Consider the following 140,252-nt stretch of genomic DNA (forward strand, 5'->3'; position numbering starts at 1 on the left):
CTTCATTATTTTTTTAAGGTTGTCATAACAAATAAGCACACACTGGGGATCCTAGTGGTTGTTTTGTTGTTGGTTGTTTGTCAACTGGAAACAAGCAAGAGTAATCTGAGAAGAGAGATCTCTTTGACCAAAGCAAACTTAGAGAAGAGAGAGTTTATTGACATTTCTAGAGGGCTGATGGGCCATTATGGCAGAGTGAGGACCTGACAACAAGGAGAAGACATAGAGGCCAGAGGAGAAAGCTGAGTGTTCACATCCCTAACAGTAAGTGCAAGTCAGAAGGTGAGCGGGAAGTGGGGTAAAGCTTTAACCCCAAGCCTGTCTCCAAGCCTGTCAGAGGAACACACTTCCTCCAGGAAGGCTGTACCTCTCCATAACCTCTGAAATCATTGTCACTGCCTGAGGATCAAATGTTCAAATGCCTGACATTAAAAGAGACATTTCACATTTTAGTGAATGACTAAGCCTGCATAGTCATTCCAGGCTTCCATTATCAACTAGGGAGCAGTAGTTTTTCAGGAACTTTGCAGGTTTGGGGCACAGATGTGACTGTTAAGATTCCCAGCTTTGTGGATTGAACAGTTACTCAGCTATCAGTCTTTCAGCCTAAGTCAACCACTGTGCAGCTACCCCTGCTGCTAAGACAAGCAGCCTCAGAGACTGAGCTACTCCTGGGTTCTCAATCTTCGGTGTGGATGACGGTTGCTGGCACTTTAACACGCATTTCATTCCATCGGCTTTGTTCTTCTAGAGAACCCTGACTGACTAACAGTCACCAAGTGCTTAAACCACAGGGTAACTGGACTACGTAGAGGTGGTAGTGGAGGGGGACGGGGTCAGACTTAATGGTTGCCAAGGAAAATTCAGACATGATTCAGAGGAGAAAAATACTCAAAAACAGTAATGCAAGATTTAGTTAGGCACTGCTTGCTTTCTTTGTTAGCATTGCAAATGAGTTATAAAAATAAAACTGTGCCAGGGGTGAACCGAGGCCAACCCAAACTTCCACTATTCATCTCCAAAGTGAAAAGATAGAGCTGCTGCAGTGGACTGAACTGCAGCCTGCCCCAGAGGCAACAACAATGGTTAATTCTGATGGGAGTCACAAGAGCCCTTCTGTCAAAAGTAAAGTTGGTTCTCAGAGGCACAGGGTTGGACAAAACCTGAACTTTCTACATCAAAATGTTCTGCCATTTAGGATTATGAAAAATAATAAAACCAGGAGAGAACAGGAATTGATTCCTATAATTGTGGAGGTTAAAAATATCTACAGCCTCTAGCCTGCAATGTGTAGGTCCACAGAAACCCAGACACCAGTGGTGTAAGTTCCAGTCCAAATGGAGGACAGATAAAACCTTAGCTCAAGCAGTCAGAGAAGGGTAGGGAGGTAGATAGAAATAGAGAGGGAAGGGGAGAAGAAAGAACAGGATGATGTAGGGAAAGTAGAACAGGATGATGGAGGAAGAGAAAGGGCAAAAGAGATGGAGAGAAAGTAAACTTATGCCCATCTATCTTTTTGTTCTACTTGATCTTTCAGGAGGTTGTGCGGTGGTTTCCACCTACATTGGAGAGGGCAATTTGTTTTACTCTGTTCACAACATGATGATATTAGACTCGATATTGTGACATGTCACAAATACAATGATATTTAGACTCGATATTTGGTTTTGAGCATTTTCTCCTTCCAGATCTTATGTGTTGGAAACAAGGCTTCAATGCTGAAGTATTGAGAGATGGGACCTATTCAGTATTGTTGGTCTTGGGAATCTCTCTTCATAAATGGAGAAGTGTTTCAATTAAAAAGACATTTGGGAATAGGTTGCCACTTCTTTCTTAGTTGTATAAGAAACAGCATTCCTTCTAGTACACTAGGCAATGTCATAGAGGTAGAGACCAAACCCTCATAAACACACAAAACTGCCAGCCATTGACTGTGGACTTTCTTGTTTCAAAATTGTGAAGTTTCTGTTCTTTATAAAATTTCTTCTGTATGTCACTCTTTTGAGCAAGATAAAGCAGACTCAGAAACCTAGGTATCTCATGATCAAAATAAGTTGACATGTAAGATTAAATATCATATTCTATACATCAAACACAGTTACATATGAAAGAAGGATGAAATAAAATCTTAGAGCGGTGGTTAGAAACAGAACGGTCCAAAGACAGACTGCCTGAATATCATAATTACTTGATACCTTAATTGTTATTACCTCTTCTAGGCCTCAGGGAAAAGATAATTTTTAAAGTCCTGTCTGAAACAGTTGTGAAGATTAAAGGAGATAAAAGGAAACAATGATTTCATACCATACCTGATGCAAAAAAATATCTGCAGTGTCACTCAAAGCTTTGGTCTGAGTAGGAAATGTCTCAATAGGCTGTAGTTAGTGATAACTTAGTCTCCAGTTAGTGATGCTGTTTCAGAAGGCCTTTGGAACTTTAAAAGAAGGAGTCTTGCTAAATAAAGTATGTCACAGATGGAGCATTTTGATGTTTTATACTCTGACCCCCATTTTCAGTTCACTCCTTCATTTCCTGTCTTTGGACACAATATGACCTGCCAGCCTACTTCTCCTGCTGAAGTGCATTCTCTATAGTTTCAAGAGAATGATCTATGCTAGCCCAAAGTTCAGTTTTGGATCAGTTGAGTTAATTTGGTATAAAAAGTAAGACAAAATAAAATAGAATAGCAACCAATACACAGAAACTCAGAAAAAATGAGGAAATGAATATAGAACACTATTATTCATATGTATTTCCTACCAATCACTAGACAATGTCCAAAGTGCTACAATAGTGTGGCAAGACTCTACAAGAGCCAGAAAACAAAATACTAAAGAGCTGATCCCAGACTTCAGCACCATGAGAGACAGGAGCCAGGTGTACTTTGAGACTCTAGTAAAGTGAAGATATACCAGGAGACATCACAAAAATTTAAAATAAGTTGCAGGGGTGGGGCAAGAGTTAAAGGATTTTTATGTTTGCTTATTGCCTTTCCTGAAATACTTAAAAGAATGACTTAAAATTCCTGGTAATTACACGTTCTTCCTTGGCTGAATGTACATTTCTACACTCCCAGAAACATTTTCAGGACACTGCACACCTTTCAGTTTGGTATTTATCCATAAAAGTTTGACTGAGAATAACTTTTACTCTTCTCTCTTTGTGTGTACTCCTCTTTGCTGCCACCGACACTTCCTGTCCTATCCAGGCATTCATCCAGATTTGTGCAAACAAGATTTTTCACAAGTGAACTCTTCCAATTAGCTCTTTAGCCAAAATACTTCAGCAATAATTTTTAAATCAAATTAGTGTCTCAAAGCTAAACATTCTACAGGCCATAGGACTAACCTGAAAACTGACCAATACCTTTAATGTTTTGTCCAGATCTGAAACTCAAGTTTGAGTAAAATAAAATCATTAGTTGGTATGCTCTATATATTAGAACTGTTTTTTATTCTGACTTAACTTCATAGCCTTTTCTGGGATATAATGATATCATTCGTGCTTTATTGCTATTAATACAAAAACTGGATCAAAAGTATCCATATACAACTCCTTGGCTTTATATTAGGCCTAAATGCAGAACTGGCAGCACATAGCAGAACAATTACCAACAGAAAAGTCCCCTTTTGCAAAGTTCATTTTGTGTTTCCCTTTCATTACACAGAAGATTAGATAACAAAGAATTTTCTTGGCTACAAAAAATTATCTATCTTCAGCATTATAACTGATGGAGAAAATTATTTTGTTGAAAATGAAAATAGAAAGCATAAGTGTTAATAGATGAATTCACATCTAATTATCTACTTCTCACTTGCAAAAAAGAAATAGTGGGATACTTAAGTTAAAATGTTCTGCCCAGAAATCAATGGCATAGAAAGATAATTTTCTATAAACAATATTTCTTATTGTTTTTGGACCATATTCCAATTTCCAAATGTAGATCTATTGAACAAACTTTCACATCAATTCAAATGTAGTATTGAAATGTATTTTCAGTGGGGAAAAGTGAGATATCATCTTACAATGAACATAATGTTCATTCCTAGAAATATCTCAGTGCTGCAGATATTGAATTCATACTTCTCATATTCAAAATTATATACCTTTTATAAAAATAAGAGCTAACTATTCAAACACTATTCCATCTGAGGTCACATCTTGGACTTGGGTCCCAGAAGCATCTATTCTGGAATCTGGCTGATTCTATTATTTGTTAATAGGGAGACTAAAATAGCAAAAATAAACCATAGAAAAAGAAAATAAAGGAAATACGATGTCAGCCCATCCAAATGTATTTTCTATATCATTCCTTGTTTCCCAAAGCCAAGGCATACCGACTCAGGACCCAATAATCAACATGAATTGCCTTTATTAGAAATTCCACATTAGGCAGAAGTTTGCACTGCATACACACTGAGACCACTTTTCCTGATGAAAGTTGTTTACATGGAGCTATATTGTTCCCACAGGGTAAAGTGATAGGGGTGGTGTCTACTTTGTTTTAAATGACTAAAGTCACAATCGAGCAAATATAACCCAGTAGTTTTCAGACACTGAACAAGAGAGAGCAGTCATTAGTGGTCCAAAGAGAAAAGATGCTGTTTGTATATGCTCAGCCCAGGGAGTGGCACTATTAGGAGGAGTGGCCTTGTTGGAGTAGGTGTGTCACTGTGGGTATGGGCTTAAAGACCCTTATCCTAGCAACCTGGAAGTCAATCTTCTACTAGCAGCCTTCAGATGAAGATGTAGAAATCTCAGCTCTGCCTACCTAGATGCTACGAAGCTCCCATGTGGATGATAATTGACTGAACCTCTGAACCTGTAAGCCACCCCCAGTTAAATGCTGTCCTTCATAAGACTTGACTTGCTCTTATGGTGTCTGTTCACAGGAGTAAAACCCAAACTAAGACAGAAGTTGGTGCCAGAGACTTGGGTATTGTTGTGATAGGCCTGACCGTGCTCTTGTTTGGAAGAATGTGGATTTGGAGACTTTGGATTTGGAAAGCAGTGGAATATGGAAGACTTTGTTGCTGCAAGTGATTTGAACACTGCAGATCTGGTCCAAGAGGTTTCAGTGGCACAAGATTTCAGTCTATGGCATAGAAACTGTTTTTGCAGTATTTTGGTGAACAATATGGCTGCTTTTTGCCATGAACTGAAGAGTCTACCTGAGGTGAAGGTGAAGAGATTTAGATTAATTGCTTTGAAAAGGGGAAGTCTCAAAAAAGCCTAGCAGAGACTTTGTTGTCTAGTTAAGTCTCATGAAGAGTGTTTTGAACAAGGGTAGCAAGCTTAGAAATGAAAAATATAAAATATATGGCTAGAGTATTAAAGGAGCACTAGAAACTGGAGCTGAACCCTGGGTTCAAGTGCTGGCTTTGTGCAGGCAGGTCCAGGCTGAGAGGAGAGAACCAGATCCAGCCAAGTCTCTCCAGGGATGAAAGGGGATGGTGAGGATGGTGAGTGTTCAGGCTCAGATCTCCTGCCATCCCCATCTGGAGAATAACCACCCTTAGCAGGGAGTCTCTCAAAGCAGGAACTGGTTTAATTGTATCAATCTTTTTGTTTATGAAGGGCTGAGAGAGGAGGTGGGGGTTTTTGCTGAGGTGAGATGACATAGGGGGAGAGGAAAGGTGAGGCAGCTTATCTGGTGACTGACAGAGCCAACAAAGTTACTCTATATCAGCAGTAGCTAGGCAGAGACAGGTTTAAGCAGGTCGTGCTGAGTCATTCCAGTACAGAAGTGACTGAGACAGTTTACAAAACTCAAGCCAGGCTTGGGTTTATCCTCAAGGCCCAAACCAGCAAGCAGCAGAACTTGGCAGCTTTAGCCACATGGTTCTGGCTTTAGAATCCAGAATAGAAGGGACTATAGGGATTATTGATGCTGGTTAGATAAAGCTAAGAAATTAGTGGTGATTAAGAAGAGAACAGCATCGCTGAGGTAAAATCTTCTGGGAAATATTTTCTGAGAGCACAAAGAAGCCACATTCCAGAGATAGCCAAGGTTGTTCTTCATGCTGCTGTACTTGGTAATGTAAGAGTCACCTAGGTGATACTGGTTTTGAAGGCATGAAGGGATTATGATAAGCCACTAAAACGTGGCACTGTGAGAGGCCGTGGAAGGCCATTGGTGAAGGTGAAGCCTCAGTTGCAGTTGATGACCCAGGACTGAAGGGGTCATGCAAAGGAGTTGAGGCTTGGCATCATGAAGAGAACCTGTTAGAGGCTGTTGGTATAGCCTAGTTGCAGCTGAAGATCCCAGGGTATTGTAGACTTCAGTACCATGGGATGATCACCAAGAAGCGCAGGAGCAGTGGAGTGGATCAACATGAGCTTAGAGTGCTACAGAGGGCAGAGCTGGAGAAGTGACACCAACCCTTTGGAGGAGCCCAGAAGATCATATATGGATCCCAGACACTGAAACAAGAAGCTGTGACATTGAAGCTGCCTTGAAGACCTAAAGATGGTTGAGATTCCAGAGTCCTGGGTTATCTGCTGAGGAAAGCTGCTAACAGGGAGTGGAACCAGCCCAGGAGAAAGCAGTTTGTGCAGGAGCTGTGCAGCAAGCCGGCCAATCTGGGCCTCCTTCAACCTGCGGGAGAAATGGGGTCCTAGTCAGGTCGACAAGGCATAGGTGAAGAAATGATGGCAGAGATGACACATGGAAGTGCTGGATCTGAATGTATTTCTTAAAAATGGCATCGGACTTTTACAGTCATTACAAAAGAGAAATGAAAAATCTGGCAGCTCAGCAGTTGAGACACATCTGAGGCCACCTGAAACACACTGGGTCTAAAGCAGCCATCTCCTCTGGACTACTGTAGCACCCCTGGGCTCCAAGCATGTTCGGGCCCATGCGGCCAGGCTGAAGTCCAGGAGTTGGGGGGGGGGGGCTGTGGGTGCGCCAGCAAGGAGGGTAGAGGCTCGAATCTCGAATCTAGAATGCTGAATGCTGCACACTGTCTCTCTCACACATACTTGGCTCAAGGTCCCGCCCATCCTTAGTAAAATGTTCACTATGCTAATCTTCTGGGCTAGTAGAGACAAGTCTCTTTCTTGCTAATTCCTAGGAGTGGTTCAGCTGCAATACAAGACTGAGAATAAGGATTCTACTTGACCTTGCCCTGGGATAAGTCTCCCATTCTGTAAGCTTCAGTGCCCTACCCACAATGCTGAAGGCAATTAGTCTGAATGGGTAACATTCTTTATGAAATTCCAAGCCAGGGTTTGGCTAAGATGTTAGAACATTGGTAAAGGTCAGAGAGCAATGTCCAATTTTGTCTAGCTATTAATAAATTATATATTGGTGGGCACCTAGTACGCAAGTTCACAAGGACATATCTGGACTACCTCTGAGTTAGGGGATGCCACGAATGACTGAATACCCAGGAAGCACAAACTCCCTTTGAAGTCATAACACCTCTTGTCCCTGATCAGACTTTGAACTCTCATACTGCAGACTTTACTGGAGTAGACAAGTGGGCATAGCCGAGCTGGAGATCTGAAGATTGCTTTGACATTAGACATGGAGATGCAGAGTTTGGAGTTTCCCTAGCTGGTTTCCTGTCTTGCTTTGGGGATTACAGTTAAGTAATTAAATAAATCTCAGAATAGACTTTGAACTTTGAACTTTTAATATTGTTGACACTGCTATAGACTATGGAGACTTTGGAAGTTGGACTAGATCTATTTTTTTATTATAGTATGGGTAGTTATGATCCCCATAGACTCATGTGTTTGAACAAGCCTTTAGGGGCCAAGGAATGGAATGTGATGGTTTGCCTATGCTTGGCCCAGGGAATGGCACTACTAGGAGGTGTGGCCTTGTTGGAGTAAGTGTGTTACTGTGGATGTGGGCTTACAGGAGGGATAAGCCACAGCAAGACCAGCTAACACTACAAATAACCAGATGTCTCGAGGCAAGTGCATGAACATAATCAACAGAAACCAAGGCTACTTGGAATCATCAGAACCCAGTTCTCTTGGATACCCCAACACACCAGAAAATCAAGGCCCTGATTTAAAATCAAATCTCATGAGGATGATAGAGGACTTTAAGAAGGACATAAATAACTCCCCTAAAGAAATACAGGAGAACATAGGTAAACAGGTAGAAGCCCTTAAAGAGAAAACACAAAAATTCCTTAAAGAATTACAGGAAAACACAAAGAAACAGGTGAAGGAATTGAACAAAACCATCAAGGATCTAAAAATGGAAATAGAAAGAATAAAAAAAAAATCACAAAGGGGGACAACCCTGAAGATAGAAACCTAGGAAAGAGATGAGTCATAGATGCAAGCATTACCAACAGAATACAAAGGATAGAAGAAAGAATCTCAGGAGCACAATATAACATAGAAAATATTGACACACAGTCAAAGAAAATGCAAAAAGCTCCTAAGCCAAAACATTCAGGAAATTCAGGACACAATAAGAAGACACAACCTAAGGATAATAGGTATAGAAGAAAGTGAAGATTCCTAACTTAAAGGGCCAGTAAATATCTTCAACAAAATTATAGAAGAAAACTTCCCTAACCTAAAGAAAAAGATGCCCATGAACATACAAGAAGCTTACAGAATTACAAATAGATTGGACCAGACAAGAAAGCACTCCTATCACATAATAGTCAAAACAACAAATGCAAAAAACAAAGAAAGAATATTAAAAACAGTAAGGGGAAAAGGTCAAGTAACATATAAAGGCAGAGCTATCAGAATTACACCAGACTTCTCACCAGAGACTATGAAAGCTAGAAGATCCTGGGAAGATGTCATACAGACTCTAAGAAAACACAAATGCCAGAACAAGCTAGTATATCCAGCAAAACTCTCTATTATCATAGATGGAGAAACCAAGATATCCCATGACAAAACCAAATTTACACAATACCTTTCCAGAAATCCAGCCCTACAAAGGATAATAGATGGCAAACTTCAACACAAGGAGTGAAACTACACTCTAGAGAAAGCAAGAAAGTAATCTTTCAACAAATCCAAAAGAAGATAGCCAAACAAACATAATTCTACCTTTAACAGCAAAATATAATAGGAAGAAACAATCACTATTCCTTAATATTTCTTAACACGAATGGACTCAATCCCCAATAAAAAGACAAAAACAGACTAATAAACTAGATAATAAACTAGACCCAATATTTTGCTACATACAGGAAACACATCTCAGTGACAAAGACAGACACTACCTCACAGTAAAAGGCTGGAAAAAATTTTCCAAGCAAATGGTCCCAAGAAAGAAGCTGGAGTAGCCATTCTAATACCAAAAAAATCTATTTTTAACCAAAAGTTATCAGAAAAAAATAAAGAAGGATACTTCACACTCATCAAAGGAAAAAAATCTACCAAGATGAACTGTCAATTCTGAACAATGCAATTGTTCCAAATGTAAGGGCATCCACATTCATAAGAGAAAATTTACTAAAGCTCCAAGCACACATTGCCCCTCAAACAATACTAGTGGGAGATTTCAACCCTCCACTCTCTTCAATGTACAGTTCATGGAAATAGAAACTAAACTGAGACACAGTGAAAGTAACAGAAGTTATGGACCAAATGGATTTAACAAATATCTATAAGACATTTCATCCTAAAACAAAAGAATATACCTTCTTCTCAGCACCTCATGGCACCTTCTCCAAAACTGACCATATAATTGGTCACAATAAAGGCCTCAACAGATACAAGATTGAAACAATCCCATACATCCTATCAGATCACCACAGACTAAGGCTGGTCTTCAATAACAACAACAACAACAACAACAACAACAACAGAAAGCCCACATACACATGGAAACTTAACAATGTCCAACTCAATAATAACTTGGTCAAGGAAAAAAGAAAGAAATTAAAGACTTTTTAGAATTTAATGAAAATGAAGGCACAACATACTTAAACCTATAGGACACAATGCAATGAAAGCAGTGCTAAGAAGAAAACTCACAGTTCTATGTGCCTCCAAAAAGAAACTGGAGAGAGCATCCACTACTAGCTTAGCAGCATACCTGAAAGCTCTAGAACAAAAGAAGCAAATATACCAGAGAGGAATAGATGGCAGGAAATAATCAAACTCAGGGCTGCAACCCACTAAGTAGAAACAAAAAGAACTATACAAAGAATCAATAAAACCTGGAGCTGATTCTTTGAGAAAATCAACAAGATAGATAAAATCTTTGCCCAACTAGCCATAGGCACAGATACAGGGTCTAAATTAACAAAATAAGAAATGAAACGGGAGATATATCAACAGAAACTGAGGATAGTCAAAAAGTCATCAGATCCTACTACAAAAGCCTGCTCAAGAAAACTGGAAAATCTGAACGAAATGGACAATTTTCTTGACAGATACCAGGTACTAAAGTTATATCAGGATCAGATAAACCATCTAAACAGTTCCATAATACCTAAAGAAATAGAAGCAGTCATTAAAAGTCTCCTAGCCCCCCAAAAAAGTCCAACACCAGATGAATTTAGTGGAGAATTCTATCAGACTTTCAAATAATGCCTAATACGAATACTCTTCAAACTATTCCACAAAATAGAAATAGAAGGAACACTACCCAATCCATTCTATGATGCCAAAGTTACACTGATATCAAAACCACACAAAGACCTAACAAAGAAAGAATTTCAGACCAATTTCCCTTATGAGCATAGATACAAAAATACTCAATACTCACAAACTGAATCAAATGATATCAAAAAGATCACTCACCATGATCAGGGATGCAGGGATGGTTCAATATATGGAAATCTATCAACATAATCCACTACATAAACAAACTCAAAGTAAGAAAGCACGTGATCATTTCATTAGATGCTGAAAAAGCATTTGACAAAATTCAACATCTTTTCACGTTAAAAGTCTTGGAAAGATCAGGAATTCAAGGCTCATACTTAAAGTTAGTAAAAGCAATATACAGCAAACCAGTAGCCAACATCAAACTAAATGGAGAGAAACTTGAAGCAATCTCACTAAAATTGGGGACTAGACAAGGCTGCCCACCCTCTCTTTATCTATTCAATATAGTATTGAAGTACTAGCTAAAGCAATTAGACAACAAAAGAAGGTCAAAGGGATAGAAATTGGAAAAGAAGTCAAAATATCACTATTTGCAGACGATATGATAGAATACTCAAGTGACCCCAAAAATTCCACCAGCAAACTCCTAAACCTGATAAACAACTTTAGCAAAGTGACTGCATATAAAATTAACTGAAACAAATCAGTAGCCTTCCTTTAGTCAAAGGGTAAGCAGCCCAGAAAGAAATTAGGGAAATGACCCCCTTATACTAGTCACAAGCAATATAAAATATGTTGGTGTGACTCTAACCAAACAAGTGAAAGATCTATACACAAAGAAATTCAAGTCTCTGAAGAAAGAAATCGAAGAAGACCTCAGAAAATGGGAAGATCTCCCATTCTCATGGATTCTCATTCATTAATAAAACTTAAAAATTAGGTCCCTCAGACTACTGACCAAATTGGATTAATTTTTAAATAACACAAAGCTGGTGCCTTATAAATAACAGAAATTTATTTCTATATTGTATGATGTTTCCTTTCCCAGAGAACATTTTAAAAATATGTCTACTTTTTACAGTAAAGAGTGAGATCTACTTCTGGCTGAAGACATGTCATCTTAAGAAGTAATGCAATTTGTCATTTTGTCAGCAGGCTGAGGGACCAACCCTAATGAAAGTGGGTTCACCTTTGGGGCATACTAAAGAAGCAGGAGGAACTATCATCCCTTTAGTAAGATAATGTCCTTCTTCTGCTCAGGACTCCCTCTCGCTAGTGCAGTTGCATAATGTGTCAACTATGCAGCTTCATAAAGCAGCCTACTTTCCAGAGAAATTCACAGAAGCATAACTTTTCTCCTCCCCTTAAAATTCCTCTTCTACGCATGCTTACCCAACACCCTGGATTTCATTGCATCTCATCGCTTTCTATAACTGCAGTCCCAGGGAATATGATAACTTCCTTCTGTCCTCCTTGGTCACCAGAGACATATGGTGGGCAGACACAAACACATGCATAATATTCATACACATTAAATAAATAAATGAATCTTTAAAAATACCTTTAAAATCAGTTTTACACCTATAGGAACTTTATTTTTATTCCAAGAAAAATTGATCAGAAAGATGTTTGCTCTTGTAAAAAAACTAAGCACTGGAGGTTATGATCAATCAGGATTCTAGTAAGTTAGAACATAGTTTTACTTTCCAACTTGCAGGTAAAGTTCACTGATAAAGCAGTTTTTTGCATAGTAGTAAGTCATATTGGAATTGAGAAGAGTACAATGCAGTATTCAGTGACCACTGCTACAAATCACAGAGAATGTTTTACACCTGTTACCTAAAGCACACCACTGGAAAGCTGCACCTTTTGGTTTTAGTTTTACTCATTATAACTGATATGACTACATGGTTGAAAGTTTCAGATGAACAAGTTAAAAATCAAAGTCGAGTGGAAAAGTTTTAAAATCAAAATCTGGGAAACAAATCTTATGTATTTAAATATTTATATGCATGTATATGAAAATTTATATTTATATTTTATACCATAGTATGTAATGTGGACAAGTTATAGTGTAATATGCTATTAAGTATAGTATGTTATGTATGTATGAACTAGCGGTGACATGTATCCATTCTTCGAATGAGACTTTTTCACTTTTAGAAATGTAATCAAATCTTATAAAATAATAATGCCCTACCTGACTCTACAGTCCAATTTTATATCCTTAATTGCTATTTCCACTGAGGACTGTGCTGGCAACCTCACAGTATTAATTCAGTGAAGAAGGTTAAATATTAATACAAGTGTAGGACAAATGATTCTCTTTCTTCTTTGGATTCAGAACTTCCATTCAGATTTTCATCATGAGTACATGAGGCTAATGTACATAAATCCAATGAAATTATGGGTATTAGCATGCCATAATTAATACCAAATGGCAAAAAAATCATTTTTACAGCTAGACTGAAATGGTCTTTTTTTGTACTCCGGTTAATTATCAAGTTTCAAGTTTAATATGAACCACTAACTCCTGGAACTGACTTTAATCAGCTTCATTTGTGTTTTAAATAATTACTGTTTAATACTGTATTATGCATTACACAGAATTTCACAGAGGAGCCAATTACCTGTCATTTCAAATTACAGGCTCCCAGTGACTAGCTCCTGCCTTACAACCCACAATGGAACAGATTCAAGTTAATAAACACTTAGATAAAAACTCTACAGTCAGTTTAGCATGGGAAGTTTTCAAAATTGCCTAATTATATTTCTTTGAGTATATTTCTCTACAAGTAAAGAAATGCTAGTTCAACCTCTCTGAGGCTCCCTCATGTGTAATGCAGAAAGAACAGAGGTTGTCTGTCCAGATAGAAGGTGCAAAGCTCAGGTAAAAAGATTCTATCAATAACCTGCTCTAAAACATCTTTGATCCAGACAGAAATCACGTTCAAAGGCAGGGAGCAGTGTAATATTTAGAAGAGAATCTGAAGTTTTCTGTGGCCTCTCAGACTTTATGGAAATTGTTCTCATGTGTTAGGATCACTTGTAAGACTATAATTTTGACTCTGGAAGGCAATGATGGGGTTGGGAGCAATGGCAGTACCTAGCATGAGCATATGTTATAGCTTTGCCAAGTGGTACCATGTTTTAGATCACTGCCTTAGAGGATCACTTCCAGTTGACTTGCCCATGAGTTTATCAGAACTACATATGACCAGACTTCACAAATTAAGAAACTATGTGAACAGTACCAGGAAAGTATGTAAAGATCGGCCCTCTTAAGATATTTAAAGTGTGTTTTGCCTACCAGTAGCATCAGCACACCTGGGAGCTTGTTAAATCTGAGGAATCTAAGACCATCTGGAACCTCCTGCATCTGAATCTGCCTTTTAGCAAGATCCCAGAAGATTGGCTGGCTCAGCTGGGAAGCACTACTCCCCACCAAACTTGTGAGTGAACTGGAAGCACTTAGATGAAGTATATTCAAAACTACACACTTGCTGAGCTGACCAGGCGGTTCTCACTTCTCATTTAAACATAGGAGTGCTATTTAGAATAGATTTTACAGGGTTTTTAAGAGACCTTAAGGAAAGAGGGTTGTATTGATAGTAGACAAAAGTGTTTGAAACATCTTTGGCCTCATCTTCTGCCCTCTGCTCTGGCAGTCTCATTGGTATACGAGTAACAAGTCTAATTATTGCTTCCAGCCTTACAGAGGATGTCACAGCATCCCCCAAATCTACAGAGACCCCTGATTCTTCCTGGGTCTGCTCAGTTCTGATCAGCCACCAAAGAGCCAGAGACTGCCTATTTTCTTTGACCCTTTCTGTTTAACTCTGGATCGTGTTTTGCCCTGTTTGCCTTAAAGTACAGCACTGTATGAGCCTTGGTTCTACTCCAATGGTCCCTTCTACAGCTCCCTGACCTGATAGATGCACATGAGCTGCATCTCTGCCTCCACACAAGCATCACATAAAGAAAAAGGATAAACTTTCCCTTAGTTTCAACTTCTGGTGAAATTAATTCACAGAAAATGATTCTGAAAAATCACCACTCTTTCCAGTCCATTAGACAATTCCAAACCCTAACTGACTTATGTGGGGGGAAGCCTCTTCCAGGTTGTGTCTCAGGAAGTTCCTTAGCTTTAGATGGAGTTATGGATGACTGGTCCTGTTTTTTTTCTGGTCTCAGTCATGTCTTCTGCTGTCAACCATACCTCTGGGACCTCTTTCCCTGGGGGCTGACAAAGGTGCCTTTTCCTGACATTTGCTGCTCATAATATGCAAGGGAGATTTCCTGTGTGATTAGACAGTGAGCACACCTTCAGTCCCCAAGCAAGAAGCTGTCCACAGAAAGTGTTGTTTGTCACCAGGTCTGTACATTGTAAATCTTTGTAGAAGATGACAGATGACATTACTTTCAAGACTATGTATGGAAATCCTTATTTACACACATTGCTTGAAGGCAGATCTTCTTTTCTGTCCATCTATTTCTAACTTGAACTCACAATCAATTACTAGTTTCAAAGAAACCTTGCTTGCCTCCAAATGTCTTGACTCCTGAGACAAATAACACGCATATACAGCATGTCAATAGATGATGCATCTGGTCATGGTATCGCTGAGTGGCTGAAAACATGCACATTTCAGGAGCGTTACTAAAACCTGTGCTGCCTGTCGTCATAATAATGCAACAAAATGTGAAATTAACCTAAGAAACAAGACAAAGCAATTCCTAAATTATGGTCCTCGCTCAAAAGATTGCTATAGAGTGGATAAAAATCTTAGTGAACAAAACACTGCATTTGCATTATTATTTTATAAGCCTGAATGCAAATAACTGTCTCAGCATTATAAAAGTTTAACATAGTCCGTACACCTTTACTGGATTTTCTCTGAAAGTAAATATTGGGTTGTTTTATGCAATTTCTATTTATTTCAAAACTTCATATATCCATTTAGTGCTAAAACACACAAGATAGACAGGCCAGCTTTACTACGTATACTATAATGTGGAGTATATTTTAAAATTCCATATATTTATTTCCCCAACTCCGGGTCATCTTTTAATGAATGTATGGAAATTTGACCATATCTTGCTGGCAAACAACCTCTAGCTCTATTCAGATAGAGTTGCCCCAGTATTTTCTTTGCTAAGCTGGGCAAGTGTGAAAGGTATAATGTTCTGACATCCAGTATGAAGTTAATGACATTTTCTACAACTTAGACAGATATTGATTTACCTGTATTTTTGTAAACATTTTTTTCCAAAAGATATTTCAGGGACGTCAATAGTCTAAGTCTATTTTTTTCAAATGATCCAGCTTCTTTAGGTGACCAGCAAACATGATGGCATATTCCAAGGCAAGAAAGACATGAGACAAGTAAGAATGTCCTTCATTTCTGATGCTGACAGTAGACAGAACTATTCAGAAAATAATCCATAATATTTTCTACTTTCTGTCACAAAGAGGCAAACAAGTACCTTTTTTCACTTTCAGTATTATATTTAATATCATCCCATGTCTGCAAGTTCTCTCATTACTGAAGCAGTTATAACTGAATATGTTCATGAGCAGCATGACTGTTCTCCAGTTGTGCAGCCTAGCTCTGCTTCTTAGGAGCAGAGCTTTGGAGAGTTAGAAAAATCTCCTTTAGCCTGTTTCCTTGCAGGTAGGGAGGAGTGGCCATCCCACTGGTGTTAGCACTAAGAAAATTGATTTAGCAATTTATTGAAGCAGTATTTCTTAAGTGTCTGTTGTATGCCATGCACCACTGCAGATGTTAGGAACCTGGTGATGTACAAAACAGAAAAAGCCCTGTGATCCCTGACGTCATGTCCTTGTGGCAAGAAGCAGACTGCAGCATACTCAGGAGCAGCATTGGCATGCAGTAAATAGTCTCTTCTACAGGTAGTCATTCTGTACAGGCCAGAGCTACATGGGTTAAAAATAGCTGTGGAAGGCAAAACTTCTCTTGAGGGTTTGCTTTCCAATTTGCACTTTGTTGTGGTTTTTCTATAAGTTTACAACAAGCAGATATTGTGTGGGTAATAGATTCAAAACAGCAACAAAGGAGCAATGGCATAATTCAATGCACATCTAAAGCTATTTCTTGGTATCAAACAGAAAGAATCATGAGGTTGGTAACCATTCCATAAACATTAATTGCCCACAGTGTTTTCAGAGGAGATGCAGTCTTTGTAGTGCTCACACACTGGGTTATTCATCTCCACTATTCGTCTTGTGCATTGGTCAGGTCTCTGTTTGAATCTCCTCCCTTATAGATGAGCAGGTCTGTTTCTGTTTCCAACCCTCATTTAATTAAATACAATCCTAAATGTATTTATCCTTCCTATACCCAGATGCTCCTAAGCCCCTATGACATTTGCTCTGTTAGTGGCAAGTTTCAAATGTTCCCTGGTTACTTATCTGAATTTATGGTTTTTCAGGTACTGAGCACACACTGTACTTCTGAAACCCTCCCACATTTCTTGTCTCATGTTTATTAAATAACCTGTCTTCTTCTGTATATGCTCTATGATATTTCTATTTTCTCAACCCTTGTATGATAAACACCCCACTTAACGATCTTCTTCTCTTTTCGCAGAGTATTGCTAAATTCCTTTGCCTCCCATCTTAAGAAATTATTTTTGCTTTATTTTACTAAGAATTCGACACATGTTTATAATGGGTTTTGATCAAATCCAGCCCCAACTTCCTACCCTCCAGTCCCTCCCTTCTCTCCATTTCTATCACCTCCCTCCTATCTCCCTGTGCTCCTTTGATTTTAAAACACAGAGTCCACAGGATGCCATCTGTATGTGCATGACTGTAGGATCATCTGCTGGGACATGGGTAGCCTTGTAGAAGCCATGTCCCTGAAGAGAATGTACTTCCCCTCTCAGAGCAGCCATTGCTTGCCATGTCTGCTTTTTAAAGGTGTATTTCAGCTCAGCCAAAGATACCAGCCAGCCTCCAGCATCCCAGCAACTATTCCTTTTGTGAAACCATGAAGTTATTCTGTTAGTCTCATTTCATTTCTGTAATTATTTTATTGATTTCCTCTGTTTGTTCTGCTGTATTTTGTTTGGTTGTGATGGTTTTATATATTTTTCTTAAAATGTATAATTTCCACGTTTTGAATTACATATAATATCTTGCCAGTTCCTATGATACCTCAAGAAGACACTAGAATGAAAAGTCCAAATGGAGGTATTACTTGTTATAAAGTCTTCATAATACAAATTTTCTCATATTAGGGAGGGTTTGTACTTAATATTTTCTTAAATTTTTAGGTAGCATACAAAATCCCAGCACTTAGGGGCTAAGCTAGGAGGTCTGAGTTTGGCACCAACCTGTGTAACAGAGACTTTCCTCACAAACAAGAGAGTCCTTTATATGCCTCCACATTTATGTACATATACCATACAGCACACAGACCACACACACACACTCACACACACACACACACACACACACACACATACACACGGGGGATGGGTTTTCAATATAAAAAGAATGCAGCAGAAACTGTTTAGTGATTGACTGCATATAGATGTTAAGTTAGATGGAGAATAACTCAGTCTGCAAATGCATAGGAAGTGCCATGCTTTAAATGTTTGCCTCCTCTGAAGCTCTGACTGAGATACAATTGTTGATGTGCCAATGTGAAAAGGCACAGCTATTGAGTATCACAGAATTAATGAGGCTACAAGGCTGGCCACCCCACCCCCCATTTTGATAGGTGGCTTTACACAGAAATGAAGACTTAAGCTAGCAAGTTTGCTCTCTCTCATCATGAGATTGAACTCTCTACCAGAGTAGAATACCCCAGGTCCTAGATCATGAATTTCCCCATCCTAAGAGCCATGAGCTATCAAACCTTTATTAGACCTTCAGTCCATAACGTTCAGTTGTACAACAAGGATATGACAAGAGAGTTGGCTAAGGACAGGACTAGATGATAATTTATTCTGAAGCTTTGTATAGGAGTTTTTAAGATGTGGTTATGGACAATAACAAGAAAGGATGAAGACCAAACAAAGGAATGGCTAAGAATGAATGCTTTCACATTTTAGAAGTCTTTCTTTCCCCAGTGTGACTCCTTAGTCATATCCAGAAGCCTGTATGTAGCTCCATCTCTAAGGACAGAAACACAAAAGGTCCCATTTGTAACAGGATCCTGTTTTCCTATACTTCAGGGACCATGGGAAGTTCCTACTATTATTGACTAAATGCGAGGTCACTCTGGCTAAGGAACATGAGAGAAGATATCTGGAGAAATCTTGAGATTAATTCATACCAAAATAATCTCTTACCTAGATGCCTTATCTACCCCTCACTTGGAGGTGTGAATGTCCTTCTCCTAGATAGTCTTTTTTGCTTCTTTTTCAGTTTTTAAATTCATCCGACATTTGCATTCACAAGTTTATCCCAGATCTCAGAACTAATCACTTTTATCACTCTTTATTTTATTCAATTTTCTGTGGACTGAAAGTCTTTTTTGTTTTTCTTGGGAAGCCACAGACTCATTCCAAGCCTGGAAAGTATAATCACTTTGTGGTAAATAAACATATACCACAAATGTAGTCCACAGAAAACCTGAAAGTCCTAAAAACCACTGTATAGCTCAGTGGTCTCCCAAGCAGGCCTGTCTACCCTAGAAGTACCCCCACTGTGCTGCAAAGGCATACAGAGTCAAGCTTCCCCCAGACTTCAGATTCACAAATAATCCCAGGGCCATGTGCATGTTAGGCTCTTTATCACTGAACTATATTCTGTTTCTAAAATGAGTGATTTCAAGGACAGTGTGACAAATCTTTTTCATATCAGATGCTCATGACACAAAAGAGCAGAACAACCTTATTGCACCATCAGAAGAGAGGCAATCAGAAGTAGATGATGAGTGTTAACTACAGCAAATGGAGCATCACAAACTGGGTAGCCCTGCCTCATAGGACACGGGCCCCAAGTGTTTAATTATCTTCACACGTTTCCCAAGTATTTAAGCCTATTAAACAGAGCAGGAGGACAATGTCCTAAGCATTCTATGCTCTAGTTTTAAAGATTACTTGCTTATAGAAAATGGATTCTGTAAAAGCAACACAAGTCGTCTCATACAGTTTTTTCCTATCAGAATTTTATAACTAACATAACTAACTTTTAAATTTTATAATGGCTTTACATTGTTCTGATCAAATACAGATCAGTAAATTACAATGATGACTCACTTGGGTAAAATGTAAACTTTTACAATGTCCTCATCATAAAAAAATAATCTTCAGAAGTCAAGGACATGTTTTAATGTATATATGGTTCATAGCTTAATAGAAAAGTATAATATATGCATCTGTTTATTATTAGATAAAATGCATGGTGGAGTGAAAATGAAGAATAAATCTACAGTTAGGGAAAGAAACATAAAATATTTGACTTCTAAAAACAAAATTTTTCTTCACATTTTAAAAATGTTGAGAGTGCAGTTAGAGAAATGTCTCAGCAGTTAAGATAACTTGCTGTTCTTACTGAGGACCTGGGTGTGGTTCCTATCACCCACATGGTGGATCACAACTATTTGGAACTCAGTTGCAGAAGTTCTTATCCCTTCTTCTAACCTCCACAAACCCCAGACACACACACACACACACACACACACACACACACACACACACACAGAGAGAGAGAGAGAGAGAGAGAGAGAGAGAGAGAGAGAGAGAAGCACACTCATATACATTAAGTGAACAAACATATAAATGAAAAATGTTAAAGGGTGGTCGTACATATATATTACATTGCTATGACTTTGGATTCTACTAAATAGATTTTTTTGTGGTGGTTTATATAGGCTTGGCCCAGGAAGTGGCACTATTAGGAAGTGTGACCTCATTGGAGCAGGTGTGGCCTTACTGGAGGAAGTGTGTCACTGTGGGGGTGGGCTTTGAAATGCTCCTCCTAGCCACATGGCAGCCAGTCTGCTCCTGGCTGCCTTCTGATTAAGATGTAGGACTCTTAGCTTCTTCTCCAGCAACTTGTCTTCCTGGGCACTGCCATGCTTTCCACCTTGATGATAATGGACTAACCTCTAAACCTGTAAGCCAACCACAATTAAATGTTGTACTTTATAAGAGTTACCTAGGTAAGACAAGTATTTTAAGAGTTGTGCTGGGACTTGGAGAGGCTGTATATACAAAGGGCCTGCTGGGCAAACATGACAACTGACATTCAGCAACTAGCACCCACATAAAAGCCAGACATGGTGTCACACACCTTTACCACATTGTTTGGCATGGTGGAGTAAGCAAAGACTCATGGATCCCTGGAGCTCTTTGGCTAGAAAATCGACCAAACTGATAAGCTCTATGTTCAGTGAAAGACCCTGGCTCAAATATGGTGGAGAGCAATTGAAAAAGACACTTCATGTTAACCTCTGGCCTTCACAACCACATGTGCACATGAATACACACACACACACACACACACACACACATACACACAGACCTTATATGTGGAATGATGTAAAATGGTCATTTCAGAATTGTAATGCTTAAAATATGACAAGACAGCATCACTTTAGATTTTTTATTGTGATAAAACATTTGAGACTTGAGATCTGTGAGTGCCTAGCTTGTAAACTTTATTTTAGAATGTGCACTATCAAAATCATTTAATGGTTACTTCCCACAGCAGTGTACTTTTGATCTTCACCAAAGATCATTTGATGGACTCACACACGCTCTGAATTAAATTCCAATTAAAATGCAGACTTCACTTGCTCCGTAAACACTAAACAGACCCTTTCCTGTTCTATTCTGGCATTTGGTCTTCTTGTTGGTCTGGCATGCAAACACCCTAGAAGGAGCACTAATGGGAAAAGGTTACACAATCTTCAATGGTCCTTTGTAAACTTTCCATTTAAGCTTGTTTTAGAAAAGAATAACTGGTTTGTTTAGCAAATATGACTTACAGCAGAGCGGTAAGAGTGGTCCCTAAATTTCATTGATAACACCACACCATGAGGCCATTGCTTCATAAACAATTTCTCTACCCTTCTAATGTTAGAATTAAAAAGAAACACACTAAAAATGGACATTACCATGTCTCCTACTATTTGATAACACTATTTTCCTTTCTCTGGAACATTTCTCTTTCATAGACTTTTCTCCCGGGAAATGCTTCTGCACAAACAAGCACTAAGTCAATTTTTGAATCTTTTGCAATTCATTTTCTTTTGATGTGTTCATTTCAAAACAACTGAGCAAGTGAGATGGCTTAGAAGGTAAGCATGCCTGCCACCAAGCTTGGTAACCAAAGTTTTATCTCCAGGTCCCACATGCTAGGAGAGAACCAACTTCCACAAGTCATCTTGTGACTTCCATGACACACACATGCCCCACAAAAACACAAATGAAATAAACTAAAATTTAAGTGAAAACTGAGTTCCTAAATTTATTCTACACATTTTATAATTTCCTGGCAGATGCTGGTCCATCTCTTACTTTTTGTGTTCAATGTAAATTTACATTACAAGGATACAGCCTTCCTTTGACAGCTTTTGACATTCTTTTCCATTTCTGCTAGCCTAGAATTGCACCTCTCTGTGGAATTCTGTAATCCTATGGTCAGGGTGACACTCAGCCTTCAAAACTGTGGAGAACCACATAATGTTGACTTAGAGTAGTACAAATCTCACACTTGCACAGCATCACCAATTCAGAGATTAGTGCCTAGTTCAACAAATAAATAAGCTGTTGTAAATACACAAAAGAACAATTTCCACTTAAAATTGTGTGAAAGAAATGGCAGACCTTATAGTAAAGCATCAAACTCAGAAAGAAAAATAGTCTTGTTTCTCCTCCTTTTGTTTGCTTTATTTATATTATTTTCAGACAGGGTCTCAATATGCAACAAAAGCTGGCATCCAACTCCTAGCAACGCTCCTGTCTAGGATTGCTGAGCCCTGGGATTGCCATTATGCCTGCTTTGAGAATCTCTTCTGTACTATGCAAGTCCAATTTTACGTTAGTTTTTATATTTCAGGAGAGAGAGAGAAAGAGAGAGAGAGAGAGAGAGAGAGAGAGAGTAAAATAATTTGCTCTATCATGTTTGCTCTATGATATTTTCTAGAAGCCCATATTATCATTATCCATATTATCAAAAACATACTTTTAGTAAACTAGGCCCACGGGCTCCATCCAGTATTAAAAATTTTATTTGGGCACATATGTGAAACATATTTTCTACTGAATCTTCAGAAACTATGACCATATCTGGAATACAGTAAGTGCTTAGCAAAGACTGGATGAACAGGAACTGTAGGAATCATTACAGATAGTTGAATGCATGATAACTTACTGGTCTCCCATCATCTGATAGATATTATCATTTAGCCCATAAATTAAGCTTCTACATATATAGCAACCAAGAACATGACATTTTAAGTTTCTTCTGACTATATCACACAGCTTCTGTAGATTATCTGTTTTCTCTAAACACCGTGTAATTGTAGACAAAGAATTTCTTCTCTCAATGGCCAGCTCTCCTTCCAAATGTAATAGTGGTCATCATAGACTTCTTGTGAGATGACCCTTTGTGAACACTTGGCTGGTCCACAGGAAAGCATTCTTCTATGTAGACTCTCACTAGCTTATCACAGCTCTTCCATATGGGAGATTCATGTACACTGGGGAACTAACCACACCTCTAGACCGACTAGCTTGGTTGCTGTAGCTGAGTGGGGTCATCATTGCTTTACTAACCATAAGATTAATTCATCCACACAAGGAGCTTGTTCTCTGTGGTGATGAAACCAGCACATAAAATATTTGGTGTGTATTAGGGCTTAAAGGTGGAAATAAACAGACAAGTCACAATGTAGTAAAAGAAGAATTTTTAGGTTTCTTTGGTGAAACAAAAGCAGATATAAAAAGTTACAAAGATTTTAGATTTTCATTCACAAAAAAAAAGTCATTCACATTTTACACTATACATGTTATAATATAAATACAGGGAAGTATTATGTGCATTGTAATGAAAAAGAAAAAAAGCCCTATTAGGTCAACACAGTGATTTTCTGTGCTCTAGAAAACATTAGGATGGACTACATTTACTGCCAGGACCTTGTCTAAGACACTATGTATGCTTATGAACACCGTCATCCCCTCTGAGCCAAAGGAGGTTTCACGAGAAACAATCAATGGAGGACCAACCCCAGTCTGCTCTTCCTCTGCGCTTTGTTGAATATTTACGTGATCTGGTGTATAAAACACAAAGTCTGCCCATACATATACATATGTGGGACACAGCACGATGCTTCAATGCTTGCTTTCATCATGTCCTTCAAAAGCTGTTTTCTGTTCACATTTTACTTGTAATTTATTTCTGTAAGTTGTTATTAATGAAGGGAATAGATGAGCCTTAAATGCCTTCTTTCTGTGAGCAGTTTTGACTTTGAGACTTAAGATATCTAGATAATGATTCAAATATCATTTTCAGCAATCACTATTCAAATGCAAGGGGTGAATGGGTGAACTGAAAACTTTAACACATACACTCCATCTAATGGTAAGCAATGGTCTCACTATTCTACACTTACACGCTTGCTTGGAATGGGTGAATACCACTTATAGATAGCTAAATACATTTCTATTCTCCATAATAAACACTTGGAAGGGAGTACCTATATTATAAGGTTTCAAACTGTGAAGAAAATATAAAAGCTAACACTTAAAAATTACTAGCATACTACATTGATTTCAGGTCTTGGGGAAAATGACATCCAATAAATTAAATCCGTATGGCTTACTTCATTTATTTACGTGTGCTTCGCAGCTGCAGCATTCATACATGAACATTCAAAATTTTTATAAAGGATTAAAATGGTTATATGTACAAAATGGGTTTTGTTTTGCACGAGTGTTGTTGTTTTAAGAAACCCCCCTCCCCCACCCTCCACAGCCCTTGGTCTATATCCATTCCAAATACCTTGATCTGTTTGTTACCTTACCAGCGTTAGTGTTAAGAAAGCCATTGTAAAGGAAACATGGTTGAGTTAATAATTAGCAATTTGACCCTTAAAAAATTGTTCCAGGTCATAGAAAAGTCCTCCATTTAGGCGCTTTGTGTAAGTGAAGAAAAAAAGGAACATAGCAAAGTGGAGTTACACCCTGGAGCTCCGAGAGTTTCATCAGCCGGGAATCAACCAGACATCAGTGTGGCTCCTGTGGCTGACATGCGTGCAGAGACCTGCAAGACGCTGTTTGCTGGTTGTCCAGAAAAGCCGTCCTCAAACTTGCTGACAGTCAAAGGGTAGACAAAACCATTTCCAGCCTGAGCAAACTATAGTAAAGCAGCCAAACCAATGATTAAAGACCTTGAAAGCTCCATAATCATCCTTAAATATGCCTGAACTGAGTGTGATGTTTTATTTTATATACAGGATTAAAATCAACATTAAATCATCTTATTTACATGGCCATCGGTGTTGAAATTGCGTTTTTTTTTAAATAGTACAGTAGGCTGGTATACAGGAACCAGTCTGCACTGGAGGCAGAGAGAGAACTAAAGAAATTAGATAGGCTGAAAATGGTTATCTTCTTCGCTCATTTTCTTTCATTTTATTCGCTTTTTCAAAATTCCATGTTTCATTGAAAATATTTTAAGAGTACAGCCACCCCAAATGACCAGACGGCAGTCCCAAAATCCAAACCAACGGCTAATTCTTCTTGAGGTGATAGGAAAGGCACGGAAAGGCAGGGCTTTGGCTGAAACGATGAATGAAGCACATGTTCGCCATTTTAAGGATCAGCGCCTCGTTTCCTGCCATCTCCGGCTCCAGCGATGCTCATGTTTTGATGTATTTATAGAATTGTCCTTTGCTGATGAGGAATTTTTTAAGTATTTCTTAGAATAAGTCCTTTGGTATGCAGATGCTACATGGAAGAAAATAAAGAAAGAAAGAAAACACAACAGTATTACTTGCTCCATACCCTAAACTACTGATACCACAGCCGTAAAATGTAGTTGTCTAGTATCTGTTAAAGCACGGTTGTCCATTCTTTCTAAAGGACCACTTACGGTTCATGCAGGTTATTTTAGGCATTGCCCATCTCCCATTTCCTAGGCACCGGATAGTTGGAAGGTGACGCTGAATGAAACCATCTTTGCAGTGATATCTAATCAAGGAGTTGATTTCATAACGTGGTTTCATCTTTCCAAAGGTCTTGGCATTTTCTACAACAGGGGGTTGGCCGCAAGCAACTAAGAAAAAGCAAATTGTGTTATTTCCAAGAAATCTAACCATTTCAATTAGTGTAAGCATCAGAATTAATCTCACTCTATTTCTTTACTGAAACACTTCAAAGTCTCAATCATATACCTTTGTAAAAGTCATTTATATAGAATTTGAAAATGGAAATAATTTTAAATATTTAGTTGGAGGCTCTGGGTGTACATTTTTATCTCAGGTCATATCATTTTGAGTTGTATTTTTATTAAAATGAAATATCATTAAATGGCCATACACTTACCTATCCACTTACAAAGTCACTTTTTAAAATAATCTCCAGAATAAAAGGCACCTAACATCAGTAAGTAGCCTATTAATATTCTTTTCCTTATTATCTCTGATCTTTTATTAACCATCTTGTGTTGGAACAATGATGTATTTCCAATAGTGAACTATCACTATCACTTTCCATAAAAAAAAACAACCCACAAGAAAATAAAACAAAAACAGTGTAATCTTTAAAACCATTGATTTGAAATATAGACATACACTTTGAGGTACAAATAAAATATTACCTGGTCCTACATATTCTATACTAAAACAGGGAAGAGTGGACAATGTTCCTGACTCAGATCTGTCTATTTGTTGTTTGAGACAGAGTGTCATATAGCCCAGGCTGGTTTTGAATTCATTATGTAGTAAAGGATGACAAGGAATCCCCCATCATTCTTTCTCTACTTCCCACATTTCAATTTCACAACCACATGCTACTCTGCCTGGTCTATGTAGTTATGGGGACTGTCCGACCTAGGCTTCCTGCACACCAGAAACTGGGGGTAACTATGGAGTTTATACTTAATATATTAATATATCTTAATATATTAAAATTTTTAATGATTACCTTTGTTTAATCTATATTAGATTAGTCTAATATTAGAATGTGATTTATAAATACATTGTTCTTTAGTGACAAATTCAGGCTTAATTTTAATTTACTTCTGCTTTATCCAACCTGAACCTACACAGTGGATCTATCATAATATTAAAAGTCATAATAAGATCCTGATACTGTAAGCATCAGGTAAAAAGAGGTGATGGTGATAGAGAAGATTAAAATAATAATAATAAATAATTGACTGTATGTGATTCTATATTGTACTGATAAATCAGAAGCTGAATTTATTTTTATCATTTTTAAGAAATAATTGTATGATTTCCTCAAAACTATTTACTTGTAAAGTTTATTTTTAAAAAGCTAAAATAATTCAGTTGAATATGGAGTGGCAAGTCTAAGAAGCTTGACTAGAATTAGTCCAAACACAGAAGCTTGCTGTTTGAGAACATGGCAGAGCAGCAGAGGAGCAGCCTTAAAACATGAACAATTGCATATTCATATGACAAAATAGATTTGCTTCCCTACCTCACAGAACACATGGAAAGCCAGTTCTATATAGCTTAAACACACAAACACAAATGGCAAGGTTATAAGACACGCAGCAAACAGTATCATATATCTTTATGATGTAGGGCTCATAAAGACTTTTTTCAAAGCACAGAAAAAGCTGAAATAACAAAGTAATGTTAAAAAATATGAATTATCTTCCCCAAAAAACATAATATGAGAGTAAAGAAAAACTACAAACTAGGAGAATATATTTACTGTCAAGAGATTAGAAATGAGGATGTAATAAGAACCCTCCAAATCACAAGAGGAGAAAGGAATCAATTACTAAAATTAAAAAAAGTCATGAATAAAAATGTAAGAAATCTAAAGAAGACCTATAAAAAAACTATTCAATACATGAAAATAAAGTCAACAGATACCCAAGAAAATGAAAATTAAATTAAGAAGGATAATATTTCATACCCACCAGACTGGCCCAAAATGTCTCAAGTCCAATAATATCAAATGTTGGAGAAGTGAAGTGTCAGGGTCTCTTACTCCTGGCTGGTGGGAGTGGGAGTTGCTACAAGTTTGGGGTGTAATTTGGCATTTGCTATTAAATATGATGATATATAGCTCTTATTATTCAGCTTCTTCACTCCTGGAAGTATGTCCTACAGAAACTCATGAAAGTCTACCAAGAGCAAGTTTAGGAATATTCATAGAAACATTACTTATAACAGTAAAAACACTGACTGAAATCTACATATTCACTGGTAAGGGAACTAATCAATAAAATGTAGTTGCAGCTAATGAACCACTTACACAGCAGCAAAAGCATAGAATGCGACATACATTCATATTGATAAATCTCAACAACTAGGCAGAATAGCAAAAAAAGAGCAAGGTATAGATTACATATATAATATGACTCTTCTTATGTAAGCTTCAAAAACATTGGAAACAAATACTCTATTGTTCTGGGATAATGTTACAGGGAAAAGCAAAAAAAAAAAAAGTCTTTATCTCAGGTAGGAAATTCGACTTGGAAACATCAAAAGGGTATATGGACAGCAGGAAGAAAGGTGCTCTTTTCAAAATGCTGCTTTTCAGTATATTAAGCATCTTACCTGTAAATAATTAGAAGAACTACTTCAGCATGTAGGCTTATAGGTGTATGAAGTATCTAAGAGACCATTTAAAAACCTGTCAACACTGACATTATAAAACTCCTTTAGAGCCATGAGAGAAGAATCCATTCCTTAATGAAGTACTGTTAGCATTTTTTCAAAACTCATTCCACAATGGGAAATTTAATACATGTTACTTGACATTTTGTTGGCTCTAAAACTGAAGTTCTCAACCATTTTTCCTTCTCTCTAAACTGTACCTTTCCCCCAGAGATTATGGCTATGAGTAGAGTCTTCTGGTTGGCACAGCGAGGAGGGAATATGGAGGCACTGGTATTCATCATACAGAGGGCCTGGAGGATGGTAAGTATTGTTGACGAATTAGACTGTCTATCACAGTAAAGATAAATGCCCTGCTTAAAGTGTCAACGTTGTTGCTATGGTGAAACTGTGCTATAGGACAAACAAGCTTAGAAAACAGAACAATGAAAAGCATGAGGCTGGGACCATTCAGAGGTCACAGAAGGCAAACACAGCATTTGGCTAAAGACAAACAGTTTATTAAAGACTTGTTATCTGGGAAAAGGAAAACAGCAAATACTCAGTTTGCTATTTTTACCAGTTTCCTGCAGAAGTGCTGGGGAAATGCACAGGCAGAAAGCTCTTATGGAGATAAGGCATTGAGGATAAATGCTACCCTGGATGAGAGATCAGCAGAGTAATCTTAGACAGTAGCAGAGTTTCATCTAGACTAGGGTTGTGTCCATCTTAATCTTCTGTCTCCCAACACAGTTTGTTGTAGGTGTTAAGTCTTGCCTAGTGTTATTGTCATACACACACACACACACACACACTGTACATTTTCTATTATGTTTTAATTCAAAGACAATTCAAATGTATTTTGCAATTTGCATTGGTAGTTTGTATTCCTTCTTGAGGTGGGTCTTGGTTGCCCTAGGAATCAGATCTCTAGGCTTTAAAATCATTATCACAATTAGTATTCTCTTATGTAATATCCATTGCTTTAAAAAATGATTATACAGCTATACTCCATGCTACAGTAATTAAAACATATTATTCATTGACAAACACTACATAAACTTCAAACTCAACTTTCTTGGTATTTGTCTTTTTGTTTTTGTTTTTGTTCTTCCTACTGAACATTATCTAAAAAATTCTCATCCTGAAACTTCCTTTACAAATGTCTTTGTTTATCAAATGTTGAAGACACTCAATTACAGGCATAGGGATAACAGTTTTGTTCCATGGATTACAAGTAGAAAATAAACCTCTTAGGGAATGCTTAAAAATGTTCAAATGTAGGCAAAGATCAAGCTATTAGTAAAAACAGTATGTACTTGGGATGAAGACTGTACTGAACAGGAGACTGTAGGCCCCTCTAGAGTAGCTTCTCAGCTCTGCAGTCTCAGCCCACTGAAGCACTTGAACAAGAGCCAAGGGCTCTGGATCTTCCTACAAATACAAAACTGCCTACTAGGTGATACTTGCAACAGTTTTGCTGACAGTGTCTTTAAGTATCCACTTCACCGGGATTAAAAAAATATATATCTACAGGCCAGCAATTTCCTAAAGTTATTATGGACAGTTTACCTGTATAAATGGCACCTTCTTATCTTAAAAAAAAAAAGTGGAATCTAAAGTGAGGACAGTATTGAAAACAAACCTTTTCATTCTACTGGGACAGCAAAGCAGCCTTGGGCAACAAGGAAGGACAGAGCTGGTCTCATTGGTACCTCCAAGGGTGAAACCTTGGCTTCCTGACTCTGCTGCCAATTGCTAGGCAGATTTTGTGCCCTAGCAGCAGCTCCTTACCTGTTCCCTTCTTGCAGGTGTAGGTGAGGTGGTAATTGCAGGGGACATCATTCCACTGACCATTCTCATGCCAAATGATCACAACACAGTCTTCTCCCGCAGAAAAGAAGCTGTCTGGCTGGTTGGGTCTCCAGTTCTCATATTGCTGTACAAATGTAGACAGAAGATAAATAAATACTCAACAGTCAGAGCCCCAGTGGCTATCTGATTGGAATGGACTCAACAATTTCTATTCAACCACAGAACTGAACTTATTTTCATGGTAAATACCTTCAAACTCTTTGTGGGAAATATATGCATTTCAAAGGTTTGTTTAACAAATAGCTTTACTTTGTCAGTGAAATATCCTTGAGAAATGTCAGTGTGGTTAACTTAGATTTCTAAATATGCTATTTGTGCTCAATTTGAGAAAGCATATCATTATCTTACTGTTAATGAAAAGCAAAAATGAAACAGACAAAAATTTCACAGTGTCTTTCTAATCAATTATGATTTTTTTTTCTAGACTTAGCCCTGAACTTTACCTAGTGGAGTGTCTCACCATGTGTCCCACTAATTCACGTGTAGCAATAATAAGAACAATGCTCAGAAGCCTCCTGAACATGGTAGGAAATGCAAGCTCAGATGTACAGGATAACTAAGTGACAGTCACTGGTGATCCATAAGACTGTTAGTCTTTCTTGAAATTCAGTTTTAAATGCATCTTTGGTTTGAAATTGAGTAAAGAAACTGTTACAGAAATGTACTGAGCCCTTGCAGTACATTGAGATCCATAGAGACAGCACCAAGATAAGAGAGGCAGCCAGGCACTGGACAACCATGTGCCTTGTGGAGGAATATCAATTAAACACAGGCAAAGGAGATCCAAAGAAGCTGAAAGGCAAAATGTACTCAGCACTCTGCACAAACCTGACAGGAGGAGCACAAGAAGAAGCAGGAAGTACTCAGAGAGGTAGAAGACCAAGTCTGCTAAAGAGGAAATTAAAAGACATGGCAAAGGCTGGCAAGGCTCATTATGAAGAAGAAATGAAAACCTTTATCTGCCCCTGCCACCAAAGGAGAACCAAAAAGAAGTTCAAGGACCCCAATGTACCTAAGAGGCCTCCCTCTTCCTTCTTCTTGTTCTGTTCTGAGTACCGCCCAAAAATCAATGGCGAGCATCATGGCTTATCCATTGGTGATGTTGCAAAGAAACTAGGAGAGATGCACTCCATTGGATGACAAGCAGCCCTATGAGAAAACCATCAAGCTGAAGGAGAAATATGAAAAGGATATATTGCTGCCTACAGAACTAAAGGAAAACCCAATACAGCTAAGAAGCCTCCTGAACATGGTAGGAAATGCAAGCTCAGATGTACAGGATAACTAAGTGACAGTCACTGGTGATCCATAAGACTGTTAGTCTTTCTTGAAATTCAGTTTTCAAAAGGGAGGGGTCAAGGCTGAAAGGAGCTAGAAAAAGAAACAAAGAGGAAGACAAGGAGGTGGATGAAATGGATGAGGAAGAGGAGGAAAAAGGAAGATGAAGAAGATGATGGATAAGTTGGTTCTAGCACAATTTTTTTCTTGTCTATAAAGCATTTAACCTGTACACAACTCACTCCTTTTAAAGAAAAAATTAAAATGTAAGGCTGTATAAGATCTGTTTTTAAGCTGTACGGTGTCTTTTTTGTACAGTTAACACACTACTGAATATGTCTTTAGATATCCCTGTCCTGGTGATATTTTGTAGGGAGATTTCAACCATAATTCAGCCAGTAGCATTAAACTTTCTGAAAATGTTTGACAAAGCCTATCAAGAAACTCAAAAGTGTGGATCTATAATTCTGTTCCTAATAATGTATCCTCAAAAAACTTACCAATGATAGCAACAACATTTATGGTAAATACGCTTTATAGGAAAGTTTAATGGAAAACATTATATATGAAGACCATATTTTGAATAAGTTTTGGTGTGGCCAGGAAAGGAATATTATATAAACATAAAATATTTTATCCTTGAAGACTATTCAAAGAAATAAAAATATAAACTAAGATATAGGATAATACTAAACTCACACATCATTTCAGATGCCATTTGATGTGTGTATAAGACCAAATCAAAGTCCAGTAAAACCTTATTAAGTTTCTATAAGTTTTCCAACACTGAGATTGTAAGAATTGAGCAAATAGGGACACCTTATAAAAATACCAAGGAGCAAGAAATGTCCATTAAGCCTAAAGACGGAGTTTCAGAAGGGTTTACCGAGCAAACATCAGTCCCCAGGAGATGCCCTTAATTGTGGGGAGTAATGCCCATTCCAGGAAACGTCTCTTGGAGGGTGGATCCCCCTACCCCTCCTACATGCAATCGGTATCTCCTCCTCACCTGGGGCACAGAGGTCACTGGAAACAAAAGACAATGGATTCCACCAATGAGAGAGAACCAACTCATGCTGTAAACCTATGTACTGGGAAGGTATAAAAAGTGTGTGTGCTTTTGTTCCTGGTCGTTGCCTTTGATCTGAATGCAGGACGACCCCAGTATACCGGCAATAAAATCCTCATGCAATTTGCAGCAATCTCCCTCCTGATTCTTTGCGAGTGGGGCATCCACGCCGAATACAACAAGATTTCCATTTTTTTTTTATTATTTTCTAAATTCTACAGAGTATGAACAGCTATGTTTCTAATCAGTGAAAGGAAATATTATGAAATTACCTCTACATTTATCAAAATTATTCACAGATTCTAGCCAAGCTGGTGGAAATGAACCTTGGCAGATGCCACTTCACAGTCCCAAAGTCCCTCAACAGCTTTGTGCTTTTAGCTGACATTTCCTACTGTACTGAATAGCACTGGTGCCATTCTCACACTGAAATTCATTAGACTTCTATGCCAGGGAACTGCTTTTTGAGGCTTAAACTGAAAAACAGATGTAATTGTCTTTGCTGAGAATTGCGCCTGGAACCTAGCAATGTTTCAAACTGTGTGTTTTTGTTGTCTGGCAGCTCTGGCTTAATTGTGCAGGACCAGGCTTTTGTTGTGTTGTTTCCACAAGAATGTCTAATGCCTCCAGGGGTGTTTCACTATCACTTGCTCATCACTCAGTATTGTCTTTCACCTTGGTTAAGGGTCATTTGAATTTGTTCATGTTGTTGCCAAATTGGCTCAGGTTTGCTGTTTCAGCCTTAATGTTTTTTTTTTTTTTTTTTTTTTTTTTGGCTTATTTCACTTTTATGACAAATGATTAAAAATAAATAACTAAATAAAAACTTGACTGTAGATTCAATGTTATTTTTCACTGACATTGAATATTAGGAGATATCCCTCCTGATGAAATAGATTCAGTTATAAAAATGTAAGCTCTCACCTTCCCTATCTCTAGTAACAAAATAAGGATTATTTAAATGAAGGAAAACACATCATCTCCCATGTGAAATCTGTTTTCCACTTGGAGTTATGAACAAGCATCTTGACTGCCAGTGTTTCCCTGTTTTGCTTTGTTTTGTTCTGGTTTTATGTGTGTGTTTGTGTTTGGTTTTTGCTTTTAATGTAAGTTCTTACCACATAGTTCATGCAAGCTTCGAACTTGCTTTGTAATCTTGGGTGATCTACTCTGAACTAACCCGACTCAACCCACCCCTAGGGTTGGATTGGCAAATCAGGATTTATTCGGAGAAGCCAGCATGGGTTAAGAAAAGTGTCTTCAAAACCTTTACCCAGAATAGGCGCTGGCCACGCGTCTACAAAATTATGCCTTCAGACTCTGCTTTCTCACTGCCCTGAACTCCTGCTGCCTTCAGAGAAAAGGTTCAAATTATTTTGTTCTTTCATTCTCATCTGATGGCAAAAGAAAACCATGACATAAAACTCAAAGGGGGTGATGTAAAGGAACGTCAACTCAGATGTAAATGTTCTTCTGTTTTATTAGAAGATAATTTGACCCAGTATGAAATTGCTTAATGCTTTATATCGTATGGCAAAATTACTCTGGAAGTTTCAGTTAAATAACTAGCTAGCTCTCTGTACCTGCAAGACAAGTTCTCAAATGGGAAACATTTCAATTCAATTAAATGCAGTTACTTTTCAGTTACTACCCCCCAACTGAATTCAAATATATCACCTGCCAAAATAATAAAATGGTTGAAAAACCCCTGGCTGAACTCCAACAGCTAATAAGTATGGCTCTGTTACACAAAACTTGTCTCCACATACTGGAAAACTGTTTCAAACCCACCTAAATGTTTCTTGGAAAAAATTCAGAGCAGACTAAAGGTATTCATCTAAGTATATACCACATTATATATGCTTACATTTCTTGTCAAAATTGTCCTGCTGGTTCTCTGCAAGCCTACATGACTTCCCAGGCTGGCATCATCCTAACCCCTCAGGGAAGGACCTCCTGTTTCAAAGCAACTGAATGGATTTCTCTCTGAATGGGCGCAGAATTAGTTTTCTTCCCCATGTCTGGAGTTCCCCCACCTGTCTAAGTCAGCTTGGCAGTTGAGGAGGTTGGATGGGAGGCAGAGTCAGCTTTGGGAGATTTTCAATAATGGATTATAAGGAGAATCTTGTAGTACATACCATATCTGAAGTCTAGAGAGTCAAATACCCATTCATACATAGTAGGTGATAGTTTATGTTTTAAAATATGTAACACACTATCATGGTCAATGATACCAAAATCTCAGGAATTAATCAGCATCCCAGGCGTGAACAATCCAACAAAATCAATGGGATTTACCTAATTCACCTTCCCATATACAGAAATAAATAACTACCTCTCTACAAAGGGCTATGTAATACTAGATCTATGTAAAACTTAGAAATAAAGAAGATGTTCTCTCTATTCCTTAAAAAGTGGAGGGGGCCTCGGTTTGGGTTCTGTTTTAAGTACTGCTTTCATTAGAAGAAAGAAGACAAAGTCATCAGGCATTAGCTGCTGCTGCAGCCCATTGGCATGAATAAAGACAAATTAAATTTTGTAGAAGTGTATGAACATCTGGAGAGCAAGGAGAACTACAGACAGGTGAAAGAGAGGCTCTTAAGCATAAACTGGTTCACTTTCACCCAATGCACCACTCCAAAATAGTATTTGGGTTTTTGGTTTTGTTTTGTCTTGTTGTTGTTTGGTTTTGGATTTTCAGTGTTTTGCTTGCTTGTAGGTTTTTTATCTTTGTTTTTGTTTTGGGGTTTGGTTTTGTGAGCTGTGTGTGTGGGGGTGTATATACACTAGGATTTCTGAAAGAAGTCTAAAGAAGCAGAAGGTAGAGCACCCGGGGGGAGTTCGGAAGCATAGATATGATCTACAAATACTATCTCCGTACTTAACCAAGTACTTGGTAAATGCTTACCAAGAAATATATAATAATATTTCAATTGAACTGAGGAAAGGAGTGGGCATGAATATGTTCAAAACACACTGTATAAAATTCTCAAAGCATTAATGAAATATTTATTTTTAAAGTGGCAGTAAGTAGTCTAATATTTTATCTTTAAAAAAGGTGACGTTCAATTGGAAAATCAAAACTCTTAGGACACAAGGTGAAGGAATTCATAGAATATTTTAAATGCCCAGTATGAGGCTGGAGAGATGGGTCTATGTTTAAGAGTACCTGTTGCTTTTACAGATGACCCGGGTTTGGTTCCCAGCACCCACATGGTAAACTAGGAGATCAGACACCATCTTCTGTTATCCTATTCTCAACTCTGCAGGGACTAGGTATGCATGTGATGCACATCCATACATGAAAACAAACACTAATACACATACAGAGTATGTGTGACACTAACACACAGAGTGTGTGTAAACCTAAAGGAACAATTTTTAAAATTCCGTTTAAATCTTGTATTGTCATAGTAACCTGGGACCTTTTAAATTAGAATTTTAGCAGTGACTAGCCCTCCTTCACTAATTTTTTCACTTTATTTAACTTGGTAAAATAACCATAGTAAAAATCACCAAGCACTGATTTTCCTAATGAATCACTCTTAAGACACAGTGGGTGCTTTTTATTTTACTAGCTCCCAGTTAATAGAATGAAAACAAATTAAACAGAATTGTCATAGATATTAAATAATATTAAGATTCATCTGCATGTGAGCTTTAAAATGTACCATCCTTTCATATATACACACATATATTCATGCCCACATGCATGCACACGGGTCTACTCAAACAGTCCTAGCAATTATTGGCACCTAGATGATATATGGAAGAAACTGAGGATGTCTTTATTCATACAGACTTGTGTAGCACATTAATTCTGCTTAAATCTATTAGAGATGAAAAACAATGGCCAGAAGAGCAGACAGACATATTTTCAGTGAGATAGCACATCTGAGATGTCTATTATGCAGACATCCATGAAAGCCAACTGAACACTGTAAATGTTGGCCTCCCTTCCTGGACAGTTCATGATTGTGTTTCTGGCTAGCTCATATATCACTGGCATTGTAAATTTTGAATCTGTGACTGTCAGGACCCTTTTATACCTGTCTCTGTATTTAACCAGATATTTAGCTATAATTCTTCAGCTTATATCCCACCGTGTTTTATATGTTAAAATTCACTATACTTTGGACTTCCTGAAGTAGCTAATTAAATACTATGTTTTGTCACTATTTTGATGGTGCTAAAAACATTTAAATATCATACATGCCCTATTGGTAAAAGTAACTTGACACCTTTCCAGAGATAATTTGGCGGGAAACTGATTAAATTTTCAACTATAATTTGGATTTATATTCCATGAAAAATTCAATCACAGCTCTTCATCTTCCTTTTTTCTCCAAATACAGATAACTTAATTTACAGAAGAAAAAAAGTTTTTATACTAAATCACAGAAGTCTTGTCAGTTCACCTGCCAAGAAGTCAAGGAACTGACCTGCTGACTTCTATTACCAAGTGTAGAGTGAAGGGTCAATAAAGAACCTTCTAAGGCTAATTTTAACCTTATTTGCCAGGATTTTATCAAGCTTAAGTTACTTGTTAGTTTCCTACTATGCTTTCAAATTATCTCATTTTGTATTTAACTGTCGGGTTTACAATACATTTCAGAGCTATAGGAACCTAAACAACATCCCAGCATACTCTAGTGATGTTCATGTTAAAATACAAAGCATGCTGTGACCACCAGGTGGTGACATAGACCGCTCAGTATAGTAGTGCTTTGAGTGCCAGCATGCGATTTAGAATCACAATTATTTTTTTATTTTAAATTATTATGATATTTATTTTTTCTTGTTGTTTGAAAAATGCATGGCAGAAACATCAAAAACTATTTTGTAGTTCTTTGCTCCATTTTCCCAGGTAACTTACTCTTTAAAATAGTTGGTATATGCCTATATACTTATATAACACATATGTAGAATCACAATTATTAATTCGAACTGGAAAATAAAAAATTAAAGTATCATCTATGGCATATCCTCTTCTGTGGCATACCCTCCTAGTTTTGTAATTTTTTTCCTAAATAGATAGACTGTATTTTCTAATTCCATCCTATTCTGTTATTGACTATTACAGTTCTCAACTGACTTTTCTACCTAAGACAAGCACACACACAAAAAAAAAACCTTATTTTTCCATGTTCCTATTAATAGCATCTAATGATTTACATCAACTGTGAAATTTCATCAGACATGGTAAAATCGTGTCTAGTATATCCACTCAACATCTTTAGACCAGGACTGGTAAATAATTATGCCCCAGTGCACAAAAATAAAGTCCATACTGTGTTACTGCAAAGTTACATTCTGAAAAGATCACACCTATACTACAAACTGACTTGTGCAAACTCAAACTCTTTTTTTTTTCATGTGGGACCCATTGAATCACTACTGGAGCCTCAAAGAAAGTCCTAATATAGCCTATGTCACCAAGGCCAAGAAGAATATCTCCAAAGAATACAAGCAAGGTCCATAGACAAAACACTTTATGAAGAGCCTGTATACCCACCTACAACATACACACACACGCACACACACACACACACACACACATGCACACACATGCACACACACACACACAGGAGCATACATACACACACATGCACACACACACAAGCATACATTCATGCACATGCATACACACACTGATAAGGAGTTAGCTTTTCACTAGGTAATCACTAGCATCAACTCCATCTTCCAGAACACAGAGAAAATTGTTATCTGAGAAAAAAGGACCATGGGAGCTTCTTATTACAAAAACAAAAACAAAAAAAAAAACAAAAACAAAAACAAAACATCTTTCCTTCCTGTATAGCTCTAGCACACAATAGTCATTTGTTCGTACCCTGCAGGGGTCACGTTTAACTGTTCTCCTTGAAGGAGGCAAATGCCTTCCCTGCAAGGTAGATCTCAGGCTCTCCTAATCCATGCACTCTGGTCTGGGTCCTGATTTATTTACATTTTACAGAAGGTTATGGTTTTTCTGTTATCATTAGTTGAACCCACAACTGAAGAAGAAAAGAGCAGCTTTGTTCCAGAGGAGAAAGAGACGTTTGTTTCGGCATCACTACCCACTGGAAGTCTGCAGTTGGATTGTACCAAACTGAGTATACTGAAGGGAAGGAAAATTAACGTGGGGTCTCCGGATAGCTGTTAAAGCAGCAACATGCCCGTTATTTTCCTAGCTGGCAGAGTTCTGTAAAGGGGAGACGATCTGGCCACTCTGGAGCGCAGCACTAATCTTGTGAAATGCTGTGAGCTCACTGACTGACAAAAGCAGTAATTATCAACAGCCTTTCCAGAGAGATGTAAGTTGCTCCCACTGTGAGACAGGCGCCCCAAGCAGAGCCTCTAGGAGCAACATGCACTTAATCCACGAAAAGCACTGTGCCAGCGGGCTCCTCCACTCAAGCTTGTTTGCACAAGTCAGTCATGAAATGCTAAGGAGCCGAATTGCCAGAGAAAGTGCCAAAAACCATTCAACTTCTTTTTCTTTGCTTTTTCCATGGTTGTGCATTGCCTTAAACTAATTAGCAGCTAAATTTAAACATGTGCACATGATTCTAAAGTTTCATGAAGCAGCACTAAAGGGCCTCCTGCATTCATTAAGTTTTCTTCACTTACAGGGTAAACTTGTCAATTACAAGATGATTTTCCAGTGGTGCCAAACACTGTACTTCAACGATTTAAACCTATCATTAGACATCTGAGCAACAAGAGCAAAAGGTATAGTCAAGAGTTTTATGTTCTAGAACTACAGGGTGACTCATAACATCCTAAATGTAAATTCAGAAGAAACAGCTGTTGATTTCAATCAAATTAAACCACAACAGAAGTAAAATTTTTCATTAACAACTTAGTGGTCTTTAGTAGAAAGAAATCTATAGTCTTCTATTCATGAGTAATAGGTTAAAGGCTGAGGATAGAGCATATGTTTTTCTTGGCTTTGGGGCTAATATAATGAAGCCTGAAAAGTTTAACATAATTAAATTAATATTGACACGCAGTGTGACTTGTTAACAAAGTGAACAAAAAATGTGGCGCTTGGCTTGGAGCTAAAACCACATCACAGATGAAGCATGTACAAGTATCTCAAAGAAAGCCTTCTAAGGCTTCCCAGCTCTTAAGGACTTCAAGGTTCTGTTGTGGGAAAAGAGAATTTTAAAAATATTGTTAAATCTAATTGACATACAAAAATACATGTATGATATAGTATGATATTTCAACACCTACATATTAAAATGATACCATTAGAGTAACTGATCACCTTAAACATTTATCATCTTTTGGTGTGAAAACGTTTAACATTCTCTCTACTTGCTATTTTGAAAAACTTAAATTAGGAAAAAATATGTACGTGAGGATTTTATTTTGGGTCATTTCTTGCCAAATCACACACACCCCTCTGTTGAGGTTAGAAAAATACAAACAAGCACAGCCCATATCTCTGAATTTGTTAGCACTTCCATGGATCTTTTATTGCCCAAGAAATGTTATTTGTCTCCAGAAAGGATGGTAATGGTAACTCATTGCAAAAAAAAAAGAGGAATGATTTATCAGTTTCAATTTATTACTAATATTGTCTGTCCCTTTAAAATGTCTCTCTAGGTTATGAGCTATTGTATTATTTTTCTTCTTTTCAAAGCTATCTCTCACAATGAATTGCTTGATAGACTGATGTATTTATTTATTTTATGAAAAAAAGGACAAATTATCTCTGGATTTGAAGGTAAATCCAGCCTGGCAGTGGTGATGCACACCTTTAATCCCACCACTCAGGAGGCAAAGGTAAGCAGATCTCTGAGTTTGAGGTCATCCTGATCTACAAAGTGAGTTCCAGGACAGCCAGGGATTCATAGCAAAACCCAGTCTAAAAAAGAAGACAATATCTTAAAGGCAAACCCACATCAATGTGGCTGTTTCTGTGTCACAACTCTAATAATAGGTTGGTAGGAAAGGGAAAAGGGTTGGGAATTTGTAGCTGCATTAGCTTGACAATACTGTGTCACACTTACTAAAATGGGGAAGAGGATTCAGTAATCTCCTAGAAATATGTAAAATGGATTTTTCATAGAGTTAATTAAAAATAATATTAATTAACCTATTTTAATCTATAGCACACCTATCAAGTGCAAGCTGAGAAGATTAAAATTTAGAATGTGACATGATATCCTGATGATTGAGGAAATTTATTCTAGAATTGAATAAACAGACTGAGAAGCATACCAATTTGAGGAAGACTCTCTATCTTCCCTACAGTTGACTGGAGAGGAAAAGAGAAATCTATGATGATTTCTCATGATTTATCTTTGAGTTCCTAAACTCAAAGATACCAATGGAGGACTCCCCAGATACCACTGCCAAAGCAGGAATCCCTGGAGTAAAATCATGAAAGACTCGTACAAAATGCCCCCCAAAAAAGACTTTGGACTTTTTTTTTCTTTTAAGCTAGACCTTCTAAAACTTTCTAGCATTTTGTAAGAAAGTGAATTCTCCTTACTTAATTTCTAGACAACAACATTCCAAAGTGACATTTCCTTTGGAGTAGTTTCATCCAAGCCTCTGATGGATAGTCACTACTAGGTGTATGGTGGGGGGAAGGGGGTTGATGGGGACAATGGGCGATGGAGGAGGGAGGAGGGGGAGGTAGGAGTGACTAATCACTGTGAAATTAATGCATATCCTGGAAAGTCCTATTCTCTTATAAGAATATTATTCCTGGGATGTCAAAGAAAAATAAATACAAATAAATATGGGAGTAGTCTTAAATCTAAAGCCCACAGCTTGATTTTCAAACCCTTTTTGGAGAAGCAGAAAATGTATCTTGGAAGATATTCAAGTGTCTTGAAAAATTAAAGCAAGAGTTTAGACCGTGCTTATCCAAGACATGAGATGGGCTTTGGATACTATTGTATTCAGAAGTATACTTTGTCTAAGTCACTGGGCAAACACCCCAAATAAATAATGAAAATATTTTTCAACTATAACATGAACAAGAGTTTGGCCTTTTATCAATATTAGCAACATCTTATTACAGAGGCCAATAAAATGTAAGGATTAATCAAAATCTGAGGAATACTGGCAATTCTGATGACTTAGCCAGACAGCATTAGTAATTTAGCACAAACACATGAATTGAATTAGTTTAGCTATGAAGTAAGATCAGGTTGAATATTATATGATTATACTTTGAGCTTATTGGAAACAAAGTTTAATTATTTCAATAAATGAAATCACTGACACAGATCTAATTAAACTTTATTTCCTGAATTATGCTAATTATTCTTGGATACTGAATAGCAAAAGATAGTATCAGATAAATAGCAAAATGCTGTTTTTCTTTTGATACCACTCTACATCCCAAGATGTATCACTCTAATCACTGTCAAACAAGTGTGAGAGGATGGAAGAGGAGAGAAATCACCATAATAAAGAAACAAAGTCCTTGAAATTACACATGGCCATTCACTTTCCCCAAGTGTAAGCAAATACTGTTTTCCCAGAAGAAGACGACCATTATATGGGACATGATCAAAAGCAGAAAACCTTGGAATAAACAGTGAAACAAAGGAGAGCTATTTTAGCCAACAGCCTGCACGCATATGGAACCTGTTAGGGAGAGCTAGGAGCATAGGGGACACCTAGGCTGTCTCAGAAAGAAAGAGGACAGAGGAAAGGGTGGATCCAAGGGGAGAAAAGTGGGCCAGAGATCAGTCAAAGTAGGCAGACTGGTGAGCAGCTGCGCTCTTCTGTTCCCAAATGTTCAAAGTTAGGGGACACTCTTTAGCATGTTTTTATTTACTTGACACAAAGACTGGATGGATTAAGAGGAAACCAAGGGTGTATCAGTTTGTTCTGGATCTACTTTTATCATTTCTTTGACAAACCTTGCTTGCTTACATGCTTCATTTGCTACCTTCTTCAAACAGATCTTAAACAAGACTTAGCTCTAAGACTTTAATGATATATGTGAACTGTTAAGACACAGGCTTCAGTTGATGTTCTGTGACTATTGTGCTACATTACTCTGTCTTCCCTTCAAAATATCCTAATCAGATATTTCTCTTTTGTAAAAGTGCAATGCTTACCAATTTACTGAATTTTGTGACAATATTGAATGTAGAAATGATAATTAGATTAATTTAACAAGATCTTTATGCCTACATGAAAAACTTATGGGCACAGACCAGGCAGAAAGATCATTAAAGGAAGAAGAGAGGAAGGCAGTTGCAAAATCTTATCTTCTGGGCATGACACAGCCATTGTAAATACAGTATCACAGTAGCTATGGTTGCCTAAATTGGGCCTTCTCATGTCTGGGCCTGTTGACACTCATATGTGCATCCAGGAGGTCCTCTAGAGTCCTAGCTCTCTCTGCTAAAAGTTGATAAGTTCGGGGAAGGCACAGTCATTGTCTCCAGTTGTGCACCCTATGGGGAACACACTAGACTTCAATGCATAATTTTAAACTCAAGGTCACACAAGCCACTCTCGTTAAACTAAATGGGTCACAAAAGAAGATAAAAAGACATGAATGTGGGAAAGGAGTCTGTAGAGAAAAGGAAAGATGACAGAGGGAGAAAAGAATGGGTATTAGAACAAGTAATAAAAATGCACAATAGCTCCATAGCCCCCAGAGGAAGCTCCACTCCCAGACACTCTAGCATGCCCAGGATCTTAGGATCAGGGGTGAGGAGGACACAACAGTTGTTCCAATACCACTTGGAGTAATGGGGACCAGCAGGAACTCCCCCCCCCCCAAGGACAGTGGCTCCAGTTTCTTCCAGTCTTCTCTGGTTTACCTTGGATATGAACACATATCCCACAACCCTGCCCCCAGAGGGGCCTCCACTCCCAGGCTTTCTAGCATACCCAGAATCACAGGATCACAAGATCCCAGGATCCCAGGAGCTTGGTCACACCAGGATCTCAGTGTCTCAGAGGCAGCTTGACTCCCGGGAACTCTGACACACCCAGAATCTCAGGATGACAGGATCACAGTGACAGCTGGACTCTAAGGAGTTCTGACTCAACCAGGATTACAGGAAGGGCAGGATCTAGTCAGATACAGTGAGGGCAGAGAGCACTAGAGATAATCAAATGGTGGGAGACAAGCTTAAGAACATAAGCAACAGAAATCAAGGTTACTTGGCATCATCAGAACCCAAATTTCCCACCATAGCAAGTCCTGGACATACCATCACACCAGAAAAGCAAGACAAGGATCTAAAGTCACTTCTCATGACTATAATAGAGGACTTTAAGAAGGACATGAATAACTCCCTTAAAGAAATACAGGAGAACACAGGTAAAGAGGTAGAAGTCCTTAAAGAGGAAACACAAAAATCCCTTAAAGAATTACAGGAAAACACAATCAAATAGGCAAAGGAAATGAACTAAACCATCCAAGATCTAAAAACAGAAATAGAAACAGTAAAGAAATCACAAAGGGAGACAACTCGGGTTAGAAAACCTAAAAACGAGATGAAAAGTCATAGATGCAAGCATCACTAACAGAATACAAGAGATAGAAGAGAGAATCTCAGGGGCTGAAGATACCTTAGAAAACATTGACATAACAGTCAAAGAAAATGCAAAATGCAAAAAGCTCCTAAACCAAAACATCCAGGAAATCCAGGACACAATGAGAAGACCAAACCTAAGGATGACAGGTATAGAAGAGAGTGAAGATTCTCAACTTAAAGGATCAGTAAACATCTTCCACAACATTATAGAAGAAAACTTCCTTAACCTAAAGAAAGAGGTGCCCATGAACATACAAGAAGCCTACAGAACTCCAAATACACTGGACCAGAAAAGAAATTCCTCCTGTCACATAATAATCAAAACACCAAGTGCATTAAATAAAGAAAGCATATTAAAAACAGTAAGGGAAAAAGGTCAAGTAACATAAAAAGGTAGACTTATCAGAATTACACCAGACTTCTCACCAGAGACTATGAAAGCTAGAAAATCCTAAGCAGATGTCATACAAACCCTATGAGAACATAAATGACAGCCCAGACTAACTGTCAATTACCATTGACAGAGAAAACAAGATATTCCACAACAAAACAAAATTTACACAATATCTTTCCACAAATCCAGCCCTACAAAGGATAATAGATGGAAAACACCAACACAAGGAGGAAAAGGATACCCTAGAAAAGTAAGAAGTAATCTTTCAACAAATCCAAAAGTAGAAAGGCACACAAACATAATTCCACCTCTAACAACAAAAATAACAGGGAGTAACAATCACTTTACCTTAATATCTCTTAACATCAATGGACTCAATTCCTCAATAAAAAGACATAGACTAACAGAATGGATACATAAACAGGACCCAGCATTTTGTTGCATACAGGAAATGCACCTCAGTGACAAATAAAGACACTACCTCAGAGTAAAAGGTTGGAATACAATTTTCCAAGCAAATGTTCCCAAGAAACACACTGGAGTAGCCATTCTAATATCAAATCAAATCGACTTTGGACCAAAAGTTATCAAAGAGGAAGGACACTTCATACTCATCAAAGAAAAAATCTACCAAGATGAACTCTCAAATCTGAACATCTATGCTCCAAATGCAAGGGTACCCATATTCATAAGAGAAACTTTACTAAAGCTCAAAGCACACATTGTTCCCCATACAATAATTATGGGTACTTTAACACCCTACTCTCAGCAATGGACAGATGATGGAAAAAGAAACTAAATGGAGACACAGTGAAACTAACAGAAGTTATGAACCAAATGGATCTAACAGATATTTATAGAACTTGTCATCCTAAAGCAAAAGAATATACTTTCTTCTCAACACCTCATGGTACCTTCTCCAAAATTGTCCATATAAATGGTCACAAAACAGACCTCAACAGATACAAGAAGATTGAAATAGTCCTATGCACCCTATCAGATAAACATGGACTAAGGATGGTCGTAAATTCCAACAAAACAATGGAAAACACACATACACATGGAAACTGAAAAACACTCTACTCAATGATAACTTGGTCAAGGATGAAATAAAGAAATTAAAGACTTTTTATAATTTAATGAAAATGAAGACACATCATACCAAAACTTATGGAACACAATGAAAGCAGTGGTAAGAGGAAAACTCATAGCTCTAAGTGCCTCCAGAAAGAAAATGAAGAGAGGTTACACTAGCAGCTTGACAGCACATCTGAAAACTCTAGAACAAAAAGAAGCAAATACACCCAAGGGAAGTAGATGGCAGGAAGTAATCAAACTCAGGGCTGAAATCAACCAAATAGAAACAAAAAGAACTATACAAAGAATCAACAAAACTAGGAGCTGGTTCTTATAGAAAATCAACAAGATAAACCCTTAGTCAGACTAACCAGAAGGCACAGAGACAGTAGCCAAATTAATAAAATCAGAAATGAAAAGGGAGACAAACAATGGAAAATGTAGGAATTCAAAAAAATCATCAGATCCTACTACAAAAAATTATACTCAACTAAATTGGAAAATCTGGATGAAATGGACAGTATTCTAGACACATACAAGATGCCAAAGTTAAAACAGGATCAGATAAACCATCGAAACAATCCAATAACCACTAAAGAAATAGAAGCATCATTAATAGTCTCCCAACCAAAAAAAAAAAAAACAGGACCAGATGAGTTTAGTGGAGAATTCTGTCAGACCTTTAAAGAAGACCTAATACCAATACTCTTCAAACTTTTCCACAAAAGAGAAACAGAAGGTACACTACCTAATTCATTCTATGAAGCCACAATTACACTTATACCTAACTACACAAAGATCAAACAAAGAGAACTTCAGACCAATCTCCCATAAGAACATTGATGCAAAAATACTCAATAAAATTCTAACCAACTGAATCCAAGGACACATCAAAATGATCATTCACCACGATCAAGTAGGCTTCACCCCAGGGAATGCAGGGATGGTTTAATATATGGAAATCCATCAACATAATCCACTAAATGAACAAAGTCAAGGAAAAAAACACATGATCATTTCACTAGATGCTGAAAAAGCATTTGACAAAATTCAGTATCGTTTCATGTTAAAAGTCTTGGAAAGATCAGGAATTCAAAGTCCATACTTAAACATAGTAAAAGCAATATACAGCAAACTAGTAGCCAACATCAAACTTAATAGAGAGAAACTTGAAGCAATACCACTAAAATCACAGACTAGACAAGGCTGCCCACTGTCTCCATATCTATTCAACATAGTACTTGAATTTTAGCTAGGGCAATTAGACAACAAATGGAGGTCAAAAGGATATGAACTGGAATGAAAGAAGTCAAAGTTTCACTATTTGCAGATGATATGATAGTAAACTTAAGTAACCCCCAAAACTCCACCAGAGAACTTCTAAACCTGATAAACAACTTCAGAAAAGTGTCTGTATACAAAATCAACTCAAACAAATCAGTACCCTTCCTCACTGAAAGGATAAACAGGCTGAGACAGAAATTAGGGAAATGACACCTTTCACAATAGCCACAAATAATCTTACATACCTTGGTGTGACTCTAAGCAAGTGACTAAAAGATCTGTATAACTAGAACTTCAAGTCTCTGAAGAAAGAAATTGGAGAAGTTCTCAGAAGATGGAAAGATCTTCCATGCTCATGATTGGCAGAATTTCTTTCTTCTTCTTTTTATGTTTCTGGGTTTTTTTTATTTGTTTTTGTTTTTGTTTTTCAAGACAGGGTTTCTCTGTGTAGCCCTGGCTGTCCTGGAACTCACTCTGTAGACCAGGCTGGACTCGAACTCAGAAACTTGCCTGCCTCTGCCTCTCAAGTGCTGAGATCAAGGGTGTGTGCCACCACTGCCTGACAATTAGCAAGATTAATAAATTTAAACTGGCCATCTTGCTGAAGCAATCTACAGATTCAATGCAATCCCCATGAAAATTCCAAATCAATTCTTCATAGAGTTAGAAAGATCAATTTGCAAATTCATTTGGAATAACAAAAAATAACATGATAGTGAAAACTATTCTCCAAAATAAAAGAACTTCTGGGGGAATCACTATCCCTGATCTCAAGCTGTATTACAGAGAAATAGTGATAAAAACTTTCATGGTATTGATACAGAAATAGGCAGGAAGTTCAATGGAATAGAGTGAGGACCCAGAAATGAACCCACACACCTATGGTCAGTTGATCTTTGACAAAGGAGCTAAAACTTTCCAGTGGAAAAAAGACTGGATTTTTACCAAATGGTGCTGCTTCAACTGGCAGTCAGAATGTAGAAAAATGCAAATTGACCCATTTTATCTCTTTGTACGAAGCTCAAGTCCAAGTGGATCAAGGACCTTGACATAAAAACAGATACACTGAAACTTATAGAGGAGAAAGTGGGGAATAGCCTCAAGTACATGGATACAGGGAAAAATATCCTGAACAGAACACCACTGGATTATACTGTAAGACGATGAATTGACAAATGGGACCTCATAAAATTGCAAAGCTTCTGTAAGGCACAGGACACTGTCAATAAAACAAAAAGGCAACCAGTAGATTGAGAATAGATCTTTACTAATTCTACATTCAATAGAGGGCTAATATCCAATATATACAAAGAAATCAAGAAGTTAGACTCCAGAAAACTAAATAACCCTATTTAAAATGGGGTACAGAGCTAAACTAAGAACTTTCCACTGAGGAATACCGAATGGCTGAGAAACACCTAAAGAAATGTTCAACATCCTTAGTCATCAGGGAAATGCAAATCAAAACAACCCTGAGATTCTATCTCACACCAGTCAGAATGGCTAAGATCAAAAGCTCAGGTGACAGCAGATGCTGGTGAGAATGTGAAGAAAGAGGAAGAGTCCTCCATTGCTGGTGGGATTGCAAGCTGGTACAACCCCTCTAGAAATCAGTTTGGCGGTTCCTCAGAAAATTGGACATAGAACTACCTGAGGACCCAGCTATACCACTCCTGGGAATATACCCAGAAGATGCTCCAAAATATAATAAGGACACATGCTCCACTATGTTCATAGCAGCCTTATTTATAATAGCCAGAAGCTGGAAAGAACCCAGATGTCCTTCAAAACAGGAATGGAAAAAAAAAATGTGGTATATTTACACAATGGAGTTCTACTCAGCTATCAAAAAAAAAAAAAAAGATGAGTTCATGAAATTCTTAGGCAAATAGATAGAACTAGAAAATATCATCCTGGATGAGGGAACTCAATTGCAAAAGAACACACATAGTATACACTCATAAGTGGATATTAGCTCAAAAGCTCCAAATAACCAGGATACAATTAACAGACCACATAAAGGTCATTAAGAAGAAAGAGTAAAGTGTGAGTGCTTCGGTCCTTCTTAGAACGAGAACAAAATACTCACAGGAGCAAATATGGAGATAAAGTGTAGAGCAGAGACTGAAGGAAAGGCCACCCAGAGAATGTCACACCTGGGTATTCATCCCATATAGAGTTTCCAAACCCAGACATTATTGTGGATGCCAAGAAGTGCATGCTGAAAGGATCCTGATATGGCTGTCTCCTGAGAGGCCCTGTCAGAACCACACAAATACAGAGGTGGATATTCACAGCCAACCATTGGACTGAGCATGGGGTCCCAATGGATTTAGAGAAAGGGCCTAAGGAGTTGAAGGGGTTTGCAACCCTATAGGAAGAACAACAATATCAATCAAGAGATCCCCTAAGAATTCCCAGGGACTAAGCTATCAACAAAGGAGTACACATGACTCCAGCTGCATATGTAGCAGAGGATGGCCTTGTCATGCATCAATGGAAGGAGAGGTCCTTGGGCCTAGGAAGGCTATACAGATGCTCCAGTGTAGGGGAATTGAGGGCAGGGAGGTGGGAGTGGGTTGGTGGGTGGAGGAAGACCCTCAGAGAAGCTGGAGAAGGGAGGATATGATAGGGTGTGTCCAGGATGGAGGGAAACCTGCAAAGGGGATAACACTTGAAATGTAAATAAACAAAATATCCAATAAAAATGCACTATAGCAGTACATATTAATGAAATTGTCAAGGAACATTCAATAAATAAAAAGATAAAAGACATAAACAAAGGTGAGCTGATTTACTTTCTTGAGGAATAGTAGAATAATTATATCTCAATCTAACCTGTATGTATATGTCAGAGAAGTACATTCCCTAAGATGCTTCTTTATATAATTACTAGAGAGGCCAATCTGGTCTTATTATGCTAATTTACATGGTAGAGCAATATAGGCTTTATTCAAAATGTGATAGGAAATAAAAATAAGGGGGTAGGGGAATGAGTAGTGGCTCAGATCTACAGGACACATATAGTGCTGATCCAGCTTTACAATCTAAGTCTTGAGCATTCTGGTTTCTCTTCTACAGACAGCACCTCACAAGGATCTGCACTTCTCTATGATCTGCTGATAAGGAAAAAATCGTAATCGTTAGACTCGACTAGAGACTGTCATGGGACTCAGTTTATTGCATCAGAATTCAAAAGGGGAAAGCCTTAAAGCTCAATGCCTGTTTTAACTAATACTGTTATAATTTAGTTCTGAAATGTTTCCCACCAGTCTATGGCTTGAATGCTTGCTGACCAGAAGTAGTATTATGTGGGTCGAGTTGGGAAGTCTTTAGAAAGTGGGACCTAGCTGACAGTGTTTACAGTGGGACTTTGGAGGTTATTGCCTGGTCCCTGCATCAACTCTCTTCTGCTTCCTGAGCCGCTGTGATGTAAGAACACATCATGCTCTTGCCATTATCAACTATTCTGTCCTGCTACAATGGGCTAAAACTCCTTGAAATCAGGGAGCAAAAGAAATCTCACCTCCCTGAAAATTTTCTCTGTCAGGTAGGAAAAACAAATTTTCTTGCTGGAAACCTACTTATGAACTTCATTAACATAGTGATAACAGAGAGGGAACTAGCTAAGCTTTATTGGGAGTTACTCGATAAAAATCCTAACAAATTATGGTATTATTTACATCAAAGGAGGATGAGGCAGAAACTGTGGACACAGTCCTGAGTTGAGGTAATGGCCCCTTATCAACAGTTCTCTGATTCTGAACAAAGAATTCAACCTAACAGATAAACTCAGTGGACACCTATACCCAGGTGTGCAATGGTTGAGCCCTCAGAGTTCAGACGAGAATCCTTGGACTGAACAGAACTTCCAAATGCAAAGAATAGTTCCTGGCTGACTCCAGAATCGCCCTTCCCTTGTGCCAAATGCAAATCTAGATGACTAGCAGGCAGTTAGTAAAGTTTTAAGCACATAATCAATTCATATACAAGAGCTTAAATTTAAAATTTAAGAATTATTAATGGCTTCCCCCGCTTTTATCAATTTAGAACTTAATTTACATTTGCTGTCCAGCTGAGTGGATCTCAGTGTTGATCCCATTTCAGAAACACCTGTGGATTGCCCAAGAACTACAGCTGCTGTAAGTTTAGCTAGAATACATCTGGACTGAGCCTTGGCCAAGATGTTGAATTACTCTCCCCAAGTGTCATCACTGAGCATGGTCAGCGTGTCCAATCACAACTTGACTAGTACTGAAAAACTAGGCTCTCATGTGTTTAACTACCGATCACTCAAAACAGCTTTTCCCATTGAGAGTTAAGAACTTATTGTACTACATAGTGAGTGGCAGGGCAACCTGGCATATGCACTAAACCCTTCCTAAAAACAAAACAAGCAAAACAAGGAAAAGCAAAATACAAACAAAACAAAATGACAGCAGTTTAAGCAGACTTAAAATAGCCAGTATCTCTAAGTTGTATTTCTTATGTTAAGAAACAGAAATAAGTAATAAATAAATAAAGATTACTCAGCATGGTTAAAATGGAATGAGATTTACAACATTGTGAATTCCTTACATTAAAGCTGAACCATTTTTCTAATTAAAAATGGGCCATGCATAATAGCAGAATTTCCTGGGAACTGGGTAAGAAGAAAAAATGTACTTGTAAAAGACTGTCTTGCGTCTCTTCCGTTTATTGATTTCCTTTTTGCTCTGAAGCTAAAAAGGCTGACACCCGTAATCCAGCACTATTCTCCTTGCCTACCCTTCCCACACTGCCTTCTCTAGTCTTCTTAAAGAGTACCACAGTTCTGATGACTAGCCAGGGTAGCTGTAAACAGTTCTGTAGTCCATCCTTGTGTCAAGTGACCCTAGCCAGCCCATTGCTTACTATGCATGGTGCCCTGATGTTTCACTTCCATCATCCTCTTACCAATGCACTGCCATCAGTCCAGCGGAAATCATGTTCAAACATCTTGTCATTGAGGCCAATCCACTGGTAATCATGGCCCACACCTAAGTGACAAGAACATATGTTTTATCACAGTTCAAAAGTACTATTTGCAAAAGAAATTATTTTCAGAGTGAGTTACAAATCCTCTTCTCTGGTTTTTTTAAATTAGTTTTTCATAAAGAAAAATGTCTTTCCTGATTCATCCTTTTTTTCATTCACTCAATGGGCATTAAGTTAAGAAGCACATTTTCTTTTTGAGAAGTGGGTGGGGAGGGGAGGTAAGCGTTTATTACGCTTACACATCTAAGCCAGGACAAACCATTGGAGGAAATTAGAGTAAGAGCTCAAGTATAAGTTGAAACAAACCACGAAGGAATACTGTTTAATGTCTTAGCCTCTATCTTTATCTTAGGGTCAGCTACCTTTCTTTGATAGCACAGACCACTTTCTTAATGATGGCATTATCTGTACTAGGCCAAACCCTCCCACATCAATTCACAGTCAAGAATGTGCCCCACAAATGTGCAAATAGATCAACCTAATGGTGGCAATTCTTCAACTAATATTCCATCTTTCTATGTGTGTCAAGTTGACAATCAAGATTAGACCTTACTATGTGAGTGATGAAGATCCTACATCAGGCTCATGCTTAACAAGCACATTTTCAAGCACTATCAAAACATTAAAATATCAGAGGAAATCATTTCCCTAGAAATTCCCTGAAATTAAGTATTTGCTATATTTACTCATGATAGAAAGTACCCATTTACTTATCCTGTTACACCATGGGCAAAGATTTAGTGGCCCTTTGAAATATACCAGATGAGAAAGATTCTCTCTCACTTGGGAAAACATACCTCTCTTTGGAAAATAATGACCATGAAGGTCGAATAGTTCTGAAAAATCACTTTCAAATGTATTTAACATGACATGAGTCACTAGTTTAAAATATCATGCAATAAAGTTCAAGAAACTATACCCAGATTAGGAATTAACAAAAATATTTCAGAAGGATAGAAGGCATTGTAGGGATACATTTAATTGAGTGTCAAACTATGCTTTTTGAGCACAGTAGTCCTAGCAATTTGCTATATAAAAACTAGCTGCCCCCTCTTTCCTCTGGCTCAGATGTTAGGAAACAGATCAAGTACTAGGTTTTATCAGCTTTCTGCCTTTACATCTTTGTGATCATGACAGGCAGCTCATTTTCTAAAGTCACGAGACCACTGGAGGGAGGACCAGTATGTGTAGAATTATGAATAGGATGCTATGCATGAGTCAAGTTTTTAATTTACACCAAAAAAAATCCTCAAAGCAAGTTTATCCTCAAATTTGACAATACATGAAAATATTCAAAATAGAAATGGTGTTAACTAATCACGATAACTATATTGAGCCCTTAAAAATAGACCCAAGTGTAAGAAAAAAAATCAAATAGCAATTGCTTATGTTTCAACCTATATTCTACTGTTCTATCTGTTACTATTGATAGGCTAAGTAGTGACTTCTTGTACTATATGTGCAGATACTCTTAAGTAGAAACAGTAATATGGTTGACTTTATGTAGTTCAATGTAAGAGACTTCATAAACTGGATGAAGACAGAGAGAATTACTTTAAACTGGGATCCAAACAAAGCTAAGATAGTGGTAACAATGAGTGAATTTCCAAGTAATTCATGTCTAGTACATACGATTCACAAACATTTGTTCCTCATGTGAAAGGATGCTTGTGAGGTGGGCACCCTGCAGGCGACATTCCCTTTCAGCAGCATCCCATGTACGGCGATGAGCAAAGTACTTGTAGCACTGCCCTTGGAATTTGTGCCAGCCATAGTCGCATGTCTCAGTGTCTGGAAAAAAAACAGTGCCAAGGTTTATTAAACTTACCTACGTCATTCAAACTTGGCTCCTCAGTCCCTGTGTTGATAGGACACCCAAACCAATATCTATTCAATGTCCCTGAAGTAAATGATTCATAAGTTTTGGTCATAGTGACAAAGACATCATTGTAACGCAAGCCAACTGATCCTGGTGATGTGGGAGGTTGTACACAGTTGGACTGAAAAGGCACTATCTAACTGCAATTTCCTTAATTATAGATGGTGTTCGAAGGAGACAAAACCAGGAGGGAAATAAGCCTAAAATCTCAGACCACAGAGCTGCTGACTTATCTGTATTGGCGCTAATTTCTTTTCAATAAAACTTTTGTAAGCAAATCATTCACAAGTGATAGGATGAAGACTCCAGCTAACAAGGTCACAGACACTATATTTGTACAATGATTTCAAAAATTCTGGAAGGGTTCACTCCCAAGAGAACTCTCTGGGAGGCTACAGGCTCTTATCATGTAAGATTTATGAAAAGAAGCCATGTCCTGGGTAGGAAGCTTTGAGAACAGAGTTTGGAATGTGTACTTCCTTCTTCCAAAGAGGAACAACCAGGAAGTTCTGGTTCAGATGCACCAAGGTTTTGAGTTAATTAAAAGTAATAACCAAGTTCTTCAACTTAGCTACCTTCTCCCACTCTAGTAATTCAAATCCATGAATGTGTTTTCTCTCCTGCAATGAGCTGTGATATACAGCTGATATCTCAATGGGATAATGATGTTGTTCAAATATATCTAACTTTTATAATAGTAAATATTAAATTGACTATTTTGTGACAGTCTCCTTTTAGACCCACTACAGACTATCTTTACTGAAATCATTTTAATCTTCATCAAATATATCACAAATACATTGAAGTACTTCCATGTATAAACTAACAGAACTACAGCATTAATGGAATTTCAGACACCAAGGAGACTTCCTGATGTCCTAATAAAATTTACTCTACTTTAATTTTACCAAATAACAAATAAAAACCACACCAAGCTCAAATGCTAGTTTTGTGTATTGTGGTATTCAAAACCATGATTCTTGTCTAATTTATTTCTCTTTGTATAGGTTGGGATTTTCATTTTGAGAGATTTAAGGTTTTTTTTTTTCTGACTTCAGTGCTTCCAGCAACAATATGCAAAGATGTGACTCATCTTTAAAAATAATCATTGGTCCAGCTTGTCTGTTAAGGCTGTTGGTAGGGTGAAGGCAGTGACTGACTTACTGTTTTGAAAAAATGTGCACTGGAAGGTTACCTTGTGATACTGTTTTGACTTACCAATTCTCATAGGAAAGGATGCTTGACATAGCTACATGGTTCAGTATAAAAGGATCTGGAAGAACCTCCATTGAAGCTAATTTTGGTCTATGGATAATAACTTTCCTTTGGGAAGAGTTTACTTGAAAGAACTCAGTGGTAGGAAAGAGAGGTCAGTGAAGAAAACTGATTTCTATGTATGAGGTTCCCTATGCAGGAAGAGGCTTGGAAAACACTTAGAATACTTTCCCTGCCAAAATCAATAATGCCCGACTGTAACTGTACAGCTTGTCTCAACTTTGCAATTTTCCATCTGTATTAAGATAAGGCAAACAAAGCTAGGACCCAAATTTCTGATTAATACATCAGGAAATAAACCTTATCTTCTATAAACTGAATAATGTCATTTTTGCTTTTTGCTTCTTTTGTCATTAAAATGGATTTTCATTAACTTCATTTCTCTTTGCCACAAAAACAGAACCATAAACTTCAAATTCTTGACCATCACATTCACAGTGTGCATGTGGCTTATTCCCCAGAAACCCACATGCTGGAGACTGCTACTGGAGTATCAAGAGGTGGTGGCATGAGAGATGAACCTGTGTGGAAGGTTCTTAGATGAGGGGCCCCATCTGGTGATGTGGATGCTGTCTTGGGTCTTAAGGTAGGTGGCTTTAAAAACAGTAAGTTTGCCCCTCTTAGGTCTCTGGTTTGCTTCTCTTGATCTTCCCCTTCTGCAAGAGATTAGTTTGCTTTGTGCTTGTCCATCATGTCAGGATGCAGCAGGTAGGCCCTCATCAGAGACCAAATAGATGGAGGTACTCTATTTTGAACTTTCAACCTCCAAAACTGGAATTAAAGCCTCTTTCCTTTGATAATCAGATAGTCTGTTATAGCACAACAAAACAGACAATTGCCTTCCTCAGTTGATAAGTCTTCTAAGAGCATGAGTCTAAATATTCACAAGCCAGGTTTGTATTAATGCTAACATGGGAGAATTTGCCAACTCTACTATCTGAATAAATCATAGCACTTTTTAAAAATTATGGAAGTAGGAATTGAACCTAGGGCCACATTTATGCTAGGCCAGTGCTCAATCATTGAGGGACAGCCTTAGCCCTTTCTCTTTGTCTTTATTCTGAAATAACAACTCATTAAATTGCCCAAAATGTCCTTGACCTTCCCAACCTCCTGTTCAACCTCACAAGTAGGTTGGGATTGTAGGTCTGTCCCACAAATCCTTGGTAAACCATAGTTTTCTGATATCTGAAAATACATATGTAAAGAGCACTTGGTAGGATTAAGGAACTTTGATTTTTATAAAGTCGAGAGCCATTCTTATGTCCTTAATTTCTATTATCTTTAATTCAACAATGGTGTAATTAAGGATTGCATAATTAAGGATCATTTCCTAGGTTATTATTTTCATGAGACACTTAAGACTTGCTCCTGATGTTTTTCCAACTTCATCTAAAAATAATGTGAATTTCTTTTCATTTTATATTTTAGGAGAACACTTTGGAGTATGTTTAGTCCTTTACCCCCATCTTCAACATTTGGGATCAAACCATAGAGCTTCATACTTGGCAGGCAACCATTCTACCTCCGAGCTCTGTCACAGAACCTTGTAGATAATTCTTTAAAAACCCACTGCTCATTAAGATGGGTATCCCATGCCTCAGAGTCCTTACAGTGCGAACATTATAACACAAAGACCCAGCAACTCCTTGAGTAGAGCCGCAGAAGCTGAAAGGTCACTCGTAATAACCATGCCATAAAAATCTGCCCAATAGACTGTATGGGTAGCATTTTCAGCACCTCTGATACAGAGCTGCTAAGCCTTAAGATATTGACAACACCTTGACCCCTCAACCTCTCTCCCAGCCACAATCTGTCTGCACCTGTTTCTCTACTGTTCCAAAGCTCTTTCTAGCATTTGTGATTAGTCTACCAAAATATGTTCCCTGTTCAAAGTTACTGAGACTTAAGAAGTTACTAATGCAGAGCAAAGGTCAGCTGAAGAAACAATGACACAATCATAGGAACTTTGGATAGAAAACTGTTTAGACAACAGTGTTGTTGTTAATGAAGAAAGGATTTGTTCTTAGGCAACCTGAAAAGAGGAGAGAAAAATGCTCCTATGTTAGAGCAGTGAATCACAGGAATGCAGCTGCACTGGATAAACAGACAGAGTAGACGACTGGAAGCAAATTAAACAGGAAGGCTAGACTTACTAGAAAAAGAGACAGATGCACCTAAAAGTTATGTGACACCATGAACAAAGAAGCAAGCTGTCTCTTTTCAAAGCAAAAGAAGAGGTAACTAAGCCCTAGGTTCCTTCAGAGAATCTAATACCACTTAATCCATTAGATGCTCATTAAGTAATTTTATGCATCTCTATCTTTGAGAGTTGCTTTGGCAGCAGGAAAATATTGGGAAGCCTTGAGGTTTAGAGTTGAACTGTCCAAGGACATTTTATTTATATGTCAGCTTGAATGCATCACTTGTCTTCTCTAAGTCTTAGTTCCCAACACAGGGCACAGAAGTTATTGGTCAACTGAAATGATGCACTTGGAAAACTCTAAGACATCAATGCAACAGTTCTCACTGATTCACCAAGACCCGAAATATGATCAGGTTTGGAACTTCATTTTTAGTGTTGCAGTGTCGAGAAAACAGAAGGTTCTCAATAAGTACTTGGGCAAATTATTGTGTTTGTTTGTTTGTATTATTTGCTCCTTGTACTTGAAACTGCAGGTTAGTAATCCTTCCAATGCATTTGGAGTGTTTAAGTGTCTCACCTTTCTGTGTTTGTGAAGTAATAGGTTTCTTACATTAAAGAGATGAGCTTGGTCTGTTTTCATATATAAAATCTAAAACTGACTTACTCTATGCAATTTTAGAAAAACAGAAAATAACGTTTAAAATGTAGCCATCAGCCATCTCCTATAGCAGTAACTTCAGTCCATGTGACTATTGGCTTTGCCCTGCTTTACACTATAATTAACATCTAGATTAATGCCACAAAGTAGGAGAAGCCAGGCCAATGTCTAATACATTTTCATTTTGTTTGGTGGAGGCGAAGGTTGGCACTGAGCACTCTTATCAACGCCAAACCGCTGCATAGCTTTAAGAAGAGAAAAATCATCTTTGCTAATGTCAGTGTGCTAAGCGTGCAGTCTGTTTTGGAAAGAAGAAACAAGTAAGCACTGTTGCCACTAACCACCTGAAATACACTCTTAGTTTCACCAGAAAATGCAAATTACAAGGACTGTGATATTTGAGGCCTTTCTTTCATTTACAAAACATAGTTGCTTCTTTACTAGGTTGGTTTCCTAGAAGTAGTTGTACCACATCAACATCATTACAAAGTGTGTGTGGCAAGCCACAGCTAATGCACTGTAACCATGAGTCAAAGCATTCTCTAGATATGGCTGATCGTGAACCTAAGCCCTAGAACATAAGCCTCAAGTGATTACGGGGATAAAATAAAGGCAACTAACACTGAGGGAATTAACTCTGACATGCAGGCCATGAGATGGTAAATGCTAATTGTGTTCCCAAACTCCTTAAATTCAACTCAGTGTGCCTATATGATTTCAGCACATCAGGAAAACAAACACAGTCAAGTCCACTCTATAGCTTACATGTTTGGGGCTATTCACAATACAAGGAACCCTAACACAACCTATGAATTTTTTCAATGCAAAGCATATAGGGCAAGTCTGAAAATTAACATCATTGAAGTTCATCACAAAGATGCTCTAATTGCTCTTACCTTGTTCACAGAGTGCACCGACATAACTTGGAAGGCAGAGGCATCTAAAGGTATTAAAACCATCCACACAGGTGGCTCCATTCCGACAAGGGTTAGAGTGACATTCATCAAAATCTGAAATAAAATTGTAAACATGAGCAAAGCAGATAAGAACGTTTTATTTAGAGTGAGGTTGCTAGGTAAAATACATGATGGCAACTAAATGTGATTTTCAGATTTTATAAAAGTAATTTAGAGTAAATATATCATGTGTTATATTTTAGTCAATGTTATACCCACAAAATATCTCTTATTTTGTCTGCAATCTTCTTTTGTGAATCTTTCTTTATTGAAATTGGACACCCTAAAACAATTGCAAAATGATCCAGAGTAAGTTGTTTGTTTCCATTGCTATTGGGTAAATCCAGTGAGCCCGGGAACTAACAGGAATCTCCTATCCAGTGGTTGAAATTTCAGTTACTTCAAGATGTTCACAGAATGACGAAGAGTCTTGTGAAGCCTTGATGGGTGTTGGATTGTATGGACAAGACCCGTCAAAGTCCTGTTTAATTAACCCACTTACTATACATTTAATTTACACACGGGTTTCTCTGAAATTGCTGACAGATTCCAAAATACACTTTCTCTACCATTATAGCTGCTGGGAAAGTATGAGTATGGCAACTCCGCAGTCAAGAGTATCTTACCTAATTCACACTGGTCTCCACTGTATCCAGGTGCACAGGTGCACACATAGGAAGTCTCCGTAGGATAACAGGTGCCTCCATTGAGGCATGGGTTTGTTTTGCAGAGATCAGGTCCTATCACGTTCAGGAAAATAAGAACAATTAGCCTTTTCTCCCAGATTTGAATATATTTTAGCACAAAATATCACTTACTGCTACCATAACATAACATAAGCTTTACCATTGCAATTTATAGGTATACTATATATAAAATTAACTTTACTCTGGAGTGTTCCTTGGCATTTATAACTAATTGTTACAAATCCCTTCTATTTGTTTCTAGGATTCAATCATTATTATTTCTAAGCAATACATTATACCACATCTGGCAACTAACATATTCTATGGCAGATTTAGTTGGCATGATAATGGCAATTGATTTTAGTTAAAAATGATTACACATATGTGCACAGTGAATGGAAATGTATTTTTTTAAACGATGTTAGTTCATGTGAAATGGCTGGGTACACAGAACATGCATTCTTTTAGCAGATTGGCTTGTTACCAGTGTTTGAATTACTATTGCCTTTTACCACTTAATGCTCAGAAACTGTCTTCGAAAGTGTGCACTGACGTTTCTTCTGCTACATTAACATGCCTTTTCCAAAAACACGTTCCAACTGTACTCCTTTAAACTATACTTGAAGAAAAGCAACACATGGATTAAACTCTACTGTATAAAAACAACTCCAAATACAAAACTTCATTTAAAATGAAGCCCCAAATTCTATTACAACTTTCTTAATAAAATATAGATAAAACTAATCCTCCTAGAGATAGATGCAAAAGCTCAAGCCATAAATTTTCAGTTTAATATAAGAATTTAAGGGATATTTTTAAATATAAATACTTTATACCTCTGAATCATATATTTCATTTTGTAACATTGTCTAGATATATGGATTTTATGGAGAACTTGAATATTATTTCAAAAACATTTAATTCCAAAAATGTCCAGGATCCAAATGAAACTCAAAAGTTTTGCAAAACAATTTAAATTAAATAGATGTTATATGTATACAACTGCAGTTTCAAAATTCTTACATTACCCAAATCCTGAAATACATGCACATGAAGGGATATCTAACTTCTGATGAAACATTGGCTATAGAAGAAATGTGACCCATTCTTAGACAAGAAGTTCAAAGACAACCTTCTTTAGCATTATATCAAATGGGGACAACTAGACAGGCCTAATGAATCTACACATTCACTTTTGGTGCATATTAAAATCAGGTAAACTCAGATGTATACTGCAGTAGCTCTAAAATCTGTCTTGCTTTTTCTAGAATACTTTCTCTTGTATCTCCAAAGATTCTTAAAACCTCCCTACCACTTGGTTTTCCACGTACTAAAGTGCGCTGCTTCAGTGACCAGCTGCAGTCCGTGACACAAGCACACCTGAATGGATGCTTAGGTGACCGTGTTTATGGTACTGTGACTGCTTTCATGCCCATCATGGATGCCACACTGAGATCACGTGACAATATGGGCAGGGAAAGGGCTTTTCCTGTGAACTCGAAGAAGTTCTGGTTAAGAGACAGGCTTGCCTTTTTAGCACATTGTTCCCCCTGCCCCCGCCCCCGAGTAGTTTGGGTGGACCTTGGAAAGCTAAACCTGCAGCGATAGGCCAGGTCCTCCCACGCGGGTGACTATCTACTGATTAAAGTACAAGGACAGTTCTGTGAAGTCAGAACCCTGTGTCTCAGTCAGCACTGTAGTCTGGATAATACAGAGATGTTTCTTCTTCATCTGCCAATTATTTCCATATTCTTAGTGCATTTCAACTTAATGATAAAACAATAAATATTGGCCAGATTACTACCTTATCATTATTTTGGAGTATAGTGATACTCGAAAATATTCCCAGTGTCAGCTACCTTAGATTAATTTTATTCACAAACTACTCTGTTAGTATTTTATTAAACAATTACTATATTATTAAAATATCAAGCTTCAAATAAATGTATTCTTCTGATTTCCAAGGTAAAAGATATGCCTCAGTAATATTAACAAGACTAGAATAATTTTAATAGCCATGACTATTTAAGATAAAACATATTTAACCAACACAGTCCTTAAAATTGATGCCCTTTCCTCCTTCCCTTCGTTCTTTCCTCTCTTCATTTCTTGCTTTCTTTACTTTTCTAGGAAGTCATTAAATGATGGTAGTTATTTGTCGGTTCCGTTATTATTCCTATTTAAATAATAGCATTCCAGGAATATAAAAGCTTGCTTTTCAATATTTTTAGGCTAGATTAAGGAAAATACCATCTCTACTAAGTACAAATGTCAAGTTTACTGTTTATATATTACTAAATACCAGTTGTTAGTTTTATACTATATTGAAAACCAGTAAAAGGGCAGTAATAAGACCGTGGACATTAGATTAGAGTTGATTGGAGTTAAAACACCACTTTTGCCATGATATGGCTGCACATCCTTGGGCAAATTACTGGCCCTTTCTGAATACCTATGTCATATCCTTTCACATTGATCTAATGTAAAAGGATGAGATTTTAGACGTTTTGTGAAGATTAAATGAAATGGTCTATATGAAGTAGTATCAAATCTATGCTTTTTTATAGTCAGTAAATAGAAATTAATTTCTCAAGAGGTACAATGTAAACATACTAAATACACTATGACTAAGAGCTGAGTTAGCAGAATTGTATAAACTGTTTCAAGCAAGGACATCACACCACAGTACAAACGGTAACTGATAGAACAACCAACCACAAGGCATTTGTAAGAAACACTATTCTCGAAAGTTAAAGGCCTGGCTGATTTTGTTACTGTCCTAAGTACATCTCTTAAAGTGAGGAGGGTAAAAAGAAAAGTGTGGTTTTCCCATTTTTACAGCTATGACATATTGTAGGACACATAACAAGGCAATATTTCAGCTGTTGATGAAAACACATTGAGCTTTAGACCATTATTTCACTTTGTCCATATTACAATTATATGTTGTCTGTGAGACGCAGGGGGGAAAGCAAAGTATGTCTGTAAAGTACAGAAATGTCCATACTTACATTCATTTCATTGACTCTCTACTGTGGCTTGGCCTGAACAATATAAAAGTCGCTATGAATTTCACATTACAGTAAAAGGCATACAGGCATATAGAACTAAGGGACTGATCCCAGCCTTGGAAACAGATGTATCAATGTTGACATCTTACCTGGTAGGTAAACGGCTGTGCCTTCCACGGACTCTTCACTAATGCCAATCAGGAAAGCAGTTTCATTAGAACTGTCCAGAATGGAAAATGGTGGTAATGAATGTGCAGTGTTTAGATCCAGAGTACTGACTGTTGCCTGGTTACTGTAATCAAGAATGTTTTGTGACACTTGTTTTTCAGATGTTGCCAGTATAGACTCTCCAAATAATGACGTGTGTGTTTCATGGTTAATTTCCAAGGAAGGAAAGGTTGGCCTCTCAGGCTTCTGTGGGATGGGCTGAGGTGCCACACCTGTCTCAACCCTGAAAGCTGCAGAAGCAGAATGTGGCCGCTGTGTGGCACCTCCTAGCTCCATGTTATCTATAGCGGTAATGACGGGTTCACTCTCTGTTGTTCTGATACCTGCAAGCATTCCAACTCTTTCTCCTGGAATCTGATCATTTGCTTTGTTTGGGAGGTCCTGGAAAGTCTCAGTTTTTGTGGGAGAAGTTTCAAGTTCTTCTAGTAACTTAGGCGTACTTTCATCTTCTGAAATATCTAAAGCAGGGTCAGGAGACATGAATGGAAGCTCTGTTCTGGGCACATTTTCACCCAACGGCTTAAGGGTTGCTTCAATATTAGCACGGGCTTCCTTAAAATGACCCTCTATTGACTTTTGTGATGAGGCAGCAGTAAGAGCTAGCTGATCACTTGTGTGGGGAACCTCTGGGTATTCAGAGACTCCACTGTCTATGTAGACAGGGAAGGGAGAAGAAGATGGTGCCTGAGGAGAGAGCTCTGCCAGAGAGGAAGCTGCAGGTGTTGCTTCAGTGTAATGCGTGGAGTCAGATTGTCTTACCACATTGGGGAATTCTGTTAAAGGCTGAGCTATAAAGTATGTACTACCAGTACTTACATAAGTAGGGGGATCTGTCAATACTTCCCCCAATCCTGAAAAGAATTCTGGCTGAAATGAAGGGCCTCCATATTTCTTTTCTTCATATTCTTCCTGTGTTTTTTCCAAATGCCCCAATGTTGATATTACTTCACTCTGGTCTGCAATAGCTTGGCCATCAGACAAGGTACTTGATTCAAATATATCATCCAGAGATATTGCTTCAATGTTGGGTTTATCAATCTCTGGACTACCTGTGGTTAGTTTACTAGGAGTGTGCAGGGTTGACACTGTGGGGAAGAAAATATCTAATTCTGTCTCTGTGCTAGAAACTGGGATCCCAGTGGCATAACTAAAGCTTATGTCTTCTGCCTGCTCTCCATCATTGGGAGTCACAGACTCATTGTATACTGCTTGAGTGTAGCCAGCAGGAAGTGCATCACCAGAGCCCTCAAATGCTTCCTCCGTTGGAGAAAAGTTAACAGCTGCCTCATACTTCTCTTGAACTTGAAGGCTTTCTTCATCACTGCCATGTGATCCCAATGGTATCTCTGGCTCTAGGTCTGTTTGTATTCCAGGGATGTACTCATATACAGGTTTAGTGTGATCAATGTCTATAATAATATTTTTATCTGATGTCAGCTCAGGGAGAATTTCAACAATAGCACTCTCAGTAATTGTCAATCCTAAGTCCTTACTATCCTCTTTGTCTAGATCTATAATAATGTTTTCTGTGGTTTTTCTCCTGCTAGGTTTCAAGGTTGAACCTTCAATTCTGATATGGTCTTGTAAACCATCTGCAATACCTTCTGAGGGACTCTTAAATGGCACTGTACTTGGCAGTGTGCTAGTTGGATACGGGGAACTCTCATTGTACTCTGAGTGATGCAGGAATATCGCTGAAGCTGTCGGAGATCCATCAATAGCTCCAGCCTCGGTCCTTGACACCTCTGGATGCTTTTCCAGGAATCCATGAGAAGCCAACATGCTGTCTCCTTGACTGGTTGCCTGAGTAGTTCCAGAAGTGTACCCTAAGTCAAGAGCGTGCACTTCTCCAGATCCTTCTCCAGAGTTTACATTAAACAAGTCAGATGGTTGTGACTCTGATGTAGCAAAGGGTTTGGTCATTTCAACACTGTAAGTTTGATGCAGAAAAGCAGTGGGAGAAGTTGCTGCTGCTTCAGCTTCTGATGCTGAAGAATTTTCATTAGAGATTTGTCCAGTCATAGTTTCTTGTCTATGGGTCTGGATTTCCTCTTCCCACCTGAAGGTTTGTTTTGGTGAATGTTCCATGTCCATGAGCTTCATGAAAGGAAGAGTTGACATTGTAGGCTCTTCTGTTCCAATATTGCTCAAAGTTACATTGGGTGCCTCTGTGTTGTCTTGAGAGATGCTGCCTGTTTTGGAAATGAGTGTTCTAGCTTCATTTGACACATCTTCCATTCTTTCATGGTCTTCCACTTTATCACCTAAGATGCTTGTTCCTAAGCTTCTCATGTGAGATGTCTCAGAATACAATGTGCTAGTGATCTGCTCCATGTCAGTCAAACTCACTGATGCTGTAGGCAAAGGAGGCCAAGTCTCTCCTGATCCTAGTCCAGAGAATGAGAGATCAGTATGTGACTCTTCATTTGTTTGTTTCATGCCCTTTGGGAAGAGTTTTGTGCTTTCTTCTTCTTGAGTTGAAGAATTCATGACTATTCTTCTAGCCGGTCCGGATTCAGTCACTGAAGCAGTAGCTGAAAAAGAGTGTGACTTTCCAGTACCTTCAGGATGGGTAGTATATGATACTGAGTCTTTGATACCAGGACCTGGAGTAGACATACCTTCCTCCTCCACATTCCTATGAGTAATGTATGTTTTCGTTGTTGTTAACATAGAGTAATCTGAAGTTTGGAATTCAGTTTCAATTAGTGATTGGGTTTCCAAAATTATTTGTTCTGGTGCAAGAGAACTGTGGAGTGATTCAAAAGTCTTTTGTCCCTGAGCTTTTTCCTGTGTCACTGTTTCTCTTCCAATCTCTTGTTCTTTAGGATCAACTTCTGGTTTAGACCACAATTTGGCTGGCTCCATTGTCTGAGGAATGTCCACTGACATTGTGCTCTTTACCTCCATGTCCCCATTTTCTGTCAGATCTACAGTATTTCCACTTGCTGCTGTTGGCAAAGCAGTGGATCTGTTATTTGCTTCCTTTACTGTAGCCACTTCTTCAAACTCTTCATCAAAATGTGAAGACTCTGTACCAGAAAAAATGTCCACAGCTAGTGGAAGCACTGGACGAACAGAGCTCCCGACTGAAGCCAGCTGCTCACCTGACCCCTCAGCTGAGGTCATGAACTCTTCCCAGGGGAATGCTGTGGTACTGGCCACAGCACTGCCAAGTCCTTTTGAGTCAGGCACTGGGTTGATGTTGTCTGAGGTAGGAGGTATTGATGATGAAGTCTGTGTATCCCTAACTGGTTCGTTCTCAGAGCCTCCCATCCCCACTGTTTCCTCTTTCATTGTTGGATAAGACACTGTTGGATATTCACTGAAGTCACCACTAAAATCTCCCAAAGGAAAACCTGTATATAAATCCCTTACTTCTGTCTGGGAAGTTGGCTTTCCTGATATTTCAGAAATCAGTGTCTTCTGGGATGTCTGGCTCATAACTCCAGCAATTTCTATGTCCAGTACAGTACTCGGAGTTAATCTTGTTGGCTCAAAAGAGGATGAAGTCTCCATACTGGGAGACAGAGTACTGGGTAATTCTTTGTTGGCTTTGGTTTCAGACTCTAAATCTAATGTAGTTAAAGAAGCAGTGATGAATTCCATATCAGTACTAGTATCTCCTGAGCCCAGGTCCATAAACAGAGAGGGAGGCTTTCCTGAGAGAGTGGTCAGCTCTTCCTGGACCCTGGGCTGACTACTACTACTATGCTCAAAGAGCTCCCCATTGGCAACATCATTTGTTTCTCTAAAAACAGGAGTTGAATTTGCCATATCCTTTTCAGAGTCTGTGGGTGTTGTCTCTGGCATAAAACCTTCCCAGGTAGTCAAATCACTAGCTGCAGCTAAATTTGAACTTTCTAATTCTGGGGTTAAAAGTAAGTGGTCTGACCTCTCTGTTGTTGCTTGGAGTTCCCCTCTGGGGGCTGCATTTGCAGCTCCCTCTTTGTCTTCTTCTCTTTTTCTTCCTTCAAAAGATGTACTGGAAACCCACTCAGAGGTGGCTGTTTGAATTCCAAATTGTGTAAGCCTTGCATCTGCAGAAAGTAGCTGTGCATCCAAAGGAGCGGTGGTTGCAGGAATATAAGTGTGGTGGTTTGTGATCATTATCTTGTTCATAGCCAAGGGGCTGAGTGTATCTGTAGGATCTCTCTGTGGTAAATCAGTTACCATGTTGAAGATTTTATTTTTATACTCTTCTACTTCCCCCGACCCTTCAATAAAAGGAGCTGAAGAACTCCCCGAGAACTCTACAGTTTGGTTAGGTGTTATCTCTACCCAGCTTTCCACAGTAGACATGGCTTCATCAGTCTGTGAGATTCCTGTTAGAGTAATTGGTTCTTCCTCCAAGATATTTACTGACACATAACTTGAAAGTGTGCTAGAGGTAGATATGGTAGGATTTTGGTCTGTCTCTTTACCAAGTGCTACTTCTGTAGCCCTAGAAAAGATTGTTTTCTGGGATGCTTCGTCAATGGCATCCTCTCCTGAAGACTCTTCAGGAAACAGAGGTATAGGCTTAGGTTGTTTGTGCTCCAGATTTTCAAGGTTTGGGTTGCTCTCTGTGATGGACTCTGACCATTTGGTGGTTTTACTGTGATGGGATGACAGTGTGGAAAAAACATCAGGCTCACCACTTGAAACATGTTCTGGTGTTTCAGGGTAAGTCTCTGGTTTCCATGTGATTTCTAACAATTCAGTGCCTTCTTCAGATTTGTTAAATTGCATGGTAGTTGACAATTCAGTTTCTGCCAGTATAAACTGATGGGTGTCAGTTGCAGAACTATCTGAGAAATTCTGAGAAGGTGCAACACTTTCGTACTGGCCACGCCTGGCTTCTGCGGCTTCTGGGTCCTTAGGCACTGGGGTGACGAGCTGCTTCCCATTGATGTACTGCACTGATGGAGTAGTTGTTACATCAGTTGCATTTACACAGTCCTCCTCTCCATCTTCATCTTCCTCACTGTGATATATGTCTATTTCAAAGGAATCTGGTAACTCGGGTAAAATTTCAGCAAACAGATCATGCAGTGGATCTGTTTCTTCACTGCAAGGTTCCTCTTCTTTAGATTCTGAATCTATTGGATGACCACTTACAATCATATCACTCAATCGACCTGAAAAAAACAAAGAGTTTTCACAATACTTAAATGGAAGATTTGGCAGGGTATGACAGAAGACAAGGCTGACCACACTCATACATACAAAGAGAAGGATCTGACTGGTTCCAAGTTACATGAAATCACCTTTCTGCAAATGGTTCTTGCTCTTCAAATTTGCTGTTATGTAATTACAACAAGAGGAAAAATTCCATTTAGGAGTGTGGAAACAAGTTATAAAAACACTTCAGTGTGCTTAAGATGACAAGATAATTCTCAAATGAAAAAGAAAGTATATAAACACTTTAGTTCTAGAATGCACAATTGATGCTGCTGTGAGCTGCAAAGAAAGTTGAAATCAGGACCATTTCTCCAGACCATAAAAAAAAAAAAAAAAAGATTAGTCTTTACTCTATTCAATAAGAAAGGAGATGAAATTTCTTATGGCCTCTTCATTCTCTGCCTTGTCTATTTTTAGAAAAAGTAGTTTGTTTCTATCCCATTTATGATGTAATGGCCACATGTATTCACTAATGCGATAAGGAAGGAACCTCTGTACATCAAAAAACAACTCCCTGGTTTGGATATATCCAGTGGGGGAGGGGGCTGGTAAAGATCTTCTTGAAAAGACCTCGGGAGCCTTTTACTCCTTTACATCATTGCCTTCTATGATATGTGCCAGGACCAGGCTGATTTTTATCTCTTGCTATTGACATTTTAGTGAATGACAATCCTGATGTTGTATGTAAATATTCTAATTACAAATTTCAAGTGATACATATAAACCTATCCTCTGGGTTGTAATACCAAACGGGACTAAACACTAACCTCAGTTGACTTCTCTGTTTCCAGAAATACACCAGCAAAACTTTCAGCCTAGTGTTCTAGAAAAAGAGAAAATCTGAGGCTTCAGCCATACCAGAATGCATTCGACTATCCATGATGGAGCCCTGCTACTCCAGCTATCTTTTTTCCAGTGTCACCACAGTGCTTGTGGAAGGAAGTAGCAGGCCATGGACTAGACACAGGTTACACTGGGCCTTACCACTTGCCCAGAGGAATGCTGTTGTAGAATAAGCTTTCAGTTTAACCCCAACTTCTGACACACAAGTTTAAGATGAGTCTGATAAATGCACAGAAGAAACAAGCATGATGGAGCCACCTCTGCCTCCATAACCCCACCTCTAAAAGAGAAAAATATTTTCTGCTAGATTGTTCCTCTTATAAGATGCTTCTTTCCTCATTGGAAGGGATCAACTTTCAACATCCAATAAGAAAGGAGAAAATCTAGTTAAGGACCATTGGTATGATCTTGCTTTTTCCCTGTCCACTGTGCATTAATGTAATGTTTACTGAACTACTCTGTGGATGTGTGTTGACTTTTGATGTTGAAAGCCAACAAACATGACTTCAGGAGACACAAAAGTGTAATTTCACTTTTTCTTTCTCCCTAATAACTGAAATGAAAAAGTTATACTGTCTATATGCAACCACCTACCCACCGAATCATTTTACTAAAATATTATTTATGTGTCTACTTTTTCACTCTAACTATAACTTTCTATTTAACCTTCACACTAGACACATTGTACACGTTTCTATCCATTCTAATGTATACACTTGGATTCCATTTTTCCAAGCTAAAGCATATGGACAGTTAAGCAATTAAAAAAGTATTTTAGTCACAAAGAGAATTTAGATCCATGCCTAGTTCCAGTGCACATCAAAGCACAAAAGAAATACATGCTATTTCTGGCATAGATGTTGGAACAAATCTTTAACACTAAATTAAGAAAATGATTAAATACCTAACCTTTTATAGAAGCATCATTAAAATTATGTCTATCCAATATTAGTTGTTACTATTATCTTATAGTAACCATTGTAAGCTATAAAAGAAGATACAGTAAAAATTGCAGATAGTTTGAACAAAGATATACTTTGTCTTATAAGAAGGAATATAAAGACAATGTTCAAAACGTAGGACACATTAAAATGCCTTTGCATATGAACTCTTGGAATATAATATCAACAATTATGTCACTAAAACAAGTACTTTCTCATCAATACTATTTAAATACAGTTGAATAAGTCCAGATTAAATTATAACATATGCATATATTCATGAAAATTTACCTAGAGGGCCAAAATGTACCTGGCTTAAATGACTAACATTCTCATGGGTTTCATTTTGTTTTCCTTCATTAATACATAATGTTCCCCATTTGAGAAATACTGTAATTTTTTCTTGTCAGCTAGACTTAGTAGATATATATTAGGTTTAGTATATATTTATGGGTAGTAGAGTGATTAGCATAGAAAAGCAAATGCACATAGTATGCCATGTGGTTTTCTATGTGACAAGAGCATCTAAAATGTATTTATTTGACAAAAAATTCTAATATAATATGAAATCACAATCTTTGTGTTAAATGGAGTCCTAGAATTTTCCTACTAAAAAGGACTTAACTAGAGCAAACAAAAAATGCAGAATGAGAGTCAGAGTTATTATTTACCTTTTCTGAAAGGAGTATCCTCATGGGTTGGCACCAAGTGGCTGTTTGTTCAGGTTGTGTCAACTTACAAAATGCTTTCCTTGGATTTCTTAACTTTGGTGTGAGGATGGAAAAATGTTAACTACCTAGGATTTTGAATTTTCATGCTTTTTCACATTTTTTTCTGTCCATATATATCTGATTTGTTCCCATACTTTCAACATTTCATGAATAAGGGCAGAGTTTATAGAAAACTCTATCTACAGTACACATATGTAGATGAATTCTTCCTGGCCACATGGCCTGAATTACCATCAATAATTCCTTACAACTCATAAAATCCTACTCAGCATTTTTATTTATTCATTTTCCAAAATTGCCTCTGCATCCCCCTTTCCTGTCACCACCCCCACCTGCTACACATATACTTAAAGAGTCTGAGCCGCTATAATTATGGCAAACCAGAAAAGTTTCTTTGTGGCATATGGTGGGGGGACACGTATGCTATTGTCAAAGTCCTGTTCCATTGCAAAATAGTGATCTGCTCTATTTCACACTTACAAGAAAGACTTAACAGGGTTGCTGACAGTCCAGGTTCATAAAAGAGTGGGCCCTTTTAAAAGAGTGCTTTATTTCAGAATTTTACTCTAAGGAGAATATAACTTATTTAGATTTCAAGAGTCAAACCACAGAACTCTGTAGACTGCATGTATAATCTTTTCTATGTTTATATGGTTATATTTTAACAGCTTGACTCGAATATACTAGTACTGCAATTAATGGGTTTTTAATGGCATTTAACACAAGGCTTTATGGATAACTGACCTTAAACTATTCACCAAGTATTTTTAAGTACTTCATAGCAGAATTCTGCAGATACAGCATAAGTGTTGCAGTCATTCTGTAATCAGACACAAAACGTAGTAGTTGCTATCTTGCATAGGTGACTGGTCAAAGTTCATATTCTCTTCTGAGATTTTATAGTTTAAGCTTAAGAGTCTAATTAAGTAAAAGATATTGCAGCCTACTCAGCGTTGACAGATAAGACTGTGTTTCCTTTAAAATGGAATTTGCTCATATGTATATCAGGTGCCTTATTCCAAAAATAAAATAGCCACACTGCAGATTCCTGGAAGGTACTTGTAAATCTTAAAGTGAAGAATCCTGAAAATCCTCATAATGTCAAGCTTTTGTGTATCTGTAAATCCTCAATTTTTAATTAAAATAAATGACTAAGTAGTACTTTAAGGGAGAAAAAGAAGGACATGTGATTTTTTTTAATCAAATTACTTAAAATATTCTGAATCCTCAGCATTTTTAAAGATTTGTGACATAGATTACCCCAGCTTAGTATTTTAAACAACAACATTAAAAATCAGGACACAAATGCCTTCCAAAATGTTGGCAGATGCTTTTGCTCCTTCATTCCCTCAATTCTTGGGTAGTACTTGATGCTTATATCTACAAAACAGCCTTCCCAAACACCAGAGAGGTGAACAAGATCAAAGAGCTTGATCACTGTGCTCTGTCATCCTTGTCTACTTATGACTTAGCTAGCCATGGCCTACCTGGAGTAGCACTCAAGCCTGTTGTATTCCTTTGGAAGCCTTTGTGTGCTGAGTACCACACACCTTTTTCTCAGTTCACAAACATCACATCCAGAAAGGCTCATACACATGTAAATAATGAGGTTACTTCTGATGGCCTCACATTAAAGAGGCTGGTATGTTATAGTAAATAGGCATGTTTTTCAGCTTCCAATTATTCTCAGATAGCACAGTTCCTTCAAGGACAAAGGCTATTTTTAGATGCAGTCATCTTGCCTGAGTTAAGTTAAGGAGGCATCACTTAGTGTAACCTCATCTTCCTTAGAAAGAGCATAGGGGAGTCTACTCCCTTTTAATGGAGCACCTGATTTCCTAGACAGCATATTCAAGCAATCACAGATATCTGAGGAATACCTAAGTAGTAAGAAAGAACTACACTAAAAACAAGTAATTTCAGCAATTGGACTTCAAAATGCTTCCTGCACCAATCTTCTTGCTAGGCTGACCATGATCCATGAGACAGCTCTAAACTCAAGGAGCATTTGAGCAGCACAAATACAAATAGGTTGAAAAAGTACAAAGATGGCATGCAATTGGGTGGACTGGGTAGTCAAAGTAGATCTGAGCAGAGTTGGGGTGAGTATAATCCAAATACATTCTGTGGAATTCTCTAAAAATTGATTTTTAAAAAATAATATAGCAAATATAGGCTGGAGAGATCATTCAGCAGATTAAAACTCTGGCTGTTCTTCCGAAGGATCTGGGTTAGATTCCTAGAACCTACACAGCACCTCCAAAACTGACTACTTGCTATAACTCCAGTTGCAGGGGATTCAACACTCTCTCTGGCCTCTGTGGGTACCAGGCATGCAAGTGGAGCACAGACATACATTCAGACAAAGAACTTATACTTATAACTTTTTGAATTGACCAGATAAGGGCCAACCATAAAGTGGAACATTGCTATCCATTTTGCTTTAGTTCTCTAGTGCTTGAGTCCTTTGATATACATACATACACATAGATGATATAGATACAGATACACAAATAGATATTTTAATACCAGAATCAGAATTGATAACTTAAAAGTAAGGAAATCTTTGATTACATAAAGCAAAGGGCTCTGATAAGTAAATTTATAGTTTTTCTTCAGATTCTAAAATTATATCCACCAAGCTACAGAGTAGAAACAAACTCTATTTTGCTATTCCTTTGTCAAAAATTATTCTTGCTTCCAGTCATCTCTCTTCAAATTGATCCTTTCAATGGGATGTTCAAACAGACCCACTAACTGGCCCACAATCACCCTGCTCCTTGTGTTCTCTGCTAGCATTTCTGTACTGTACATGATGGGTCAGCAATTCTAGAGTCCTACTTCAATACAACCCTCATTCCTTCTTCAACCTGCTTCAAAAAGACAGCATCTTAATTTCCTCTATTTTGCATTGCCCTTCCAATTATGAAGTCTCAGGTCAAATAGGTAAATGCTAGATAGATAGATACCACTCTCACATAGAAAATGGCTGTATTTTTAAATGTGGGGCATAGAAATTACATTAAATAGTTTGTTATTAGTTTGTTTTTGCCACCCTATTTTCTCAACCTCCCAAGTGCCCATTACAGGTTTTTGCCATCACAGAACTTTATTCTCTCATCTCATGTTTCTCAGATTTATTTTCCAGAATTAAAGTAAAGTGATCTTGTAAGTATAGGATAAAATTCTGTAAACACTAACTATTCTACCCAATTAGTCTCCCCTTTGAGAATACAGTTGCAATAATATCTTCCTAATGATTTAGCATTAAGAATCAAAAGGTTGTCACTATACTGAAGTCTCTTTCAAAGATTTATATCTCTAACTAAAGTAATAGTGGGTCTTTGGTGGTAACTATAGCACAAAGATAGGGACAAATGAATTATACAAAAAAATCTCAAATAGTAGAGAATTTTGTGGTCATGGAAATCTAGATACTGGTGATACATCAAGAATGTACAGCCATGGTCTCAGTATTTGTTAATCATTAACCAACTGTTCAAATATATGTAGGTTTCTATGAAGGCTATGAAAATTGTTTTTTTCCTTCAAATATAAATTAATTGAAGAAATTTACTTGATCTACACAAAGAAAAGGAATTATTATGTCATTAATGGATCACTTTTAGTTCCTGGATTTGCAGACAGGACTTAACAACAATATAGGATATAGCTGAGATATGCAATTCTAAGAGACTAAAAATATAGTGCCCAGTCATCACTACTACTTTGGGTTCAATGGTAATTATTCCCAGTACTTTGAAAGAACATATAAGTCACAGATATTTCATTCCATTTTCTTCCTGACTTACAGATATCAAGGCATAGTAAGACTTGTGACAAGCAGAATACTTGCCAAAATCTGACCACTGACTACAGTTTCAGCAGAGAAAGATTAAATCAGGCAAATTCCACTCAAAGCTGGCAGAGTACATCTTAACCTGACAAAGGCTATTTCTCAGCAGGCTAGAGAGTCAGGAGCTCTTTGCTCTATTAGATGTTCAATACGTTAACATCTTCAGCAAAACTATAAAGATGTCAAATATGAACAATATCTCAGGCAGATTTTGAAAAGGAATTAAATGGCAATGCTTATATCTCCCACCAGCAATTCAGCTCAGTTGTCTGGGGTAGTTTGAGTTAGGGTTACTTTATTTGGATGCTTCTGATCTACAACCAAGTGTAGAAGCAGTGTTGGAAAAATATGCCTTGGGAGATGTCCCTGTGTCCATCTATGTCAGACAGTTGCAACTTAAATGATTATCCCCTCCTAACTTTGATTGGTTTGGTTATGAGTGTCCTGGGAACCTGAATGGTTCTCAAGGATGGGGTGAATATTGCAGTTTTCTCTGAGATGAGTTATGAGGCCTTATCTAGTATAGAAACTGCTGATCTTATTTGGGACTGCTCTCTGACATACTTATTAAAGCATGACATTGTGGGCTCCCTAGAAAGCCAAGAAGCATGAGCTACTGATGGTGAAAATGAGAATTATATTATCTTCCTGTATATTTCTAGAAACATACATTAACATATTTATGCCTCATCTTTTCCACTTTAATAAAACAACCACCTTCAGAGCATATGGCTAAGGTAACTAAATGACCTTTTCCATAAGACATCAGGAACAAGTTCCTGCTGTGAGAAACCATTAACTCTGCAAGAGCAGCTCACACATGTATTATGTACTAATTATATGAGTGTACAGAAAAATTCAGGACATCTTACTGACACGACATTTACATTTTCAATAAGAAAAATCTAGAAACTTTATCTCTTACTGTAGGGATTCTTTATATTTCAAACTACCCTGCTTAAACTCTGCATCATTGATGAGACACATTACACATGGCCCTAATCATTCAGAGGTAGTATAGGTTATAAAGATTTTTCCCTCCAACAAATAAACTGCATCATTATATGTATTTAAATCCTCCTCTTGCTACTAGATCTGTTTCCACCCTGATTTATACTAAAATTATGGCACTATCTCTCCAAGGGATACCATTATAAGTAAGATGGATAGATTCTCAGGCCTTCAGGGGATGCCCTTATACAAAAGGATAATTTCTGTTTCTTCTCACATCAATTATATTGGGGAAAGCCATAATATCTCAATATACCTGAAAATATACATGTGACATCTTTTGCTGAAAAGTCTCAGTATATCCACATTCCCCAGTTCATCCTCACTATTCTTAGAATTGATCTGCAACTGACCTTACATCATTATACAACCACATTTGTATATGGAAAACTGGCTTCACTCAGAAGTAGTTCGATGCATTTCTAAAATGACAAAATTGGCGAGTCTCCTTGAAAATATGAAAGTAATTTAAGCTTTACCACTCTAGACTGAAAATACAAAGAGTTTTGAGTTCCTTTGCCTTCTGATTTGTTCTGTGTCACCTCTTCTCTTAGCTAGCCCCTTGCTGGAAAAGTTCTGAGCATGTAATAAAAGCATAAGACAAGGCTATGGCAACGCATGGACACATTTAAAAGAAGTCACTAAAGAGTCATTCTTGAGAAAAGAGTTAAAATGGCTGTTGTCATAACCAAGCCAATTATCATGCACATAGAAGTGCTGGAAGCTGGTGGGTTCTGCTCATGGGCCCTATAGAATCAACATTACAGTTAAATTACAGAGGAGCTATAGCTGCTTCCAGTTTACATTTAAAGAGGCATGGCTGTAAACCAACATTCACTACAATTTTTAACATGCTCTTTTCGTCAAGCAAATAGCAAAATATGGTTCTATTTGTTTCTTTGCATTATAAATAACATTATATAATAGCACAGAGATGTCAACAAGATTGAAGCAACATTGACTTAAATAGCCTCGTTTAGTATAATGAATAGAGACAGCAAGTTACCTATTGTTGACAAATGTATACTTTTGTATGAGCTAAGTAAGGGTAGTCATAATAATGATAATTCCTACTAAAAATATATTTGGGGGACTGGAACAATAACTCAGCAATTATGAGTACCGAATGTTCTTGCAAATGACCTAGATTCTATTCCCAGCATCCATATCTCACAATCATCTGCAACCCTAGTTCTAGGGGACCTGACAGCCACATCTGAGCCCTACCTGCAGCACCAGGCATGCAAGTGTTGCACACACACACACACACACACACACACACACACACATACACACACACACACACAATAGCAGGCAAATAAATATATATATGTATGAGTAAAGTAATAACATAAAAAAATTTAGAAATGAAAATATATTTTCCCTTTAGATATCATCCAGGAATAAGTGTTTCTGTTTTGTTTTCAGTTATATCTTCAGGTCACTTTTCGTCTGGGTTTGATGAAGCAAGCCTGTCCACCCAAACACTACAGCCACTATTTTCTAACACACGAATACCTCTGTAAAATATTGTCTGAAGAATGGAATCCTCTAAGTAAAAAAAAAAGCCACACATACACACACAAAGTATTTTACATGTGATTATTAAATTCCTTAAATGTAAAATGTGATTTTTAAAAATTATATAATATATTATATAAAAATTTCTCAATTAAAAATTAATTCAATTTTGAAAGAATAAGTACTATTTTCCCTACTATGAAAGCAAAACATAAAATAAATCAAGATTGTATAAAACTTTCTTATAAAGTAAGAGGTATGTACCCAGTTAGTGATTATCAGCGTTTATGCAGACTGCTCATTGGAGTCCCTTGTAGCTCATATTCCCCAGGATACCCAATTTCTTAAAAACAAGCCTATACCTTTATGTACGCATGTTTTCATATCTAAAATTAGTAGAAGAAATAAAGTAGATGGGAGTTGTTTCTAAATGATGTGACCAATGAAGGGTGGTAATTCTGCATGAGGAATGTGGACAAATGAGTTCTAAAGTAGTGGCAAGAATTCTGTGCTTCTCAAAATCTAAGTGATGTGCATATTACTACATGAACAATCTCATCAGTATCTTATATTTATACCATTTCTACTTAATATTTAGATTTACACCCATCTCATACTTTTATACTTAGGATGACAGTGAAACAGTAAAAAAAAAAAAAAAAAAAAAAAAAAAAAAAAAAAAAAAAAAAAAAAAGGCAAACTTAGTCAGGCAGAGCTGACATATGTGTATATGAATCTACATGTGGAGGTATGGCAATGAGTACTGCCATGATGCTGACATTTAACACCTACCATTATTTTGTTGATTCAAAGATACTGCTAGATTTTGTTTGTTTGTGTTTGTTTTAACAGTTGCAATTCTGTTTCACTAATTTGTAATTTTTCAAGTAATTTAACCTGAGTACTCTTTCCCGACTACAAAACAAAACAGCAACAACAAAAACCCTGATATTTCTGAAGAAACCCTTTCTATATTGCCAAATCCTATAGCCTTCAGACATGTTCACAAAGAAAGCCTTCTATTAATTTCCCCAAGTGCAGGTGTGCAAATTACTCCTGCAATAGACGAGTCAAGGTTTCAGCATCCCTGAATCACAGTTAACCACACCCCACAGCACTTTTCAGCTCATAAAACCTTTATGGGCTGAGAAGTTCCCTCAGATTTTTAAACTGTTAACTACAGTTACCCGCCAGCAGCAGAACCAATGTTGCCATTAATGTGCATCTGAGTAGATGATGTAAGCGTGCATGTTTTGTTTCATGGTATTTCATAAAAGTCAAGCTTTATATCACTCTCTGAGTGCAGCAGAAATTATAAATGCCATGGTTTGATGTAGCCTGGGTGGCATTTTCACTCTCTTGGATGCAGAATAAATGTGAAGGTAAATTCTATTCAGGTGAATAGGTTTATACAACAGCATGCATGCACCAAGGATTTTCCAGTCTGGATATATAAAAAGTTTCACTTTCCATGGCTCCTCATTAACAGACCTGCCTTAAAACTTAACTGAACATCTGTGTTAGGGTTTTCCTGGGAAAAGTTCAATATACTGTGAAAATTAGGTTATTGTTAGAAAACTAGCAACATTTGCTAAATGAGTAGTTGGGTCTGAGTAAATCTTGTCGACTTCTGAAAATAGCAAAACCCACTGTCATTTTAAGAAGAATGTGTAACTAGAACACATACAACCACATAACAGAGAAACCACGCCCCTCCCAACATGAACATACTGGAAACATGCCTGATGAAAATGGCGAGATAGTTCACGATTTTCTCAGAATGTTCATGGTTTAGAAGTGGAGGAAAGAAACCAACTATGCAGGTCCAGCTGCATGGAGACCACAAGGCACCTATAAAGGCACACTTCTGCATAAACTATTACTGCCTTAGACTATGCAGACCCTCCATTTGAACTACTATTTATAAATGTAGTGATTCTGCTTTTCACCTGATGATTGCCAGTGCTTGGTGGCAGTGGGGAGGGTGGATGCGGTCAATCGTCAGGCTTTTTCCATTTTGTAGTTTGAATGCCCTAAGCTGAATCCACAAGCTTCATCCACAGCGGTTGTTAGGTGCTTTACATTTCTGGTTTCATACTATTTGATACAACTAAGTACACCATTAACAACACAATAAGATAATCTGCGAAGGCACATACTTAATTGGTATGAGCTTTATAAATTCCAAAATCAAAGGCTGATATCAACTTCTCCTCTGGATTCCCTGCCCCGCACACCACAGTTACAGTTTTAAGTTTCAGTTCTAACTAACAGCAATCCAATTTCTACTTCTTGGTAACATTTCCATTTTCAACTCCAGTTCTGTGAGATGTAGAAATAATGTAGAAGATAAAAAAACATTTATGATTTACAAAATACTGTACCAGTAGCAAAAGGAAAAAAAATCCTGTTTTATTCCTGGCTTCTAAAAAGCTATGCTGAGAGGAGGAGATGAACTTGGTAATGCGGGGTTGTGTGGTCTTATGTTCATGTCACAAAGATATGTTCACACCAAGAAAATTTGGGGGGAAGATGAGCAAACAGAAGCCATGAAGTTTCTGTGTACATCACTGGTTACCAATTGAATTGGAGATACAATTCCAACAGCTGTACTCCTGATAACCCTGATGAAAAGACCATCTGTCTTCTGAATGACACCCAGCAGGGCATATTCCAATACCAAGAAAGAAACTGATAAGCAGGCATGCTTCTCATCATAAGGCTTCTCAGAGTCAGGCCACAGAAAAATGGACATTAACTCATAAAATTCTCATATCAGAATTTGAACTGAAAGATTTAATAGAACCAGTAGACTAAAGCTCTAAATTTAAAAGAAATGTGAAACAAAGAAATGTGAAATAGTCCATCAGACTGTAGGTGCTATGCACTCTCAATTCAGCTTTTCGAGTTTACATAACATGACCATGTACTGTCAGTCTTCAGTACAAACAAACCATGTTTGATAATGATAACTACAAGTATTCGCCAATGCAAATAAACAGCTGTTAGAAGAGACGATGAAATCACAATAAAACCATCATGGCTCGCCTTTTAGAAAGACAATGTCATGTTCACAAATCCACCTTCTGAAGTTGTTAATGATTCCAAGCAATTCCTAGGACTTAGCTAGATTGTACTTGGTTTTAAACAATAAAAACTACATTAAAATACCTACACACACACACACACACACACACACACACACACACAGAGTCAATATCTTATAACTGTTAAATTTGAATTAAAGTAGACCTATTACCCATTCCACAACTTATGTGATAAGCCTGCAAAATCCTGGAAGAGAAGAAAACAAACCTTTAGAGATGGTTCGATCATCCCTAGGGATATGCAAAATCATTTAGCTGTCTACATTGTGAGTGCTGAAGGTTAATGGTTGCAGACCAATGGAATGTTAGCACCGGCTAGTGCTACACATGAGTAGTAATGTATGGAAGACACGGAAATTAAAACACTTTGTTCTACACGCTCTGAAGGGATGTAACAATGATGAAGTGGTTGTATTAGATGACAAAGCAGGGCTTCTTACAACTTTCAAAATAAAACCGTACCTAACACTCTTCCAAACTGTTTAACATATCCTTCCAATTTTTGTACAGGTGCATGAAGCTAACATACTTTTGACACTCCAGTTATTGTTATCATCTAATGGCAGCATTTGGTATGATGGGTATTTTAACTTTCAAGAGAAAATGCTGATTGCCTTGAAAGCAAAGACTTACCTGTCTTGTTTTCTCTGACCTCAATAATATAAACATTTATGTCAGGGTGGAATTTGGTCCCTGCTGGGGGTGGTGAAGTAGGCAAGTCTTGAGGTTTGGAGGTTGTTTTTCTTTCCACAACTGATGGTTTTGTTGGCTGTGTTCCAGGAAGCTTTGAGGTCATGTGATCAATATCAGATTCTGTTTTCTTGGCTATGATATCAGTGAGAGTTGTCAGAGGGTGCTGGGTTACAGGTTCCCTAGGAAGTATAATGTCACCTGTTGTTTTCTCACTGGGCTCTTTCACAAATACATGTGGTTCCTCGGTGAATGATGAAGATGGCCTCAAGGATGGTGTTCTGTGAAGGCTGTCAACGGCAGTAAAGACACTAATATCACTTGGAGCTGTTGGAAATTCTGGGAGCTCAGTGGCTCTGGGTTCAAACAACCCTGAGCCTAAAGCTGTATAATCTAAGAATGTCTGTTTTCCTTCCTTGGTAGTTTCTTCCATAAGCTGTGTGACATGAGTCTGGAAGGGCCTTAAAGTTGATGCAAATTCTGTTGGACTACTACCTTCTTCTTCATAAATTACTTCTGGCTCTCTACTTAAAACTACTGTTGGCCTAATGGTTGACATCAGTGATACCATTGTATCCATTTCCACTTCCTGGTCTGTTATTGCACCAGGTGGGTAAGATGTACCAACTGGAGTTGTTTCTAAAACTGGGACTCTTTCAGAACCTGTCATCAATCTGTCTTCAGAGAGAGTATATGTTGACCCCTCCCCCTCTTCAAATGCTGTTGTCTCCTTGGTCATAACTGCAGTAGAACTGAGAGGAGGAAATGGGCTCCCTGGGGTTTGTGGTTCTTCCTGGGTTTCTTCCTGTGAGACTTCTGTTGTTCTAGAAGCTTCAGGAGACACGGTTGTTTGTAGATGAGGATGTTCAAGGATATCTTGATCAGATTTGCCTAGAACCTTATCTTCTAGTGGAACAGAAGTTTCCAATACACTCCATTCTGTCTTGGGAATTATGGAAAGAGGACTAGTATGGGATATGTCTACATGAGTAGTGGATTCCTGTGTGCTACTATAATTAACAAACGCCAATTCTTCCACATCGGAGGTGTGGACAAATGGGGGGCCAGTAAATAGTGGCTTGGAGGCATCTGTATCTTCACCCAGAGCACTTCCTTCCACAGTTGCATTGATGACCTGGTCTTCTGTGCTTGTGGTGGGCAGAAACCTGTCTCCAGTTGTCGGCTCTCCTGAAGCTGACTTTTCTGCACTGGCAATTGATGTAGATGTCTGAAATGTAACTGTAAATTCTCCAGATGCTAAATCTTCCTCAGAAACCTTTTCTAAAGGTTTTGGAGTACCATCTGGGAAAAGAGTGTATTCATCTCCTCCATCTGTGAAACTTGGGGTTTCTTTATCTTTTCCATTTATTCCTATAGTGCTAAGTGATACAGGGGGCAATTTTGTAAAGCCTGAATGTTCTGTTGAGGGTAAAGGCTTTGAAGTTGAATTATCTTCATCCCCTGGCCATTTTGATACTGTGACCACTTCCACATTTAAAGTACTGTGGGTAGAATGAACTCTTGTAACATCTTTGTCAGACTTTGTAACATCTGTTTCTAATCTAGTCAGGATTGTCATTTCTTCCACATCTTTTGCTTCTGTTGGCTTCACAGTTAACTTCTCAGTTGTCAATGTTGGGGAAACAGATTCTGTCCTTTCCACTGAAGACTCTGAGGAAGATGTAGAGAGAGGCATTCCAGAGAAGCCTTCTTCTGTTGTACCTATAAATGGATCTTTGGTGATCTTTAATATCCCATCAACTGTGTAAGGATCTTTTTTCAACTCTGGTCTTGGTGTTTCTGTTCTCTCTCTTCCTTGTGTCACATCTATTTGTAATGATGGATAAATAACTGTGGATATCCTCTCTACTGATATTGTGTCACCAGAATATGGAAGCAATTCTACTTCTGTAAGATGCTGTGATGGGAAGGTGGTTGTAGGTTGTGATTGATCAAACTCATCTTCAGTCATCTTACCATTAATTTTGGGTTCTTTCTCCTTATCTATCAGTGATCCATCTGTGTCAAGCATGGTTATTGTTGATGTTGAAATGGACTCCAAGTCCCCTAGCTGTGAGTAGGTTGTGTCTTCTGATGTTTTTGATACTGTGATGACTTCAGGGATTTGGCTAAAGGCCTGGGTGCTCTGACCAGCTCTAACTGTCAGTGTTCTATCTTCTCTATCATCTTCTCTCAAGGTGAATCCATAGTGACTTGTGGTTGTCAGTTCAGGACTGGTGCTTACTGTTGGCATTTCAGTTTTGTGTTCCAGGGTCACTTCTGTGGATCCAAATGGTGTTTTGGTTTCTGGCAATTCCTTGAAAGAAATGTGATTTGTGATTTCCATGGATGTCACTAAGGGGCCCACTTCTATTTGTTCAATCTGTGTAACTGATTCCTGTGTTTGCATATCCTCTGTAACTCCATCCTGTGAGCCAGTAGTATGTTGGGAGATGACAGTTGTGCTTTGGAGTTCTTCCTCCTTAATTTCAGATATATCTGGCTTTTCAAGTGGTCCTGACCCAGAAGGCAAGTAGTCATCCACATCCCAAGAGTCGATGGTATTCCCAGCAGCTGTGGGTGATTCAGTGGCTAATCTGTCTGTGATAGCCTGAGAATAGACTACATATTTCTGTTCAGAATTGACTATATTTCCTGCAGGAGGGAAGTGTGTGGTAAAAATAGGTAATTCGGTGACTAATGGAATGACTGGTGTAGCTCTGTCAGGTACCATGTGTGGTTCTTTGGATAAACTGGGTGATGCAGTTTCTGCGAGGATATTCATTTCGATCGTGGTTGTCTCTGATATATTCTGTTTAGCTAGAAAGATAATTTCAAAGAGTTAATTAGACAAGTTATTTATAAGGGGTTGTACGACCAGTGAGTGCTTAAGTGTGGCTCTGTATTTGTAACTGGACCCAAGTGATCTGTGATATGAGGAAGCCTAAAACCTAAACTCAAATTAACAAAAAGGAGGATAATTGATCTAGTCATAAACTTGTAAGTGTTTTGTATTGTTAAGTGTTATATTTGATTATGTAAATAATTGCTTTCACAAAAAATGAACATTATGTGTTTTAAGATAAGTAAATGCCAAAAAGTTCTTAATGCCAAATTTTTGTACATGGTTCTCTGTAATGAGCTACAGTAGTGAGAAGGAGAGTTTGACTTGTTATCTGGAGGCTAAGGTCCCTGCTGTTAGCTTTCTTCAAATATTGCCTTCTTTTTCAGCTGCATAGTGTCTCAGGGGAGAGGGAGTGTTTCAGACTGCAAAACAACAAAAAGCCACATCAAATGGAACCAAGTTACACACAAACCATGACACTGTCCATAATGTGTAGACTTTCATAAACAGGATATTAGACTTGTAATACCCGTGCTTCATTTGCTTCCAGGTGTTGGACACTTGTCTTCCTCTTCCTTTCAATTCTGTAGACTTGGTGCCAGCAGATTACACAGCATGTCTGGCAGAGGCTGGTTGGCATTTGCGGTAGTTCTACAGTTTGCTGAGTATCTACACCTTGTGTTTGGCTTATTCCAGGTCTTTGTTTCAGTCTTTAGCAGGAAACACAAATGCACAGGATGTAAAGTAGCTATATGATAGGTTTTTCAGCCTCTAACTATGGACGGCCTTGATCACCAGAGAGTGAAAGTAGCCCTGTCATTATAAAATGCTACATGACAGAGACTCCACATTTATGGAGATTGGCTGGCTTAGGGAAATTTAAGTTGTATAGGAAAGTGACAATGTTATAGGCAAACATCCCTTTCCACACAGAGCAAATGGAGCAGTTTAGCATACAAAGACTGTATTTCCTAAAACAATCAGTACTTACTAAAAACCAAAAATCAGTTGCTAGTGACAAAGAATGGTCCTGAGGAAACACACAGCTACCATCTTGCTCCATTGTGTATGTTGTAACATCCTTGTTTCAGTATTGCTGGCCCTCTCTACTAGAAATGGTTGCATCAGTAGACTCTAAAAACTTTGTATCTTCCCCCAAAAGAATTGTTAATAAACAAAATTGAGTGCCCTTTGTCTTCATCTATTCTGTCAGAACTTTATGATATAATGATGTGATTTTATCCTAAATCAGAATAGGACGTAATAAGTTTCAATTTGTGTGGAGGAGTTACTAGAATTTATTATTAGCTGTTGATATTCCAAAAAAAATTAAAAGCTCAAAATCATCAGTTGTCTAGTGAAACTATGGTGCCCATTTACTTTTGTATTACCACTATAATACAAGCTCTTTACAAATCCATCACCTCACTACTTACCATTTTATATTAAAAAAGAAATTAACCAAAAGGAATACTGTGACTTTGAAAATTGTGTTAAGTAAATTATTTTCTCCTCTTGCAAAAAAAAAAAAAGACAAAAAAAAATCTACTGCATTTATTTCCTGGCACAAACATTGGTCGATTTTGATTGACATGGACAACTTAAAGATCTGAAATATGTCTGACTATTTTCTTTAATTCAATTCTCTATCCTCTGAAATTCCATCACCATTACCTCACTTAACTGCCAGACTTCATGTTTGTCTTATAACTGCATCCTTTAGGGAAACAGTAAAAAATATGTATGGAGAAAGTTTCCATGGAAACATAGTACAAACTCTTAGACACCTTCATATAAGAGAAAATACAATCATATTATTATTAATAACAACCGAATGGTAATTTTACTTTTTCCCCTTCTAGCATTTTTCATGGATGATGAAATAAAATCAGAAGGTGACATTGCATTGGAGCAGAGTGACAGCCTGTGGATTGGGTCCTCCTGCTTATAGAGAGCAACTCTCTATAATTCCGTGAAAATATTTTTACGGTGTTTTAAAAATGGACTCATATTTTAAAAATTAAATAAGCATATGTCATTGTCAGTTATGACTCTGGCTTTCTGTTGCTCTCCTCTAGCCTGATGCATGGTAAGTTGATAGCAGCGAGTCTCAATAAGAAATGTCTTACAAAGCCAGGATTTATGTGACTTTATTTTTAGGGGGAAAGAAGGGTTTAATAATTTTAGAGCTCTGTTTAAGAAAGTCTGTTTACAATTAAGTTAATTAATTCTAATGTTGGAATGGAAAACCTCAGACTTCCTTTTGGGGTTGGGTGGCTTTTTCTTCAACCTAACAGCTGATTTCCATCAAAACTCAGTGTATCTGATAATATGTGCCATTTGTTTCAGCCATTCCATAAAAGGAAATGATTTTTTAAAAATCTCTATCCACAAAGAAATGTCATAAGAATGAATAAATACCATGGCATTACTCTACTGACAACTAATGTAAGGAGGAGAATACAATTCTATGTCATTATAAAAGCACCCTCCCTTAGTTTTAGTCACATTGGACACTCAGCTTTCGGAAATTTTTTTTCTCAATGCCATTATTGAGGAAGCCAACAAAAATCAGCATGCTTCTTTTCCAAAAAGACTCCCTCCCAATCTTTGCAGCTGTCTGTCACACAGATGTTTTGCATCAACATGCTTATAGTGGTTTACATCCTATGGGCTATCCTTGCTGTGCTTCTGTTGTGAGACGTGAGGCAGATTTTCCTAACAAAATATATAACCTGAATTAGCAGCCTGATGACTGATTTAACTCTTACAGTATCCTGTATACATTTTGGATAACTGACCGACTTTTTATCAACTCTTTTATATTTTATATTTTATTAATCATATGTGAGTATAAACCATGAGAAGAGGTGACAAGAGTAATGGCTATCCCATAGGAGGACTTGAGGGTCACATCTGAGGAACCTATTTCTATAGATTCAATGGGGTTAGAATTAAAACTGTCATTTTAAGGTTTAATGAGAGATTGATGGTAATTAAGTCCAATTCAATAAACAGGAAATATTTTGAAATACAAAGTAAGGAAACCTTACAGTTTGTAACTAATGGCCCATAATTGTTTAGTGCACAAAAAAAGGGGGGGGGTAATGAAGTGATCATAATTTGAAGAATAAACTAATTATAAACATGAAAATACATACTAAAGTACATGAAGTGCTGGGAAACAATTGAGGCTGCTCTAGACTCTAGTTCCAAACATAATCAATCAGAGAAAGAAGGATGGAGAAACAAGGGAGCTCAAAAACCAGATCAAACAGTAACTAGAAATTTAGACGCGTATGTTGTCATCAATGGAACCGTTCCAGTTGAGGAAGATGCAGAGACAACCAAAGATCTGTGTTCAGTAAAGATGCTGCTCTTTAATTTGATAAACATGTTTGAAAAACAGTTAAAAAATAGTTAAGGTTCTTATGTTCAAACTTTGATAAAAAAGAAGCTAGGAAAAAACAAGGTCTAAATAGGTTTTTTGTTTTTTTTTTGGGAAGTCTGCCCTTTCCCCATCTTCTAGAGATCCTTAATGACATGTATTATGAAATATTTCAGAAGTCTTTAATTATTTTTGATTCACTTAAATCTGAAGCTATTCCACATGGACTTTTAAAGCTTTGAACTTCATTCTTTTATAGAATGCTTTTATTCCTGAGTCCAAAAAAAAAATGAGAAAGTAGACAGTTTCATCACAGGACCATAGTCATTGAGGTTATTTTTAAGATGCATTTAGTTGCCTCGTTTTCAACTTTATTTGACCAGGCAATTCCTATCTGTTCACATTAGCTGATATTATAGATGTACTATGAACTATCTTTAAAAGGAAGAGGGCATTAGAACAACGAGATTTGGAATGTTTATTCACTGTGTGGCCCAAAAGCCCACTTTCTATGCTTGACAAGACTAAGCAGCTTATAGGAGACATTCATCTCTTGCTTTTCGACTTATCAAGGCAACTGCACATGACTGACATCAGTTTGGGAACTGCAGCTGAGGCCATGTTTAGTCACCACTGGACTATATGGGAAAGCTGGACATCTGTCAAATCATTAGGAAATCATTTTTAAATCTTTATGGATTCACATATTAAAAGAATCATTGCAAAATGCAAAAGAAAGTAAAGGGAGCCGTTGGTTCTGCCACACTCTCAGCTTCTTATGTGCTGAATGAACTAGGAATTACAGTCTTAAGAAGGGATGAAGTGAACTAGAATCTTGACTTCAGGTTACACGGGCATGGGATGTATTTTACTCCTAAAGATTATACGTTTAAATGAATATAAAAATAATAAATATAAATTACTTGTGTAGGTTATTTTTCACATGGTCAATCTATTTAAACCTAGGGACCTTGTTACGTTATGTACCCATGTGAGTTCATTTACATAGACAACCTAAAGCCTGCCAGGATTAACTCTCTAATAATATTCTTGATGGCTACAGAAAACCTTGGGCTTCTCTATGTTATTTAATTTTTTCTGTTGTTAATTTTATACAGCACAGGAAAAAATTAATGAAGTAAGGTGGTCAGGCCAGCCACTCCACTCACCCTTGCTTTAACTTTTTCTGTTCCATCCCCTTCTCACCGCCAACCCAAGCCTGTTCCTTCATCGAGTTGGTAACTTAATGTAAAAGTTATCATATAACCTGATTTACTTGAATATCATTAATGAGAGAATTTAGAACAAATGAATATACATGTCATATATGTGTACATGTATATATGACTATATTTAGCATAAGACATTTCACTATTATTGTTGTCTTTCTGAAAAAGATTATGGAAGACTTTGCTGTTTCAAAGCCTGAGAAGAAAAGCTACCTCTCTCTAGGCCTTTTTTATGAAAAAGCCAGCTTGAATTAAGTTAATACACAACATATGGCTATAACCCTCTGAAAACTGAGTTTAAAGTAGGGATTTAGACAGAGGCAGCCTAGTGGGGAGATGGAAGTCTGTGAATGATACCTTTCCATGTTTCTATTAGCTCATGGGCCCAATGTCTTTTCCAATACACTGCTTAAGTTTACATCTGTCTTTATCTCACTGAAAAAAATTCCTGCATATTTCACTTTAGAAACTAATAAATAACAAACTAGTATATTTTCTAGCTATTTTTTAACTACCTGTTGATCTAGCAAAAGGAATTAGAAAGCTGGTTCAAAAGACTTCATTTGTTATATTGTTCTATTACCCAATGTCAGACTTAGCCTGTCACTAAACGATATAAGCATTTGTTAGCTAACATCTTACAGACGCTAAAGTAAATATTACAATAAAATATTGACTAGTTACTACTTTAGTTAAACACTCTACAACTATAATACTGTATAATGTGGCTAATATTTTGGAATAATTTAAGCATGTCTATACAATTAAAATATGTATAGCATGAATGCTGCCTAAAATTAATTTTACAAGGCAAATCTATCAAGCACAGCCAATTCATGGGGCATCTTGGAAGGAGGCTGTATTGTACCTTAATTAATTCAAAGCAAAATTAATCACCAAAAGGCACATATTCTATTACTTGAAACAAAATGAGATGTGTGAATTATATTACTTAGTAGTATGATGCACTTTTAGGTGGGAATTGAACATAATCATAATTAATTTCAGCACAAATACTTACCTGCAATGCCTTAAGGCTTAAATTATCTCCTTTTTACAATAAGAATGATATAAATAAAACAAAATAAAACAGGATTCAAAGGTTTAACTCAGCTCTGTTGTCTTAACATTGTTATATTAATAGTGAAAATTCATTGAGAGGCTTCAGTTAAAAAGAAGTTTCAATTCAGGGTGTGTTCTGTGGTTCTTGGCATACCAGGGTGCAGTTAAGACACCAATATGACCTTCCCATTCCCCCCCCCCAAAAAACCCACCTGCCAAACTCCCTACTGTGTTAACTATAATTCTGGTATTAAGTCTGTTTGTGTCACTGAACTGTAGATGCTCCAAGCACTTAGTACAGAATACAGAATGCATCCCGACATCCACTTGAACCTCAGTGGGTATATTTGCTGCAGGTTTTTAATCTATATTTTTAAAAGAGATATCAAACACTTACGTTTAAAGCAGTAGGCATCAAATCTGCTATCAGGGAGAGGGAAGCATGTCTGGTTCTCAAAACGATACAGGGTTCTCACCCCAAGTAGACCACCTCCACACTGGGCCCTGGCCACAGTCACAGGGTGCCGCACGCTAGCATCCGACAGCCAGCCGTAATCGCATTGGTCAAAGCCGTTCCTCCAAGCTGCCTGAAGTTCTCCAACAGTCGCCAGCCTGGCATCCCGGTTTATACACTCTGCTTCGGCCTCCTCGAAGGTGAACTTACTGGGCGCAGTGATGTGGAACACATCGCCTGCAAGAAGAGGAAGGGCTTAGATCGACTCCTCATTCTCTCCCAGATTTGATAAATGATGAGGGAGGACATGTGATACATTTTACAGTAAGAAGGCAGCTCTGCTTATGCGGTAGAGCAAATAGCCACATGTTTATTTTGAGAAAACTATCATTACCATATAATAAAACTAATATACAATAGTTTAATTCTACATAAGTGTTTGAGTATGTATGTATATGGATGAGGATATGTGTGTATATACATCTATATTCCTCCCAAAAAGTTGATGGAGCATTCGTTTGCTAATAAAGTTTGAGAAATTTTTTTTTAAGACAAACAAGTCTTTCCAAGTGGTTGTTCAACATCCTGTGAGAGAATTCTAAAACCAAACAGTAGTTCTCCGACCACCTTTTCCGCACATATTACTACCACCTATACAGATTAAGCTTGCTGATCAAACAACTAGATAAGAAACGTCTCTAGGAATTTGATTTGGGAAAGGACAGAAGCAGTAGAAATGAAAGGCTTCTTAGTCTGCCTTGTGTGCCTGGCTCAGGACTGCTGTGGCAGGGTAGCAGCCACAGTTACATGGCAGTACAAGGGTAAGGGTGTTTGAGGGTTGACGTCAGCTCCCACTGAACAGCTTAAGTTCCCAGGCCTCTGAACGGAGACCTCTTCCTGCTCAGTTTCTCTTACTTGTTCTATCCAGAAAAGAAGACATATGTCCTAATTTTCAGGTCGCCAGAAATGTTAGCAGGAATTCTAGCCAAAAGGGATACTGTTAGGCCTGCTAATTAATTAACAAGCAAATTCTGAATGCTTACTGTGTTCATCACTAGATCCAATTAGGAGAAAAGACCGTTCATTTCAGTTTAACATAAAACATCCAAATTCTGGAAAATTAATTAAGTTTGTTAAGCTGGCATTGTATTTGGGCAGCTGGAATAACAACTAGACAGAATAAATTTCATTCAAATTAAATGGTACTTTTAAGATATGAGCACAAATGGCTAAAATCAGAGGAAACGTTAAAGAACACCTAGGTCAATATAATTAGAACAGGAAGGAGTACAGATGAGATGGAGAGGAAGGTAAAAAGTTATCAGGCCAGTGTTACAGAAGCTGGGGTCCTGTTCTGGCCTCGGAGGTGATCACTAATGCTATGATATATCAGACAACAGAGACACAGCACCCTTACAGTGTTGATCTAACATAGACCCAAGCCAGGTGGAACAAGCTAGCTGCTTAAAACAAATGGTACCATTAGTCTAAGCATATGATAGTTTTATGAGGAAAAAGAAAATTATTCATAAGAAAAAATGGCCAAAATACACATATCAGCTTTTCTTAGTATAAATTCAAAATCCGCCCCTGTGGAAACAAAGCAGACTCCCATTAAGAACTGATAGATAAAAAGAATGAAAATTACATTTATCATGGGGTGAAGAAGGGCAGAGGGAGGGAGGGGGCCGGGTGGAAGAGGATAAGGGGAAGGGGCAGGGGAAAAGGGGAACATGAACAGGTGTTGGGAGTGAAGCCCCAAAAGCCAGCAGAATGAATGAACATATACAACCTCTGGAGGTGGGAGGCAGGGTGATCCTCTAGAATGTACCAGAGACCTAGGGGGTGAGAGACTCTCAGGACTCAAAGGGAGGGAATTTAGATGAAATGCCCTACAGTGGGGAGAGGGAACTTGTAGAGTCCACCTCCAGTAGAAAGACAGGGCATCAAGTGGAAGAATGGGGTTGCCATCCCACCGTAAAAAAATAAATAAGTAAATGAATAAATAAATAAATAAATAAATAAACTCTGACTCAGAATTCTTCCTATCTAAAAGAACTGCAGGGACAAAAGTGGAAGAGAGAGTAAGGGAAAGGATGTTCAGCGACAGGCCCAAATTGGGATCTATCCCAAGGGGAGGCCCCAAGGTCTGACACTATTACTGATGCTATGGTGTGCTTACAGACAGGAGCCTAGCATGGTAGCTCTCAAGAGGCCCAACAAGCAGCTTAGAGAGTCAGATGCAGATACTTACACCCAACCAATGGACAGTAGCCAGGGACTCCTGTGATTGAGTTAGGGAAAGTATGGAAAAAGCTGAGGAGGAGGGTGACCCTATAAGGAAGACCAGCAGTCTCAACAACCCAGACTCACGAGATCTCTGATACTGAACCACCAACAAGGTAGCATATTCTAGCTGATCCCCAACACATAATCAGTAGAGGACCGCCTGGTCTGGCCTCAATGAGTGAAGACACACCTAATCCTTGAGAGACTTGAGGCCCCAGGGAATGAGGAGGCCTTGTGGGGTGTGTGGTGGTATTGGGACATCCTCTAGGAGATGGATAAGGAGGAATGGGATGAGGAACTGTTGGAGAGCATAACAGGAGGGGAGTAAACAGGACTGGACTATAAAAAAAAGATTAAACATAACAATAATAATAATAATAATAAAATAAAACTAAAGAGTAGGTTTACATACTAAATCACCTAGACTGGCAAACAACAATGGTAATCTCAAACTCCTCAAATGCATACAAACAAATAAACAACAACAACATCAACAAAAATCTCCTTCCCTCTCCCTGTTCCTGCAATGTCAACAGCTACCCTATAAGATTTATAAGCACCAAAGTCACTACCAGTTACACAGTGTGCATTCAGTGATACATGTTCAACAAATAGTATTCCTGGTTCTTGCCTAAAAAAATCATTTTGTTTTTGTTTCTGTTTTCTTCATGCTCCTCAAGCAACACATTAAGTAAAATTATTCTGTTGCTACCAGGAACAGTCACTGTATTTAGCTATAGACTTGGCACAAAGCAACATGGAAAAGATTGGAGGGAGATGTCAGCTTGAGCAGCCTCACTGAGCTCAGAATCACACCTGGCTTAGGCCTGAAATGGATTCATGTGGAGAGAAGAGGGCATGCCCATATCTCTCCCTCAAAGGTAAAACTCACAAGTTTGTTATTCCAGGTGACATTGCTCTGGGCATCTTAGCTTCAGGCACTGTTAAACTCTCTGTTCTGAAACAAAACTACTACTACTACTGACTAAGAAGAGTGATCTGCCAGCCAAAGTGAGGCAAAGATTCTCCACTCGTTAATAAAAACTCTGCTTCTAGAGACAAAAGCCAGAGCAAACTACTAATGAGAAGCAATGGCCCCAGGAGAACTGTCACCCAGCTTTAAATGGCAAATACAGCTGGGTATTAAAATGAATAAAGATTTCCTTATTGCCAATGGTTATAAAGGGGAATGCCATTTTTATTCACCAACAAAGTTACTTACTAAATTTTTCATGTAAGAAGTATCATGAAATGAAACCTTGCATCAGTGATACAACTCACATGAAGGATACTACTTCCCTCCACATCTGTGATATCCATAGAAGAGCGATTTTATTAGTTGAACTTCTGTGATCCAAAGACTGCTTAATTTCTATATGTAAGGACTTTTTCAACCTTGCAAAGGTTTAATTGCATTTACTAATGTGTTGTGTTTACTTTCCTTTTATTTACTTGCATGTATGTGTGTCTCTCTGTGTGTATGCTTATATGCATGCCTATTCCCTTGACCTCCAGAAATAGTTGTCAAACTCCCTAAAACTGGAGCCTCAATTTTTGTGAGCTAGGCAATGTGAGCTGTGGGAACCAATCTGGACCTCTGCAAGAACAGCAAGTGTTCTTAACCACTAAGCTGTCTATCTCTTCAGCCCCAACGTTGTGAATACTTAAACACATTGAAAAGAATCACTGTTGGATATCATGCCACTTGGATGAAAATGGAATCGTTTACTAGATTGATTGAACTTCTTTTGAGGTAGGGATAGAAAAAATTCATTCAACACGATAATATGTAGTAACTCACCCTCTGTGATGGTAATTGTTATTTTGGAATAATAAGAAAATGGAAAGAAAAAACATTTACATTAACTCTACTCCAAAATCAATGTTGTAAGCCTTCCTCCATCACAACATCTTAGCCCAAACATTGTCCTTGCTCGTATCAAACCCAAACAAATCCTGTAACACATAACTGTAGTATTTTCTTTAGTCACCTCTTATTGTTTGACAAGAACTCCACTGTAAAGTTCTAGCAGCTGGCCTCATCAAAACAGAGGATTTTTTTAAGGTTTATACATACACACTCATATTAGTGCACACATAAAATATAATGCAGAACAGAGGATTTTACTTGCAAGATAATTTGCCTACTTGGATAGAAAACATATAAACACTATACTATGTCATATTATCACACATTTTCAAGCTAATTGCTTCAAGCTTTAGCTTACTCCTATTTTGATTACCTCTCCAGAAATTGTCTACAACAGTGGTTTTCAGACTGTGGGTCATGCCCCATTTCAAGGTAGAGCCACCCTTTCATGGGGAGGGCCTCAGATCAGATATCCTGCATATCAGGTATTGCCATATGATTAATAACTGTATAAAAGTTAGTTATAAAGTAGTAATGAAAATAATTTTATGGTTATGGGTCACCACAACATAAAGAATTGTGTTAATGGGTTGCAACAGTAGGAAGGTAGATAAACACTAGTCTAGAAGGCCAGGCAATGATGGTTAAAGCTTTTAATCTCAGAAGTCAGGAGGCAGGGGCAGAAACAGAGGCAGGCAAATATCTGTTAGTTCAAGGTCAGCCTCATCTACAAAATGAGTTCCAGATTAGCCAGAGCTACACAAAGGAACCCTGTCCCCAAGGGGGAAAAAAAACAAAAAGGAAGGAAGGAAGGAAGGAAGGAAGGAAGGGAAGGAAAGAAGAAAAGGAAGGAAAAAAGGGAGGGGTAAGGTAGGTCAGTTCTAGAGGTTGTCAGATGGCAAAGAAAGGAAGGAAGGAAGGAAGGAAGGAAGGAAGGAAGGAAGGAAGGAAGGAAGGAAAGAGTGAGGGAGAGAAGGAAAAAAGAGCTTGAAGGAATTTTTGTTTATATTTTAATATCTGGTGACAATATACAAACTAGAACTAGAACTTAAGTAGGACTTAACATCATCATAATTATTAAGGATTGCTTTAGTTTCACAGTAGCTACTGCAAATCTCCCTTGAAAGCAGACCACGCCTGCTTTCTCCATGCTTCTGAGTGTCTGATGAAAAAGGATACTTTTGGCAGCCTGAGTAGTGACACATTCAGAAGAAACACAGCAGTGGGGAAACACATTAAAGCATAAAAAATTGTCCATGGTGTCCAAACACTAAAGCTTCCTCCCAAGAGACACACAGCAGAATTGCTAAAAAGCCAAAGTCCAGAGCAAGCCTGGGTTACTCAAGCTGACTGCTGCTCTCAGTGATCAAAGCTGAGGCATTCCCGGGTTTCCTGAACCAGAGAATTGCAGGGTGGGTGGCATCAGATGCTGTTTCTTTTGTTCACATGTGCTCATGGTCCTGTTGTACTGAACTATAGGTTGTGAATATCAGTTCCATAAACTAGCAAAATCCATACTCTTGCTTTTAGTTTCACTATGAAATATATATATATATATATTATATATATATAATACACACATACATACATATACACATGCATATATATACATGCATATATATAAATGCATATATATGCATGTAATATATGTGTACATGTATATACATGCATACATAACCATATATACAGATATATGTGTATATACATATATACATATATATCCTTGTTTAGGTGAAATTACATGTGAGCAGCTTATCAATAACTAAAATGAATAATTTGAAAGTAACCAGAGAAGATGAGTATTTAAATACCTTATGAGTCAAAAACCAGTTGCCAAATATGCCAGATCATAAAGTATTAACAGAAATTCAGCATAATCATTAGCTTCAAAATACTGACTTAAAATTTTTCAAATAATTTCCCTTTTTAATGTTTCTCTATCATGTTTGACTAAAATACATGCTTACTCTCATATATACAATTCTAAGTTTAAAGTGAATATTCATTATCATCTGAGTCATAAGACAACTAATTGTCCATGTCTGGACTAGCCTCTCACATACACTGTTCTCTAACTCCTTAAAAGGCCACTATGTATAGATACTATCATCGTGTGTCAGTTCCCTAAGCCTGGATCGTACAACCTGCATACAAATCAGTCTTTGTAAACAGTGACAGGAAGGCTCTGTGCTGTCAGAAAAGCATTCCTATTGCTCAGATCCCAGGGCCAGCACTAGGCTGCCAGTGTTTCTCATTTGGAAGTAGAGACACTAAAAAGGTACATATGTGCTTTTCAAATTTCTCACTTGTACTAAGCTGTAATTGATGACATATATATATATATATATATATATATATACACACACACATATATACATGTATATGTATATATACACACATATATACACACATCATATATATATGTGTGTATATATTATGCGTGTATACACATGTATATATATGTATATATATACACACATATATATACATATATATATGAATTAGCACCAATAGGTGAGTACAGCAGTGCTGAATGATACATGAAATTGTATCAATGATTATATTGTAAAATTGTGATAATGCCTTGTAGGTTACATATTAAATGCATGTTCAATTTATAGTAATGTTATTGGGATGTAACTTCATCACAAATCCAGCTCATCTGGGGGGTCTCAATTTTTATCTAATTTTTTTAAATCATTCCGCCATTTTAGCTCTGTTCTAAGGGCATCTTAACATCTTCCAAATTTAGTTGGTAGGAAAACAGAAATTACATATAATAATGATTATTTCATCAATCTTAACTTCTGTTTTCCTATTTCAATCCCTAGTTCACAATCTCTAATAACAGTATTCTGACCCTAAGTTATATCCAACAAAACAAAGCATCATAAGGTTTAGAAGATTCCTAATAACACAAGCTAATGTTGATATAGCAAACATATATGCCCTTTATAGTTTCTCAACTCGATTTTCTTTAAAATACTATATTTATATGCTAAGCTGTGCTACAAAAACCACTTTAGAAAATGAAAAAAACTGACTTATAATCTAATTAGTTATTTTAAGAATAATGTCAGTATAATATGACATTCTAAATCAAGATATGTAATATCTGTCAGCTTAAATAACTAAATTTAAATAAAAATTTGTGTCAAGATCTTCAATTCTAACTCCCTCCCCTATTTCTCATATATTTGTCTTCCCTGACTACAATGAAATATAGGTAGGAATTATTAGATCCATAAATACAACAATAGATATATTTTAATGAGAATCCTAGCTCACTTTCAAATAAATTTTATTAGTGAAACAATCAAAAAATGTAATTTTCTGTCATCAACTTTCCACTCCTATTAAGAATAGCAAATCTATGCCTATAAGACCAACACTGGGGAGGCTAAGGCAGAAAGACTATGAGTTTAAGACCAGTCCAGGCTACACAGCCTGATTTTTAAAGGAAAAACAAGGAAAAGAAAGAGGAGGAGGGGAGGAGGAGGAGATGACAACTAATAAATCCTTCTTCATGGTGAGAGTCATACACATGTCCAGAGCTACTCTCTGACAGAATTGATTCCTGAAAGCTGAAGTGACCCTGTGCAAATGGTAAGAGCCAGCTCCCAACTGGTACAATGTGGCTAAGAGATCCCTGGCAGACTTCTCCATCCAGGCTTTCAAAAAGTCTACAGCCTTAGAAAGCAGGACTCAGGCAGCCCCTTTAAGGGACTCTAAAAAGTAGACAAACAGATGGATCCTTGAGTACCCAAGTCAGACTTCCCATCAAGAAATCTGACTTAAGATTTGTGCATGAATGTTCCACATATCATTAGGATTTGATAAAGCTCTCTCACAAATACCTTGTATAAAATACCTCTACGTCTGATATAGCCCTGATATATGCATTACAGTTCTGAGAGGTCTTATTCTAAGCTACAACCATGATGCAAATTTCTACCTTACTAATAGGAAATTTACTTATCATCACCAAGCCTTCCAATAAAACATTCCCAATTAAGAAAAGCTGTTATTAAAAATTATTTTAAAGATATTTTAAGCAGTTAAGGGGAAGAGAAAGGTTGTGTTTTATATGCATTAATAGTAGCTTGGCTATTATCTGTGCCCCCCTTTACCTATATACAAAACCAGGAGCTGTTGCCACTGGAATTTCTTCCTTAGAAAACACACTGGTATGAAATGATTGTGACAAGAATGGTAAAGTATGCTTTGAGGCACATTTAATGAATGCATAGGGAAAATGTGGGCTGCCTATAACCTAGCTCTCACATCTTATAACCACCCATTCAGAGAAAGGAGCTGGAGAATTAAAGCCTGACCAAGCGGTATATACCTGAGCCCCAGCTCAGTGAGAGGCCAGACAGCAGAGGCTTTTGAGGTCAAACAGCAGAGTCTTTTGAGTCCAGGAGTATGAGGGTTGCCTGGCCAACACAGCCAGACTCAAAACAACAACAAAACAAAGAGAACCACCCAACAACAACCACAAAATTTTAATGCTAGAAGGGACTATCTCATCTAACCTTATTTTACACATAAAACAGTGTGTACCAAGTCAAAATTACACGAATGAGTCAATTTAGTAGTGTATACATCTATTTACTTGGGCTTATAAGATTCCTGTTATAATAAATGAAAATCCATTTCAAAAGTCATAGAAACGTCCACTCTGTTTGGAACACTGACCAAGAATCAAGTCCTTTGTGAATTCTGAGTGCTTGTGATAAAACACCAAGAAAACAAGACAATGGTTTTAGAACCTCAGTTTCTTCAAAACCATGAAATCATTCTTGGAATGTGTTTTTGTTCTCTTCCCAGGTATAACCGACAGGAGTCAGTTCCCTTCAGATTTTTCATTACAACTGTCTATTGTTATTTGTTCATGTGCCTCTGTAGAAAAACATGGAGTGTTTTGGTTTGGTTTTGTTTTCTGCCTGAGGCGTGGTCATTGTGCTTGCCATTGTGGTTGTACCCTTTACTTGTGTGACTCCTCTTAACGCTCAGAGTATAAATTGTCTGATGCTCTGAATTAAGTTTGCTATTTCATGAGACTTTAATTCGTCTCAGTGATCGGCTCCATTCTCCCTGGTCCCATTCCTTTAGAGTGGTGAGAATCATCCTGTCTGCCTTTTGTAGTCAAACCACCTGCAACCTTTTAGATACTCTCAGTTTGAACTCAAACACTCTTTACTCTGGCAGAGAAATAGCACAACAAGAATTAATTAGGCTGTAACATCTTAAAGAGAAAAGGCTTTATGTAAACTGACTTCGGGGCTGGTGAGATGGCTCAGTGATTTAGAACACGGGCTGCTGCTCTTCCAGTTCTATTCCCAGCAAGCACATGGTGACTCACACTCATCTATAAAGGGATCTGATGCCCTCTTCTGGCATGCAGGTGTGCATTCAACAGAGCACTCATCCGTTAAAACGCAAAATCAAAAAAAGCATAAGTCAACTGGCTCTAATGTCACTGGTGGATAGCAGACTAACTTTCTACAGCAGTATGTGTTTTTATGTCATTTTGATTGTGTAGATTGGTTGGATAAATGGCTGTCCTGAGATGCCACCTTTTTCGCCAGTTCATCCTGCTTTTCTTGGTTGGGGGAAGGGGTGTTTATCTGCACTTGGATTCACCTGTGGTTTGCCACAGCAGAGTTTCTACCTGGCTCTCACTAGAATAGGTGCCACCCTTACAGCTTTCTATTCTGAATGTTCTAAAAGGGCAGCATGACTGTGAAGAACCTGCCATTGACGGAGATATTTCTATCCTGCATAACCATTTACACGCCCCTCCTTTCCTTTCCACTGTAATTTTGGCTTATTTTACCACAAAATCATACAGTCATGGAAAGAAAATGTTGCTGTGTGGAATGTAAATAAGCCCGGGACTTGTTCTATGAGCTTGCTTCTAGTTTTCTCTCAGTTTTAAAAATTCAAATAAAGCTATAGAACAGTGGTTCTCAATACATGCGTAACGACCCTTGTGGGAGTCGAACAGATCCTTTCACAGTGGTCACCTAGTACGATCATAAAGCACCGATATCTACATTACAATTCATAACAGTAGCAGAACTACAGTTATGAAGAAGCAACAAAAATAATTGTATAGATGGGAGTTACCACAACAAGAGAAATTATCCTAAAGGGTCAAAGTATGAGGAAAGCTGAGAACCATTGCTATAAAATGTCAAATGTCTTACCGTCCAGATGATCCACATAGCAATACACGTCATAGGTTTCCTGGGGAGAGCGGAATCCATAGGTCCGGACCCCTTCCTTCCCCATCATATCTCCGTAACAGCCCTCTCGGGGAGCCCGTATGGGATATCTGTGGAGGCAGAAAACTGGTAAGCGGCACTCTCACTGGCAGATTAATACTTAAAAGCTTTTGGCGGCAGGCCTCACCTGACAGTTTGATCAGACAGCCACCCTGCATCACACTGCTCAAATCCATCCTCATAGGCAGCAAACAGCTGCTCTGGGGTTGCTATGACCGCCCCGATATCCAAACAAGCCTGCTGAGCAGCAGCAAAGTTCAGAGTGTATCTGCTGGTCGCTGCCCTGTAGTGAAACACAACGCCTGCAAGGATAGCAAAGCACAGACTGTTACAGCGCTCGAATCCCCCGCTGCACTGAGCAGAATTTCAAAATGAAATAATAGACCAATTAGTGCAGTTATCATAGTTACTTATTCTTACTAGGTGAAACTCAGGTTGATTGAAAGGTCCTCAACATACCGTATATCTAGACCCCCCTGCTCCTCAGGCTGTGTTCTGAAAACAGGCAGCCTTATGACATTTGCTTTCCCAGAGAGTATGATAGGTAGAGAAAAACACCAGGCTAGCTGTGGAAGAATGCCTATCGCATCTTCATTTTGCTCCCTACTCACAAACTAGTCAGACTCTCTGAGCCTTAATCTTTCTCATGTAGATCTGCTATTTATTTGATTGATCTGAATATTAGGTAGATTGTTATGCACTATCCAAATATGCACCATATTCCCTGTTTGACTAGCATCTCTGCTGTAACTGATAAAATATACAATTTTGATCCCAAAAGAGACCTGAAATAACTTTCCTACTTTCCCAGGGAGAAGCAAGGCATATTTGCCTCAAATTTCACTTGGTTGTGTTTTATAAAATGGTAGTTAGAAGTTATGTTTTAGGTCTCAAGAAATTTCAAAGAAAGAACAACTAAAGTGTGGAATTGCTAATCCTGCCTTGGGACTTGAATGCACTATTTCCATTTTTAACTGGAGTAAATATCATGATTCATGAAAATGAACCCAACTGATATGCCAGGAAAGTCATCTCAAAATATAGATAGGGGCAAGGGGATTTTATAAGTAAAGATCAATCAAGTACTCCAGTACTCAAGACCACTTTTGTTATTGTTTGGAGTGAATCCCGGTTTCTAAGACATCTGTCACTCTCCCTGACTCTGAATCGTTTCCTAGGGTTGACAGATCTGTCTTCCACAGTGAGACTGGCTATCAGACACTCTCCCTCATGTTATTCCTCATTCAGTGTCTCTGTCTCAAGACAAGTTTATGACATACACCAAGAGAGCTGTGGAGGAGTTAGAATAGCCATGCTGCAGATGAGTCCGTTATTAGTGCCCACACAAAGGGAGGCACACAGTAACTCATTGATGGACTGACTGACAAGGAGCCTTCCTTTTCCTCTTTCTGATCATTCATGCCTCAAAATGTTAACAAGTGCCAATCTCTACCTTCAGGTGACCTCTCTAAAACTGGGAGTACATCTGTCCAGTATGCATTGAATAACTTTTAAACTCTAAGTAAAAACCTGAACGGTTTTAAAATGGTTTATTGTGGTTAAAGTTTCAAATAGTCATGGGAGCTATAAATCTTCCACATGTACTCAGTATTGGTACTGAGAAGGGACAGAGCAGAGGGCCTCCTTGCCTAAGACCGGGCCATCAATCCATATGTGAGTGTTTGCAGTTGTTGAAATAACCTGAGCTCATCCTGGGGCTAAGGAAATTAGAGGAGGATCTTCACTGTTCCAGGCAGCAAAAGGCAAATCCATTGCTAAGTCTTTAATGATGAAAATTAAAAAAAAAAAAAATGTAAGAAGCTGTTAAACACTTGGAAGCTTAGAGAGTATATGTGGGTGATATACATCTATGCATGAAGGTACAATCTTAGGTTAACTAAAATCAATGATGAGGAACTCAGGGATTTAGTGGTTCCGTGGACAACAGAAAACAGATGAATTTTATGATAAGGGATCCTTTATTGCAAATTTGTTTGTTGCACCTAAAATACAAACCATTTCCTTTTGGCTAAACAAGAAAGGGTTCTAATAAAACCTCTTTTATGTATTTCTGAAAGGTAAATATTTTATAGGGAAATTGAGAGTCAGAGGAAAATCTGTTCCATCATGTCTGGGTATTATACTTTTGCTTAATAACTTGCCAACACATTCCACTTCCAAGAGCTGCGGCATTATGTGTGCACCCAATTAAAGCAATTTTTCTTTGCTTTGTCTTCCAACTTAAGCTCAAGTGACATATAAACCGCCATTAAAAGGAGGATGGAGGTAAAATGTGTCATTACAAAATTTAACGGACAGCAACTAAGTGTTAACGTACCTTTTGTTTTACTATGGTTTCTTGATCTGAACCAACTGAAAATTCAAATATTGATTGACTTTGTAAGACATTATGATATAAATCATTGTTAGTTTTACAATGTAGCTTTTAAGTGGTACTTCTTAAAATTTAACTCAAATGGCTTTTGTTGTTGTTGTTTTGTTTTGTTTTGTTTTTTATATTTATTTTGTGTGTCTGTGTGACTGCACAGTCATGGGTAAATGCATGTGGGTGCCACATGAGTTTCAGGAATCCTACTGAGCTTTTCAGGCTTGGCAGCAAGTATCTTTATGCCGAGCCAACTTACCAGTGCTCATTGATAACCACAGTAGGAAGGTTGAGCTTATAGTTCAGCAATAGAGCATTTGCCTACCATGTGCATGATCTTGGGTTTGACCTTCAGAAGCCCCAAAGATCACATGATGAGAATTAAAACAAAAAGGGGAAAGTTCTATATCTATATACGTGTGTGTATTCATATGTGGTAGTGTGAATGAGAATGTACCCTAGAGGTTCATATCTTTGAATACTTGGTGCCCAGTTGATGGAACTATTTGAGAAGGACTAGGAAATGTGGCCCTCTTGGAGGTGGTGTGTTATCAGGCATGGACTTCGATTAAAAAAAAAAAAACACGCACACACCATTCCCAGTTAGCTCTCCAGCTAGCTCTAGCTCAGCCTTTACTTTGATAATGCAAAGTAACTATTACTTATACTAATGGTCAGTTCACTACTGGCTGTTCCTGGCTGGTTAGATCCTCACAACCAATCACTCACCTAAACCAGTTAGCTCTCTTGTTCGGCACCACGTCTGATGGTTTGTTGCCATGAGCTCCTCCCCATGATGATGGTCAAAGACTCTAACCCATTGTAACTGTAAGCCCCAACTAGCATTTATAGTATTCAAATGCAATCACTGGCTGGTCTGAGCACTAAAATAATGATTTTAAAACTATGTATCATGTCTTGAGGTTTTCATTATCTCCATTATATTGTGCTTTACTGCACTCCATCAATCAATGAAGCTGCTTTAAAAAAAGCTACCTGTCCTGAAAGACTAAGTTTGTTTACAGTGAAAAGCAGAGCCTCTTGTGTTTTCCACGTGTTCATATCGGGATCAAGAGATATCCTCGAGTACTGGCCCACACTTCTGACTTGGGTTTCTTGCTGCCTTTCTTACAGATCTGAAAGACTTACCATCCACAGCCAGTGACATGGTGTCTTGAGTGTCTTCAATCCCATACATGACATCACAGCGATAGACGCCTGCGTCACTAGCACGGAGTTTGACCATGGTAAGTGAGGCATCGCCAACATCATCAGGATGTGTAGGCACTGACACTCGCCCCTTGTAGTCCTGACCAATCTTGATATTCCCATTTTGGGCCACCAGGACAGTAGTCTCCTTTATATCTTTTCCATTTTTGTCCACTTCCATCTTAGACCATTTGATTCTGAGAAATTCACTTGTGTTGTAATTGGGTGGTAAGGTAGGCAAGGTCGAAAAATGACAAGGTAGGACCACTTTTCCAGACAGAGAGCCTTTAACAGGTGGGCTTGTTTCCATTTTGGCTGGAGGAAAAACAAAATATCAGATTAATATTCCCAAAAAACTGGTCTGAGTCTGCTGAATGTGAGAATGGATTGGAACATGTTACAGAGCTTTCATTACAGCCTGAGTGTATGAAAGAATGCTTCATAACAAAGAGGGATTAATGATGTTCATTCTTGTACCCTGAAATGCACAGCTCATTTGAAATCATTTGTCACTTTTGGTATTTAACATAAAATAAAGATAAAAATAAGGCAGGGAAAAGCAGAAAATTAAGGGCAGAAAGAACTGGGCAGGCTAGAGTCGGAACCACAGTTTGAAAGGTTAGACAAAGCTGGGTTGATGGGTGCTCGTGCTGATAGTCCTAGTACTTGGGAGAATGAGCCAAGAGGGTTGCTTTAAGTTCTAGCCTAGAATTAATGGATGAAAACTGCCCCTACCCCTATCCTTACCTCCTTCTGTCCATCTCCCCTTTCTCCTTTCTCTCAAAAACAAACAAAAAATCTAGACTAGTGTTAGGAAAAGCAGTTGAAAGGTAAAAACTTATATTTATTGATAAGACAAAAAATTCATTTAAGGTAACTGCCATAAACATTACTTTAGAAAAATATAATTTAAAAAATAGCATATGAAGAGGGAGATAGAATTTTAAACACTACTGGAGAGGACTAGAGAAAGAGCAGGGCTCATTCTGCAAGAGCCCTCTTCTGGTCCAGCAAGTGAGGCAGGCAAATTCCCAAGGCCAGCCTGAACTTGTTACACCAACAGGTCAGAGATGAAAATCATTAAAGGTAACTACCACATTACCTTAGAGAAAATAAAAATAAAATTAAAAGAAGAATTTCAAACAGCCCTTCATGAGACTGGAGTGGGGGCATGTCTACTGTTTGAAGAGCCCTCCTTGGGCCTTTGTTTCAAGCAAAGGCTTCATTATAATGACATCTCCAGCTGCAATCACTTTGCAGAGAAACACTGCCTTTCATTATCCCCTGGCCGGAAAGCCTGCTTCTGTTCACCTAACCCTCCCAACGTACTCATTTCTGTTTAAGCTCTTAAACATTTAATGACAAAGTGTACACTGGTTACAATTTAACACCACTGCATGCAAAAGAAAATATCCTTTCACCCTTCCTGGAATCCATCCCCCTCACCCCAGGCCTCCTACCACTTTCCAGACTCCACTAGCTAGGCTAAAGTAGGGGTAAGAAATGATAGAAATGCTTATTCTTGCACATACAATGCACACTTCATGAAATGGTGGCCAAAAGTTAAGAGTTACATCCATATCAAGTGACTCTGTGACTTTTAACTAAAGATGTTTTTCTAACACTGTGCTAGTGGTCTAAGACATATATCTCTCCATGTAAACATGCATCCACAACAATGAAACTCATTGAACCCTTATTAGTCAGTTAGGTCATTTTCAAAATTTCAAGAAGATATTATTCTTTTTAATCAGAAAAGAAAGAAAGAAAGAAAATAAATTCCACTGCCAAAGACAGATGGTAGGCCTAAAGTGGGCATAGTGCCCCATGTTTGCAATCCTAGGACTTGAGGCATCTGGGTAGGGAATCCCCATTATCTGGAGATCAGCCTGCTCTACATCGAAAATTCCAGGCTAGCTGGGTCTGCATAGGAGGCTCTGTCTCCTCCTCCCAACAATGTGATCAAAACAATATTATGTCTAGTATATTTGTGATAGAAACACCTCATTTATTCAAAAACAAGGACTGGATCTATATGTAGATCATTCCATTGATCTACATACAGAGGTTGTTCATAGGATACTTAACACAATTAAAAATGAAATGAGCTAAAATACTACTTAGATTTTTTTTTTAGCAATGTAATAATGAGGCAATAAAGTCATTTTCAGTGCTTAGAAAATAAAGCCTATAACTTAAAAGTTCGCCCTTTGAAATGAACCTGATTTGTTGCTGAAGATGCCTCCTGAGAGGAAGGGACAAGCCCTACCTGGCTGGGGACAGACCTGAGCCAGAGCATGCATCTCATTATACCTAACCTAATTTTTAGCATTGGCATTTGTTAACTTCCTGGCCTGACCCTAAATTCATTCATATAGGTGGTCTTCATCTTAAATTTGTCTTGTTCTCTAGACACCTTCTTGAGTCACTGCCAGAACTGAGACCTTTCATTATTTTCATGATCTCTTTCATTCATCCAAAAAAGCCTGCAGGGAACATGTTAAAAATGGCCCCTCCTGGTTCACATCCCTTTAGTTCAGACTCAGCTAAGGGACATCAAAATTTCTGCTTTGTTTACTTTATTGATCTATCTATCAAGAGGGGGTGGATTCTAAGACTTGTGGATTTTATGTGTAAAAATCTAATTTATACTTATTACATGTTCTAGGAGTTCGCATGTCCTTTCCTAAAGAACCATTTAACAAAAATAAAATATAGTAACATTACCACAAATATTGCAAATTTTTTAGTAGAAAACAATTTTATAATAGTGTAGGATATGTGATCTATTCTTTTTTAATGGCTATTGCTAAATTCCAATTGTTTTCACTGTTACAAATGCATATGGAAATACATAGGATTGAGGAAAATCTATGAAGTAGAGAAGTAACTGGAACATGGAACATGGCTTAAGCACTATTGCTCTCCTGAAGGGCACATTGGGGCAAAAGGCCATTTCATAAGAGCTTTGCACTGTTCTGGCTATTCCTAAACACACAAATCTTAAACCTTTGCTCTAACATGAATATAAACTTACAATGCAATCCACTCTTCAAAATAAGATTAACAAAAAGACATATAAAAGCTTTTGGGTATTAAGAATTGAGTCTTAATTCATTGGGATACAAGAACTAAGTTAACTACATCTGAATATTTTAAGAGTTAATTCAGTCATCTGAAGTATAATGTAGATAAAGTATGCACATTTAAAAAAAAGAACTGCTACTTGCAGAAACTTGTCTGAATCTAATAAGAAATGTATCTTAACAAAAAAATGTTCACTGTTCTCACAGATGATTTGTGGTCTAAGTGAGTAGAGTAGGGGAGAAACATATAATGAATGGTCCATTGCTACTCATTCTGTGCATAGACTCTGCACAGTAAGAATGATGTAAACTCCATCTGTGCAGAGACAGAAAGAGGGCATCAGACAAATATCAGATTGAGAATGTGGGGGCTTATTTGCTCTTGCTTGATTTCTAAACTCATGACTCCATACTCTAGTTCATATTATTATAGCAATATTAAAATAAGTGGATGAATTATCAATCATTAAGATGGTTTCTAATACAATAGGAACTGATAAAACAAAGCTTTCTTCATGTGTTAAAGCCAACAAATCAGTATGACATGGTGTTGCTTAATGTGAGCCACTGAACTTTAGAATCCTCTGGCCTCCCAGAAAGATGAGAGAAAGCCAGGCACCATCTCAGATGCTGCTGCCTGTGTCAATGTGTTTGTTTTGGGCAGATCTGAAATATTTTTATGTTCTGCTTCCGCCTCTCATAGGAAAGAACTAAATATCACCCAAGTTAGCTAAAAGTTGCTTGTGTATTTTATAAAGAATGGAGTCTCAATATAGTAATTGCATGATATTGTTAGCTGCTAGTGGTGTTTTTTTTTTTTAATTCTAAGATACACCACAACATTGTTTTCTTCTCACTACCTGAGTATTTCAAATGAGGGATGTCTTGCTGTGGTGTTCACTGTGTCCTCTTCCATTATTAGCCACCAAAGCTTTCCCCAGTCCTTCTCTACATCTGCCTTCCCTGGGCACTGTTCATCTTTCCTCTCTGTTCTTTTTACGTACTTCTCAGAAGCTTCAGAAACTTCTAATAAGACAGTTTCGGAGGTATTAACTGATAGTGGAGTCTAGACTCCCCATCCTCAGGCCACTACCTGAAGTAAGTTACAAGTTCCAAGCCCAGGTTGCCACAATGATCATCCAAATCAATTCCTCAGTATTGCACACAGAATAAAATCTGGTCTGTACAGTCCCAGATAGTCGAGCAGTATAGACGATGGTGATGGTGATTCTACACGGCTTGCCCTTTTCATCCCCTCCCTCCAACGCCTACTGGATGTAGAAAGGAATTATTCTTCTCAGCACCTTATAGCATGTGGGTAATGGATGTTTTGGTTAACCAACGTTAAGCACTTAAAATAGCTTCCAGCTCCCAGTGAATCCTGTCTACGTGACTAGTGCTGCTACTATTTATATAAGCTGACCTCTGCTTATCTCTCTGACAATATCTTCTACTTTTCTTTTGATCACTTCTGTCCGTGATCTTCCTGTTGCTCACACCAGTCTATCTTTTTAACTTAAGGTCAGATCTTAGGAGGCCAGCGACTCTGCGTTGTTATTTCAGCTTGCATGTTACTTTCTCACAGAGACCTGGCCTGCTTTGGTCTACTGAAGCCATTCTCTGGGAGGTCATTCTGCTATATTATCATCATCATGATTATTTGTTCACTTATTTCCTGTTTGCATATATTTTAAGTTTCAGGACAAGAAAAACAATATATGAGTTATCTGCTGATAAATCCCCAGACTCCTAGAATAATACTTGGCATAGATAATGCATTCAAGAATATTGTTAGAGAATGGAAGGGTGTACAAATGGGTGGATGGGTGGATAGGTGAACAGGTGTCGAGGTGCTTAAACCTTCAGACCTCAAGAATTAATTAAAGTATAACTAAAGAGAACCACAGAGGAAGTGCTAAGCAAAAGAAGCACATATGAGGAAAGAGAAAAGAAAAGATTTTGTGAATGCATAAATTGTTTTAGGAAGTCTGGAGCATGTGTGTGTAGGAGACGTGGAAGGTACTCATGCAGAGAACCTGAAGCAGGAGCAGATCAGTGAAGCTTGACATAGACTCTTCAAGTTCTTTATTGTGTCTCCTTGAATACACTGAAAACGACAGTAAGAGTTATAGTCTCCTCACTAAATAGGTATAAAAGGTACAACTAAGAGAGATGGTACATGTGTACTTACTTACCAGACATTTCTCTGTGAACAAAAACAGAGATGTTATGAATACTTGCCGACAACAGTTTTTAATGTTCCTACCTTAGAATTCTAGACTTCTCGTGATTTAATTTTACTTGAAAAACATAGTACAGAAGTAATTAGAATGTTAAGTATTCTAAATGCTTTAAAAGAATCTTGCTACACAGTTCAACTTGGGGACCAGGCATGCTAGTTAATATTAGTTATCACAGCATTTATAAGGCTGGGGCAGGACACTCATGAGTTGAGGCTACCTAGAGTACATAGTGAAACCCTATCTCAAAATCAGTAATAATAATTAGTAACCTATGAAGTTACTGAAAGAGTCACTTTACACGAGTTTGTTATTTTTATCTGATTGATTTATTGAAATACATTCCATTCACTGATAATATTTTACGTAATAATCTTTAGCAATGAGTAGACTTTTAAAAATGATTCTTCAATATAGTGATCCCATATTATAATTCCATTCCACAGTCTTCTTTCACATATCAATTTTTAAAAAAAGAGTTACTCACCTTTATGTAGTGCATGGGTTAATAATAAGGTAGAGCACATCCATAAGATGCCTTTCATATTTATCAACATCTTGTCCTGGAAATAAAGAAAAACAAAGTATACCACAAGCATTTATGGTGCAGGCAGGCCATAAATCACATGTCAATAAGGAACTGGGCGCAATAAAAGAGGCAGTCCTCTGCTGGTTGTAAACACAGGAGGCTTGTAATAGAAGATATCACAAACGTTCTAATTATTAATTTGAATCACAACTTGAGGGACACGTTTCCAAAATAGTTCCAAGCCTCAGCATGGAGACATATTACACATGGTGGCCACGGCTAGGCAGGCCATAGAAAGAACATTAGGGATCCTAGCCTGTGTAAATAAGGTGAGGTGATAGCACCCTCAAAATCTAAGTAGAAACAGGAATCTGAATACAACAGAATAAGAGAACGATGAAGCTGATGCAAAAGAGATGCTGAGAGCACCAGCTTCATGTGAGGTTTGAGGTGAGAAGGAACTGTCGGTGGCTCTGGTAGATGTCAGCTGCAGCAAGATTCGGGCCTTCAGAAGGTTGTTGATGCAGAAGCACAGACACCACTGACTGTCTCACTGGCTGAACAAACAAAATAAACGTATCCTAAAGAGCTGCTAATTACAAAGTGACCAGTTTTAAAGCTCTCAACAGCTTTTAAGTCTCAAGAGTAGACAGTGAAAGAAGATACTCACACTGAAAGTCAAGAAACACTGACCTTGGCTTGGCTCCTAATTTGCTGTGTGCTTTGGGAAAGACATTTAACCATCTGAGTCACAAAATGGGACCTTTCAAGTCTAGATTTGTAGAAACTAGCCTAGTAAGGATAAGTGCCAGGCCTGGGGCAGAGTTGTTACTGATTGGATTTAAATGTCTCTCAAAGACACAGGCTTTGAAGGTTAGGGCCTCAACTTGGCTTCCCTGTAGTTGGAGAAACTTACAGAGATGGTGCCTAATGGGAATTCTTGAGTTGTCAATGATATGTTCTCAAAGGGAATGTGGGATGCAGATCTCTTCCTCTCTGTGTTTGGCTTCCCACTGGCTTCCCATGAGCAGCACATTCCACCACATGTTCCCAGGCATGACATGCTACCTGGCCACAGGCCCTTAAACAAGGCCAATCAATCATGCACTTCAACCTCCAGAATGGTACAGCCAAAGAAATCTCTCTAAATATAAGTTGATTGTCTAGGTTTTTTGTTATAGTCTTGAAAGCAAATTCATGGGCAAATTATGGTCTGAATAAATTCAAGAATGTTTAGTTATAGCCAAAGATATCTTCACTGGCTCATACATAAGCTGGTACTCTAAAGAACTCCCTTTGCCTTCCTTAGAAAACAAATTCTGTATTACCTTGGAAACCTGGACTGGAATAAGTAAATGTTGAAAGAATACAAGTCCAGTTTGTGCTCAAATAAAATTTAATACCCTATGACAACTACTCATTTTTCTTTAATAATATTATGCATTTGGTCTTGCTTTATAAATCTCAAAAACATGCTACAACCATACTCAAGCAAACTATAGAATACTATAATTTGAAGTATTTCCTAAAATGACATTTTAAACTTAATATACCTTGTATTTCACCCTCTCCATCCGTGGGTCAACTGATAATTCAGAGAGGAAAATGTACTAAGGATTCTTAATTAACCTTGGCATCTAAATGGACTCATCACGTAATCACAATAGCATGCCACTAGACTGCATTAACCACTAACTGGGAAACTCATAACATTTCTAGATTTCTTATAAAGTGATACAACAATAGGCTGTGGCTTATAGGTCTGTGACTGTACCTATCTCTTAATGTCATGACAACATAGAAATAAGACATTAATTTCATAGGCAAGATGAATATTTAGGTCATAAAATCATATTAAATATGATTAACCCTTGAATATTAATTTAATTCAGATAGAAAAACTTTCTTTAATCATACTTTTAAATAACACATTCTTTGTTTCTTTAAGGAAAAATTTTTTCTTTTTCATTTTTTTAATGTCTAGACTACACTGTTTAACAGGTTGGAATTCAAATTCTGAATTTTCTACTTAAGGTCTCAGACTATAAGTAAATGGATATGCCTCCCTAAAATTTGTTTCTCTAGTCATTTAAGGATTAAAATAAATAAGCATTGTAGAAACAATTTATAGTCCTGAAGATAATGCACATGAAATATGCACATGCATATCTAAAATAGTCACTAATTGGTGGTTATAATAAAAATTAGTGACTCAGTCTTCCTATATAGTCTCGAATTCTTGCTTCAGATCACTAATAATAAAAGCATTTGAAGCCCTATATCATTCTTTGGGTTACATCTAATAATAGCAGTATATAACTTATTTTTGCTTTTAATGATTACTTTAAAATGTGTTTCACTGGCCATAGAAATGGCTTAGTGGGGAAAGGCACTTGCTTCAAGCCTGATGACCTGAGTTTGATCCCTAGGAACTAGTTGGTAGGAAAGAACTACTTTCTTAAGTTGTCTTTTGACTTCAACCATAAGCAATAAATAAATATAATAAAATATGCTTTATACCCATTATAAAAAGAGTAGGTGTCTAGAAGACAAAGCTACTTACTAATCCCACAATATTTTGTGGTGCTAGGTTCAATACTCCTTGCGACAGTTAGCAAACCAAATGCATGATCAATACTTCCACTTTGAAAGATCAGTAAATCATTATGAATGTTAGTATATCTATAGGGCTAACTGGGATTTAGAATATATATGTAACAGTCTATTTAAATATAAATATTGGATAATAATAATATTGGACATTTGTCAATATTCAGACAGTCAAATATTACAATACCAAAGAAAAATGGTGTGACCCTGACTCTGGAATATATTGTCTTCATTCTCATTTGCTACCCAGGACAAATTCTCAAAAGCCCAACTCTCTAGATACCATGCTTAATCCTTATAAATGTATTTTTATTTTTTCTAAAATAAAGAGAAAAGTATGTTTTCATCTCTACAGTAAGTATTCTCACCTGCTGAGAGTCTACCATAAAACCTAAAGAATTAAGTCAGTGCATTAAAAATATAGAGATGAAATATATTTTGAATGCATTGATATGTTATAAAAATGTGCTTGCATAAATTGCTCCAATGTAAATACAAAACTAAGTCCCAGGTCTTCAACTTCATCAGAAACTGAACCAGAAGATCTAGTGATAGCTCTGTATTCTAATTGTCCAGTCACCAACAATAAGCACACAGGGCCTTCCCAATTTGGGACCTTTTGTAATGGAGGTCACTGGAGATCCAGCTAGCCTCTTCTCTACCTCTGCTCATGCCTGACTCTCAGCAACTTTGCTACATTCAAACCGAAGGAAGATTAGTTATGGCTTTGGTAAATATAAAATATGTCAGATATCTGTTCCAGATATTGGGTGTCTCAGACCAGTATTTTTATTGTTCCATCATGAGTATATGTAGACAGACATTTCCTTTTTCTTTTTCAGTTTTATGAGATCCTCACCCATGTTTTTAATTAAGCTACACCATTTCTTCTCTGCATTTGGTCCTATTAAATGAGAAAAGTGACCCTCTTTGTTTCTAGCATGCTTCCCACCCCCATTGCTGTTCTGCTGCAGAAGAACTGTCTGGTAAGTGTGGTCTGTTAGCGATAACAGATCTCTGTACACGGAAAGACTGAGGCGATAAGAGAGCCAAAAGTCCCTATATTTAGCCATATACTTCAGGAAAGTCAGGAATAGAAAAAAGTCAGCAAACAATCAACGTCCAGCTGACTGCAGCTGTTTAGTTTCCTGGGAGACAAAAGACAAGGTCAACAGAACTTGTATCCCTGTGAAATGTCTGCAGAGAAGAGAGGCACGTCATATCAGGGATAGGCTCCCAGGGTTCTATTAAGCAGATACTTAGTATTCCTCCTCTTTCTCAGGGAAGCTTAGAGGAGCAAGGGCTAACCTAAGGACAAAGACATAGTGGTTTTATCTACCGTCCTGCCAATTAGCTGTTCCGAACCACTAGTTATCTTGAATACCTCAATTACAAATTAGATATAGTATTCATTACATGTTATACTACATTACTTAGTAGATCATTATTTCAAGAAGAATCTCTGAGAGATGCCTTATGGTTTAGACTTCCCAGCAGTAACTGTACCACATGAATGCGTCACAGCCTACACATGGTTTCCCTTAACCAACGCTCAGTTAAGCTTTTTAGTGATGCCCCTGAATACTCTGTTCCTAGCCTGTGAACTCTTGTTTCCTTATTCTATCTCCTTCATTCTCTTTTTTTATTATAACACACACCACCAATTTTCTTACGGATTTAAAAATTATGATTCTCTTTTAGCCAACATAGATGCCTCAAGAGAGAACATCTAATATCTTCTTACTTCTTATTCTACAATGCCCAGGACATTCAGTAGCTGTTTGTCTTTATAAGAATGAATATGTACTTATATGATGTCATTACATACATTCTGTCTGCACATTTGCCTTTTGCTTTCACCTAAACCACACATTCCCAATCAGCACATATAATTTTCATGAGATGAGTAGAAGTGTTTATTCAGCAAGTTGTTCCCTGGGATGCATCTTTAGGATGGTTCCAAGTTGTTACTATTGTACTTCAATCCACATGTAATAGGTCACACCTATAATCCCAGCACTGTACAGGCTAAAGGAAACAGGAAGGCTGAAAGGTCAAGGAGACCTAGGGTCTAGAAAGATCCCAAACTCGCCTTGGTACATAGCTAGACTCTACCCTACTATAAACCAATCTATCAATAAAACACTCCTGCAAGAAAAACACTTGTATATTTATCTTGAGTGGTATTTGTACCATCATCTACATAATGTATAAAGCAGAATATCTAGATGAAAGAATATATACACTTTTGCTTCATTTGTTGCTAAATTAAAAAATAGTTTGTTAAACTATTTCTAAAGAAAAACTTACTTAAATTCCCATAATACTTTATAACGTAGGTTCCCTACAACCCAACCAACATGCTTCACAGACTGTTTTCCTTGTCTGATAGATGAAAACAATGATAAAGTGTATTATTAATATTTTGGTAACTTTAAAAAATATTTATTTTATTTTATATATGAGTGGTTTACTTGCATGGACGTGTGTGTGTGTGTGTTTATGTAGGCACCATGTGTACACACCTGGTGTTAAAGGAGATCAAAAGAAGGCGTCTGATCCCCTGAAAGTTGAGTTACAGATGGTTGTGATTCAGCATGTTGGTATGGGAAACTGAACCAAAGTCCTCTGCAAGAACAAGTGTCCTGAACCACTGAGCCATTTCTCCAGCCTCTTATGACTATTTTTTCTATAACTATGAGTGAAGATAAACTAATTTTCCTCATAGGATTCAAAAAGCATATTTTTCTATAACACTATTAACTTTTAACTTTGCCCAGTTTTGGCTAGATTTAATATTTTTAATAGGCATAATGCATTAGTATCTAGCTTTCCATTTCTCCAAGCCTTTTCATAGGTATTTAATTTAGTCTTTTATAATGGTGTCCATTTAACAAATTATGACAGCAGAGGTCCAGCAGTTCCACTTAACTTGCTTTCGCAGCTAGAGAATCTCACACAAACTTTCTGCTTACCAATGTAGTGGTTACTCCACTTTATCTCAGGCCAGGTTGGAACCATAACTTAATGTGCTCATGTGACTGCAGGTGCCTCCAAAGGCCAGAGGTGTCAGCCCCCTCTGTAGCTGGAGTTAAAGATGATTGTGAGTGGCTCGGCATGGAACCAAACTCCAGGCCACTGCTAAAGCAGTGCACACTACTGCCCACTCCTTACCACTGAGGATCGCTCTGGAACTGAAAGTAAGTAATCTCTGATATGCATTCTATATTCATTCCCTTCTGAATACAACATATATAACAGGTGAATGAAAAGAGCTTTGGGTTATAGAATAAACACCTTTAACAAAGATCTTATGTACTGACCACCAAGAGAAAACGACTCCATCACATCCAATTCTAAGAACTTCACATGTAAGATTTGACTTTGTGTCCGAGATGTACTTACAGACTTTTATATCTACCAGGTGGATATTATAAGAACTGATGAATTTTTACTAATACAAATGGAACTTGGTCAAGACATGTGCCTTTACTCTCCCTTGTTCTGACTCCAAATGTCTGCAACAGGCAGCACATTTTTTCTAGACCAGACCAAGTAACCTCTAACAATGAGTGTTTGTCTGTCCCTTAACTGATTTCTCCATGTGGGTGGAGGAAATTTTAAAAATCCACCTAGTATAAGCATTCATTCTTTTGCCCCAAAGCAACATATGTGTCTAGAAGTTCTGCCCTTCTCTGATTAACATCTCATCTGAAATACAGAATCTGTAGATGTTTGTCCATGAATAAAGTCTACAAAAATGTTTAAACTGAACCAGGAAAAAAAATAAAAGAGCTTAAGTATGTGTGTGAGGAAGACATTCAGTTGGTCTTTGTGCTTTCAGTGGCTCAGGGATGTCCCATTGATTGACCAATCATTAACTCGAGAGTGTTTAAGCTTAGCAGTGTAAGGAGAGACAGAACAATGGGTGCATCACCCTCACTAATCATATTTAGCTTTATACCTTTCCTCACTCTTTATATCTTTCCAAAACAGAAAGTTACTCATACATAGATAGAGGCAGCATGGAATACCACAGGGATTTCCCTGCAGTTAGCAAAAGTCAAGAAAGGGGGTAACCCTGATTGCATGAACACCTATGAACCTGAAAAAACATCTTTTCAAACTTTCTCTCTCTCTCTCCTTCTTTTCTTTTTTAAGGAAGGAAATAATGAAGAGGCTTAATTTTTTAAACCACCAAGAAAAAGCGAACTTTGAACTCGTTTATAAATTCTAAGTGATGGTCTTGAATCCCATCCTTCCTTCCACCACCCACATGAAGATTAAGGACTGTGGACTTCCTGCTGGAGGAAGTAATTGCTCAACTGCTTGGGAATCTATTGGAACCCCTCATAGCATTAGTGGGGGACATGCAGATGCAATTTATCAAGTATTCCTTTATTACATTGTGCTCAGAACTAGAACTCAGATTCTTTGGGACCCCCCTCCTTGCTATGTTCCTCTTAAAAATGGTAATCTGCTCCACCTGAGAAAACTAATGTTTCCCTCTTAAATCCAAAACATTCCATTTTAGGCTTTTATGTGAATATTTTCTGAGTTTGACACAATTGCCAACCAGTACTTAGCACAATTTAGGCCATAGCTTTTAGAGAGAAGGAGAAAGAAAAAAACAACACAAAAATGGACCGATTATAAACAAAATTTAAGGTGGGAGAGAGGACCATTAAAGCCTAGTTCTTCCGAATTATAAGCTGGAGAATTTACAGTGAAGACCTTAGTAGCAGGGTCCAGTCTACATCACCAGACCCACCGCAGCGCGCTCCCCGCCCCTTCCCCACCCCCCTCCGCCGCCAACCCAGGTCTTTTATCAGCCATTTGGTCAACTTGTGCTAGACACCTACCCCCTGCCCTGTCCTGCCCACTCTAATGATCCTGGTTGATATTCAATTACAGCAGCTTTAATTTTGTCGCTAGCTAAAAGTGGTCTTTAGGAATGTAAATGTATTTCTAAACGAATGCCTGGAGCAGTCGCAAATTTGTCTCATTTTCATGCCAAGAGTTGACTTAGAATAAATCTTCACTTCTCCTTTTAAAGCAAAAAACGTGTACTTGCATATCACTCCCCCCAAAAATAAAGCAAGAGAAAAGAGTGTTTTAAAGGCTTTGAACATGAGCGTTTGGTGCCATCTGAATGGAAGTTGGATCCGCTCCAGCTTCAGCTAGCCTTTGGAGCTCAGGAGGCTCGCCAGCCGAGGCCCCACCCGTGTCCAGCCCAGCCCAGCCCCGCCCCAGTTGGCTGCAGCCGCTGGAGACCTAGGCTAAGCGCTCGCCGGAGCAGCTGTGCAGCTGTCTGGGAGCCCAGGAAGTCACACCCGTCTCGCGCCCTGAGCTGAAGCTCCAGCCCACGTGGCGGATAGCGAACCCCCGCCGCTGAAGGGAGTGCCTAGCAGGGTCCCTCCTCCAAATCAGGGTGAGTTTAGGGGCGGGGGAGGCTAGCCCCGCTCCGGTAGGCGGGGCCGGACCACCTCTGCTTCTGTAGTTCCTTCCTAGGCCAGCACCAGGCAAGGATGCGCTCGCTATCGTTATCGTTTTCAGCATAACAGACACGAAAGTGAGACCAAAATTTCGAAATGAGTTCTTCCGGCTCCTGGCTATTGCATTCATCGGTTTCATTTTCTTTCCTTTTTTTCCGCCAACCCTCTATTGTCACATTTTTTTTCTTTGCCAGTGGAAAAACTCCTTTCCTCTGCCTCTAGGCGCCCGCCTTCTCCCCAATTTCCACGTGCAACGCCTGTCCTGGTGTTGAGGAAGTTAAGTTTTGGATGGGGAGTCGGGGCGGGGGGGGGGGAATTCTTTTGCAATAGCCTGGAACAGAGCCCTAGCATTGTGTTCAAGGACTTTAGCGAAATTAGCCAAAGCAAGTACCTTTATTACTTTCCTTAAAGATGAGCAAATTGTACGTCAGGAAACCACAAACCGGCGTTCTTAGTCGGCCCAGCTGCAGGCACCGCCCAGAGCGCCGCGGGAAGCCAGGCAGATAAGAGAAAAGGAGCCGGTGTTTTGGGGATGGCTAAATTTTCTTCTTTTTGTCTCCTCCAAACCCCAAGATTCACTTCCCTGATTCTGAAGTGGAAAAATGACTATTAAAAGAGAACTAGGGTCTTCCTCTCTTTGAACCAAAGGATATGAAAGTGGTTTTCTAGCCCTATTTTCCGTTTGTGCTGAATTCCTCCATCAGGGGGAGCCCACACCTACTACAAAACTCCCTATTCCTAGACATCTGGGTTCGACTAGTCCGAAACACCCAACTGCAAGCAGATCTTAAGGAGCGCACCGCCCCCCTTGCTCCTCCCTCTGGGCCTGCCTCCTTGGACAGAGAAGGAAGGGATTTCACACTAGCCATTCATTTGTCAGCCGTGGGGGAGGGGACGCAAAAGCGGAGAGGAGGTAGAAAGGGGCGAGAGAAAACAGAGAAGATGGAGACTGAGAAAGAGACACAAAGATGAGAGGGACACAGATAGCGAATCTCCACTGCGGGTGTACTTGAGGCGGTACAGCCCTGCAGCCTCGGGGGAGATTTCTTCCCCTCTCTTCAGGATCCCGAGAACACGCAGGACATGCGGAGGCGAACGCAGTTGGATCCGAGAGCAAATAGTTTAGGCTATGACATTATTTTCTTACCACTATTTCTTCTGTCTAACCCCCTGAGCAGTCCACGCCCATTGACACCGAGAACAAACCGAGACAACCGGGATGTCCCGGGTCTGCAGGCACTAGAGAAGTCTCTTGCAATGCCCACGCCTACTCAGGGCAGCAGGACTCTCTCAGCCAGGGCGTCCCCGGGGAAACCCGGCAGGCACTCTCCACAACCACTCCGCCAGCCCGTAAAGTTGCTCAACTCAAGTGGAGAAATGGGAGCGGATGAAGATACAGAAGGGAACAGAGGACTGCTGTAATCCAAGCGAGAAGACTGGACCAATTGGTCCCCAACTCGGGTCTTCATGCCACCTTTGTCTGGAGAGTCTCTGGGTCCTGGTTTGCTGGTAAAGATTGGGGGACAAGCCCTCATTTCGCTTTCCAGGGCGAGGGGGGGTGAATACTGCACACCCCTCTAGTTCAGGGAAAGCTTTCCCGCCCAGGAGCCTCCCAGACCTCTCCGGTGTTCCAACAACCCCACCCCCATCCATTGCGCCTTCCCCGCTGGCTCGGGCGCACCACGCGCAGGACAAAAGAACACAGGGGCAACGTGAGAGAGCTTTGACAGCCCCCAAGTCATCAAAGAAACTCAGCCCCAGGACCCTGTCCAACCCCTGCCAGATAGCCTTCCACATTGCCTGAGGGGTTGGGGGAAAGTGTCCTGTTCGCGCCGGTCCCGGGCAGCTAAAGTACCCTGCTGCCTTGTCAAGAGCTGCCCAGAGGTGACTTTCCAGGAACCAGAGATACTGACCACACACCAGGAGCCAGGACACCAGGTGGTCTGCTCTGAGGTGGTTTCAGGGGCTTGTATTTGGGCAAGTTTGGGGACTCTCCATTCAAACTTTTGCCTCGACCAATTTAAAGACAACAAAAATCAAGGTGTGAGGAGTCCCTCCCATTCCTCCAACTCAAGATAGCAGGACTTTTATAGGATTTCTCTACAAAATCCCTTCCCCTATTCCGTTGGTCCTTTTCCTCTACCCCACCCAGGAGTTCTTTTGTCTAGATCTTTTTCAGCACCAAGGTCTATCTGAATTCGTCTCTTTAACAAACCTCTTTCAAAGTTACCTTCATGTTTTAAAGTGCGCACATTTTCTTAACTTCGCCTTACAGCTAGTCCTCTTGGCTTTAATTAAAGCCCTCTTCCAATTGCAATGTAAGTTTTCCCCCCACTAAGCTGGGCGGTTTTCTTTTCCCAACAAGTTTCCCCCTTTCTTTTAAATGGGGGAACAAAAGAAACATGATTACCTTGAAAAGCGGCTTACTGCAGTTTGGGGGGAAATTCTCTGCTGAGCTGTGAGAATGGGCTCCGCGTTGCCCCGGCAGATCACATAGGAAGCGCGGTGGCCTGGGGAAGGATGCGGCGAGTGCGGGACAGAGCTGGTGAGGAGGGAGGATGCGCTGCTAGCCGCAGATCCTTGTCCCAGCGCCTGTCCACAGCACCTAATGCTCGCAGCTGCTGCGCCCGCGCGCCTTGAGTTCTTCACCCAGAAAGGCTCGGGGCAGCTCGCCTGCAAGTTCAAATGCGGGTTGTGACACCCACCGTCATTATATCACTGTACCGTCAGAGCCGAGGAGGAGACTCAGCCAGAAGGAGGAGGGAGAGGAGGAGGGTTCATTCACAGGCTCCTGAAGTGCTCCGTAGCTTCAGCCACTCCACAGAGCCCAGGCGGAGGGCCGGAAAGGAGCTCCCAGAGCCTGCGGTAGGGACCGCCTGCCTCCCTCGCCAGGCACTCCCACCTCTCAGCGTTTCTTCCTGACGAGAAGTACCAATCGACTGGGGGTTGGGGGGAGAATCCGTGCTCATTCAGCGACTCAGTACCACCTCTCTGTGCAGTCTCAAACAACTGCCTTCCCACCCTTCCCCACCCCACCCCCTCTTCCCTGCTCTATGCTGCTACTTCTGAATTAGGGGAAAGGAGTCCCCAGTCTCTGGTGCGGCCAGCAAGCACAGAGCAATTAAGTGTGGTCAGTTCTTAGGAGCGGACGGGACTCTATAAAATCAGCCAAGAACTTGCGTTTAATGCGTTTAAGCGACCACGTAGCTTGCTCTCTCCACCAGAAGAGGTGTCAGGCTCAAAGCTCCTGCCAACCTGAAAGAGATACTGAGAAAGTGAGATACCAAGCCCCAGGGAGAGGCAAAAGCATTCTGTAGCTGCTCTCCCTAGGGAACTGCCCAATGAGGAGCCCGCGGCATCAGGCCCAACACAAAGACCCTGGCAATAAAGGGCTGGACAGGAAATCCCCCCAGGCAATCCCTTGTCCCATTCAAAGAGAATCCTTTCTCTAACACAAATCCGCCTGCATCTTTCCTTAAAGTACTTCGCTTCCTTCCTTCTTCCATCCCTCTCTTTCACAGGGTCTCTTGGAGAATGCTCTGCCCAACTTGGACTTATTGGACTTACCAGTCTTTCCATGTTGTTAGGAAATGGAATCTTTCATGTTCGCAATCTTTTTTTTCCTACTCAGGCTTATCCATCGATGTAAACAACATCAGTATAGGGAAGCACACCCTTCACTGAATCACAAAAGACTCCATTAGGGTCTTAAAGAGCAAAGGGTCAAACAGTTAATACAAAGGATTTCTGCCCCTCAGAAAAGGGCGACTTTGAGTTTTCCGTTACTTTGAAGTCTAGTATAATTTTATGGAGAGAGGACAAAATAAGTTCGCAAGACATGTCGAAGTAACTCTGGGGGTACTGAAACAATTACAAACTTTTCCTCCTACACCAATATGGAAATATCCTTGTAATTATTGGCTCTGAATGTTTTGCTTAGAAAATTACATCAAGCACAGGGCTTCAGAAACGGTAGTGATTAACGCAGAAAGTTTGTCTTTACTCTGGATTTCTTTAATTAGATTGACTGCCACCACAGTTCTAAACTTGTAACCTAGACTCCTTAGCATGTGAATTCTTTTTCTAAGGTTTATAGATTCAATATGATCATAGATCTTAAGTGATAAACATGTGGTAGATGTATCAGTACGATTTCATTCTCAGATGTGTGTTTCATGCAGTCTTTTACTTACCATTCACAGTAATGAGTGATGTAAGTACGGGCCATTTAGAAATCCGTGTGGCTTTCTGTGACTTATTTAACCTTTAGGCAATGATTGTACTACCATTACTAAAACTGAAATTTCATCCCATTTATTGTTTAGAATGAGAGCCACATCTTGACATTAGACATCACTCACTGTATTTAACATACCAACACAACCAGGTACAGAAAGCGACTCACCCAAGCTTTCACAGACCAGAGATGCTTATCAGAACGCAGCTCTGGAATCAACAGGAATTCATTCAGAAAGAAGAACAGTAAAATATAATGAATTTCCATTGGAATTTATATTCCAGGCATTGGGGTAGATAGATTTTTCTCTGAAATGCTTCAAGTTGTTATCATTAATCTATTTCTTAAACTCAAGTGAACCTCGTTTGAGTTTTACAGTTAAGTGGTTTGCCCAAGGCTACTTGTGACAGATCATCGGCCTAAAAGCTTATCAACTCTGTTACCCTACTCTCCCTTCATAATACACTTGAATAAACAAGGCTACAAAAAAGTAGGGCAGAAGCAACTAGTTATATGTTGGTATCTGTTTCCCAGACATGCTAATGATCAGTATTTACTGCAAGCATCATGTACACAGGATGAGACATCATAAAAAGTCTTTGATTGGATACATTTTTATTGTGAGATGTTTTACTTGATCTTGTCAAATGTGTTGAGTTTTACCTTGTTTCCTTTTTTTTAACTTTATTTCCTTAGCTAGCAAAGATTCATAGTCCCTCCCTCATATCATCTACAGACAAGTGGTATGCAGTATAAAGGCACTTTCTTAGGCAGAATCAGCTTACTAAGGGATGGAAAACGGTGAAGGGCTTTATACTGCAAGTCTTGCCACTTCCTTGGCTCCCAAAATTATTATTTAGAAAACTAAACACCTTTTAAAACTGTCAAATAACAAAGTGATATATAACTTAATATCTACTTTCTTTCCCTGGGGACAGATCCTCTGCTTCAGCTGCCTAAAATAAAGAATTTTCTTTCTTAAGCACAAAACAAGGTATATTTATAATAGTTTATAAATACATTGAACTTTGAGAGATTTTTGTGTGTCCCTGACTGCCTTTCTGTCTTCTCTGTTTCTCTCTGTCTCTGTCTATCTACCTCTATATATGTACATGTGTGGTGAATATCTGTGTCAGTGTTTGCCTGTGTGCATATGTGAAAGTGGGGTCCAAACCTTAACACCTGCCATCTCCCTAAGTCATTCTCTATATTATTATTATTATTATTATTATTATTATTATTATTATTATTATCTCTTTGTTATTGAGACACTCCTTTTGCTTCTGCCTCCCAAGCACTGCAGTTACAGTCATGAGTCATGGTGTCCTGCATTTTTAGGTAGATGCCAAGTATCCAAACTCAGGTCCTTTTGTTTGTGCCCCGAGAGTACTTCATCTTTAAGCCATCTCCCCACCCCGGATGTAAGTGTTCTTGCAGGATTTCTTTCTTTTGAGAAAATTAGAAAACAGCTATTTCAGATTCTCCAATGTCTGACAAAATTACTAGAACTTTTAAAACAGGAAATATTGTTTTACAGCTTTTAATGTTAATAATATATTTACACATATGATCAAATCTAGATCTATTTAAAATCTCATTGTGTGAGTGCCCCCCCTGAGATCACATGCTTGCACAGGGGATGTTGGGTATGTAAATTTCAGAATCTCAGGCAGATAAAGCAAGATATTCATTCATATTGCTGTCGTCTAGACAGAATCAAAAGCCTGAGGCACTATGCTTTGCAACCGTGCTTTGATCTAGTCTTAAGGAACTTGGCTGAGCTTGGAGGCAACCACCCAAGGACTTGAAGAAAAAAGATATAGGTGGCAGGTGTCCCCAGGGAATCCCATTATCTTCATCTCCACTCCTCTACATTCAGTGCCAAGGTCTGTTAGGATCCAATTGCAGTGTCCTCCTGCTGTTGATTGGGTGAAGTGCTTCTACACATGGCAATATCTGTTGCTGGGCTCTGGATCAGCCTGTCCTATTCAAACTGAAAAAAAAAAAAACAAAAAAAAAAAAACCAAAGAGTTCATGTTTCTGTACCCTGATCTGCTGCTGATCTTAGGCACAACAAGAAGTGTGCTGCCTGGATTGTTAAAGGAAGCTGCAGATAACAAATGCATCCAAGAGGTTCTTTCCTTTTCTGTTCTTTTGTAATTCTAAGGAGAAAGCCAGTTTTTCAAAGTTGTCAGAAATTTTAAAAAGAAATTACATCAAGGACAAACATTTTGTACTTTTAACCTGCTTAACAATTTTGTAGGATTGCAATATATCGTCCCTCCTCTCTCTCTCTCTTTCTCTCTCTCTCTCTCTCTCTCTCTCTCTCTCTCTCTCTCTCTCTCTCTCCCCCCCCCGTGTGTAAGTGTGTGTGTCTCCCTGTGTGTGTGCTGTGTGTGTGTGTGATGGGGTGGGGGGAGAGAGAGAGAGAGAGAGAGAGAGAGTTACCACAAACAAATATATTGAGAGCAACAGCTCCAAGAAAACAATTTAAAAAAAAAATCCTGAGCCTCTGTCTCCTCAAGATCCTAAATGAAAATGTTTGGGTAAATATTTTCTTTCAATAGATAGTTTTGCTCTTAATCAGCCCTCCCCACACCCCTTTAAATAATGTATGCTCACAAACGTCAAAATGAAACCAATCACTTTGTATGGTAACTTCTAGAGTTAACTAAAATGTTAAAAAAAAATATTTTCTTACTTTCTGTGTGAGGTTGGATAGATTTCTCTAGAACTTAACTGGAAGGCCATCTACATCACAACAGAACTATGCAAGCCAAAGCCAAATTCCAACATGGATGGGAGAGGCTGGACTTGGAGCAGAGATGACTTCATTAGGGAGAAGAAAGACTCTGAGTCTGTCCACACAGCAGCCAAATGGCTCAGCACATCTGCACTCACCCAGGGAGGCTGCCCTGACAAAGCCTCAAAAACATTATCCTTTCTACAAAGGAAAAGATCAAGACCTTAAGAAAGTAGTCCAACTGGATGAAATCACAGCTAGTCTTCCTCCTTAGTCACCTTCTCAAACTTTGTCCCTTCCTCTCCTGTCCTCCGAAAAATATGGGTCAGATTTTGTAGAAGATTATTCTGATTGAACCAAGAAATGAAAAGGTGGTTTCCAAACCCAAGGAAGTGTTAAAGAACTTAGCATCTATGAGGCTAGTTGAGAGCAATGCAGATGTTTCCTGAGAGGCAAAACTTTGCCAGTTGCTGTTTGAGTTCAGTGACTACCAGTCACCAGTTATTTAATTAGACCACAAAGGGACTCAGAAACAAGGAGTTTAATGAAAGTTGCTGAATTGATAGTGCCAAAGGACCCCATTAGTGTGTCCTGGTGTGTAAATCAGGAGGTAAAACAGAAAATGTTTGTACACAGTGTGAGGGTTATTTGAAGAACACGAGGGTGAGCATAGGAACAGAGTAGAAGACAGGTTTTCCTATGTTTAATCCATCACTTAGCAGGATTGTGGTACTAGTTAAATGTCATGGACTTCAGGTTCTTGTCCCAAAATATGAGCAGTCACATTTTACCACAAGAATAAACAAATGGAAGTCCAATATTTGTTATAATAATTCAAGCAAACAGCGGAGGAATAAGACTCAGCAAACACTTGCCACAGGCTGTTCATAACATCATTTGATTTGTTCAATTCAACAAATCATTCACTGCTTTTTATGCAGTTTTGTAATAGAAAATAGAGTTTTCTTATTTCTATTGCCCAGATAAGTCAGAGGCTTAAAAAAGTAATGAAAAACACTTCACTGACTACAAATGTGAGAAGAACACCAGCTGACCACAACTGTGTCCTTTACTGGAAACAGTCTTCCCTAAACTTATTCTGATGGCATGTTATGGCAGGGATTAACTCCACTGCACATTGCAGAAACCATGTTTCTTATTTCTGCACAATGGAAATGGTTAAATGACACAGCTTTAAGGTTTGTTTGGACTTCTGAATGTCTCCCACAGTTGATACATCTTATCATGTGAAAAGGGATAGAGAGTGAAGAGGAGGCATTAAATATCATGCTAACAAGAAAAGAAGACCAGAGAGAGTAAATACAGGGAGGGTCTCTGGACTGCTAGTCACAGGGCAGGAATTAGCAACAAGAAAAATAGAGCAACTTGCTAAAAATGTTCCTGGGTATCGAGAAGTTAGGTTAGTGTGATCTTTTAAAAATCTATTTTTTATCCGGATGGTGGTAGGGTACGTCTTTAATCCCAGCACCCTGGAGGCAGAGCAAGGCAGATCCTTGAATTAGAGGCCAGCCTGATCTACAGAGTGAGTTCCAGGATAGCTAGGGCTACACGGAGAAACCCTGTCTCAACTGCCTCCTCCTGCACTCCACCCAATCCAGTTTAAAAGCTTTTTCCAAAAGAAGACAAAATAAAATCCAGTTGAGAACATGCACTGACCATTCCCATTCCCCCACTTCCACAAATATTCTGGGGTCCTTTGTCTCCTTGGTTCTTTGGTGCCTGCAGCTGCCTCTTCCGCCATATCATCTCACAAGATGCCTGTCTCATTCTGGATTCCCATAGCAGAAAGTCTGCAGAGATGAGGCAAGGTCTCCAAACATTGATAAGAAAGAATGGAGGCAGGGAAGGGAGGGAAGACAGGCATTTCAAGCAGCCTTTACTATAGGCAGCACACATTTACTCCGTAGTGGATGGAGGATGACTCAGAGATGCTGTCTCCAAGCGGATGGGAGGAGAAGTGTCTAAAGTGTCTGGGTACTTGGTTAAAAGCTTCTCCAGAGGGTGTTAATCCTGTACTGCAGCCATGTGGGAAGCTGTCTGGGCTGTAGTTTTATTTCCACAGGGAAAAGGACTAGGCAGTGCTTTAGGCTAAAAGCTGCCGGGCTGCAGTGGAGAGGAGAACTGACGTGCCTAGAAAGGATGAGCTTCAAGGTCTATGGGGAGTATGAATTATATTTGCTGTAATTCCATTTTTTTCACCACTCTCCAGGTTGTAACGGTTGCACAATTAACAACAATGACTTTTTTTACTCAGTCAGAGCAGGTTGTAATGGTAAGTCCTAGGACAGATAAAGAAGTGTAACCCTTCCATCCGGAAGCCAAAGTCAGCTTCCCCTTCCTCCAGGACTCCTTCCATCTGTCACTCACATGCCCAGTCACATCCTTAGCAAACAATTCCAACTCAGTCTCTACTAATCTCTCCAACCCCTACCAAGACCTTCTTTGACACTCAAAATGGCTCAACTCTGAAAAACAATCTGTTGCCACATGAGCACTAACCTGGAAAACATCAATTGGTGAGTCTTAAATTAACAGAAATGACAGCAAGAAGGTCTATAAATTCACATAAGCAGCATCTTTTTTTTTTTCACTTTACATCCTGATCAGTGTCCCCACTGTGGGTCCCTCTCTTCTCCCCTTCTCCTCTGAGAGAGTGGAGGCCTCTACGAGGGATCCTCCTAGCCTTGGCACACCAAGGCTCTACACTTCTCCCACTGAGGTCAGACAAGAGAGCCAAGTTAGGGGAATGGATTCCACAGACAGGCAACAGCTTTTGGGATAGACCCCCCTATAGCTGTTCAGGGCCCACATGAAGACTGAGCTGTACATCTGCTTCATATGTGGTGGGAAGTCTGGGTCCAGCCCCTGTATGCTCTTTGGTTGGTGGTTCAGTCTCTGGGAGTCTCCAAGAGTACAGGTTAGTTGACTTTCTTGATCATCCTGTTGAGTTTCTATTCCCTTCACTGCCCACAGTCCTCCTTCCAATTTGTCCAAAAGAGTCCCCAGGCTCCATCCACTGTTTGGCTGTGGGTTTCTGCATCTGGGTCAGCTGCTGGTCAGAACCTCTCAGAGGACAGCCATGCTAGACTCCCGCTGCAAGTGCAACAGAATATCTTTAAGAGTGTCAGGGATTGGTGCTTACCCATGAGATGGGTCTCTGGTTGGGCCTGTTATTGCTTGGCCATTCCCTCAGTCTCAAGCAGGGTCTTTTTACACTGTGATGTCCAATCGTACAAATGTTTCTTATGTGTAGCTCCCTGATACAGTGGATATGTGTTCTGCCTCCCACCATGCCTCCCTTCTCTCCTCCTCTGATTTTATTCACCATTACAGCTACTTTTCTCACCACTACAACAGTGCTTCTGATACAAACAACAGAAAAAGGTTCCTTTAGGCTCACATTTCCTGAGGGGCCAGTCTACCATTGTTCAGACTCATTCAATTGTACAGGACATTATGGCTTCAGAAGTGTTTGGTGAAGGCTAGCTGTCACTTCTTTGGCTAGTTTGAAGCAGAACAAGACAATGCCAGTGGAGGCTGGATTTCTCCCAGTTCCCTCTTAGTCAGAATCTTAGCCTGTAGGATGGTGCCATTTATGTTCAAGGTGAGTTTGCCCCCATCATTTGTATCCTTTTGTCAGCATGTTGAATTTTTATTTTACTGTGTTTGTGTTTGTGTTTGTGTGTGTGTGTGTGTGTGTGTGAGAGAGAGAGAGAGAGAGAGAGAGAGAGAGAGAGAGAGAGAAAGAGAGAGAGAGAAGAAAGGCTACACCAATTGATGATACTCTGCCCTGTGACATTTGTTAGATAGTAGCGATGATGAGAATAGGAATAACACATACTCTCTGTCTTGGGGAGGAATACAAACTCCAATTCCTAGTTGAGGCCACAAGGTTAACATAAAAGAAGAAAGAAGGCAGAGAAGACAAACATATAGAGCCATGAGGAGTGTGGTAACTAGAGAGAACATTGTTGCCGTGTACAAGCTGGCTGTAATGGGAGCACATGCTCCAGGAGTTTAAGATGGTAAAACATGAAGTAAATCAAATAAAATGAACTTTAGGATGACACATAAGAAAAGTCAGAACACAACCCCAAATTTAAATGGTCCAGGGACAGAGGAAGGGAGGAGAAAGAGCCGGGAGTCATTTTACCCCCATTCGTTCTCCCCTTTTATCAGTTCCCATCTTTTCCCTTATCAGTAAACATCTTTGTCTCAAAGAGGAGAGTATGTTCCACAGAGGTTTGCAAAGGAGCAGAAAGCAGGGGAAGGAGGGAAGGGGAGGAGAAAGGGAGAGGGAGAGGAAGAGCGAGAGGGGGAAGGAGAGGGAGAGGGGGAGAGAGAGAGAAAGGAAGAGAGAGAGAGGGGTCAAAGGTAGAGAAGATGCTAATGCATGATCATTTCTGATGAAACAAGAAAAGGAAGATGCCCCAGGCTTGTACTGACTCTGCAATTTGGGTCATGTGATCTCAGTATCTGTTTTACTTGAGCTCTTATTCTGGCAGCCAAAAAAAAAAAAATCCCTTGCAGTGAGGAGGCCAGCTTTGGAGCAGCCAAGTAGCATTCATGATTTATTTCTCTAAGGGAGTCTTCAGGAATACCACTAACTCTGCACTTCTCATGTACAGTCTTAAGCAATAGACTTTCCAGGATTTTATATCCTGGGGACTATATTCCCAGAACTTAAAAAAAAAAAAAAAAACAGTTTCCTGATCATTATAAATAAAGAATGGCACATGCACATTATGGCATAAAATAGAAATGAAACCTGCATACACTCTGGAAAATGTAATTATATTTTTATAGGAAACAAAGAAATAGAAAAACAGAGTTTAAGAAGGCATGAACCTGTGGAATACTCAGAGAGTTAGTTATATAGACAATGTTTCTTGAAATACCCAGAGATACCTCATCAAAACTGAAAGTACACATGTCAAATGCAGAAACTGTGAAAGGATGGTGTTAACCTGGAGGCAGATGAAGCACTGTGGGGAGGGAGTGGGGAAGAAAAACGCTGAGTATGAATTCATGTTGCTTATTTGACAAACTCCATCCAGTGGAAGGAGAAATGTCTTTCTTTCCAATCACAGTCTACTATAACTGCTTGGATGTTCCCTCCTCACCAAGAGATTAGGCATCCTGAATCTACAGTAGATCTCATAACTCTTTGTATACTTTTAACTAACAAATTCTGTCCTGACATTGTTTAAAAGGACAACCTCATGCCCCAGTTAAGGCTTTCTCTCTATGAAGTTTCCATGATCATTGCTCAAGGAACATGGAGAAGGACGAATGGGAAACTGGCTAGCTCTGCTTTCTTCTTCCCCTTTCCCCTCTTTCCCACTCTGGAGAGGGGGAGCTGCAACGAGGGTGGCGGGCGGTTATTCTTCCTTTTTGTTTTTAAGCTCTCTCTCCTCTGTCTCTGTCTCTGTCTCTGTCTCTGTCTCTGTCTCTGTCTCTCTCTCTCTCCCCTTGTGTATGTGTGTGTGTTTCCATTTAAAAAAGTAACTGGTAAATACAATTTTTAGATATTCATACGATGTTTTTTCTTGATATGGACTATTAGGTTGTTGTCACAATCAACCCAGTTAATACACTCATCCGCTTCAGACCCACTCAGCAGATTTTTAGTATACAATGCAACTTTGATAGCTATAGTTACGATGCTGTAATTAGGCTTCTGGAACATACTGATTAAAAACTTAAGATTTTATACCCTTGACCATTTCTCTTGCCTTCTGACTAACTCTAGAATACTATGCTTCATGTCTCTGCTTCTCTAAATCCAACTTCTATAGACTTCGTGCATATGAAAGCTGTTGCATTTGCCTTTCTATTTCTGGTCAATTTCAATTGGTATAAAACCCTGCAGGCTCATCTTTGTACTTATAAGTGGCATTATTATAAATGTGTATGTATGTGCAGATATGTGGATAATTCTTCATTCATCTATCTACATGAAACATAGGGTTTTTATCTTGGTTTCTTTTGTGACCAATTCTATCATAAATATTGAAGTATGACTGGCTCTTTGAAATCTAATTTTATATTTTTGAAAGACTAAGCCCCAAAGTGGAATTGTTGGAAAATGTTGACGTGTTAATCTTATTTTATAAAGAAACTCCATACTGTTTCAATAATGGATCCATAAATTTGTGTTTTACAATGATGTATGAAATATCCATTTTCCTATATATTTTCTTTCAAAAATTGCCCCACAATTACTCAGTGGCCATTCACTATATTTTTACAGAGTCCCTCACTGGCCTAGAGGTATGGAGTTAACTACCTGTCTCCACTTGTCCAGCTCTGGGTTTTCAAGTACATAGTCTACATCAAGACCTTTGCTTTTAATATGGGTGCTGGGGATTCAAGTGAAGTCCTGGTGCTTGCAAAGCAATCACTTTACTCAGTGAACTATGTCCACAGCCCACAAGTGATGCTTTTATGCTGATTCTATATGTTTTCATCTTATTGAGACCATTTATTCCATCAGTATGCTGTCTGTTTTAATGACAGAATCTCTATGGGTGGGTGGGTCTTTTTAAAAGAGGTGTATTCATCTCATAGTTCTGGAAGTTAGGAGGATCACATCATCAGCTTGAGGAATGCCTTCCTAACTATGCCACAATGATGTCATAGGAGAAATTCAAGCAGAAGAGAGAAATATCATATAACGAGACAGAAAAGCAGAGAGCACATTTTTCCTCCTTCCCTCCCTCTCCCTTTCTTCTTCTTTTCTTTCTATAACCAGTCTCTTGTGCTTCAAAAGGAAGCTTTAAGAAATTCCAAAGATTGCTGTGGGAAGTAAGAAAGTTTTACAATTCACATACATATATATGATCAGAAACGTATACCAAGGATTTAAAAGAAGCTCAACATTTCAAGGACAAATAATCCTGATTTTAAAGCGATATCCAAATGAGCATTTCCTTAAAATGTGCATACATGTGTGCATCCATGTGTGCATAAATGTGTGCATCCATGTGTGTGTGTGCATCTGTGTGTGTGCCTCCATGTGTGTGTGTGTGCATCTGTGTGTGAGTGTGTGTGTATCCATGTGTGTGTATGAGTAGATGTGTGTGCATCCATGTGTACATCCATGTGTGTGTGTGTGAGTGTGAGCTTGTGTGCATCCATGTATGTGTGAGTGTTTATGAGTGAGTGTGTGTGTGAGTGTGAGTATATGTGTGCATCTGTGTGTTGTGAGTGTGAGTATGTACATGTGTGTATCCGGGTGTGAGTGTATGTGTGTGTGTGAGTGTGTGTGAGTATATGTGTATGTGAGTGTGTGTGTGAGTGTGCATCCGAGTGTGCATGTATGTGTGCATCCATGTGTGTGCATCTATGTGTGAGTGTGAGTGTGTGTGTGTGCAATCATATGTGTGTGAGTGTGTGTGTTTGTGTGCATCTATGTGTGCATGCATGTGTGCACCCGTTTGTATGCATCCATGTGGGTGCATCTGTATTTGTGTGCTCAATCGTGTGTGTGTGTGCATCTGTGTGTGTGAGTGTGTGTGCATCCTTGTGTGCATGCACGTGTGCATCTTTGTGTGTGCATCCATGTGCATGAGTGTGAATGTGTGTGTGCAATCATATGTGTGTATGTTTGTGTGCATCCGTGTGCGTGCATCTGTGTGTGTGTGTGCTCAATCGTGTGTGTGTGTGTGAGAGAGTATATGTGTATGTGAGTATGTGTGCATCCATATGTGTGTGTGAGTGTGTGTGTGTGTGTAAATTACTGTGAAATTCATTTTAAAAGTCACAGAATTATTATTAGTAAGGAAACACAAGTCAAAACCAGAGTAGGTACTACTCCACACTTGCTAGTATAGTGAAATCAAAACATCAGATAATCACAAGTGCTGGTGAGAATGTGGAGGACTGCAATTGTTCCTCCACTGTCAACTCAAGTGCAAGTGCTGCAGCCACTATGGAAAGCAGTGCTTGAGTTTCTTGAAAAGCTAAGGACAGGAGAGACTATTTTACTCCACAGATATGAGAACATAAAACCTTGATTGTGAAAATTTGTAGCAACATTAGTTATACCAAACAAGAACTAGAAGCAAATCAAAGTCTATTTACTAATGAATGAATAAAGAAGATGCAATACATCCAGGCAAAAGAATGTTATTTATTATTAAAAGAAAATGATGAACTGGAATGGTCTATGTCATGGATGGACCTTGAAAACACACTAGGGGAAGGAAAGCAGTTACAAATGACCATGTCTTGAATGGTCATGGTATGAATGACAATAGGTGTGTCAATACAGACAAAAAGTATGTGGCCCAGGCTGGGAAACAAAGGACAGGACAGAGTGATTATTAACGGCCACGAGGGCTCATTTTGTGGTAATGGGCAGATTCTGTAGTATATTAACAGTGATGGATGCTGAGCTCTGTTAATTTACTAAAACTCATTTAATTGTATCATTTAAATGATAAATTGTCTGGTATGTAAATTACATTGCTTAATGGTATTCCCAGAAAACTGAACGTATACTTTTGAGAAATGACCTTGGATATCTGTTTAAATTGAAGGTGTCAAACTCTTCTCCAGACCTAGTAAATTAGAAGTTCTGTGAATAAACTACACTATATTTAAGATACAAGAATTCATACAAATCACTTTAGTATGTGTTGTGGGGTGTGTGTATATGTTTTTGCAAGTCTGCATACACAGGTATGCTTATAGATTGGAAGTCCAGTGGTTGATATCAGCTTCTTCTCCTATCATTCATCATTTTATGAGGTGAGGTACTGAGGTGAGGTCTCCCAATTAAAGGCAAGTTGACCAATTCATCTAGTCTGTGTACCTGCCCCGGGGTCCTCTGACCAGACTCCCACATTGGAATTATATGTATCCCACTATACTGGCCTGGCATTTACTAAGTGCTGAGGAATCCAAATCCCAGTTCACTTCCAACAAATGCTTTACTCATTGAGAGAGCTCTGTGCTCCAGGAGTCCTGCTTATAATGTATTACATTTGCTAACCAACCACTAGTGTATCCAACAAGTGAGTTACACTGAGTAACTCACTGTAGCTTCTGCTCCAATTTTTCCCAGTTACAGGTATGGCTTGTGAAATACAGCACTAAGAATTGTTTTTAATAAAAATGAATGCAACCAACCATTGCATTGAGCATGGGGTCCCCAATGGAGGAGTTAGAGAAAGAACTGAAGGAGCTGAAGAGGTTTGCATCCCCATAGGAAGAACATCAATATCAATCAACCAGATCCCTCAGAGCTCCCAAGGACTAAACCACCAGCCAAAGATACACATGGAGGGACACATGGCTCCAGCAGCATATGTAGCAGAGGATGGCCTGGTCAGGTGCCAATAGGAGGAGAAGCTTTTAGTCCTGTGAAGGCTTGATGCACCAGTGTAGGGGAATGCCAGTGCCGGGAGGTGGGAGTAAGTGGGTGGGGGAACACCCTCATAGAAGCAGGGGGAGGGAGATGGGATAGAGGCTTTCCTGAGGGGGGGACCGGTAAAGGGGATAACATTTTAAATGTAAATAAAGAAAATATCCAACAAAAAAAGACATGCTGAAAAAAAATGAATTCTTTTCGTGGTATTACTAAGGGTAACTAGGTGCAAGATTCTGTCTTTCAACTTTCACATGGTTATGTTCAATGTTCTGTGTGGCTAAACTAAAGCGTTCAGGAGGCTAGGTATATTCAGTACATTTTCACCTTAATACCTTCAACTGACCATGACTTTGCCAGGGCACAATCCCATATAAGGTGAGGAACATCTCTCCCTATGCAAGTGGCTCTTTTCATCCTGGCAGAGACTACTGGTCATTCTTTTCTGAATAAGCCTTTCCCTTTTATACCACACTGGAATCATAGTTCCTAGAAAAGACATTCTCCGGGGTTCTTGTATCAGACAGGACAATAACACTAAATTCTGACCAATGTGTGAAAAAGTGATGGAAGCAACATCTGGGATATGTTCTCGAAGCATGGCAGCATGACCTCCTCTCACCTTCATCCATTCTGCTGCCTATGATACATTGATGTGGGTTGAGTTTTCTTTATGAGGAACCTTCGGGATTGCAAAAAAGGAAGAGAAGAATCCAGGGTCCCTGGATTCTTGTACGGTCCCAGCTGTAAGTAGTTCATGTCAATTTAAGCTATTCACATACAATTATTTAAACCATACCACAAGAGAAATAGATTCACAATGAGTCGAACACTCTGGGTTACAGTATTTGAATCTAGATTCTAATGGATGGGCTCTGGTCTAGGTAACTCTTAGACTGCTCATTTTATAATTCTGTATCCTATCCATTTTTTCAGAACACAATATCACTAAGAGATTAGGCCACACACTAAAGAGATACTTGGTTAATCTCAAAGAATTAAAATATGTTTCTTTCATTATACAATGCAGTACAATATTATCTCAACGTTCTTAAGGAAAAGATGAAAATACCGTAAGAACTAAAATCAGTACTTATGTTTATTAGAAACGTAAGTAAGAAATGTAAACAAACACAAGCGTGAAAACAGCCTTCATGTGGAAAGTTTTCAGCACTCTCAGAGACTAGGACAAAAAGCTGTGCAGAGGAGCAGTTGCCAGTTTTATACAGAGATCCATCCCTAGCATCCATTACTATGGAATGTTAGCACCCACATTTCACATGCATGTGCCGGCACAGCGACTGGGCTCACCAAGATCAGTTTCTAACCTTAATTACTTGATTTGTGAATTAAATGTGTGGTTTAATCGGTGCACCATAACTATATTGGGGGGGCAACTTTAAAAAAAAGAGTGAAGACTTTAAATATTAGATATTTGGCTATCTATTAATTTTGAAGGGTCTAATTTTATTTTCTACAAGAATGTGCTTTAATTAGTAGATAGATTCAGTAAACATCAAAGTAATTTTCAAGTTGAGAAAACAAATTAAACCCATGTATTTTTTTTTAACCAGCAAGGTATTCATATCTGTCTGCTGTCTTATTAAAATGCCAAATTTTATGCTTACAGGAAGTATAATAATGCCCTGAACTTCAGCGCCAGTCACTTTAACACAGGAGTTTAATACTAGAAATCACAAAGTTGGGTTCCAGTCTCCACAGACCCTAAGAAATATTTTTCTAAAAATACCCTGGGTTCATGGTTTAAGTGAAAACATTGTTTCTTACTTTGAAAGGTCAAATTATTTTCCATTTGGGAAAATATAATCCACAGGAATTGTAATGGTCTCAAAAGCAAGATGTTTTTAACTCATTCTATTTCCCTACACATGAATAATGACTACATTACTACAGACAAAGCTCTCTGTTAGTGTATCATAAGTTAGATTACTGGTGAAGTCAAGTACTTAATGTGCATTGCTAAGTGTAAGCTGATCCTGTTCTTCCAGGAGCTGGCAGAGTGTTTGGGTACAGGCCCCTGGACGTGCCAAGCTTACTGCTGGGGCTTAGTGTGTGGAAACAGCTATTAACCACAGTGAAATAGCGATTTGACAACAACTATGACCTAAAATGCTGAAATGTTCTGTTGCCAGTACTAGAGTTTTGGTTTTTTGGTTTTGTTTTTTAATTGAATAGGGAAAGTGCCATTGGAGTTTTGAAAGGAAGTTCTAATTGGATAAAGTAAACATCTAAGGCTGACATTGATTTCTAGCTTCTGTTTGATTTTATCCGCCCATCACATATCTCCTTTTTATCAAAACCAAAATATTTTGTTTCCAGGGTCATGCTTATCAAAAAACGTTACAAAAGACACTACCATCGCAAATGAGCTTTAAGCTCATTCACGATTATGATGGCAACAAAAACAATAGTAATACAAATAGATGACTAACAGCTCTGGATTGTTGAACACTTAACACAGACCAAGCACAATCTTTATGATGATATTGAAATAGTGGATATTATTATCCTAGTTTTACAAGAGATTAACTGAGCTTGAGAGAGACACTGAATTACCTTCACCATCTGAGATCGGACTGATCCGTGCTACTATTTTACATGCTTTGTATGTTTATCTGCATTTCCATGTTTTAAGAGGAAGGCGCTTAGGGGTAGGGAAAGCAGAAGTGAGATTATAGCAAACAAGTTCATCTCTGTTGTGGAAAAAACAAACACGCATAGAATTAACATGCTCTATTTGAAGCAGGGATGTTCTCTGGGTCAAAGCACATCTTTCCAAGGGAAAGGTCACAAGTGAGTCTTCAGAGTAAGCATTTTGTGGGGTGTCACGTCCTCAGCACTTCTCCAGAGTGAAGCAGAACAGACTAGACAGCTCTGCCCTCCTCCTCTTAAGGGGGTCGGGGAGGGGGGCAGTTCGTGGCCTAACTACTTATCACTTTCAAGTGGCCACAGCCTGGTTGAGGGCCCTGTAAATCCTTCCATCCTGGACACTCTGATAAACATTGTTCTGGGAATATTTTACTTTGATTTTGACAATTTAGTTCCTATGCCATTCATTTGTATATAAAATGTAAAACAACCAAAAAAAATAAATAAATTGTCTGTTGTCTTGTTCCATGTCTCTTACTCAGTCAAATGTTGCTTTTTACCCCACCCCCCACCCCTCTCCATTATGCTTCAAAGTATTCCAGCGTGAAAGCTCCAGCCATGGTATCAGTCCCCAAAGATAGAAATGTTCTTGAAGTAAGCACAGTAGGACTTTGTGTAAGAACTTTGCCTATGTTCTCAGACTCTTATCAGGGCCGGAGGTAGTCATAATAAATACACAGTGCAGCTTCAAAATCTTCAGGAAATTCTGGCCTCCAAAGCCAAAGCCAAATGAAAACAGTCTGTAGGAGTTTCTCCAAAGTTAACCCCATCTTTATAAATCGGAATAAATAAATAAACCCTATCTTTATAAATCTATAAAGGTAAACCCAAGGACCGATTTAGAGGATAGCTGAGAAGATTGTAAATAATGAGAAGATTGTAAATACAGGGATAAATATTAGAGGCTTACATCTCCTTGCAAGACATTGAAGATTTGGTATTTGAAGTTCTCCACATTTGTAAAGAGTTGGAGAGCTAGAAAAGCAGTCCTGTGGCAAGTTTGCACATGCAGAACCTTACCAAGCACGTTTCTTAGACTCTGCTCTTTATTAAAGGAACTTCAAGGTACTCCTTTGGCATGTAAACTTTCTTGTCCAGACTAGAAAAGTCTTTTTTTTTTCTATTTGTTGTTGTTGTTTTTGTTTTTCAAGACATGGTTTCTGGGTATCTCTACCTGTCCTGGAACTCACTCAATAGACCAGGCTGGCCTTGAACTCACAGAGATCCTCCTGCTCTCCCACCCAAGTATGGGGATTAAAGGCATGCTCCACTACTGCCCTGCTCAGTACTGTCCTTTGATTGTCACAGCACTCAAAGATGCCAAGTCCATAGGATCCTGGGTCACACATCACAACTTCAAGTGACTCTGCTTTTGTTACCTGAGGCTACAGAGGAAAGTGATTTTTATGTTTACATACTCACAAAAATTATATTATCCTAATGAATAGTTTACATTTCTAGAAATTTCCAACTTAAATATATAATGACTCTTTTTCTTTAACAAGTTAACCTGTAAAGTTGGGGTAATTTCTGTGCTTGAGAACACAGCTGCTTCTTTGGAGCCTTCTGCTTACCTTTGTAGACATTGGCGTTCTAGTCTGTGAACTCTCCTTTGCAGCACATCTTTACCCTGCAAGAAAAGCAATTCAAATTCAGATTCCCAGATCCCTATTAAATTTACACTATTCTATGAAGTTTTCTTCAATGGACCCCACTCCCACTTGCTCATGCTCTTCGGCCTTCCCAGTACTATCTCTTTTTCGCTTCCCTTGCTCCCTTACACTGCAGTCTCGAGCCTACAGATCACGTGGAACTCTGAAAGAAAGCACCACAGTGCTACTCTGTCAGCTGCTGGGCGGTCACAGTTTTCTGTGGTTTTCTACTTGAATACTGAACCTCTGGAGCGATGCTTGGAGCCCAGGTCATCTGAAAATATCCACATGAAGTGATCGATGAGAAAACAAACCTGAGTTAGAGACACTTTCCATTCTTAAAGAACCTATTTCATTTTTTTTGAAAGTTATTCCTGATTTCTTCAATTAGCCATCTGGATTTAAACTCAGGCTTCATCATCTTGCTAGCTAAGTATACTTTAAATAGTTTACTTTATTCCACCTTGCTCATAGGACTTTTGAATTCTATGAGTTGTCTGAGTTAGAGATTGCCTTGATATATACCATGGAGAGCTCCTGAAGGTTGAATAATTTTTTTTTATTCACTTTACATCCAGATCGAAGCGCCCCTCCCTCCTCTTTTCTCAACCCCTCTCCCTTTACTCTCTCTCCTTCTCTGAGGAAGGGGAGCTCCCCCTTGGATACCACCCCATCCTGGGTCATCTAGTCTCAGCAGGACTAGGCACTTCCTCTCCCGCTGAAGTCTAGCCAAGTAGTCCAGGTAGGCCCCACTCCAATTCTTAGGGGACCCCTATGAAGACCAAGCTGTACATCTGCTACAAATGTGTAGTCGGCCTAGGTGAGGTGAGCCCTTGCACGCTCTTTATTTTGCAGTTCAGTTTCTGTGAGCTCCCATCAGCCCAGGTTAGCTGATTCTGTAGGTCTTCTTATGGTGTCCTTGACCCCTTCAGCTCATTCAGTTCTATCCTAGATTCTTCCACAAGACTCCCTGTGCTCTGCCTGATGTTTAAGTGTTTCCACGAGCTGCTGGGTGAAACCTCTCAGGAAACAGTTATGCTAGCTTCCTGTCTATTCTGTCCAAGGTCCTGTACCTAGTGGCAACTCTCATAAAGAATCCATTATCAGATTAGTCCTAAAAAATTGTTTTTATAGTTAAAACCTGAGAGAAATATCTCTTCTTAGCTTCATCTTTATATAAGACAGTTGTATTTTTATGCACATTTCATCATGTAATTAAGCATTAGATTCATGTATAGTTATCAACTATAGCAACTACATTTAGTTTTCATGTGCCTGGAATTCTCTAGAGATAAATGGAGATGATATAGCAAACAAGATATATGTTTAATGCCATTGAATTCTAACTGTTAAAAGAGGGTACATTTAAGACTGGTGAAATGGTGCAGAGAGTAAAGGCAACTTTCACCAAACTCCATGATTGGAGTTTGATTCTTGAAATCTACATAGTAGAAAACTGGAACAAACTCCCGAAAGTGGTCTTCTGACTTCTATACATCACACACACACACACACACACACACACACACACACACACACACACACTTCCACAAATTAATAAATGCAAAAGATAAAAGATATTTAAAATAATACATTTTATGTTAATCATATTCTCTAGATTTTTGAAAATATTTTGAATGGCGTGCCATAGCTATCAAATGTAAGAAGTACACAGTATATTGACCACATTTTATGTACATATATACTTGTATATATACACAGTAGCCATGAACTTATCTTTGAAAGATGCGATGTGTCCCTTTGCTTCAGGCTTGTGCCTATCTGCAACTTTCTCACCACCTCTACTCCTACCTTCAGCAACTAATGTGTCTTTTAGCGTGAAACAAACTATTTCATATTCTATAGAATTTTTGTCAGTGAATCCTCACATACTTTGTTTTGTGGAGCTGTTGCTACCTCTCTCTCTCTTCTTCCTTCCTTCTTTTCTTTCTTTCCTTTCTTTCTTTCTTTCTTCCTTCCTTCCTTTCTTTCTTTCTTTCTTTCTTTCTTTCTTTCTTTC

The 140,252-nt window shown here is 38.5% G+C and overlaps 1 protein-coding gene across 3 annotated transcripts; it reads right to left on the reverse strand.

Moving 5' to 3' along the window:
* Positions 1-23,421: 23,421 nt before the first annotated feature.
* Positions 23,422-120,557, reverse strand: Vcan (versican). 3 transcript variants are annotated; one of them, XM_031360393.1, is made up of 15 exons: positions 119,947-120,552; positions 109,390-109,465; positions 103,517-103,891; positions 100,109-100,283; positions 99,904-100,031; positions 89,476-89,769; positions 80,498-83,374; positions 62,613-67,811; positions 59,393-59,506; positions 58,707-58,820; positions 53,485-53,643; positions 51,772-51,854; positions 30,123-30,267; positions 25,625-25,807; positions 23,422-25,479 (listed from the first exon to the last, which is right to left on the reverse strand). In XM_031360393.1, the coding sequence occupies exons 2-15, from the start codon at positions 109,457-109,459 to the stop codon at positions 25,352-25,354; spliced, it is 10,044 nt and encodes a 3,347-aa protein (XP_031216253.1). In that variant the 5' UTR covers positions 109,460-109,465; positions 119,947-120,552; the 3' UTR covers positions 23,422-25,351. The 3 variants fall into 3 exon arrangements, with proteins under 3 accessions (XP_031216253.1, XP_031216255.1, XP_031216254.1); XM_031360395.1 differs by lacking the exon at positions 62,613-67,811 and having other exon boundaries at positions 119,947-120,557; XM_031360394.1 differs by lacking the exon at positions 80,498-83,374 and having other exon boundaries at positions 119,947-120,547.
* Positions 120,558-140,252: the final 19,695 nt, after the last annotated feature.

The sequence above is a fragment of the Mastomys coucha genome, unplaced genomic scaffold (assembly GCF_008632895.1).
Source record: "Mastomys coucha isolate ucsf_1 unplaced genomic scaffold, UCSF_Mcou_1 pScaffold8, whole genome shotgun sequence".
Taxonomy (NCBI): domain Eukaryota; kingdom Metazoa; phylum Chordata; class Mammalia; order Rodentia; family Muridae; genus Mastomys; species Mastomys coucha.

Coding starts and splice junctions, on each gene's coding strand:
- Vcan (XM_031360393.1), bottom strand. CDS start 109,459: ATGTTGATAAATATGAAAGGCATCTTATGGATGTGCTCTACCTTATTA. Junction 100,284..103,516: donor CATGTCACTGGCTGTGGATG/GTAAGTCTTTCA, acceptor CTATCCTTGCAG/GCGTTGTGTTTCACTACAGG. Junction 30,268..51,771: donor GGACTGATGGCAGTGCATTG/GTAAGAGGATGA, acceptor ACATTTGTACAG/CAATATGAGAACTGGAGACC.